General features: G+C 44.6%; 3 protein-coding genes and 1 non-coding gene across 6 annotated transcripts; 2 read left to right on the forward strand and 2 right to left on the reverse strand.

Moving 5' to 3' along the window:
• Positions 1 to 1,985: 1,985 nt before the first annotated feature.
• On the forward strand, positions 1,986 to 89,704 carry LOC144673364 (uncharacterized). Its single transcript, XM_078535249.1, is given in 10 exon segments — positions 1,986 to 2,703; positions 16,270 to 16,892; positions 29,071 to 29,649; positions 31,605 to 31,746; positions 44,894 to 45,174; positions 61,968 to 62,706; positions 73,832 to 75,291; positions 88,565 to 88,960; positions 89,045 to 89,148; positions 89,233 to 89,704. Coding segments are annotated over 10 exon segments (5,202 nt in total). The 5' UTR covers positions 1,986 to 2,013; the 3' UTR covers positions 89,421 to 89,704.
• trnav-uac (transfer RNA valine (anticodon UAC)) lies at positions 7,245 to 7,317 on the forward strand. Its single transcript has one exon. It is a non-coding gene; the product is annotated as a tRNA-Val (tRNA).
• Positions 89,705 to 93,385: 3,681 nt separating the features above from the next.
• Positions 93,386 to 98,971, reverse strand: LOC144673357 (uncharacterized). Of its 3 annotated transcripts, XR_013574293.1 has the most exons (3): positions 97,833 to 98,971; positions 93,693 to 93,833; positions 93,386 to 93,601 (listed from the first exon to the last, which is right to left on the reverse strand). XR_013574293.1 is itself a non-coding variant. In XM_078535247.1 (2 exons), the coding sequence occupies exons 1-2, from the start codon at positions 98,864 to 98,866 to the stop codon at positions 93,812 to 93,814; spliced, it is 1,056 nt and encodes a 351-aa protein (XP_078391373.1). In that variant the 5' UTR covers positions 98,867 to 98,971; the 3' UTR covers positions 93,386 to 93,811. The 3 variants fall into 3 exon arrangements, 1 of the variants encoding a protein (XP_078391373.1); XR_013574294.1 differs by having other exon boundaries at positions 93,386 to 93,833; positions 97,772 to 98,971; XM_078535247.1 differs by having other exon boundaries at positions 93,386 to 93,833.
• Positions 98,972 to 112,786: 13,815 nt separating this feature from the next.
• LOC144673365 (uncharacterized) lies at positions 112,787 to 117,092 on the reverse strand. The gene is made up of 2 exons (XM_078535250.1): positions 115,957 to 117,092; positions 112,787 to 112,841 (listed from the first exon to the last, which is right to left on the reverse strand). Exons 1-2 carry the CDS (start codon positions 116,997 to 116,999, stop codon positions 112,787 to 112,789), a joined length of 1,098 nt encoding a protein of 365 aa, XP_078391376.1. The 5' UTR covers positions 117,000 to 117,092.
• Between the last annotated feature and the right edge of the window lie 20,354 nt (positions 117,093 to 137,446).

Below are 137,446 nucleotides of genomic sequence, written 5' to 3' on the forward strand. Positions count from 1 at the left end.
CCTCGACCCATTCTGGTAAATCTTCCTCCGCACCCTCTCAAGGACCCTCACATCCTTCATAATGTGTGGTGATCACTGGTTTGCACAGACCCAGATGTTCTGTGTCCGTGTGTGTGACATCATCACACATCAACAATTACACTGTGACATCATCGCACATCGACAATTACATGGTGACATCACCCTGCTCCCCGGGTATTTCCTCAACTGGGAGATTTTTCTCTGACTCCAGTACTTCTGATATCTTTCCAGTTGCAGGATCCAGCAGGAGATTTTAAATTTAAAAACTGAAATTGTTTCAGGTTGAGTATTTTTGATTATTCATTTACAATTTAAAGCTTTTAGTTCTACGCTCTGTTATCTGGGAGAGATTTCACGACTCTGGGGCTGGTGTGATTCCTTTACAGTGGATCTGAATCCATGTCCATCTATTGCTCTGTTTCACCTCTACCCTCCCTGATCACCTCTCTGCCATTGTCTAACTTTCTCTGTCACTAATTACGAGTGTATTTTAACTATGTTTAGGATTTTAATGGTTCCTTCTGCCAACTGTGTCTAAATGAGGTTTCCACTGCTGCCCATCCCCTGACCATGTGCTGCTGGCTCACCAGCTTTATCTTCCCACAGTATCTTTCAGGAATTGTTTTTCCTGAGCTATAGTCCATTTCTGTTCCACTTTGGCACCTATATTGACCATCAGATTCTGCCCACCCTGAAATGGTAATTAATTAATTCTATTATGTAATGGAACATACCAAGGTGTTTCACAGGAAAGTTAGAAAGCAACATTTGACACCGAGCCACATGGGGAGATATCAGGGCAGATGAACAAAGGTTTACTAAACGAGGTAGGTTTTAAGAATTATCTTAAAGGAGGAAAGTGAGGTGGAGAAGTTTAGGGAGGAAATTCCAGAGCTTGTGGCCTTGGAAACTGAAGGGGAGACACCAAATGTGGAGCAGTTAAAATCAGGAATGCTGAGCAGGTCGGAATTAGAGAAGTGTAGATATCTCGGAAGGTTGTTAGGCTGGAGGAGATTACAGAGGTAGGCAGGGAGAGACCATGGAGGGATTTGAAAACAATTATGAGCAATTTAAATTTGAGGTTCTCCTTAACCCAGAGCCTTTGTATTCAGTGAGTACAGGGGTAATGGGTGAACAAGACTTGATGCGAGTAAGCAGAGTTTTGGATTACAGGGAAGCTGAATGTGAAGGTGTTAGGATAGTTAAGCCTAGAGGGAACAAAGAAATGGATGACAGGTTGAGCAATTACATAAGGATATATGTGGATAATGTGGGAAAAATACTTTGATCGCAGAGGAGGCTCGATGGGCTGTATGGCCTGTTCCTGTTCCTATGAACAGTCTGGTTCAGCCTCAGATAGTTGGTAGGGAGAGAGATAGAGCTGATGGTCAGGGAGTGGCGTTTATAGAGGAGATTAAAGACAATGACTTCAGTCTTCCCGATATTGAAATTGAGGAAATTTCTGTTCATCCAGACAAGTCAAGATGGTGTGTGACTTGGAGGGGAAATTGGAGGTGATGGTGTTCACATACACCTGCCACCCTGGTCCTTCTAGGTGGTGGAGGTTGAAGTATCTAGAGATTTTGTCAAAGTTCTTGTGTTTAGATATCCCCTCACCCCCTGCCTCTCCCACCTTTCCCTCCATCTCCACCCTTGTAGGCCAGAGATTGTGTAGGCTGAGACCAGTTGGCAGGTCCCCTTCCCTGAAGGACATAAGTGAAGCAGTTGTATTTTTATGACAATCTGGCAGCTTTTATGGTCACTTTTAGCTAGTGCCGGCCCCACAAATTCCCAGATGCATCCAGCTCAATTTCACAACCTGTCTTTGTGTTTTTGTGGGTTCTCTCTCACTCCCTTTTTTCTGTTTTAAATCAATTTCACAGGGCATTAGAAGGGGAATATTTTCATTCAGGAAACTGAAACCAAACATCACATCAGGATCTGACCGAGTCGCCTAATTTATTGTGACCTGAATATCATCGGATTTTGAACATGGAAGGAAAAAGCACCATTCACAGTGGGGAGACACGGTGGAAATGTGGAGATTGTGGGAAGGGATTCAGATACCCATCTCAGCTGGAAACTCATCAACGCAGTCACACTGGGGAGAGGCCATTCACCTGCTCTGAGTGTGGGAAGAGATTCCGTCAGTCATCCAACCTGCAGACACACCAGCGAGTCCACACTGATAAGAGACCTTTTAAATGCCCAGACTGTGGGAGGTGTTTTAAAAGTTCTGGTGAACTGATGTGCCATCAACGTGTTCACACTGATGAGAGACCGTTCAGCTGCTCTCACTGTGGGACTGGGTTCAGGTGGTCATCTCACTTCATTGAACACCAGCGGATCCACACTGGGGAGAGACCATTCACCTGCTCCAACTGTGGGAAGGGATTCACTCAGGCATCCCACCTGCTGTCACACCAGCGACTTCACACTGGTGAGAGGCCATTCACCTGTTCCAGGTGTGGGAAGGGATTCACTCAGGCATCCCACCTGCTGACACACCAGGTGGTTCACAGTGGTGAGAGGCCGTTCACCTGCTCCGAGTGTGGGAAGGGATTCACTCAGTCATCCAACCTGCTGAGACACCAGCGGGTTCACAGTGGTGAGAGGCCGTACACCTGCTCCGAGTGTGGGAAGGGATTCACTCAGTCATCCAACCTGCTGAGACACCAGCGAGTTCACAAGTAACTACAGTGATTGGATGTTGTTGTGAAATCACATCCAGGACTGAACCATGTTCATTGAGGTCTCTTTCTGCTGATGTTAATAAACTCCAGGTCAGTTATATAGGTTGATAATCTGGATAAAAGTCAAATAAATCAGCTTTGTGTTAAACTCACCATGTGTCAAGACCCTTTAATCTCTCTAATACAAGCTAGTTCCTTTTGAAGGGCTCTCCCTCTCCCTGTTTCCTCCATCATCACCTCCAACAACAAGTGTGAGGAGGTCATGGAGCTTTTTTGTCACTAAGATTGAGACAATCCGATCAGCTGCCTCTGCTGCTTCCCTCCTTTCAACTAGCCGACCGGGACAAACTGTCTCTAAGGTTCCCCCTTGTCTGAGCCCTGAACCCACATCTTTCTCCAGTTTCTCCGCAATCTCCCCTCATGCCCTCTCAGTGCTCATCTTGTCCATGAGACCCACCTCCTGCCCCCTTGACCCTATTCTCACTAAATTTCTGACCATCCAACTTCTCCATGTTAGTTGAGATGGTTAATGGTTCTCTCTCCCTTCTGGTACTGTCCCTCTCACCTTTAAATCCACCATCCTGACCCATCCTAAAAGAAAGGATCTTTCCTTGGCCCCTCCTCTTTCTCATCCTCATTCTGCCACTAGGTGACATCATCCAAATGCACCGCGTTCGTTTTCACATGTACACTGACAACACCCAGCCCTACCTCACCACCATTCCTCCCCATTCCTCCCCACTGTTGCTAAATTATCAAACTGCTTATCCCACATCCAGTACTGGATGAGCACAAATTTCCTCCCATTAAAAATTGGAGGATCAAAGCCCTTGTCTTCAGTCACCACTACAAATTCTGTTCTGTAACTACTGAGTCCATTCCTATGAGGTAACATTGGGATGTATTGTCCTATGTTTGTCAAGCCAGGAAGCTTTGTACCTAAGCGAGAGGGAGAAAGATATTCCTATAATATTCAATGCATTTCCGAAGTTTTTATGAGGTTATTAGACAGTGTTTTCTCACAGATCTCCCCACCTTGAGAAGGGAATATCCTTATTGACTTCTCACAACTGATTTCTGACTAACCTCACTATTTCTAAGCTCCGAGCTTGTTTTCCTAGTTTCTTAATGACAAACTGTTCATAACATACGAAAGCAACTAGAATGATCAGAATCAGCAACTCAAACCCTTGAGCTGCCACCTAGAGTAAATGTCAAAACTTTTCCACTAAAATATGATAACTATCATCTTAGATTCATCCTCCCCACTTGCCGATCATCTCACACAATCTATGTTATTGGCATGTTATAAATACACCTGGTTCAAACAAAATTTCATGCACGGACTTTAAAGATTCTCCAGCTCTCTGTTCACCTGCATTCTCCTTGTGGATATTTTCTAAATACAGCTTCTATTTCTCTCTTCACATTAATTTTACTCCCTCTCATAGGTACCAGTGTGTTTAATTCTGTCTAGATTGTTTGAAACTCAGTTTGAAACCAAGGTTCTGAATTGCAATAAGACAGCACAGTTTGACATTCTACGTCGTTCTGCAAGGAGCTGCGTGTTGTTTTTGTCGTCTAGTAGTTATCAAATTTGCTTTACACGCCGAAAGTTTCCTGAATCGAAACTCATTGAAGAACAGTGGAACTGGCAACATTTGTGGAAAATGTTCTTACCGCCATTGACAACCCGGATCTGAGTGACACTGAATGTTGATGGGGGAAAAATATTCACGGCTTCGCCTCTGAACCACCAAACTTTACAGTTAACTGCCGAACGCGCTGACCAATTGTTCTGCAGAGACTGATGCAACTTTCTGTGTTCTTTGTACAGGTACAGCCAAGTCTCTTTGAACATCAGCACAAGTTTCTCACCTCTTCAAACATGCTCTGCTTTGTTGTTTTTTCAAACTATTTTTACGACCAAGTGAGTAACTTCAGACTTTGCTACATTTTTCTCCGTCTGTCATCTTGTTAGCCAATCACCTCTTATATATTATAAAAACAGAAAATGCTGGCAAAACTCAGCAGGTCTGACATAATCTGTGGAGAGGGAAACCGAGTTAACGTTTCGAGTCCGTATGACTCTCCTTCAGACCTGAAAAGAAATAGAAAGTGATAGAATATATGCTATTCAAGCGGGGAGGGGAGGGGGCGGGGAGGGGGGCGGTGTGGGGCGGGTAGAGCAGGCGAGATTGGATAGAAGGTCAGTGATAGGTGGGGGTGGAGGAGAGATTGACAAATGTGTCATGGACACAAGACAAAGGGAGTGTTAATGGCAGTGGTCAGGGCTGAAGAAGGTGCGGATAGTGGCATAAAAGTAAGGAAGCAGAATGTGTGAATAGAAGAATAAGGGTCAGCACTTTGTGAAAGAGCAACATGGAACAAGGAACAGATGGCTCTATTTTGGGCTGGGGTGGGGGGAAGTGCGGTGGTTGGGGAAAAAGGATAGAAAAGGGGATAAAAGGGGGGATAAAATAATGAATAAATTAATAAAAATAAGTAAATAAAAATAAAAATATATTTTTATAGCGAGATTTTAAAAAGGGTGAAATTAGAGGAGAGAGTTCACGGTCTGAAGTTGTTCAACTCAATATTCAGTCTGGAAGGCTGTAAAGTGCCTAATCGGAAGATGTGGTGTTGTTCCTCCAGTTTGCGTTGAGCTTCACTGGAACATTGCAGCAGGCCAAGGACGGACATGTGGGCATGAGAGCAGGGTGGGGTGTTGAAATGGTAAACGACAGGAAGGTCTGGGTCATACTTGCGCACAGACCGAAGGTGTTCCACAAAGTGGTCACCCAGTCTGCATTTGGTCTCTCCAATGTAGAGGAGACCGCATTGGGAACAGCAAATGCAGTGGAGCAAATTGAAGGGGGTGCAAGTGAAGTGCTGCTTCACCTGAAAGGAGTGTTTTGGCCCTTGGAAAGTGAGGAGGGAGGCCCCTAAAGGGCCAACTGTCAGTTGTTCTTTCACAAAGTGCTGATCCTTGTTCTGCTATTCACACATTCTGCTTTCTTGCCTTTATGCCACAATCAGTATCTTTTTTCGCCCTTACCGCTGTCATTAACACTCCCTTTGTCTTGTGTCCCTGACTCCTTTGTCAACCCTTCCTGAGCCCCCACCTCTCACTGACCTTCCCACCTGCTCCACCCAACCCCTCATATAACAGTATAAACTCCATCACATTTCTGTCTCTCTTTTGCTCCGAAGAGTCACAAAGACTCGAGACATTGACTATGTTTCTCTCTCCACAGATGCTGTCAGATGGTGAGTTTTTCCCAGCATTTTCTGTTTTTAATACAGATTACCAACATCCACAATGTTTTAACTTATTAATTTGCTTCTTCTATATTGTTCTGCAGTCTCGCAGCTTTCCACATAATACCACCATCTCAGCTGAAGGTTATCCATAGGTTCCAGAAAGGATTGAACTCGCGCCCCCTGACTTACAAGACAAGTGATGTAACCACTGAGCTATGGAGCCACCTATTAACTTAAGCATACGGAAAATCGACCATATTCAGTAAAACGAGGTGGAGGCTGAAGTTCCAGCTGGATGACATTTGATAGACCTGGAAATGTCTAAGAGGAAGAACAGGGAGTTAAAAGATGCGACATGAAAGCGGCAGAATTTGATGTGTGTCAGTTACTTTCAGTGATGAATTTCTGCCGTGTGTTCCCTTGTCAGTTTCACAGGAGCCGCAGGGATGAGGTTGGCGGCACCTGGTTAAAATGAGGAATAATGAGAACTGTAGTCAGCGGGATTCAAACCTACAGGGGGAGAGACCAATGGATTTGAAATCCATCACCTTAAACATTCAGCCGCGACTAACAGCAGCTTCCAAGCTCAAATGTGTTCTTGTCAAATCAGAAATGGCTACAAAATAAGTCACTCGGCCCATCGTGTCTGTGCTGGCTCTCTGGAAGAACAACTCAACCAATTCCACACACCCGCCTTTCTCCCACAACAATTTATATTTGTATGGCCTCTCCGCATTTTTCCAAACAAAATAACATTCACAACCCGCCCTATATTAAACTAGAATCTCCTCTTGTTCTCCGAAAGGGAATTCCTAAAGTTCCCCAAAATGGGAATATGACTTAAACTGTGGCAGCGCTGGGATTCGGATCCACCCCTCGAGGGACTGGAAGGAACCCAAGTCCAAATCTTCATGTTACTGAGTCGGGGAAACTTTGTTAATTAAGGGAAACTCTGCATGGATTCTGCAGAAACTCCTTCTTCAAATTTGAATTAGACAGTTACTTGAAATAGAGAAAAATTAGACTTATGGAGAGAGAGAAATATATTGAGACGAATTGGTTCCTCTTTAAAAAAGAAGCTGGCACAGTAGAGATGATCTAATGACCATCCAACCTGCTGTACCATTTGATGATGACATTGTTGATCAGTCTGTCTCCAGCATTCTTAATGAGAACAACCGAATTCCATTTCTTCAAAACAAAGACCCAAAAATGCTGTTGCGGAACTGCATTGGAGTCAGATGGACTGGGCTCCTTCCCAATGGAGTTTCTGTAGTGTAGTGGTTATCACGTTCGCCTTACACGCGAAAGGTCCCCGGTTCAAAACCGGGCAGAAACATTACCGCAACTTACACATTTAAGTAACAGGAAAAGCTGCGTTACTCCTTCTTGTTGTTGAATGTTAGCTTAATGCAGTATCTCACAGCCGAATTGCACTTGCTCTTCCACTTATCTGTTGGAAATCGCCGGGTAACAGGAAAGTTGGCGATTTCTGTCTTTTTTTGTCGCTTAAGGACCCAATGACAACCCGGGACTGTGAGACAATGAATGCTGCTCCAGCTAACAGCAATCGCTGTTGTCATTGGCTGAAGAAGTCGGTTGTGTTCTAGAGAAACGTGTCATTTTGTCGGAGAAAAGTGTCTCTGTTGAAAGAGGTTTGAAATGAAAATAAAAGGCACAGAAAGCATGGATAAGCCGGGCTGTAAAGCTGCAAACCTGGGGGTCTAGTGGTTAAGGTTTGGCGCTTATAAATGTCATGAGAATGATTAATATAAATATGCATTACTTCTTGATTGAAAACTGAAAACGCATATCAGCTCCGCCTGAATCAGTGGAGTGAGAGCTGGAGTTTTGCATCAGAGCCGGAAATGTCACCCGTGCAACAGGCCGCGAGCAAACACAGAGGTGAAGATAGGGAATGAGAGAAGGGCATGGCAGGCTGCAAATCACTGACTATAGTGACGGTGGTTCACGGCAAAATATAGCGGTAATAGGGGAGATTTCACTGTTTACACTGACACAAACCTCTCCCAGGTCTGGTTCCGAATCTTGTGCTAAATGACAAAAAAATTCTCACTGAATTTACTCAGTTCCATGACGTCAGAAGAGCTGAACACAAGGGAAGAAGGTGGATTTTGCTGGAATGGGTTGAAGATGATAGAATGACTGTGAAGGCAGCAGCAGTGGGGATGGAAATGAAACAATTATAGAAAGTTACTTTGAAAGGGTAGTTGTGATTGGTTGATCAAGAGTGATATCTTTGCCAGTTTGAACAGCAGGAAGATAAATCTGTCCCATTCCCACCCACATTTTGCACCATCATCCCTTTCGTCAGTTTCTGTCTCATGCCTTGTAACCTATCACAGTCCTTCCGTTTTGTCCTTTCACTCCCCTTCGCATCTGTGACTTTTCCAACTCTGATGAAAGATCATCCAGCTGGAAGATTAACTCTCTTTCTCACTCCACAGACGCTGCCAAACCTGGTTTCATTTAATCAGGAATTTCTGTTCATTGTGACAGTTCACACAGTGGTAAGGAAAAGGTTTTCCTTGACCGGGAATTGCCAGTGAAAGCACCATATCCTCAGCACTGAACAGTCACAACTTCCAGTGAATTAGAGGGCAATTTTAACGCAGAAACAACCAAATCGATTTTTCACAAAGTTGGAAGGAGAAGGACTCAGTTTGAGCGGTGATACTGCTGGAGAAATGGAGAGCTGGGGATCACCCATGGAAGCTGCAAAGTTTTCAGGAATAATGGCGCCTAGCGTGGGGCTCAAATAGATGGCCCCGGAGTTTAGAGTTGCATGCTCTATCGATTGAGCTAACCGGACCAGCATTTAAAGCCGTTCATATTCCAAAATACATCATTAGAAATCCTGATTTCCAGTTGGTGTCTCAGCTTGTTCTGAGTTTAACTCATGTGAATAAAGCTTGTGATGATAAAAATGTGTTCATCCCCTTGGGGAACTGAAGCACATTGACACAAACAGAGGATCACAGATAGACATTTACACCGAGAGTGACAGAGGCCGAAGGAGAGGCAAACACCAAGAAAGCAAGGGCGACACCAACTTGGTCAATTATTGTTCCTTTCCAGACTCCAAATTGAGTGAATGTTTGCAGATGAATGGAAATGAAGAAGCGCAAAAGGGAAGCAGGTAAAGCACACGGGAGTGTTTGGAAGGTTTTTATTCAATTTAACGAATAACTAACCCTGGAGGCATCTAAAGGAAGATGTGCAGTCAGCCAGACTCAAACCTGCTTCGGGAGACCCCAATGGATTTCAAGCCCATCACTTTAAACACTTGGCCCCGACTACAGGCCTTATGGTGATTTTAATGTTGTTCATATAACATCCCCGAACGGTTCTAGCAGCGATAGAGAGCATTCGGCTCCACATCTTCCCGGTCACCCTGCAATTTACACTGACTCTCCTTGTTCTTCCCACCAAAATGAAGATCTTAAAAGGACACCGACTTCGAGCCGATTCTGAGATGATGTGACTGAAAGGGCAACACACACAGGAGACTGGAGTCTAAACCCAACGCCCTGAGACCGCTCGGCCATGCTATCTCCACTCAATGCACACTAACCATTGCCTTGAGTGGTGTTTGCACTGAATTACAACATAACCAACATAACCAAGATAGTCCATTTTACCTCCCGAGCCCCTCATAGTATCATAGTATCAGGTCAAAAGTTACCCCACAGATAGAGGCCATTCAGCCCGTGTCATAGCAACATAGGGCTCAGGAACAGGAGCAGGAATAGGCCATTCAGCCCTTTGAGTCGGTTCTGCTGTTCAATAAGGTCATGACTGATCTGGTTGTGGGTTCAACTCCAATTTCCTGTCAGCCCACCATAACCCTTGACACCCTTGTCTATCAAAAATCTGTCTAAGTCTGCCTTGAATAAATTCAATGACTCAGCCTCCACTGCTTTCTGGGAAAAATAATTCCACAGACTAACAGCCCCCCGAGAGAGAAAAAAAACTTCTTATCTCCGTCTGAAAAGGGAGACCTCTTACTCTTCTGGAAACTAACTCGCCTGCTCCCACTTCCTTGCCTTTTCCCCGGAGACCTGGATGTTCTGTCCAATCCTCTTTTGAAATCCACGATTGAACCTGCCTCCCCCACACTCTCAGGTAGTGCATTCCAGATCCTAACCACTCGCTGTGTAACAGAGAAACCCCTGTAGAATTATTGGCTTCGGGACAATCAGAATATTTGGTAACAGACAAAACGCTGAAAGTTTCAAAGGGAGACGGCAACAGTTGTAGGAGAGCTGGTTCCCGGTGAGATGGATGTGTCTGCAGTGGGTGGGATCAGGCAGTTTCCATGTATCCACGATGAATGTCCCAAATTTAATTTTTGGAGAATGAAACTGATAGAGAACAATTGTCATTCTGGTAGCAGCAATCTGAAGCTTTAACTCACTGACCCCCTGCTTTAGGGTATCTCGAAGAGTCAACTTTCATCAGTCTCTGTTGCACAATTGATCAGTGCATTCAGCTGAGAACTGAAAAAAAATCGGTGGTTTGAGGCCACCCAGGGGTGAATCCGTCGTCGTTTTCTCCCCATCAACATTCATTACCACACATTTCTGGCTGGCTCTGTGGCTCTGAAACCACAGGAAAATATCGCCCAACATTGCAAGCTCGACTTTTACCCTCTGAGTTCCCACAACAATCTTCATTTCTGAACTTTCATTTCAAAGAATATTCTGAATATTCATTTTAAAGAAAATAAACGATCATGTACCTCCAGCTAGCCCAATAGAAATCTATGAAGTTATTGGATCAAACGAACGCATCAGTTTTTCTCACTTCCTCAGCTCCACAGTGAGTGAGACAGGGAAATGCAGCAATTATCCAGCCCAACACTCTCCAATCAGCCGTTGCCAGAAGAAACATTTTTTTAAGAACTGTTATTATTTTGCTGAATTTAATTTTGATAAATAGTGAAGACTCAGGGAGGTGGTGGCTTAGTGGTATTGTCGTTGGGCTAGTAATCCAGAGACACAGGGTAATTCTTTGGGGGTCAGGGTTGGAATCCCACCTGGAATTGAAAATCTAATGGTGACCATTGAACGATTGTCATAAGAACCCATCTGGTTCACTAATGTCCTTCAGGGAAGCAAGAATGACACCAGCCTGGTTCTGTTTTTGTTCTATTTCCAAGTGCAAGTTTCATGACTGTTTTCATGAATGAACGGAAATATGAAAACTCTCGAATGTTTGGTTGGATTAGATTCAATTTAACTGATAATTAACTCTGTAGACAGAGAGTTAAAACCAGGGAAAATGGGAAGTGGAAAACCCCAATGGATTTGGACTCCAACGCCTTAACCACTCGGCCACGACAACTGGTCCTCTGCAAAGTTTAATGTCGTTGGGATAAAATCATAAATGCCCACAGCAGAAAAGGAGTAAATTCGGCCCATCGTATCCGTGTCGGCTCTCTGGAAGAGCAATTTAACTAATTTCATAATCCCACCTTTTTCCCACAGCAATTTATATCGATCCTGTCCCTCCTCCTCCTCCCTGTTAAAATGAAACACCGCATACATACCCCTAAATAAAATTTGAGCTGGCACGTGTTCGACCTGCTGTTCAAACTGCTCATGTACAACTTTCAATTTCCAAAATCCACCAACACTGCGGCTCCTGTGAAACTGACAACGGAACACACGGCTGACATTCATCACTGAAAGTAACTGACACACGTCAAATTCTAAACGCTTCCATACTGCAGCTGTTTCTGCTTCTGTCCCTGCCTCGCCTCCAGCTCCCTCTGCCGTCAAGCTCCCAGGTCAATTAGCTGCTTGATGCAGGCAAAGTCAGTTCACGAACCCAATTTTTCCCTGGAAAGCAGGGACAGGGAATGTAAGACACGAGGCTTTGAGTCGGGATGGGTTGACAGGAGCTCATTTTCCTGATTGTCCGAGATACTGATTACAGGAATGTGCACAGTGTCAATTATCCATAGCCAGACTCTCCTTCCAATCTTGTGCACCTTGTTAAGCTTTGAAACTGTTAATATTTTCACACTGGATTTCAATGTGAAGAAAGCGGAGCTGGGATGAGTTTATGTTGTTCAGTCGATGTATTGCAAGAAGGTACACAACAGGCTCATGATAAAAGTGCCTATTTTGAAAGGGATGCTCCATCTCCATATCATTATGTTTATCCAGAAGCCCTGTAAAAGGTGCAAGAAAGATTTACTGGAGTGATGCCAGAACTGAAAAGTTATAACATTCAAGAACGATTGAACAGGTTAAACAGGTTTTCTCTGGAAAGCAGGGTGAGTGATGACTTGATCGAAGCTGTTAATATTCGAAAAGTGTTTGGAAGATGTTTCCGCTTGCGGATAGACAAGAATCAATATAACTTAGACACCAATAAATCCAACGTCCATTTCAGAAGCAAAGTCTTTGACCAGAGATAAAGGCTGAAAATGATAGAAATACTCGGAATATCTGGGAATTTCTGTGGATTGAGAGTCAGAGTTATGTTTTCAGGTATGTGCACTGACTCAGTACAACCCTGCTGAAAAGTCACACACCTGAGAGGAAAAATATGTCTCTCTCCACTGTCGTTACCACTCCTGTTTCGAATTCCAAAATGTCCCTTTTTTATTTCAGATTGACAGCATCGCTTTTCTCTTTTCCTTGGATGAGAATGTAGAACACATTTCCAGAAGGATTTGAGATCCAAGTCTGAGCTGCACACTCCTGGGTAAAGTCAAACGTTGAAAACATGATTCACCAGCTGAATGTGGAAATGATTCACTTAATCATCTGATGAGTTGACACAGCAGCAGTCACATCTGATGGAGAAAATTCTGGTAGTTCATGTGTGCAAAGTTTGGTCACCAGTCACCAGAGGCTTTAAAAGTTCAAAAGATTGAAGCCGCAATAGGCACATTCTTACTGGCAAGAAGGAGTTTAAATGTTCAGTATGTGGAAAGAAAAATAACTTCTTCACCTCACCTGCTAAGAATCCAGTGAATTGACATCTAGCTGTAAGGGTTTGTTCTGTTGTTAATTACACCCAGGACAGAAGCGTGGTAGAGGCATGTGCACTTTGTTACCTCAATTGATATAATAATTTTATATTTTGACCCTAAATCTCCAGTCATCATCGGATCATGAAAAATAATTTTACATGCAACAGCATCGGCTTCTAATGGCGGACATGTCACCCAGCATTCACAGCGGGAAAGAATATGCCTGATAGAGAGTTCGGCGTTCGGCGCATGCGCATTCTGGAGTGTGTTTGTCACATGCGCATTGCTGTCTCCTACCTGCGCATGCGTGATTCTGTCTTTTGACCAGAGCAGCAGAGAGCGGGTAAGTAAATGGCGACGGCAGCAGAGCAACAGAGTTAGTGGGTGGACGGGAGGAATGGAGCCAGCAGAGTGGGCAGGGAGGTTTCATAAACACTTGGTGCAGGCCGCAGAGCCTTAATCAGAAACTACCGGCCCCATGTTTGCAGTGAACAGACCGGAAATGGCTGGGTCTCTCCCTCTGCTCGGCCCGGGGGAGCGGCTGTGCAGCAGGGCGCATGCGCGGTCATCCTGGTCTACGTAGCAGGAGGAGCTAATGTTGTGAATTTCTATCCTGAACACTCAGGGATGGATTTTGGAAACTCCTTTTACAGGGGGTTAGAAGGGGAGAATTTACACACAGCAAACTCAAACCAAGAGGAATTTTTGTCTCTTGCAATTTCTATCCTGCACTGACAGCGATGGATTTTTTTTATAATCTCCTTTTTACAGGATGTAAAATGGGAAGGATTTACAGATCGCAAACTCAAACCAAACATCACATCAAGATCTAACAGTCACTCCATTCATCAGGATCTGAATATTATCGGCCTCTGACTGTGAGCATTGAGTTCCAGCTCACTCAATCACTCACTGTGTAAATTTTTTTTCCTCACACCCCCCACCTGCAGATCTTGCCTCAAATCTTAAATCTGTGTCTGTAATCCTTTTATGATCAACTAATGTGAACATCATTATCTACCTTATCTCAACCTATCATAAACTTATACACCTCCATAAAATCTCCCCTCAACCTACTTTGCACCAAGGAGAACAACACCAGTTTCTCCAAACTAACCTTACAACTAAAATCCCTCATCCCTCGACCCATTCTGGTAAATCTCCTCTGCCCCCTCTCAAGGACCCTCACATCCTTCATAAAGTGAGGTGATCAATGGTTTGCACAGACCCAGATGTTCTGTGCCCGTGTGTGTGACACCATCACACATCAACAATTACACTGTGACATCATCACACATTGACAATTACACGGCGACATCATCACACATTGACAATTACACTGTGACATCACCCCGCTCCCTGGGTATTTCCTCAGCTGGAAGATTTTTCTCTGATTCCAGTGCTTCTGATATCTTTCCAGCTGCAGGATCCAGCAGGAAATTTTAAATTTAAAAACTGTATTGTTTCAGAGTTGAGTATTTTTGACTATTCATCTGCAGTTGAGAGCTTTTAGTGCTGTGCTCTGTTATCTGTTTCATGGCTTCATGGCTCTGGGGCTGGTGTGGTTCCTTTACTGTGGATCTGAATCCATGTCCATCTATTGCTTTTTTTCATCCTCTGCCCTCCCTGATCACCTCTCTGCCATTTTCTAACTTTCTCTGTCACTAATTACGAGTGTACATTAACTATGTTTAGGATTTTACTGTTCCTTCTGCCAACTGTGTCTAAATGAGGTTTCCACTGCTGCGTGCCCTGACCAGGTGCTGCTGGCTTACCAGCTTTATCTTCCCACAGTATCTTTCAGGAATTGTTTTTCCTGCGCTACAGTCCATTTCACTTCCACTTTAGCGCCTGTGTTGACCATCAGATTCTGCCCGCCCTGAACTGGTAAATCATTAATTCTATTGTGTAATGGAACGTACCAAGGTGTTTCACAGGAGTGTTAGAAAGCAACATTTGACACTGAGCCACATGAAGAGATATCAGGGCAGATGGATAAAAGTTTACTGAAAGAGGAAGGTTTTATGGATTATCTTAAAGGAGGAAAGTGAGGTGGAGAGGTTTAGGGAGGAAGTCCCAGAGGTTGTGGCCTTGGCAGCTGTTGGGAGAGACACGAAAAGTGGAGCAGTTAAAATCAGGAATGCTGAGCAGGTCGGAATTAGAAAATTGTAGATATCTCGGAGGGTTGTGAGGCTGGAGGAGATTACAGAGATAGGGAGGGAGAGACCATGGAGGGATTTGAAAACGAGGATGAGAAATTTAAAATTGAGGTTCTCCTTAACCCAGAGGCTTTGTAAGTTGGTGGATACAGGGGTGATGGGTGATCAAGACTTGGTGCGAGTAAGCAGAGTTTTGTATTACAGGGAGGTTGAATGTGGGAGGCCGGCCAGGAGTCTCTTAGGATAGTTATGTCTAGAGGGAACAAAGGAATGGATGACAGATTGAGCAATTACATACAGGGCTATGCGGATAGTGTGGGAAAAAGACTTTGATTGGATTGAATGGCAGAGCAGGCTCAACGGGCTGAAGGGCCTACTCCTGCTCCTATGTCCCTATTAATGTCTGGTTCAGCCTCACACAGTTGTCAGGGAGAGGGATGGAGCCGGTGGTCAGGGAGTGGAGTTTGTAGCGGGGACTGAAGACAATGGCTTCAGTCTTCCCAATATTGAAATGGAGGAAATTTCTGTTGATCCAGACAAGTCAGGATGATGTGTGACTAGGAGGGGATCTTGGAGATGATGGTGTTCACATACACCTGCGACCCTGTTCCTTTAGGTGGTGGAGGTTGAGGTTTCTGGAGACTTTGTCAAAGTTCTTGTTGTGTTGTAGGTATCCTTTGACACCCTGCCTCTCCCACTTCTGTCTCCCTCTCCTCCCTTGCAGGCCAGAGTCTTGTGTAGGCCCAGACTGGGTGGCAGGTTCCCTTCCCTGAAGGACATTAGTGAACCAGTTGAGTTTTTATGACAATCCAGCAGTTTTCAAGGGCACTTTTTCCTCGTGCCGGCCCCACAAATTCCCAGATTCATTCAGCTCAATTTCACAACCTGCCTTTGTGTTTTTGTGGGTTCTCTCTCACTCCCTTTTTTCTGTTTTAAATCAATTTCACAGGGTATTAGAAGGGGAGGATTTGCAGTCAGGAAACTGAAACCAAACATCACATCAGGATCTATCAAAACCTAAATATCATCGGATTTTGAACATGGAAGGAAAAGGCACCACTCAGATGGGGAGAACCCGTGGACATGTGGGGATTGTGGGAAGGGATTCAGATACCCGTCTAAGCTGGAAACTGATCGCCGCACTCACACTGGGGAGAGGCCATTCATCTGCTCCCAGTGTGGGAAGGGATTCAGTCAGTCATCCAGCCTTAAGACCCACCAGTGAGTTTACACTGATAAGAGGCCTTTTAAATGTTCAGACTGTGGGAAGTGCTGGAAAGGGTCTGAGGAACTGATGCGTCATCAGCGTGTTCACACTGACGAGAGCCTGTTCAGGTGCTCTCACTGTGGGACTGGATTCAGATGTTCATCTCATCTCACAGGACACCAGCGAACTCACTCAGGGGAGAGGCCGTTCACCTGCTCTGAGTGTGGGAAGGGATTCACTCAGTCATCCTACCTGCTGACACACCAGCGGGTTCACACTGGGGAGAGGCTGTTCATCTGCTCCGAGTGTGGGAAGGGATTCACTAAGTCATCCAGCCTGCTGACACGCCAGCGGGTTCACACTGGGGAGAGGCCGTTCATCTGCTCCAAGTGTGGGAAGGGATTCACTAAGTCATCCAGCCTGCTGACACACCAGCGAGTTCACACTGGGGAGAGGCCGTTCAACTGTTCCGGGTGTGGGAAGGGATTCACTTGCTTATCCCATCTGCTGAGACACCAGCGAGTTCACACTGGGGAGAGGCCATTCACCTGTTCCGGGTGTTGGAAGGGATTCACTCGCTTATACCGTTTACAGAGATACCAGCGAGTTCACAAGTAACTACACTGATCAGATGTAGTTGTGAAATCACATCCAGGACTGAACCATGTTCATTGGGGTCTCTTTCTGCTGATGTTAATAAACTCCAGGTTAGTTATAGGGATTAATATCCTGGATAAAAGTCAAATAAATCAGCTTTGTGTTAAACTCACCGTGTGTCAAGTGTTTTTAATCTCTCAGACACAAGTTAGTTCCTTTTGAAGGGCTCTTCCTCACCCCCGTCTCCTCCATCCTCACCTCCAACAACAAGTGTGAGGAGCTCATGGGGCAGAAAATTATGCTCGGTGGGCGAACGTTCCGACGTCATCACGCAGTCCCGCAATATTTCACCAACAAGTAAGAAGCCTGTAAGGCCACGAAGAAGTTAATTAAATTCAAATTTACACTGCCCATCGAACCTAATGGTTGGCGGGCGGGCGAAAAGGCCAAGCAGCCTTTAACTTTATCAGGAAACCTCATCCACGGGCGGGACGAGGTCACCTGAAGCAAATCAAATTTTACACTTGAGTTAAAAGCATGAAACAAAAACAGAAAATGCTGGAAAAACTTAGCAGGTCTGACAGCGTCTCTGGAGAGACAAACAGAGTTTTGCTTCTTTGCAAAAGTATTTTGCAGTATTTTGCTTTTATCGCATTTAATTCACTGCCACTTCTCTTCCAGGAATGCCGACCTTGAAGAAGTACGGCCCTGCAGTATTTTGCTTTTACCTTATTAATTAACAACTTGTCCCTGCTCATGTGACAGAGTGACATGAGGGGACATGTTTCATAACATGTATAAAATCTTTAATATATATTTTTTCAAATCATTCCATCTCCCTGAGACAGCTCTCTGCCTCAGGGAGATTATGTAGCTCGCTCTCGCGTGCATGTACAAAGGTCACACTCGCCCACCTTGCACTCCTCCCCCCGCCCGCACAGGCAGCGCTGAGCACTGCTGCTCACGTTTCACGCAGCGCAGGCCTTAATTGGCCCCCAGCATGAAATTGCCTTCCGGGCCTGATTGCAGGCAGCGGTCAGCTTCCCGACTGCCCCACTCGCCCCCACCAAGCCTGCACGCCAAGGGCAAAATTCTGCCCATGGAGCTTCTTTGTCACTAAGATTGAGAAAATCCAATCAGCTGCCTCTGATGCTTCCCTCCCTTCCACTAGCCCACCGGGACAAACTGTCTGAACCCTGAACCCACATTTTCTCCAGTTTCTCTCCCATCTCCCCTCATGCCCTCTCAGTGCTCATCTTGTCCACGAGACTCACTTTCTGCTGTACTGACCCCACTCTCACTGATCTACTGATCACCCAACTTCTCCATGTTAGCTGATATTATTCACAGTTTTCTCTCTCTCTTCTGGTACTGTCCCTCTCACCTTTTAATCCACCGTCCTGACCCATCCTCAAAACAGGATCTATCTTTGCCCCCTCCTATTTCTCATCTCCATGCTACCACTAGGTGACGTCATCCAAAAGCACCGTGTTACTTTATACATGTACACTGACAACGCCCAGCTCTGCCTCACCACCATCCCTCTCCATTCCTCCACTGTCCCTCAATGATCAAACTGCTTATCCCACATCCAGTACTGGATGAGCAGAAATTTCCTCCAATTAAACATTGAAGACAAAAGCCATTGTCTTCAATCACTACTACAAATTCCATCCCATAACTACTGCGACCATCCTGATGAGTTATCATAAGGGTACGTTGTCCTATGTTTATCAACCCAGGAATCTTTCTTCCTATACAAGGAAGAGAGAGAGAGAGAGAGAACTATTTCTGTAATGTTCATTAAATTTCTGAAGATTTTATAAGGTTAATTAGACAGTTATTTCTCACAGATCCCCCCACCTTGAGAAGGGAATATCCTTTCTGACTTCTCACAACTGATTTCTGACTAACCTCACTATTTCTAAGCTACTAGCTTGTTTTCCTAATTTCTTGATGACAAACTGTAGATAACATACTAAAGCTACTAGAATGATCAGAATCAGCAACACAAACACTTGAGCTGCCACCAAGAATAAATGTCAAATCTTTTCCACTAAAATGTGATAACTATCGACTTAGATTCATCCTCCCCATCTGCTGATCATCCCACACAATTCTAAATTATTGACATGTTGTAATTACATCTGGTTCAAACAAAAGTTTATGCACAGACTTTAAAGATTCTTCAGCTCTCTGTTAACCTACATCCTCTTCGTGGATATTTTCTAAATCCAGATTCTATTTCCTTCTTCAAATTAATTTGACTCACTTTGATATGTTCAAGGTGTTTAATTCTTTCCTGAATGTTTGAGAGACAATTTTTATCTGGAATAGGTCTTACTGTATTGATCATTTAAAACATTGTTTCATTCTACTGGCCACAATAATCACTCATGCCCTGTTTTTTCTTCATTCATGGGATATGGGCTTTGCTGGCTGGGCCAGCATTTATTGCCCACCGCTAGTTCCGCTTGAGAAGGTGGTGATGAGCTGCCTTCTTGAACCACTGCAGTCCATGTGGTGTAGCTACACCCACAATGCTGTTAGGAAGGGACTTCTAGGATTTTGAACCAACGACAGTGAAGGAATGGCAATATATTTCCATTTCAGGATGATGAGTGACTTGGAGGGGAATTTCCAGGTGGTTGTGTTCCCATCTATCTGCTGCCCTTATCCTTCTATATGGTAGTGGTCATGGGTTTGGATGGTGCTGTTGAAGGAGCCTTGGTGAATTCCTGCAGTGGTCATCATCAAAGCCCATCTACTCTCATCCATTTTCCACCACTTGGCCCGTATTCCTGTAAGCTGTGGTGTTTCAAGTGTTCATCTAAATACTTCTTAACTGTTGTGAGGGTTCCTGCCTCTACCACTCCCTCAGGCACTGAGTCCCACATTTCACCTGGGCCTGGGGATTTATCCACTTTTAAGGCCGCCATTAGAGACTGAGTCTCAGTTAATCATTGTCTGAATCTGGGGATGGGAGGGGCAGATTCTGTTAGCAAATGGATTGAAAAATAAAAAAGACCAAGTTCCAGCTCGTACCATTCACACCTTATGATAACATAGTTATGGGTAATCTTGAGGATGGATAGAGTTGTATTAGAAGCATTTCAGGGAAGGTTCACTCAGTTGATTTCTGGGATGAAAGCGTTGTCTTTCTTTTAAAATTCATTCATGGGATGTAGGCTTCACCGGCAGGTTCCAGGTAGACCCCACCCTCTGGGTGAAAAGAAAATCCTCAAATCCCCTCTAAACCTTCTGCCCCTTAACTTAAATCTATGCCCCCCTGAGTGTTGACCCCTCCACTAAAGAGAAAAATGTCTTCCTATCCGCCCTATCTATGCCCCTCATAATTTTGTAGACCTCTATCAGGTCCCCCCTCAGCCTTCTCTGCTCCAAGGAAAACAACCCCAGCCTATCTAGTCTCTCTTCATAGCTGAAACTCTCCAGCCCAGGCAACATCCTGAGTGAATCTCCTCTGCACCCTCTCCATTGCAATCACATCCTTCCTATAGTGCGGCAAACAGAACTGCACAGAGTACATCAAATGTGGCCTAACTAATGCTTTATACTGCTCCATCATAACCTCCCTGCTCTTGCATTCAATGCCTCGACTAATATGTCGACAATGTTTGACACAAAGCTGATTGATTTAACCTTTATCCAGGATATTAAACTCCAGCCCAGTGACAGGGATTATTAACATCAGCAGAAACAAACCCCAACTGTCGGAAAGGGCATGGTTCAGTCCTGAATGTGATTAACAGCAGCAATAACAACAGAATCCAACCCCGGGAGTCACTTGTGAATACACTGGTGTGTCTGCAGGGTGGATAAATGACTGAATCCCTTCCCACACACGGACCAGGTCAATGGCCTTTCTCCAGTGTGAACTCGCTGGTGTGTCAGCCGGAGAGATGGATGAATGAATCCCTTCCCACACATGGAGCAAGTGAAAGGCCTCTCTCCAGTGTGAACCCGCTGGTGTGTCAGCAGACCCATTTTGCTTTTATAGCTTTTCACACTGTCGGCACATTTAAAAGGTCTCTTTTCAGAGTGAACACGTTGATGTGAAGTGAGCTGGGTTAGTTGAGTGAACCTCTTCCCACACTTGGAGCAGTTGAATGGTTTCTGCCCAGTGTGAACTTGCTGGTGTGTCAGCAGAATCCTTCTGCTTTTAAAGCACTTTTCACAGTCAGAACATTTAAAAGGTTTCTTGTCAGAGTGAACAAGTTGATGTGAAGTGAGGGTACTTATCTGAGTGAATCCCTTCCCACAGTCAGTGCAGGTGAATGGCCTCTCCCCAGTGTGAACTCGCTGGTGTATCAGCAGATTCCTTTTGCTTTTAAAGCTCTTCTCATAGACGCAACATTTAAAAGGTCTCATGTCTGAGCGAAAAGGTTGAGGTGAAGTGAGGTGGTTTACGGGATTGAATCCCTTCCCACACTCGGAGCAGATGAAAGGCCTCTCCCCAGTGTGAGTGCGCTGATGAGTTTCCAGCTCAGATGGGGATCTGAATCCCTTCCCAAAGTCTCCACATTTCCACGGTTTCTCCATGGTGTCAGTGTCCCCATGTCTCTCCATGTTGGATGATCAGTTGAATCCTTGTCCACACACAGAACACTTGCACAGTTTCTCCCCGCTGTGAATGGTGAGATGTTTTTTTCAGATAGTGTAACAGATTAAAGCTCTTTCCACAGTCAGTTCACTGGAGCACTCTCAGTCGGGCGTGTCTGTGTCTCGGTGCTTTCCCAGTCACACTGATGTTTGAAATCTTTTCCCACAGACAGAAGAGACAAATATTTCTCCTTCATAGTCAAAGATCAATGATATTCAGGTCCAACGACGGGAATTATAGAGCAGTCAGCCTGACGTCAGTTGTGCGGAAAATTCTAGAGTCCATTATAAAAGATTTAATAGCTGAGCACTTGGAAAAATAAAGTGGCAGAATTGGACAGAGTCAGCATGGATTTATGAAAGGGAAATCATGCTTGACAAATCTACTGGAATTTTTCGAGGATGTAACGAGTAGAGTTGATGAGGGGGAGCCAGTGGATGTGGTTTATTTGGACTTTCAGAAGGCTTTCAACAAAGTCCCACATAACAGATTAGCGTGTAAAATTAGAGCACATAGGATTGGAGGTAGTGTATTTAAAGGTATAGAAAACTGGTTGGCAGAGAGGAAACAAAGAATAGGAATAACTGGGTCTTTTTCCAAATGGCGGGCAGGCAGTGACTAGTGGGGTAGCGCAGGGATAGTTACTGGGACCCCAGTTATTCGCCATATATATCAATGATTTAGATGAGGGAATTAAATGTAATATCTCCAGATTTGCAGATGACACAAAGCTGGGTGGGAGCATAAGCTGTGAGGAGGATGCAGAGATGCTTCAGTGTGATTTGGACAAGCTGAGTGAGTAGGTAAATGCATGGCAGATGCAGTATAATGTGGATAAATGTGAGTTATCCACTTTGGTAGCAAAAACAGGAAGGAATATTATTATCTGAATGGCTATAAATTGAGAGAGGGAAATGTGCAACGAGACCTGGGTGTCCTCGTACACCAGTTGCTGAAGGTAAGCATGCAGGTGCAGCAGGTGGTAAAGAAGGCAAATGGTATGTTGGCCTTCATAGCGAAAGCATTCAAGCACAGGAGCAGGGATGTCTTGCTGCAATTATACGGGGTCTTGGTGAGACCACACTTGCAATATTGTGTGCAGTTTTAGTCTCCTTATCTGAGGTAGGATGTTCTTGCTATAGAGAGAGTGCAGCGAAGGTTTACCAGACTGATTTCTGGGCTGGCAGGACTGACACATGAGGAGAGTTGGAGTTGGTTAGGATTATATTCACTGGAGTTCAGAAGAATAAGGTGGGATCTCATAGAAACCTATATACAGAAGGATGTTCCCGATGGTGGGGGATTCCAGAACCAGGGGGCACAGTCTGAGGATATGGGGTAGACCATTTAGGACTGAGATGAGAAGTTTCTTCACCCAGAGAGTGATGAGCCTGTGGAATTCGCTACCACAGAAAATAGTTGAGGCCAAAACCTTGAATGTTTTCAAGAAGGAGTTACAAATAGCTCTTGGAGCGAAAAGAATCAAAGGATATGGGGAGAAGGCGGGAGCAGGCTATTGAGTTGGTTGATCCGTCATGATCATAATGAATGGTGGAGCAGGCTCGAAGGGCCGAATGGCCTGCTCCTGCTCCTATTTTCTATGTTTCCTGCTGAATCGAGTGACACTGTCAGATCTTGATGTGATATTTGGTTTGAGTTTCCTATCTGCAAATCATCTCTCTCTTGTACCCTGTAAAGGAGTTTACAAAAATCTTCATCGTAAATACAGGATAGAAATTCAAAACAGAAATTTCGAGTTTCTTTGGTACATTCTTCACCCAAACATGTGGACCAATCAAACTGAAAGAAGTTCAAATCAGCAACAAAGTCCCAACAAAAGCAAAGGGAACCTTCCTAAGTAAGCCAGAATGTTGTTTCCAATGTCTATGAGACACTCTGTACCCTGAGGTGCCCACCGGTTGTGGGAGGTATCAAGCGTACCAGTGGATACCGCATGTTCCCTCTCCAGGGACACCCGGACACGGACAAGACCACGGAAGAGAGGTCGGCAGCAAGTGTGACCAGACCCATCCTGGATCTAGAAATCCCTGTGTTAAACAGGCCCATGAACAGTTACAGGAGAAGATTCTCTGATTTATCCACAGCCGCGCCCCCCCCCCGCACCCCCCCCAATCCCCCCTCCCACCCCACTTTACACTGGGCAGCCAGAGATTAGGATTGTGAGGTTGAAGTATCGCCAGAGGTTGAGGATCAGCACCTCTCACCCTGAATATGTAAATGGCCCATGGACTCACTCACTGTTACATCCACAAGAAGGCCGCACTTGAAACTGTCTGAAACGCAGAATAGAAACCACATGGAACAAAATACTGACAAATACTAAACTGTTGGCTACAAATAAATAAAAATATATATTGGGGGAGACAGTGCCACAGTGGGAATGTTACTGGACTAATAATCCAGAAAACCAGCTTGATGCTCTGGGGACAGGGGTTCAAGTCCCACCACAGCAGCTGGTGGAATTTAAAATCAATTATTAAATCTGGAATTGAAAGCGAGTCTCAAGAAGGGCGACAATTCAGCCATTGTCGATTGTCATAAAAACCCACCAGGTTCACTAATGCCCTTTTGGGAAGGAAATCTGCCGTCCTTACCTGGTCTTACATGTGACTCCAGATCCACACTGAAATGTGGTTACTCTTAATAACCCTCTGAAATGGTGTGGCAAGCACTTGCTTCAAGGGCAACAAATGCTGTCCCTGCCCACATTCCATGAAAGAAAGTTTTTAACATCACCGCCACTGAATGGCTACAATTTCGGAAGGAAGTGAAGACAGAGGGTCCAGAAAAGATGCAAGAAAACTGTTCCCCTTCCAAGGGTAACAAACCAACTTCACCTCGCCTAATTGAAGTTCCGATCTCTCGTGAATCTTTCCTCCAAACTCTCACATTCTTCCTAAAGCTCAGAATTGGACACAATACTACTTGGGTCCAAAGCAGTGTTTTTTATTCAGGTTTATTCTAACATGGTTGATTTTGTACTTTATTCCCGTATTCTTAAAGCCCAGGATTCCACTTGCTTTATTCACTGCTTTCTCAGCCTGCCCCTCCATCTTCAATGATTTGTGCACATAAAGCCCCAGATTAAACTGCTGCACCTTTTTACAGTTGTATCCTTTATCTTATATTGCCTTTCCTTCCTACCGAAATGAATCACTTCACACCTCTCTGAATGAAATTTTATCTGCCACCTGTCTGCCCATTCCACCATCGTGTCTATGTCCTCTTGAGGTTAATCACCATCCTCCCCACTGCAAACACAACTTGAAAATTTGGTGTTGTTTGCAAATTTTGAAATGCAGCCCGGCACACACAAGTCTAAATCAATAATATATATCAAGAAATCAGTGTTCTGACCACCGACCCCTTGTGATCCCACTGTATACTTTTCCTCAATTTCAAAAAGCAACCGTTCACCATGCATGTTGTTGCCTGTCACACAGCCAATGCTGCCTCTGCCCGATGGATTTTAACTCGGCTGACATGCCTGTTACTTGGCACTGTATCAAATGCCGTTTAGCAGTTCATGTGCACATCAACCGTGTTACCCTCATCAACATTCTCTGTTGCCTTATCAAAAACTCAAGAAATTTAGTTCAATATGATTGTCCTGAACAAATTGTACAAGTGACCTAATTTTGACCTGAATTGCCGCTTCTAAATGCTTTCCCACACAAGAGGTTAAACTGACTGGTCTGTCAATGCTGGGCTGACCCTTCCATTTAAGATTACTAAGGATTTAATATTAGTGCCAGAAAGTGTGGGGAAATCGTGAGAAGTTGTGAAATTGTAACATTTAAAGACACTAATAACTGATAAATAGCTCAAGAAATAATCAGTTTTCAAGACATAAAGTACAGATAAATTAATTTATGAATAACTGAATTGAATTATTAATAATGTCGGGTAGAGCGCTTGGAATGGAGAGACGAAAATTACTGCAATGCTTAAAATACGAAATGAAAAGATTAAAAACTGGAAACACTCAGCAGGTCTGGAAGAATCTGTAGAGAGAGAAACACGATTAACGTTTCAGGTCTGTGAGCCATTGAAAGGTGGAAGAGGAACAGAAGGGAAGGTCTATGAAAGGCTGCAGGGCGAGAGAGATTAACTGACAAAAGGCTTCATAATGCAAGGTCAAAGGGAGTGGTAATGGGACAATTAAAAACACAAAAGCTGTTTCTAGATTAGGTGTGAATGGCACGATAACAACAGTCTGAATGTACCTGAAGCAAATGGGAGAAATAAGAAAGGAAAACTAGGACTCAAAGAAATAAGGAACAAATGAGGGCAGAGATAATTACTTGGTTAAACAGGGATCCAGGGACAAAAGCAGAAGGTGGGAATCACTTTGAGTGGAGCAGCGGGATGGAGACAAGTCAGAGAATCATAGAATGGTTGCAGCAAAAGGAGGCCATTCGGCCAGTCGTGTCTGTATTAGGCCTCTGAAGGGACAATTTACCCAATGCCACGTCCCTGCCTTTGCCCCATAGCCCTGAACAAGTCTCAAACAAAACTTGTATGAAACAAGATGTTTACGTGAAGGGGCAGCAGAAAAAAAGAAAAACAACTTGTTTACAGAGTGTATCGGGGGTGGGGAGCAGCATAATGTACCTGTGCAGGCCAGTGAGGATCCCCAAGGTCCATCAGCCGTCTGCATTCAGTGTTTAGTGGGCCCTGGGGGAGGGGGTGATGGAACCATTTGGGACACAGCACAGTGCTGGAGCTCACCCCTCCCCCACTGTCCTGATAACACAAATGACTCACCTTGGACTGTCCCACACCTGGGCCGGGCGGGGTCAAGGAGGCTGCAAGCTGGTAGGTTGAGCTGTGAACTGGGCGGAGTTGGGGGTTTGAGTGACAGGTCTGGTGCTATATCAGAGCAGGCACAGTCACTGCTCCCCCTCTCCTCGTGGAAGTTTGACTGGAATCGTGTTGGTGAGTGTTTCTAAACTCTGTCTCACTATCCCGGGATTGGAGGTGGATTGGAGGTTGTTGTGAGTGTTGGATTATATTGTTTTTCCTCATTCTTCCCGCTTCTCCCACTCCCAGTTCCAGGCTGCAGGTCCCGGTGATTCTGGATGCGGGACAGTTGTTAGTCCCGGCCCTGGTGTGGGTGCGCAAGCGCAGATGCGCGGCTTCTTGTTCTGTAATAATGGCGACTGATTGTCCTCCTGTATTTTGCTGCAGTTCTTCACCTCCTTGACTCTCCCGGCGCCATAGTTGCTACCTGCCGATTGCGGTAATCGACCTTCGATCAGGAAATTAACAACTTTTAGTTAGAGCGGTTTCTGGGGCGCTTAGCATTGTGGGAACATTGCCCGCCATTAGTCGGCGGCCGTCGCCGAGAGTTATCGTGCAGTCTGAAGGGAGGTCAGGGACCTGAGCCCCAATTTATGTTTCTTTATCTGTTCATACTGTCTGATCTGCTGGATATTTAAAATATTTTATCTCTTAATTTCCGATCCAGCCTTGCAGAGCTTTGCTTTCATGTATTGTTTTTTAGAACCGAGTCTCGAAACACAGACAGGCCAATTAGGAGCCGGTTTGAATTAGGGTGGGTGTTGGATGGGGGACTTTTTTTGTTACATCAGTTTTGTGATGGAGGAGAAACTGCTGGGTTTAACCCCGAGGAGTTTGCAACCCAGTTGGACCCAGCAATTTCCGGTGTGAGACTGTCAAGGGAGGTAGATCCTGGGGGAGATCAGATTGACAAACACACTGTCCATTCAATTTAAGAGTTTTGTTTTAGTAACAAGTATTTCTACGGTCCCCTTTTATCCGAGATTTTTTTGTTAACTCCATTCTTGGTATTTGGGTGTCACTAACAAGAGCAGCAGATATTGTCAATCCCCAGTTGTCTGTTGGTCAGGTGTTGGTGGGCCTTCTTCCTGAATCGCTGCAGTCACTGTGGTGAAGGTGCTCCCACAATGCTGATTGGTAAGGAGTTACAGGATTTTCACTGAGCGATGATAAATGTCCAAATCAACAACAACAAGCTGCATTTATGTAGCACACTGATTGGAATAAAATGTTCCAAAGTATATCGCTGGAATATTATACTGGAATATTTAACACTGAAGCACATGATGAGATATCAGGGCAAATGATCAATAGCCTGATCAAAGAGGTAGGATTTTAAGAGAGTCTGAAAGGATAAGAGAGAGAGGCAGAGATGTCTAAGTAGGGAATTACAGAGCTTATGGCCCGGGCAGCTGAAGGCTCAGTCACCAATAGTGAGTCAATTAAAATCAGGAATGCTCAACAGGCCTGAATTAGATGAGCCCAGATATATGGGAGGGATGGAGATTGGAGGATATGATAGAGATAGTGAGGGACAAGGTCACTGAAGGATTTGAAAACAAGGATGAGAATTTGAACATTGAGGTGCTGCTTAAAGAAGAGCCTCTGTAGCACAATGAGCACAGAGGTGTTGGATGATCGAGACTTACTGCGAGTAAAGACATGGGAAGCAGAATTTTAAATGACCCCCGTCGTTTATGTGGCTGGCTCAGAATGGTCCAGTTTGGTGGTAACAAAGGAATTGATGACTTTCAGCAGCAGATGGGCTGAGGAAGGAGTGAAGTTACAGAGGTGGAAAGAGATGGTCTTTGTGATACGAAGTCAGAAGCTCAGCTTGGGGTGAAAATATGACACCAAGATTGTGAACAGTCTGGTTCAGCCTCGTAAGTTGCAAGAGAGATGGATGGTATTGATGGTTAGGGAGTGGAGTTTGTAGCGGAGACTGAAGACAATGACTTCAGTCTTCCCAACATTTAAATGGAGGAAAGTCCTGTTCATCCAGCACTGGATGTCGGGCAAGTCAGGGCAGTCTGTGACTTGGAGGTGATTTACCTGCTACCCTGGTCCTTCTAGGGGGTGGAGGATGAGGGATTGGGAGATTCTGCCAAAGTTCTGGTAGAGTTGAGTGGGCCCAGACTGGGTGGAAGGTTCCCTTCCTAGAAGGACATTGGTGAACCAGTTGAGTTTTTATGACAATGCAGCAGCTATCGTGGTCACTTTTCCCTTGTGCCGGCCCCACACATACAGCTCAATTTCACACCCTGCCTTTGTGTTTTTGTGGGTTCTCTCTCACTCCCTTTTGCCTGTTTTGAACTATTTTCACAGGGTTAGCAGTCCGTAATTTCAAACCCAACATAACATCAGGATCTGATGGTGTCACCCAATTTATCGTAACCCACAAATCATCGAATTTTAAATATGGAAGTTAAGAGCCCTGTTCACAGTGGGGAGAAACCATACACATGCTCTGTGTGTGAACGAGGCTTCAGCCAATCATCTGCCCTGTCGAGCCACAGCCGCAGTCACACTGGAGAGAATCCATGGAAATGTGGGGACTGTGGGAAGGGATTCAATTACCCATCCCAGCTGGAAATTCATCAGCTCACTCACGCTGGAGAGAGGCCACTCACATGTTCTGATTCATCCAACCACCAGCGAGTTCACAATGGGGAGAGGCCATTCACCTGCTCCGAGTGTGGGAAGGGATTCACTCAGTCATCCAGCCTGCTGAGACACCAGCAAGTTCACACTGGGGAGAGACCATTTACCTGCTCTGTGTGCAAAAAGAGATTTACTTATTCATTCTCCCTACTGAAGCATCAGCGAGTTCACACTGGGGAAAGACCGTTTACCTGCACTGTGTGTAAACAGGGATTTTCTGATTCATCCAACCGACTGAGACACCAGCGAGTTCACACTGGAGAGAGACCATTTACCTGTTCTGATTGTGGGAAGGGATTCACTCAGTCATTCCATCTACTTAGACACCAGCAAGGTCATACTGGGGAGAGACCATTTACCTGTTCCGATTGTGGGAAGGGATTCAATGATTCATCCAACCTGCTGAGACACCAGCGGGTTCATACTGGGGAGAGACCACTTACCTGCTCCGAGTGTGGGAAGGGATTCACTCAGTCATTCCAACTTTTATCACACCAGCGAGTTCACACCGGGGAGAGACCATTCACCTGCTTCGAGTGTGGGAAGGGATTCGTACGCTTATCAAGTCTACTGACACACCAGCGAGTTCACAAGTAACTGCTCTAGTTGGATTTAGTTGCCAATGATATTCTTGTCTGAAGCATATTCATTGAAGTGTGTTTCTGCTGATGTTAATAAACTCCAGCCTATTTACAGATTCTGTATATAATTCAAATAAATCAGTTTTGCGTTAAACACAGTGTGTTGAGTCGTTTTGATATCTCTAACACATTCAATTCAATTTTTATTTTAACTGAATATTATCAATTTTTACCAGATCACTGATTTGGTTTGGTGCTGAAGGAGGCTATTTGGACCATCATGTCTGCACTGGCTCTCCAAATGAGCAACTCACCCAGTTCTATTCTCCCATCTTTTCCCCGTAACCCTGAACATTATTCCTTTTCAGATAACAGCCTAATTCCCTCCTGAATGCTTCAATTGGACCTGCCTCCACCACACTCCCACAAAAAGCACACCAGACCCTGCATGAAAAGCTTTTCCTCATATCATTGTTGATTCTTTTACTGATCACTTTAAAACTGTTCTCAGTCCTTTGATCGGTGGAAACAGTTTCTCCTTATCTGCTCTGTCCAGCCCCAACTTGAAAACATCTATAAAATCTCCTCTAAACTTTATTTTCTCTAACGAAAACAGTCCTGATTTCTCCAATTCACTTTCCTAAGCGCTGTTCTTCCTCCCAGGAGCCAGTCTTGCGAATCTTTACAGTGCCCTCTCCAATGCATTCACATCCTTCCTGAAGTGTGGTGCCCAGAAAGGGATGCGATAAACCACCTGAGGCCAAACTAGTGACTTATAAAAATTCAACATAACCTCCTTGCTCTTGTACTCTATGCCCCTATGAATAAAACCCAGGATAGTGTATATTTTAATAAACACACTCTCAATGACTCTCCTGCCACTTTCAATGACTTAAGGGCATATACACCCAGGTTCCTTTCACCTTCAACTCGTTTAGAGTTGTGCCCCTTAATTTATATTGCCCTTCATGTTCTTTCTACCAAGATGTATCACCTCACATTTCTCTGCATTGAACTTCATCTTCCACACGATTGCCCTATTCCACCAACTTGTCTATTTCTTTTTGAAGTTCTACACTGTCCTCATCACTGTTCTCAATGCTTCCACGTTTTGCATCTTCTGCGAACTTTGAAATGTTTCCCTTTACATCAAGATTTAGGTCATTAATATATATCAGCAAAAGCCCGAGTCCCATCACTGACCCCTGGCGAACACCATTACAAACCTTCCACGAGCATGAAAAACATCCATTAACTGCGACTTTCTGTTTCCTTCCACTGAGCCAATTCCGTATCCATGTGGCTACTGTCCCATTTATTCCATGAGCTATAACTTTGCTTATAAGTCTGTTGTGCAGCCCTGTACCAAATGCCTTTTGAAAGTCCATGTACACCACATCAACAGCATTGCCCTCATCAACCCTCTCTGTTACCTCTTCAAAAAACTCCAGGAAGTTAGTAAAACATTCTTCCCCCTTAAGAAGTCCATGGTGTCTTCCCTTAATTAATCTGCATTTGTCCATGTGAGTGTTAACGTCGTCCATATTATAATTTCTAGACGTTTCCCACCACTGAAGTTAAACTAACTGGCCTGCAGTTTCTGCGCTTATCCTTACACCTATTTTTGAACAAGGGTGGAACATTTGCAATTTTCCAGTCCTTCAGCACCTGAGTCTAAGGCACAGTGAAATATTATGGCCAGTGCCTCTGTAACTTCCACTCTTATTTTTCCCAGTACCCTTGGGTGCATCTTATTTGGCTCAGGTGACTTCACAACTTTAAAGTAAAAGCAAAATACTGCAGATGCTGGAAGCCTGAAACAGAAACAGAAAATGCTGGAAAAACTCAGCAAGCCTAACAATAGATGTGGAGAGAGAAAAAATCTGTTAACGTTTCGAGTCCGTAACATTAATTGTTTTTTACTTCTTTCCACAGATGCGAACAGAATCTTCCTCTTGCTTTCCCAGATTCAGACAAAGATTAACTGAGATGCGGCTTCTAATGGCGGCCGGATTACCCACAATCCTATGCGCCTCAGAAACTGCTCTATCTGCCGCGGATTGTCCGGGTGGATGGCGCATGCTCGGAGTCTCTTGCTCTCCTTATGAGGTTGGTGCCGGATAGAAGCCGGAAGCGGCGGATTGTGAGAGTGGAGAATGATCATTGGTTCAGAATCGGCTCTGGGGCCGCACTCGGGATTTGTAAACCCCGCCCCCCGACGTTGACCTCACACCTGGCAACTCACAATGCCCGGTTGATTGACGGCGGCTACGGACCAATAGGAGAAGAGGGTGGGGCTGGATGAACGAAAGCGGACAGCTGCTCCTCCAGCCAATCAGAGTGAATGATGGGCGGGGCTGAGCCCGGATCTCCCTCATTGGCTGAAACTCTGCATCATTCTGAAAGCTGATTGTCTCAAACTCCAGGAGAAAACTGGACCTTTTTGTTAGTGACTTTAAACAGATGAAACCCCGTGGGTGTGGAGCATACATTTCAGCATTTGTTACTGAAACGTGGGAATATGATAAAACAATGTACAAACAATTCAAGGGCTCACTTCAAGGAATGACTAGCCAGGCAAGGAAAGTCACCATTAGAACAAGTGGAATCCCTGGTTTCAATAAATGAACGGGCAGAAGGGTTAGGACAGGTTAGGGAGAAGGTTAATACTGTCATCATTCAGAACAGCACATGGAAGCCAAGGCCTGGGAGAGGGGGATCCACCTCAGACATAGCAACAGGGGAACGAAAACAAAAAATGCTGAAAAAACTCAGCAGGTCTGACAGCATCTGTGGAGAGATAGACAGAGATAACGTCTCGAGACCGTATGACTCTTCTTCAGATCTAAAGAGAGGTAAAGATGTGGTGAAATATGTACTGATGAAGGGGGGTGGAACCAGTGAAGCTGGATAGAAGGCCAACGATAGGTGGAGGCAAAGGAGAGATGGTGAAAGATGTCATAAACAAAAGGTCAAAGAATAGTTAATGGTGGTGGTACTGGCTAAATGAGGTGCAAATGGTGACATTAAGGAAGTAAAATGTGATAATGGCAGGACCAGGGTAAGCACTCTGGAAAGTGGCAGATGGCCCAAGCGGGGGTGGGGTGGGGGGAGGGGACGGTGGTGGGAAGAAAGATCGGAAATAGGCTAAAAGCTGGGCATAAACAATGAATAGGAACAAAGGGAGGTCATTCAGCCCGTCCAGCCTGCTCTGCCATTCAATACGATCATGGCTGATCAAACACTTCAATACTGTTTACCCACACTATCCCCATAACCCTTTACATTATTGTTAATCAGAAATCTCCCACTCTATACATTAAACATACTCAATGACTGAGCTTCCACTGCCCTCTAGGGTAGAGAGTTCCACAGTTTCATAACTCTCTGAGTAAAGAAATTTCTCGGTCCGAAGTGGCTTCCCCCTTATTTTGAAATTGTGTCCCCTGGATCTAGACTCCCCAGCCAGTGGAAGAATCTTACCTACATCAACCCTGTCTACTTTTATAAATATTTTGTAGATTTCAATGAGATCACCTCTCATTCTTCGAAACTCTAGAGAATACAGGCCCAGTTTGTCCAATCTCTCTTCATCAGACAGTCCCACCATTCCCGGGACAAGCCTGTGAACTTTCACTGCACTCTCTCTATGGCAATAATATCCTTCTGAGGCAAGGTGACCAAAACTGCACACACTACTCCGGGTGCAGTCTAAACAAGATTCTAAACAATTAAAGCAAGACTTCACCACTCCTGTACTCAAATCCTTTTGTGGCAAAAGCTAACATTCCACGAGCCTTCCGAATAGCTTGCTGCATCTGCAGGTTAGCCTTCAGTGACTTATGGACAAGGACACCCAGGTCCCTTTGTACAACTACACTTTCTCATCTCTTTTCATTTAGGAAGTACTCTGAACATCAGTTCCTTCTACCAAAGTGGATAACCTCGCATTTTTCCACAATATATTCCATCTGCCATGGTCTTGCCCACTCACTAAGTCTGTCCAAATCCTCGCATATCTGCTTTACATCTACCTCACAACCTAGCTTTGTATCATCTGCGAACTTGGAAGGATTACATTTGGTCCCCACATCCAAATCGTTAATATATATTGTGATCAACTGGGACCCAAGTACTGATCCTTGCGGTACCCCACTAATCACATCTTACCAACACGAGAATTACCCATTTATTCCTACTCTCTGTTTTCTGCCTGTTTGCCAATCCGTAATCCATGTCAGTGTATTGCCTCCTATCCCATGTGGGTTTATTTTGCTAATTAATATGTCAGGTCCCAGTGACTTATCAACTTTCAATCCCATTCTTACTGATATTAATTTCCTTCAACTCCTTATTCTCCCTACTCCCTTGGATCTCTAAACCTGGGAGATTTCTTGTATCTTCCCCGGTGAAGGCAGACTCAGAATTATCATTTAGCTTCTCTGCCATTTCTCTATTCCCCGACTCTGCATGCAATGGACCCACATTTGCCTAAAGCAGCTCTTAGAGTCTGTTTTTATCTTTTCTCTAGATTGCATTCATATGCTATTCTCCCTTTATTTACCAGTTTCCTGGTCTTCCGTTGCTGTATTCTAAAAGCTTCCCAATCCTCAGGTTTACTACCACTTCTGGCAAATTCATAAGCTTATCTTTAAATCTTATACCATCCTTAACTTCCTTTGTCAGCCAAGGTTGACTGACTTTTTGGAGGTTTTGCACCTTGAAGGAAGATTATGTGCTGTAAGCCATGTAATAATTCTTTGAAGACTATCCATTGCCTCTGTACATTTTAATGTATTTTCCCGTTCTATCTCAGCCAATTTGTCCCTCATACCTTCATAATTTCCTTTATTCAACTTTAACACCCTTGCTTCAGAGTGAACTACCTAATTTTCAAACATAATGTAAAATACTATAATATTGTGTTCACTCGGCCCTAAAGGTTCTTTTACAACAAGATTATTAATTAGTCCTTTTACATTACATAATGCTAGATCTAAAATAGCCTGTCCTCGAGTCGGCTCCTCAACATACTGCTCTAGAAAACCATCCCCAACATACTCCAGAAATTCATCTTCCACAGCATCAGTGCTCAATTGGTTTACCCAGTGTACATGTAGATTGAAGTCATCCATGATCAATGTATAGCCTATGCTAAATGCTTCTATCATCTCCTGATTAATAAATTACTATTACCATTACTATTTGGTCGGCAATGAACAACTCCAACCAATGTCTGCTGCCTTTTGCTAATTCTTAGCTCCACCAAAACAGATTCCACACATTGTTCTTCCAAACTGACATCCCCTTTACTAATGCACTGATCTCATCCCTTATTTTCAGCACAACTCCACCTCCTTGTCTGTCTTTACTAAACTTTGAGTATACATGAATATTCAGTTCCCAGTTTTTGTCACCATGCAGCCATGTTTCCATAATGGCAATAATATCTTACCCCGATAATATCTTACTATTTGTGTCTTTTGATCATCAATTGCGAATGCTGTGCGCATTCAGGTAGAGCACCTTTAATTTTGTCTTTTTAACATAATTCTGCATTCGAAGCATACTCAATGCTATGCTTTGTTTCTCCTGCCTTGTAGCCTCACTACTACTTCCTGTTACCCATTTTACTTCCTTCTCATTTTACACTTAAAGGAGGATGAGTAGAATAAATTAACAATAACTTCACTTTGCTACACTTCTCCTAAGTTTACCTTACTTTGGTTTACTTTATGACTATATTTCACTTTGAATTGATTTAACGTTACTTCCCTATTGTTGGTGTTCCTTACTGAAATCCAGGCAGCTACCTCTTTATAAATGTTATCCTTTTTTTTTCTAGTTTTAAGCTATTTAAACACACTCCCTAACAGCAACTTCTCACCAACCAAGTTTTCCTGCGATATCGCCCTTGAGTTTATTTTCAAACTTAGCCCACTGCCCGATCGGAGGTGTTCCTCACAGGTCTGGCTGTCTCCTCTCCAAGAAGGTGAGACACGTCGGGAAGGACCAGAAGAGAAAGTTTACCTGTGTCGCAACCACATAGGATCTCACTTGTGGCTTTGATAAGAACTGTTTTCGAACTGAGGCAGGGCAGAAACCTGATTGGAGGGATTCAAAGGATTTTTGAAAGGAAAGAGAGGCTGGAGATGGGGCAGCAGCATGCAAAGATGGAAGAGTGAAGGGTTTGTTTTTATTTAAGCATATATAATGATGGAAGGTTTAAAGGAGAGCGGAACAGTATCTGAAAAGAGAGAACCATTGACAATGACGGTAAACATGGGGAAGTTGGATGGTCAGTAGTTTAGTGGGAATAGGGTCGATGGAGCAGGTGGTGCACACAGAGGGCATGAGAGGAGATGGGAGAGAAACTGGAAAAAGATGTGATCACGGCTCAGACAGTGGGGGAAACTTAGAGACAGTGTGTCCCGGTGGGCTAGTGGAAGGGAGGGAAGCAGCAGAGGCAGCTGATCGGATTGTCTCAATCTTAGTGACAAAGAAGCTCCATGAGCTCCTCATAATTGTCGTTGGGGCTGAGGATGGAGGAGACAGGGCAGAGGGAGAACCTTTCAAAAGGAACTAACTTGTGCTAGAGATATCAAAACGACTCAACACACTGTTTATCGCAAAGCTGATTTATTCCAATTTTATACAGAATCTGTAACTGGGCTGGAGTTTATTAACCTCAGCAGAAACACACTCTTATGAATATGCTTCAGACAAGAATATCATTGGGAACTAAATCCAACCACAGCAGTTACTTGTGAACCCGCTGGTGTCTCAGCATATTGGATAACTGTATGAATACCTTCCCACACTCTGAGCAGGTAAATGGCCTCTCCCCAGTGTGAACTCTCTGGTGTCTCAGTAGATGGAATGACCGAGTGAATCCCTTCCCACACTTGGAGCAGGTGAATGGTCTTTCCCCAGTGTGAACTCGCTGGTGTTCCAGGAGGTTGGATGGATCAGCAAATCCCTTTCCACATGTGGAGCAGGTAAATGGTCTCTCTCCAGTGTGAACTCTCTGGTGTCTCAGCAGGCTGGATGAATCAGTGAATCCCTTCCCACAATCAGAACAGGTAAATGGTCTTTCCCCAGTGTGAACTCGCTGGTGTCTCAACAGGGTGCATGAATCAGTGAATCCCTTCCCACAATCAGAACAGGTAAATGGTCTCTCCCCAGTGTGAACTCGCTGGTGTTTCAGTCGGTTGGATGAATCAGCAAATCCCTTTTTACACACAGTGCAGGTAAACAGTCTTTCCCCAGTGTGAACTCGCTTATGTTTCATTAGGGAGGATGAGTCAGCAAATCCCTTCTTACACACAGAACAGGTAAACAGTCTCTCCCTAGTGTGAACTTGCTGGTGTCTCAGCAGGTGGAATGACTGAGTGAATCCCTTCCCACACTCGGAGCAGGTGAATGGCCTCTCCCTAGCGTGAACTCGCTGGTGTTTCAGTCGGTTGGATGAATCAGAAAATACCTTTCCACACACTGAACATATGAATGGCTTCTCTCCAGTGCTTGTACACTGATGGATTTCCAGCTGGGATGGGTCATTGAATCCCTTCCCACAGTCCCAACATTTCCATGGATTCTCTCCATTGTGACTGTGTTTCAACAGGTCAGATGATCGGCTGAAGCCTCGCCCACGCACAGAACATGTGTGCGGTTTCTCCCCACTGTGAACAGGGCTCTTAATCACCATATTCAAAATCCGATGGTATTTGGGTTACGATCAATTGGACAACACTGTCAGATCCTGATGTGATGTCGGGTTTGTGATTCTGGACTGCAAACCCTGTGAAAATAGGACAAAACAAACAAAGGTGAGTGAGAGAGAACTCACAAAAACACAAAGGCTGGGTGTGAAATTGAGCTCAACGTGTAGGACTGGCATTAGGAAAAAGTGACCATGAAATTTGCTGGATTATCATAAAAACCCAACTGGTTCGCTAATGTCCTTCAGGGAAGGGAACCTGCCTGCCAGTCTGGGCCTACACAACTCTACCAGAACTTTGACAGCATTGCCCAATCCCTTATCCTCCAACCTCCATCAGGACCAGGGTAGCAGGTGAATGTGAACACCATCACCTCCAAGTCACACTCCGCCCTGATTTGTCTGACATCCATTACTGGATGGACAGAAACTTCCTCCATTTAAATTTTGGGAAGACTGAAGCCATTGTTTTCATTCCTCGCTACAAACTCCACTCCCCAACCTTCAATGCCTTTCTGACAACTCTGAGGCCGAACCAGACTGTTCACAATCTTGGTGTCATATTTCACCCCAAACTGAGCTTCTGACTACATACCACTAAGGCCGTCCATTTCCACATCAGTCATTTTGCCGGATTTCATTCCTGCCTCAGCTCAGCTGCTGCTGAAACACATCCATTACTTTGCTACCTCTAAACTGGAATCTTCCTAGCCTGCCACAGAAACAATGGAGTCATTTAAAACTCCACTTCCCATGTCTTTACTCGCACTTTGTCTCGTTCATCCAACGCCCCTGTTCTCATTGAGCTACATAGGCTCCTCGTTAAGCAGCACCTCAATGTTCAAATTCTCATCCTTGTTTTGAAATCCCTCAGTGACTACGCTCCTCACTATCTCTATCATATCCTCCAATCTACATCCCTCCCAGATATCTGGACTCATTTCATTCAGGCCGATTGAGCATCCCTGATTTTAATTGACTCACCATTGGTGACCGTGTCTTCAGCTGCTCAGGCTATAAGCTCTAGAATTCCCTATTTAGGCCTCCCTTTCTCATCCTTTAAGACTCTCCTTAAAACTTGCCTCTTTGACCAAGCTGTTGATCATGTGCCTCAATACCTCCTCATGTGCTTCAGTGTTAAATATTCCGGTATAATATTCCTGTGAAATACTTTGGAACATTCTATTCTAATCAGTGTGCTACATAAATGCAACTTGTTGTTGTTGATTTGGACATTTATCATCGCTTAGTGAAAATCCTGTAACTCCTTACCAAACAGCATTGTTGGAACACCTTCACCACAGTGACTGCAGCGGTTCAGGAAGAAGGCCCACCAACACCTGACCAACAGACAACTGGGGATTGACAATATCTGCTGCTCTTGTTAGTGACACCAAATACCAAGAATGGAGTTAACAAAAAGTCTCAGAAAAAAAGGCACTTTAGAAATACTTGTTACTAAAGCAACACTCTTAAATTGAATGGACGTTTGTCACTCTGTTCTCCCCCAGGATCTACCTCCTTTAATAGCCTCACACTGGAAATTGCTGGGCCCGACTGGGTTGCAAAGTCCTCGGGGTTAACCCCAGCAACTTCTCCTCCAATTCACTCCAGCTCAAAACTGATCCAACAAAAAAGACCCCCATTCAACACCCACCCTAATTCAAACCGGCTCCTAATTGGTCTGTCTGTGTTTCCAGACTCGGCTACATGAAACAATAAAATGAAAGCAAATCTCTGCAAGACTGGAACTGAAGTTAAGACATAAAATATTTTAAATATCCAGCAGGTCAGTCAGCATGAACAGATTAAGAAACAGAAGTAGGGGCTCAGGTCGCTGACCTGCCTTCAGGCTGTACGATAACTCTCGGCGACGGCCAACGAGTAATGGCGGGCAATGTTCCCACAATGCTAAGCGCCCCAGAAACTGCTCTATCTAAAAGTTGTTAATTTCCTGTTGGAAGGTCGGTTGCCGCAATCGGCAGGTGGAAACTATGGCGCCGGGAGAGTCAAGGAGGTGAAGAACTGCAGCAAAATACAGGAGGACGATCACCCGCCATTATTACAGAACAATAAGCCGCGCATCTGCGCTTGCGCACCCACACCAGGGCCGGGACTAACAACTGTCCCGCATCCAGAATCACCGGGACCTGCAGCCTGGAACTGGGAGTGGGAGAAGCGGGAAGAACAATATAATCCAACACTCACAACAACCTCCAATCCACCTCCATTCCCGGGATAGTGAGACAGAGTTTAGAAACACTCACCAACACGATTCCAGTCAAACTTCCACGAGGAAAGGGGGAGCAGTGGCTGTGCCTGTTCGGATATAGCCCCAGACCTGTCACTCAAACCACCCCAACTCCGCCCAGTTCACAGCTCAACCTACCAGCTTGCAGCTTCCTGCACCTTGACCCCGCCCGGCCCAGGTATGGGACAGTCCAAGGTGAGTCATTTGTGTAACCGGGACAGTAGGGGAGGGGAGACCTCCCGCCCTGTGCTGTGTCCCAAATGGTTCCATCCCCACTCCCCCAAGGCCCACTAAACACTGCATGCAGACGGCTGATGGACCTTGGGGATCCTCACTGACCTGCACAGGTACATTCTGCTGCTCCCCACCCCCGATACACAGTTAATCTCTCCAGCCCTGCAGCCTTTCATAGACCTTTCCTTCTGTTCCTCTTCCACCTCCCCACTTTCAATGGCTCACAGACCTGAAACGTTAATTCTGTTTCTCTCTCTACAGATTTTTTCAGACCTGCTGAGTGTTTCCAGTTTTTAATCTTTTCATTTCATATTTTAAGCATTGCAGTAATTTTCGTTTCTCCATTCCAAGCACTCTACCTGACATTATTAATAATTCAATTCAGTTATTCATAAATTAATTTATCTGTACTTTATGTCTTGAATCTGATTATTTATTGAGCTATTTATCAGTTATCAGTGTTTTTAAATGTTACAATTTCACAACTCCTCACGTTTTCCCCACACTTCCTGGCACTAATATTAAATCCTTAGTAATCTTAAATGGAAGGGTCAGCCCAGCATTGACAGACCAGTCAGTTTAACCTCTTGTGTGGGAAAGCATTTAAAAGCGGCAATTCAGGTCGAAATTAGGTCACTTGTACAATTTGTTCAGGACAATCGTGTTGAACTAAATTTCTTGAGTTTTTGATAAGGCAACAGAGAATGTTGATGAGGGTAACACGGTTGATGTGCACATGAACTGCTAAACGGTATTTGATACAGTGCCAAGTAACAGGCTTGTCAGCAGAGTTAAAATCCATGGGGCAGAGGCAGCATTGGCTTTGTGACTGGCAACAACATGCATGGTGAACGGTTGCTTTTTAAAATTGAGGAAAAGTATACAGTGGGATCACAAGGGGTCGGTAGTCTGACCACTGATTTCTTGATATATATTAATGATCTAGACTTGTGTGTGCAGGGCTGCATTTCAAGATTTGCAAACGACACCAAATTTTCAAGCTGTGTTTACAGTGGGGAGGATGGTGATAACCCTCAAGAGGACACAGACAAGATGGTGGAATGGGCAGACAGGTGGCAGATAAAATTTCATTCAGAGAGGTGTGAAGTGATTCATTTCGGTAGGAAGAACAAGGAGAGGCAATATAAAATAAAGGATACAATTGTAAAAGGAGCAGCGTAATCTGGGGCTATATGTGCACAAATCATTGAAGATGGCGGGGCAGGCTGAGAAATTAGTGAATAAAGCATGTGGAATCCTGGGCTTTATGAATACGGGAATAAAGTACAAAATCAACCAATTTAGAATAAACCTGAATAAAACACTGCTTTGGACCCAACTGCAGTATTGTGTCCAATTCTGAGCATTAGGAAGAATGTGAGAGTGTGGAGGAAAGATTCACGAGAGATCGGAACTTCAATTAGGCGAGGTGAAGTTGGTTTGTTATCCTTTGAAGGAGAACCGTTTTCTTGCATCTTTTCTGGACCCTCTGTCTTCACTTCCTTCCGAAATTGTAACCATTCAGCGGCGGTGATGTTAAAAACTTTCTTTCATGGAATGTGGGCAGGGACAGCATTTGTTGCCCTTGAAGCAAGTGATTGCCACACCATTTCAGAGCGTTATAAAGAGTGGCCACATTTCAGTGTGGATCTGGAGTCACATGTAAGACTAGGTAAGGACGGCAGATTTCGTTCCCCAAAGGACATTAGTGAACCAGGTGGGTTTTTATGACAATCGACAATGGCTGAATTGTCGCCCTTATTGAGACTCACTTTCAATTCCAGATTTAATAATTGATTTTAAATCCCGCCAGCTGCTGTGGTGGGATTTGAACCCCTGTCCCCAGAGCATCAAGCTGGTTTTCTGGATTATTAGTCCAGTAACATTCCCACCGTGGCACCGTCTCCCCCAATATATATTTTTATTTATATTTAGCCGACAGTTGAGTATTTGTCAGTATTTTGTTCCATGTGGTTTCTATTCTGAGTTTCAGACAGTTTCTGTGCCAAGTGGACGAGATGTTTAAAGTTCATTCATTTGCCCCTTTTCCATCTCCAGGTCCGGGAAAGACACAGAGAATAATGTCCCCTCATTAAGTATCTATTGACGATACTGAGATGGACAATTCCCGTTCCCCATCTTTCCAGTGGATAATGGATGTTCTGTTACATTCAGGTTTCTCTATAATTTGATCGCTAATTTTATTGAGTTTTGATATATTTTTTTTCCCCGAGACCCAGACCCAGGGTAACGGCCGCCATCCTGTTTCAGCAGGGAGCAGGGCGCATGCGTGGCCTTCTTGTGGCTGTAACAGTGAGTGAGTCCATGGGACATTTACATATTCAGGGTGAGAGTTGCTGATCCTGAACCTCTGGCGATACTTCAGCCCCACAATCCTAATCTCTGGCTGCCCAGTGTAAAGGTGGGTGGTGGGGGGGTTAATGCTGGATAAATCAGAGAATCTTTTCCTGTAACTGTTCATGGGCCTGTTTAACACAGGGATTTCTAGATCCAGGATGGGTGACACACATGGGGGTGGTCACACTGGCTGCCGACCTCTCTTCCGTTGTCATGTCCATGCCTGTGTGTCCCTGGTGAGGGAACATGCGGTATCTGCCGGTACGCTTGATACCTCCCACATCCAGTGGGCACCTCAGGGTACAGAGTGTCTCATAGACATTGGAAACAACATCCTGGTTTATTTAGGAAAGTTCCCTTTGCTTTTGTTGGGACTTTGTTGCTGATTTGAATTTATTTCAGTTTTATTGGACCACATGTTTGGGTGAATAATGTACCAAAGAAACTCGAATTTTCTGCTTTGAATTTCTATCCTGTACTTACAGTGAATATTTTTGTAAACTCCTTTTACAGGGTACAAGAGGGAGATGATTTGCAGATAGGATACTCAAACCAAACATCACATCAATATCTGACAGTGTCACTCGATTCAGCAGGAAACATAGAAAATAGGAGTAGGAGCAGGCCATTCGGCCCTTCGAGCCTGCTCCACCACTCATTATGATCATGGCTGATCATCCAACTCAATAACCTGCTCCCGCTTTCTCCCCATATCCTTTGATCCCTTTCGCTCCAAGAGCTATTTGTAACTCCTTCTTGAAAACATTCAAGGTTTTGGCCTCAACTACTTCCTGTGGTAGCGAATTTCACAGGCTCACCACTCTCTGGGTGAAGAAACTTCTCCTCATCTCAGTCCTAAATGGTCTACCCCATATCCTCAGACTGTGCCCCCTGGTTCTGGACTCCCCCACCATCGGGAACATCCTTCCTGCGTCTCCCCTGCCTGGTCTTGTGAGAATTTTTTAGATTTCTATGAGATCCCGCCTCATTCTCTTGCACTCCAGCGAATTTAATCCTAACTCCATCTCTCCTCTTATGTCAGTCCTGCCATCCCAGGAATCAGTCTGGTAAACCTTCGCTGCACTCTCTCCATAGCAAGAACATCCTACCTCAGATAAGGAGACTAAAACTGCACACAATATTCCAGGTATGGTCTCACCAAGGCCCCGTATAATTGCAGCAAGACATCCCTGCTCCTGTGCTTGAATGCTTTCGCTATGAAGACCAACATACCATTTGCCTTCTTTACCACCTGCTGCACCTGTATGCTTACCTTCAGCAACTGGTGTACGAGGACACCCAGGTCTCGTTGCACATTTCCCTCTCTCAATTTATAGCCATTCAGATAATAATATTCCTTCCTGTTTTTGCTACCAAAGTGGATAACCTCATATTTATCCAAATTATACTGCATCTGCCATGCATTTGCCTACTCACTCAGTTTGTCTAAATCACACTGAAGCATCTCTGCTCCCTCCTCACCGCTCACCTTCCCACCTATCTTTGTGTCATCTGCAAATTTGGAGATATTACATTTAATTCCCTCATCTAAATCATTGATATATATTGTGAAAAACTGGGGTCCCTGTACCTATCCCTGCGCTACCCCTCTAGTCACTGCCTGCCTGCCATTTGGAAAAAGACCCATTTATTCCTACTCTTTGTTTCCTGTCTGCCAACCAGTTTTCTATACCTCTCAATACACTACCTCCAATCCTATGTGCTCTAATTTTACATGCTGATCTCTTATGTGGGACTTTGTCGAAAGCCTTCTGAAAGTCCAAATAAACCAGATCCACTGGCTCCCCCTCATCAACTCTACTAGTTTCATCCTCGAAACATTCCAGTAGATTTGTCAAGCATGATTTCCCTTTCATAAATCCACGCTGACTCTGTCCCATTCTGCCACTTTATTTTTCCAAGTACTCAGCTATTAAATCTTTTATAATGGACTCTAGAATTTTCCGCATGACTGATGTCAAGCTGACTGGTCTACACCCCCGACGTTGGACCTGAATATCATTGAGCTTTGACTGTGGAAGGAGAAATATTTGTCTTTTCTGTCTGTGGGAAAAGATTTCAAACGTCAGTGTGACTGGGAAAGCACCGAGACACAGACACGCCCGAGTGAGAGTGCTCCAGTGAACTGACTGTGGAAAGAGCTTTAACCTGTTACACTATCTGAAAAAAAACATTTCACCATTCACAGCGGGGAGAAACTGTGCAAGTGTTCTGTGTGTGGACAAGGATTCAACTGATCGTCCAACATGGAGAGACACGGGGACACTGACACCATGGAGAAACCGTGGAAATGTGGGGACTTTGGGAAGGGATTCAGATCCCCATCTGTGCTGGAAACTCATCAGCACTCTCACACTGGGGAGAAGCCTTTCATCTGCTCCGAGTGAGGGAAGGGATTCACTCTACTAACCCACCTCACTTCACATCAACTTGTTTGCTCAGACATGAGACCTTTTGAATGTTGCGACTATGAGAAGAGCTTTAAAAGCAAAAGGAATCTGCTGATACACCAGCGAGTTCACACTGGGAAGAGGCCATTAACCTGCACTGACTGTGGGAAGGGTTTCACTCAGATCAGTACCCTCACTTCACATCAACTTGTTCAATCTGACAAGAGACCTTTTAAATGTTCTGACTGTGAAAAATGCTTCAAAAGCAGAAAGATTCTGCTGACACACCAGCAAGTTCACACTGGGCAGAAACCATTCAACTGCTCCAAGTGTGGGAAGAAATTCACTCAACTAACCCAGTTCACTTCACATCAACGTGTTCACTCTGAAAAGAAACCTTTTAAACATGCCGACTGTGTGAAAAGTTATAAAAGCAAAATGGGTTTGCTGACACACCAGCGGGTTCACACTGGAGAGAGGCCTTTCACTTGCTCTGTGTGTGGGAAGGGATTCATTCACCCATCCCTCTGGCTGACACACCAGCGAGTTCACACTGGAGAAAGGCCATTGACCTGGTCCGTGTGTGGGAAGGGATTCAGTCATTAATCCACCCTACAGAAACACCAATGTATTCACAAGTGACTCCCGGGGTTGGATTCTGCTGTTATTGTAGCTGCAAATCACATCCAGGACTGAACCATGCTCTTTCCAACAGTTGGGGTTTGTTTCTGCTGATTTTAATAATCCCTGTAACTGGGCTGGAGTTTAATATCCTGGATAAAGGTTAAATCAATCAGCTTTGTGTCAAACATTATCGACATATTAGTCGAGGCATTGAATGCAAGAGCAGGGACGTTATTATGGAGCAGTATAAAGCATTAGTTAGGCCACATTTGATGTACTCTGGGCAGTGCTGTTTGCCACACTATAGGAAGGATGTGATTGCAATGGAGAGGGTGCAGAGGAGATTCACTCAGGATGTTGCCTGGGCTGGAGAGTTTCAGCTATGAAGAGAGACTAGATAGGCTGGGGTTGTTTTCCTTGGAGCAGAGAAGGCTGAGGGATTAACTGATAGAGGTGTACAAAATTATGAGGGGCATAGATAGGGCGGATAGGAAGACATTTTTCTCTTTAGTGGAGTGGTCAATACTCAGGGGGGCATAGATTTAAGTTAAGAGGCAGAAGGTTTAGAGGGGATTTGAGGATTTTCTTTTCACCCAGAGGGTGGGGTCTATCTGGAACCTGCCGGTGAAGCCTACATCCCATGAATGAATTTTAAAAGAAAGACAACGCTTTCATCCCAGAAATCAACTGAGTGAACCTTCCCTGAAATGCTTCTAATACAACTCTATCCATCCTCAAGATTACCCATAACTATGTTATCATAAGGTGCAAATGGTATGAGCTGGAACTTGGTATTTTTTATTTTTCAATCCATTTGCTAACAGAATCTGCCCCTCCCATCCCCAGATTCAGACAATGATTAACTGAGACTCAGTCTCTAATGGCGGCCTTAAAAGTGGAAAATCCCCAGGTCCAGGTGAAATGTGGGACTCAGTGCCTGAGGGAGTGGTAGAGGCAGGAACCCTCACAACACTTAAGAAGTATTTAGATGAACACTTGAAACACCACAGCTTACATGACTACGGGCCAAGTGGTGGAAAATGGATGAGAGTAGATGGGCTTTGATGATGACCACTGCAGGAATTCACCAAGGCTCCTTCAACAGCACCATCCAAACCCATGATCACTACCATATAGAAGGATAAGGGCAACAGATAGATGGGAACACAACCACCTGGAAATTCCCCTCCAAGTCACTCATCATCCTGAAAGGGAAATATACTGCCATTCCTTCACTGTCGTTGGTTCAAAATCCTACAAGTCCCTTCCTAACAGCATTGTGGGTGTAGCTACACCACATGGACTGCAGTGGTTCAAGAAGGCAGTTCATCACCACCTTCTCAAGCGGAACTAGCGGTGGGCAATAAATGCTGGCCCAGCCAGCAAAGCCCATATCCCATGAATGAAGAAGAAAAAACAGTGCATGAGAGATTATTGTGGCCAGTAGAATGAAACAACGTTTTAAATTATCAATACAGTAAGACCTATTCCAGGTAAAAATTATCTCTCAAACATTCAGGAAAGAATTAAACACCTTGAACATTTCAAAGTGAGTCAAATTAATTTGAAGAAGGAAATAGAATCTGGATTTAGAAAATATCCACGAAGAGGATGTAGGTTAACAGAGAGCTGAAGAATCTTTAAAGTCCGTGCATGAACTTCTGTTTGAACCAGATGTAATTACAACATGTCAATAATTTAGAATTGTGTGGGATGATCAGCAGATGGGGAGGATGAATCTAAGTCGACAGTTATCACATTTTAGTGGAAAAGTTTTGACATTTATTCTTGGTGGCAGCTCAAGTGTTTGTGTTGCTGATTCTGATCATTCTAGTAGCTTTATTATGTTATCTACAGTTTGTCATCAAGAAATTAGGAAAACAAGCTAGTAGCTTAGAAATAGTGAGGTTAGTCAGAAATCAGTTGTGAGAAGTCAGAAAGGATATTCCCTTCTCAAGGTGGAGAGATCTGTGATAAATAATTGTCTAATTAACTTTATAAAATCTTCAGAAATTTAATGAACATTACAGAAATAGTTCTCTCTCTCTCTTCCTTATATAGGAAGAAAGATTCCTGGGTTGATAAACAAAGGACAGCGTACCCTTATGATAACTCATCGGGATGGTCTCAGTAGTTATGGGATGGAATTTGTAGTGGTGATTGAAGACAACGGCTTTTGTCTTCAATTTTTAATTGGAGGAAATTTCAGCTCATCCAGTACTGGATGTGGGATAAGCAGTTTGATAATTTAGTAACAGTGGAGGAATGGAGAGGGATGGTGGTGAGGTAGAGCTGGGGGTTGTCAGTGTACATGTGTAAAGTAACACGGTGCTTTTGGATGACGTCACCTAGTCGTAGCATGGAGATGGGAAATAGGAGGGGGCAAAGAGACATCCTGTTTTTAGGATGGGTCAGGATGGTGGATTAAAAGGTGAGAGGGACAGTACCGGAAGAGAGTGAGACAAATCTGTGAATAATATCAGCTAACATGGAGAAGTTGGGTGATCAGTAGATCAGTGAGAGTGGGGTCAGTACAGCAGAAAGTGAGTCTCATGGACAAGATGAGCACTGAGAGGGCATGAGGGGAGATGGGAGAGAAACTGGAGAAAATGTGGGTTCAGGGTTCAGACAGTTTGTCCCGGTGGGCTAGTGGAAGGGAGGGAAGCATCAGAGGCAGCTGATTGGATTTTCTCAATCTTAGTGACAAAGAAGCTCCATGGGCAGAATTTTTCCCTTGGCGTGCGGGCTTGGCGGGGGCGAGTGGGGCAGTCGGGAAGCTGACCGCTGCCTGCAATCAGGCCCGGAAGGCAAGTTCATACTGGGGGCCAATTAAGGCCTGCGCTGCGTGAAACGTGAACAGCAGTGCTCAGCGCTGCCTGTGTGGGCGGGGGGAGGAGTGCGAGCTGGGCGAGTGTGACCTTTGTGCATGCACGTGAGAGCGAGCTACATAATCTCCCTGAGGCAGAGAGCTGTCTCAGGGAGATGGATTGACTTGAAAAAATATAGACATAAATATTTTTTACAGGTTATGAAACATGTCCCCTCACTGTCACATGAGCAGGAAGACGTTCTTAATTAATAAGATAAAAGCAAAATACTGCAGAGCAGTACTTCTTCAAGGTAGGCATTCCTGGAAGAGAGTGGCAGTGAATTAAATAAGATAAAAGCAAAATACTTTTGCAAAAAAGCAAAACTCTGTTTGTCTCTCCAGAGATGCTGTCAGACCTGCTAAGTTTTTCCAGCATTTTCCGTTTTTGTTTCATGCTTTTAATTCAAGTGTAAAATTTGATTTGCTTCAGGTGACCTCGTCCCGCCCATGGATGAGGTTTCCTGAAAAAGGTAAAGGCCGCTTGGCCTTTTCGCCCGCCCGCCAACCATTAGGTTCGATGGGCAGCGTAAATTTGAATTTAATTAACTTCTTAGTGGCCTTACAGGTTTCTTAATTGTTCGTGAAATATTGCGGGACTGCGCGATGACGTCGGGACTCTCGCCCACCGTGCGTAATTTTCTGCCCCATGAGCTCCTCACACTTGTTGTTGGAAGTGAGGATGGAGGAGACGGGGGTGAGGAAGACCCCTTCAAAGGGAGCTAACTTGTGTCTGAGAGATTAAAAACACTTGACACATGGTGAGTTTAACACAAAGATGATTTATTTGACTTTTATCCAGGATATTACTCCCTATAACTGACCTGGAGTTTATTAACATCAGCAGAAAGAGACCCCCATGAACATGGTTCTGTCCTGGATGTGATTTCACAACAACATCCAATCACTGTAGTTACTTGTGAACTTGCTGGTGTCTCTGTAAATGATATAAGCGAGTGAATCCCTTCCCACACCCGGAACATGTGAATGGCCTCTTCCCAGTGTAAACTCACTGGTGTCTCAGCAGGTAGGATGACTGAGTGAATCCCTTCCCACACTCAGAGCAGGTGAACGGTCTCTCGTCAGTGTGAACACGTTGATGGGACATCAGTTCCCCGGAACTTTTATAGCATTTCCCGCAGTCTGGGCATTTAAAGAGTCGCTTGTCAGTGTGAACTCGCTGGTGTGTCAGCAGGTTGAATGAGGTGGTGAATCCCTTCCCACACTCAGAGCAGATGAACGGTCTCTCCCCAGTGTGAATTCGCTGGTGTTCAGTGAGTTGAGATGCTCGCCTGAACCCAGCCCCACAGTGAGAGCACCTGAACGGTCTCTCGTCAGTGTGAACATGTTGATGGAACATCAGTTCCCCGGAACTTTTATAGCATTTTCCACACTCTGGACATTGAAAAGGCCTCTCCCCAGTGTGAACTCGCTGGTGTATCAGTAGATTGGATGAGGTAATGAAGCCCTTCCCACACTGGGAGCAGGTGAATGGCCTCTCCCCAGTGTGAATTCGCTGGTGTACAGTGAGATGAGATGAACGTCTGAACCCAGTCCCACAGTGAGAGCACCTGAACGGTCTCTCATAAGTGTGAACACGTTGATGGCACGTTAGTTCCTCAGAACTTTTACAGCACTTCCCACAGTCTGAGCATTTAAAAGACCTGTTATCAGTGTGAACTCGCTGGTGCGTCTTCAGGCTGGATGACTGACTGAATCCTTTCCCACACTCGGAGCAGGTGAATGGCCTCTCCCCAGTGTGACTGCGGCGATGAGTTTCCAGCTCAGACGGGAATCTGAATCCCATCCCACAATCCCCACATTTCCACAGTTTCTCCCCACTCTGAGCGGTGCCTTTTCCTTCCATGTTCAAAATCCGATGATATTCATGTTACGGTAAATTGGGCGACACCGTCAAATGCTGATGTGATGTTAAGTTTCAGTTTCCCGACTGCAAATCCTCCTCTTCCAAAAACCTGTGAAACTGATTTAAAACAGAAAAAAGGGAGTGAGAGAGAACCCACAAAAACACAAAGGCAGGTTGTGAAATTGAGCTGAATGAGTCTGGGAATTTGTGGGGCCGGCACTAGGAAAAAATGACCATGAAAACTGCTGGATTGTCATAAAAACCCAACTGGTTCACTAATGTCCTTCAGGGAAGGGAACCTGCCACCCAGTCTGGGCCTACACAAGACTCTGGCCCACAAGGGAGGAGAGGGAGAGAGAGGTGGGAGAGGCAGCGGGTGAAGGAATACCTACAACACAACAAGAACTTTGACAAAGTCTCCAGAAACCTCAACCTCCACCACCGAAAGGACCAGGGTAGCAGGTGTTTGCGAACACCATCACCTCCAAGACCCCCTCCAAGTCACACACTGTCCTGACTTGTCTGGATGAACAGAAATTTCCTCCATTTCAATATTGGGAAGACTGAAGCCATTGTCTTCAGTCCCCACTACAAACTCCACTCCCTGACCACTGGCTCCATCCCTCTACCTGACAATTGTCTGAGGCTGAATCAGATATTCATAGGGACATAGGAGCAGGAATAGGCCATTCAGACCGTTGAGTCTGCTCCAACATTCAATCTGATCAAAGTCCTTTCCCACACTCTCCATATATCCCTGTATGTAATTGCTCAACCTGTCATCCATTCCTTTGTTCCGTCTAGACTTAACTATCCGAACACACTTCCGGCCGGCCTCCCACATTCAGCCTCCCTGTAATCCAAAACTCTGCTTACTCACACCAAGCCTTGTTCACCCATCACCCCTGTATTAACCGACTTACAAAGCCTCTGGGTTAAGGAGCACCTCAATTTTAAATTTCACATCCTAGTTTTCAAATCCCTCCATGGTCTCTCCCTCCCTACCTCTGTAATATCCTCCAGCCTCACAGCCCTCCGAGATAACTGCACTTCTCTAATTCCGACCTGCTCAGAGTTCCTGATTTTAACTGCTCCACCCTTTTTGTCTCCCCCAGCAGCTGCCAAGGCCACAAGCTCTGGAATTTCCCCCCTAAACCTCTCTACCTCACTTTCCTCCTTTAAGATAATCCATAAAACCTACCTCTTTCAGTGAATTTTTGTGCATCTGCCCTGATATCTCTTCAGGTGGCTCAGTGTCAAATGTTGCTTTCTAACACTCCTGTGAAACACCTTGGTACGTTCCATTACACAACAGAATTAATTCATTACCATTTTAGGGTGGGCAGAATCTGATGGTCAACTTAGGCACTAAAGTGGAAGAGAGATGGACTATAGCGCAGGATAAACAACTCCTGAAAGATACTGTGGGAAGATAGAGCTGGGGAGCCAGCAGCACATGGTCAGGGGATGGGCAGCAGTGGAAACCTCATTTAGACACATTTGGCAGAAGGAACATTAAAATCCTAAACATAGTTAAAATACATCCATTATTAGGGACAGAGAAAGTTAGACAATGGCAGAGAGGTGATCACGGAGGGCAGAGGATGAAACAGAGCAATAGATGGACATGGATTCAGATCCACAGTAAAGGAGTCACACCAGCCCCAGACCATGAAATCTCTCATAGATAACAGAGAACAGCACTAAAAGCCCTAAACTGTTGATGAATAGTCAAAAATACTCAACTCTGAAATAATTACAGTTTTTAAATTTAAAATCTCCTGCTGGATCCTGCAGCTGGAAAGATATCAGAAGCACTGGAGTCAGAGAAAAATCTCCCAGTTGAGGAAATACCCGGGGAGTGGGATGATGTCACAGTGTAATTGTCGGTGTGTGATGATGTCACAGTGAAATTGTCGATGTGTGATGATGTCATAGACACGAACACAGAACATCCGGGTCTGTGCAAACCAGTGATCACCACACATTGTGAAAGACGTGAGGGTCCTTGAGAAAGTGCAGAGGAGATTTACCAGGGTCAGGGATGAGGGATTTTAGTTGTAAGGTTAGTTTGGAGAAACTGGTGTTGTTCTCCTTGGAGTAAAGTGGATTGAGGGGAGATTTGATGGAGATGTATAAGTTTATGATAGGTTGAGATAAGAAACATGAAGATGTTCACATTAGTTGATCATAAAAGGTTTACGGACACAGACTTAAGATTTGAGGCAAGATCTATAGGGGGGATGTCAGGAAAAAACTTTACACAGTGAGTGATTGAATGATCCGAAAATCAGTGCTTACACTCAGAGGCCGATAATATTCAGGTCCTGATGAATCAAGTGACTCTGTCAGCTCTTGATGTGATGTTTGGTTTGAGTTTCCCGTCTACAAATCCTTCCCATTCAACATCCTGTAAAAAGATTATAAAAAAACTCTGTCACTGTCAGTCTAGGATAGAAATTGCGAAGAGATAAATATTTCTCTTTGTTTGCGTTTGCTGTGTGTAAATCCTCCCCTTCTAACTGTAACAGGAGTTTCCAAAATCCATCCCTGTCAGTCCAGGATTCACAATATTCTCTCCTCCTGCTATTTGGACCAGGATGACCGCGCATGCGCCCTGCTGCACAGCCGCTGCCCCCGGGCCGAGCAGAGGGAGAGACCCAGCCATTTCCGGTCTGTTCACCGCAAACGCGGGACCGGTAGTTTTATATTAAGGCTCTGCGGCCTGCACCAAGTGTTTATGAAACCTCCCTGCCCACTCCGCTGGCTCCATTCCTCCCGCAACACCTACTAACTCTGTTATTCTGCTGCACTCGCCATTTTCCCACCAGGTCGCCGGCTCCGGTCACGGGACAGCACTGCGCATGCTCAGATAGGAGACTGCAATGCGCGGGTGCCAATTACTCTTCGCTGTGCGCATGCGCAAGGCCTTGGCGTTCTGGGTAGAACACCATCTGTCCCGCTCTGAATGCTGAGTGATAGGTCCGCCATTGGAGACCGATATTCTTGCATGTAAAATTATGTTTCATGTTCCGATGATGATCGGACGCTTGGAGAGAAAATTTAAAATTATTAATTCGATTAATTGAACAGTCAAAGTACACGGGCCATAGTACAAAGTACCATAGTTCTGTCCTGGGTGTAATTAACAATGGAACAAACCCCAACAGTTAGAGGTGAATTCACTGGATTCTCAGCAGTCCGGGTGAAGAAGTGATTTTTCCTTCCATACGCCGAGCATTTAAACTCTGCTTTGTCATTCAGAACGTGACTGTTGCGAATTAAATCCTTGGAACTTTTAAAGCTGGATTGTTAACAGGTGGCCAAACTGAGAAAATCCCTTCGCAGAGTTTTCTTCATCAGATGTGACTGCTGCTGTGTCAACTATTAAAGTGACACCTCAGTTAAACCTTATTTATTACAATAATGCTACTGCGCAAAGCTAATGGAGTTTCCCCAGACAAGCGGTGGTCTAGCAAACGCAAACTGTTCACAAAAACAGAATTACCTGGAAAAACTCAGCAGGTCTGACAGCATTGGCGGAGAAGAAATCAGTTAGCGTTTCGAGCCTTCATGGCCCTTCGCCAGAACTGAAGCATAGTTAGAAGAAGGGAGAAATATAAATTGGTTTAAGGTGGGTGTGGGGGTGGTGGTGGTGGGGGGAGAGAGAGACATTGAGGGTGTGGTGATTGTGGAGATGAGCAGATAATCAAAAGATGTCACAGACAAAAGGGTCAAAGAGGTGTTTTGTCTGAGAAAAGTGCTAATTAAGAATGGAGGACAGGATATTCAAAGTACAGCTCTAGTGCGGGTGGGGTGGAAAGGCTAACAAGGTTTTAGTTTTAGATTTAAAAATAATGGAAATAGGTGGGGAAAGAAGAATCTATATAAATTATTGAAAAAAAGTGGGGGGGTGGGGAGGGAAAGAAACGGGGTGGGGATGGGGGGAGGGGGAGTTTAAGATCTAAAGTTGTTGAATTCAATATTCAGCCCGGAAGGCTGTAAAGTGCCTAGTCGGAAGATGAGGTGCTGTTCCTCCAGTTTGCGTTGGGCTTCACTGGAACAATGCAGCAAGCCAAGGACAGACATGTGGGCAAGAGAACAGGGTGGAGTGTTAAAATGGCAAGCGACAGGGAGGTTTGGGTCTTTCTTGCGGACAGACCGCAGGTGTTCCGCAAAACGGTCGCCCAGTTTGCGTTTGGTCTCTCCAATGTAGAGGAGACCGCATTGGGAGCAACGAATGCAGTAGACTAAGTTAGGGGAAATGCAAGTGAAATGCTGCTTCACTTGAAAGGAGTGTTTGGGCCCTTGGACGGTGAGGAGAGAGGAAGTGAAGGGGCAGGTGTTGCATCTTCTGCGTGGGCATGGGGAGGTGCCATAAGTGGGGGTTGAGGAGTAGGGGGTGATGGAGGAGTGGACCAGGGTGTCCCGGAGGGAATGATCCCTAAGGAATGCCATCAGGGGGGGTGAAGGGAAGATGTGTTTGGTGGTGGCATCATGCTGGAGTTGGCGGAAATGGCGGAGGATGATCCTTTGATCCAACTCCAGCATGATGCCACCACCAAACACATCTTCCCTTCACCCCCCCTGACGGCATTCCGTAGGGATCGTTCCCTCCGCGACACCCTGGTCCACTCCTCCATCACCCCCTACTCCTCAACCCCCACTTATGGCACCTCCCCATGCCCACGCAGAAGATGCAACACCTGCCCCTTCACTTCCTCTCTCCTCACCGTCCAAGGGCCCAAACACTCCTTTCAAGTGAAGAAGCATTTCACTTGCATTTCCCCTAACTTAGTCTACTGCATTCGTTGCTCCCAATGCGGTCTCCCCTACATTGGAGAGACCAAACGCAAACTGGGCGACCGTTTTGCGGAACACCTGCGGTCTTTCCGCAAGAAAGACCCAAACCTCCCTGTCGCTTGCCATTTTAACACTCCACCCTGTTCTCTTGCCCACATGTCTGTCCTTGGCTTGCTGCATTGTTCCAGTGAAGCCCAATGCAAACTGGAGGAACAGCACCTCATCTTCCGACTAGGCACTTTACAGCCTTCCGGGCTGAATATTGAATTCAACAACTTTAGATCTTAAACTCCCCCTCCCCCCATCCCCACCCCGTTTCTTTCCCTCCCCACCCCCCCGCTTTTTTTTCAATAATTTATATAGATTCTTCTTTCCCCACCTATTTCCATTATTTTTAAATCTAAAACTAAAACCTTGTTAGCCTTTCCACCCCACCCCCACTAGAGCTGTACTTTGAATATCCTGTCCTCCATTCTTAATTAGCACTTTTCTCAGACAAAACACCTCTTTGACCCTTTTGTCTGTGACATCTTTTGATTATCTGCTCATCTCCACAATCACCACACCCTCAATGTCTCTCTCTCTCCCCACCCCCACCTTAAACCAATTTATATTTCTCCCTTCTTCTAACTATGCTTCAGTTCTGGCGAAGGGCCATGAAGGCTCGAAACGTTAACTGATTTCTTCTCTGCCGATGCTGTCAGACCTGCTGAGTTTTTCCAGGTAATTCTGTTTTTGTTTTGGATTTCCAGCATCCGCAGTAGCTTTTAGCTTTTTGTTTTTAGCAAACTGTTCACACTTGTGGTGAGCAAAATGAATTGATTTCAGCGCATTGCACACTCTCGTCTGGGATTGAGTTTAACAGTTATAGCTTATTTTCTACAATTATATTAGCAGATTGAAATATTATTTATCTGCTGGAATGTTGAAATGAGAAGGAAAGGCTGATGGGATGGGAGAATGCTAATCCTCCCTCTGATACCTTGTGAAGTGAAATGATGCCCTGTCTGCAGGGAGCACGTGTCCAAGCTTCCCAGAGGGTAGTTTAAACGGTTGTGTTAACCCACTCCAACATAACTAATAGTAACACTACTTTGAACGTTATTTATAAATAATAATTTTAGAAAGCTCTGGACACAGTAATGGCTCCTTGTGCATTGTACCCAGTTCAGACTCAGTGAGGGGGAGTGGGAGCAGAGAGAACAGTTTCCTGCTTCATGTTGACACATTATACCCAGTTCAGACTCAGTGCGGGGCAGTGGGAGCAGGGAGGAGAGAGTTTTCTGCTTCATGTTGATACATTGTACCCAGTTCAGGCTCAGTGCGGGGCAGTGGGAGCAGAGAGAAGAGAGTTTCCTGCTTCATGTTAACACATTGTCCCCAGTTCAGACTCAGTGAGGAGGAGTGGGAGCAGGAAGGAGAGAGTTTCCTGCTTCATGTTGATACATTGTTCGGAACTCGACAGAGCAGTTCTGATGAATCATGCAGCCTCAGCTGCTGATGCTGCTGAGTGCTTCCAGCTTTGTTTTTTTACTTTTAAATTTCAAGATTCATCTTCTGCAATTATTATTTTTACAGATCTGTATTTCAATTGATCCTAGGCTTGTTTTCAATTTGTGATTAGCAGTTTTTCAGTTTTGTGTATCCATGCACAGAATGTGAGACAGCATTTATTGCCAATCCCTACTTGCCCTTGAGAAGGTCGTAGTGAGCTGCCTTCTTGAACGGCTGCAGTCCTTGTGGTGTAGGAACACCCGCAATGCTGTTAGAGAGGACTTAATTATGATACAATCTTTCAGAGCCAATAATTAAACTTGGCTCAAATATATTAAGTGGAGAAATGAAAGCAAAATGTTCACTTAAAAGATACTGAAACACGATATTTATTCATGTGCTGATATAATACGCATCTATTTAATTGATTTATTAACCTGCTATGTGCTGCTCCACCTGTGTTTTCCAACCCATCTTTTGAAGACTCCAGCCGAGCAAAGAAAGCAATTAAATTATTTCAGCAACCTCGAACTTTATATTCACCCCCTTTCAGCATTAGGTGATTTTTTGTGCTAAGCAGACTTCATACAATCCAAAGGAAGACATTTTATTAAATGGAAGTGACTTCCATCCCATCTTAACTGGATATTCTTAATTATTGAGCACGTGTCCTCTGAAGGCTGCGGCACATTTGTAACATTTAACTGTTAAACTCTGAGTTTAGATCACTGCTCTAAATAGAGAAATCCAACTAAGATGATAGTTGTAACTGTTTGTAAATATCAGGTCAGTAGCTGGAATTGGTTTTTTTTAAAGATTTTGTATGAGTAACACATTGTGACATTTTTTGTGTGATGTTTGACGTGTAACTTATGGACTCTGGCTCCATTACTTTATACATATTTGTAAAGTTAAATGCTGGTCTGTTTTATAATGATTGGTGCAATAACCACCTAGTGTTCGTTTTCTTATTTTGAATGCAAAGTTGGGGCTGTTTTCAGGATAAGCTGTCTTTCTAAAGCCGGGACATCTGTATGAGTAATCCAGAGGGTGGCTCATGCTCTGAGGACACAGGTTCAAATCCCACCACGGCAGCTGGTGGAATTTAAATTCAATTAATAAATCTGCAATCACAAGCAATGAGACCACCATCAGTTTTCGTAAAAACACATCTTATTACCCATGTCTTTAGGGAAGGAAATTTGCCATCCTCATCTGGTCTGGCCTACATATGATTGATAAATAACAATAAATAAGATAAGTAAAATATTTTTTTTTTAAATGCGCTATGTAACTGATTTCCTGGTGGTAATTTAACCTGGAATCGCCATAGGTGATATTAATAATTAACACATTCCCATGACATCTCAGTTTACCAAAGTCTGTCCCAATCCATGTGAATGATAAATAGGTTCTCACAATAGTGGGAGGCCAATTTATTAGTGAAGCTTCATCGACTGTACCCAATATTTCATGCTGCCATTTATCCATTGATGCGTTTTTGACATCCAAAAGTTTCAGAAATATTACCAAACAGAAACAGACTGTCACCTCCAACAAGTCTATGTTGAGAATCCACAAAAGAATTAGTTCTAATCTCACAGACCCGCTAATCCGCTAAAAGCTATGTTTTTCTCTCGAGAGGCACGACCAGACCTGCAGAGAATTCCAGCATTTTCTGCTTTTTTTTTATTTCAGTAAGCCAGCATCTGCAGCATTTTGATTTTCTTTAACTAATTAGTGCTAAGAATGTGGAAGCCATAAGGTTTGAGATCCATTTTTCAGCTAAAAATGTCTAAGTAAGATCACGTGCACAAGCTGAAAATGCAAATGGTTCACACCATTGACCCAATTACTGACACAGGAACACAGTCACATCCAGAGACCATCCAGATATTTCACATGTGCGAAGGGATTTATTCAGTTTGCAAAGCAGTAAACACACCAACTTTAAAATTCAAAGGATTTAATCCACCGTCAGAGCATTCCTGTTGGCAGGGTTAAAATGAACCATGTATAGTGAAAAATAATCCATATGCTGAGACTCCATCGAGTTCGGATCTAACTGCAGGGTATTTGTTCTGCTCTTCATAACATCTAGGAGGGAATTAGGGTACAGCCCAGAGCATTTTAGTTGCTGTATCAATTGATTCGAAGACTTTATACCTTGTCCCGATGGCACCCATTGTATTCTGATTACTGGACTGCAGTTTCATTCTACAACGTGACCCTTCAATGGCGGAGTAGTCACCCAGCATTCACTGCGGTGCAGAATGTGCCCTATTCTCATTACAGCAGCTCCCCGCACATGCGCAGGACGGTGTGTGCTTGGAGCATGCACATGGCGGTATTTTTCACGAGCATGCGCAGTGCTGGTCTGGCACTGAAACTGCTCAGAGCGGGTGAGGGAATGTCGAGTGGAGCAAACTAACAGAGTTAGTGGGTGTGTGAGGAGGAATGGAGTCGGTGGAGTGGGCAGGGAGGCTTCATAAAGACACAGTGCAGGCCGCAGACCCCAAATAACAAGGTACCGGTCTTGTGTTTACAGAGAACGGGCCGAGAAATTCTGGATTTCTCCCTTCGCCAGGCCCGGGGTAACGGCCGCCATCTTTATAGGGGCAATGTGCAGCAGGGCGCATGCGCGGTCATCCTGGTCCAGGTGGCAGGAGGAGAGAATGTTGAGAGTTTCCAGAACAAAAACAAAAATACCTGGAAAAACTCAGCAGGTCCGACAGCAGCTGCGGAGAGGAATACAGCTAACGTTTCGAGTTCGAATGACTCTTCATCAGAACTAAGGAAAAATAGAAAATATAAGCTGGTTTAAGGGGTGGTGTGACAGGTAGAGCTGGATAGAGGGCCAGTGATAGGTGGAGATAGTCAAAAGATGTCATAGACAAAAGTGACGATGGTGATATTAGCTGATAAATGTGATAATGGGGACATTAAGGGTAGAAAGCAGGACGAGCTAAGTACAGATAGCCCTTGTGGGAGTGGGGTGCAGGGGGGGGATCGAAATAGGCTAAAAGGTAGAGATAAAACAAGACCTGCCCCTTTAATTCCCCTCTGCTCACCGTCCAAGGGCCCAAATAATCCTTTCAAGTGAAGCAGTGCTTCAATTGGACTTACCTCAATTTAGTCTACTGCATTCGTTGCTCCCAATGCTGTTTCCTCTACATTGGAGAGACCAAATGCACACTGGGTGACCGCTTTGCGAAACACCTTAGGTCTGTCTGCAAGCAATACCCAGACCTCCCTGTTGCTTGCCTTTTCAACACTCCACCCTGCTTTCATGCCCACATGTCTGTCCTTGGCTTGCTGCATTGTTCCAGTGAAGCTCAACGCAAACTGGAGGAACAGCACCTCATCTTCCGACTAGGCACTTTACAGCCTTCCGGACTGAATATTGAGTTCAACAATTTTAGATCATGAACTCTCTCCTCCATCCCCACCCCCTTTCCGATCCCCCCTTTTCCCAATAATTTATATAAATTTTTATTTTCCCACCTGTTTCCATTATTTTTAAATGTATTTCCATCTATTGTTTTATTTCTACCTTTTAGCCTATTTCGATCCCTTCACCCCACCCCACCCCCACAGATAACCCTATCTGTACCTTGCTCATCCTGCTTTCTACCCTTAATGTCACCTATTATCACATTCCTTAGCTAATATCACCACCGTCAACACCTCTTTGTCTATGACATATTTTGGTTATCTCCACCTATCACTGGCCCTCTATCCAGCTCTACCTGTCTCCACCCCTCCCCACCCCCCCCACCTTAAACCAGCTTATATTTTACCTCTTTTCCGAAGCGGAGGCAGCGTTACCGACAGTGGGTGGGCGGGAAGGCTTCAGAAACCCCCGGTGTAGGCCACAAGCCGCGAACAAGAAACTCCCGAACCGTTTCTGTCCGGTGCTGCGAATCTCCGGAGCCGCTGTTTCCCCGGGACCGGTTTAATGGCCACCATCTTGTTTCAGCGGGGAGGAGGGCGCATGTGCGGCCATATTGGTGACGTCATGGAGTGGGCGGGGCTTGGGCCGGATGACGAAGGCGGAAGAGAATGAGAGCGGGGAGCCAGGGCTGAGCACGTGACTGGGGAATGCCTGACTCCCCGAGGACAATGTGCATTGAGAAGGTGAGGCTGAGCTGCCAGTGGTTCAAGAAGGCAGCTCAACACCACCTTCTCAGGGGAAAATAGAGATGGGTAATAAATGCTGACCAAGCCATATACCACCATATACCATCAAATAATTAGAAAAAAAAATTCTGTACCAGGCTTGACTCTTGAATAAGAACATAAGAACTAGGAGCAGAAGTAGGCAATTCAGCCCCTCGGGCCTGCCCCGCCATTCATTACGATCATGGCTGATATCATTTCGGTCTCAACTCCAATTTCCCAACATCTCCCCATAACCTTTCAAACCGTTACGAATTAAAAATCTATCTATCTCCTCCTTAAGTTTATCCACTGCACTCTGAGGTAGTGAATTCCACAGATTTTGAGAAAAGCAATTCCTCCTCATCTCTGATTTAAATCTACCACCCCATAGCCTAAAACTATGGCCTCTCATTCTAGAATACCCCACAAGGGGAAACATCCGCTCCACGTCTACTTTGTCTGTCTCCTTTAGCACCTTATATACCTCAATTAGATCTCCTCTCATACTTCTAAACTTTAGCGAGTATGGGCATAAACTGCTGAATCTCTCCTCATTAAACAAGCCCCACATCTCTGGAATCAATCTAGTGAACCTCCTCTGAGCCTCCTCCAATGCAACTACATCCTTCCTCAAGTAAGGGAACCAAAACTGTGCACAGTACTCCAGGTGTGTTCTCACCAATGCCTTGTACCGTTGCAGCAACTTCCCTATTTTCATACTTTATTCCTTTAGCAATAAGTTACAAAATTCCAATTGCCTTCCTTATTGCCTGCAGTACCTGCATACTAGCTTTCAGCGATTCATGCACGAGGACACCCAGATCCCTCTGCACTGATGCATTCTGAAGTTTCTCTCCATTTAAATAATGTTGCCTTTTCATTCTTCCGACCAGAATGGATAAGCTCACACTTATGCAGTGAGATGTAGCTCTATTAAGTCCGTCTTCTTTATCCCCGCTTCTACTACCCCCTTCTCTTCTTTTCTTTCTCTCTCAGACAGTGGAGTTGAAGCCCGTGATCAGCCATGCTCATTTCGAATGGTGGAGCAGCTCAATGAACCGTATGGTTTATTCCGGTTCCTATCTGTTATCTTAAGGAGACCAGAGTCTTGTGTAGGCCCAGACCGAGTGGCAGGTTCCCTTCCCTGAAGGACATTAGTAAACCAGTTGGGTTTTTATGACAATCCAGCAGTTTTCATGGTCACTTTTTCCTCGTGCCGGCCCCACAAATTCCCAGATTCATTCAGCTCAATTTCACAACCTGCCTTTGTGTTTTTGTGGGTTCTCTCTCACTCCCTTTTTTCTGTTTTAAATCAATTTCACAGGGTATTAGAAGGGGAGGATTTTCAGTCGGGAAACTGAAACCAAACATCACATCTGGATCTGAAGGAGTCGCTCAATTTATCGTGAACTGATTTTGAACATGAAGGGAAAAAGCACTGTTCACAGTGGGGAGAAACCATGGAAATGTGGAGGCTGTGAAGAGGGATTCAGATGCCCATCTGAGCTGGAAACTCATTGGCGCTCTCACACTGGGGAGAGACCGTTCACCTGCTCCGAATGTGGGAAGGGATTCATTCGATCGTCCAACCTGCTGAGACACCAGCGAATTCACACTGGGGAGAGACCATTCACCTGCTCCGAATGTGGGAAGGGATTCATTCACTCATCCGACCTGTTGCAACACCAACGAGTTCACACGACGGAGAGACTGTTCACCTGCTCTGAGTGTGGGAAGGGATTCACTCAGTCATCCAACCTGCTGCAACACCAGCAAGTTCATACTGGGAAGAGGCCGTTCACATTTTCCGTGTGTGGGAAGAGATTCACTCGATCAACAGGGCTGCAACAACACCAGCGAGTTCACAAGGGGGAGAGGCCGTTCACCTGCTCTGAATGTGGAAAAGGATTCACTCAGTCATCCAACCTGCTGAAACTCCAGCGAGTTCACACTGACGAGAGACCTTATAAATGCTCAGACTGTGGGACGTGCTTTAAAAGTTCTGGGGAACTCGTGTCCCATCAACATGTTCACACTGACGAGAGACCGTTCAGGTGCTCTCACTGTGGAACTGGGTTCAGGCGAGCATCTCAACTCACTGTACACCAGCGAACTCACACTGGGGAGAGGCCATTCACCTGCTCCCAGTGTGGGAAGGGATTCACTCAGTTATCACACCTGTTGACACACCAGCGAGTTCACACTGGGGAGAGACCATTCACCTGCTCCCAGTGTGGGAAGGGATTCACTCATTCATTTAACCTGCTGATACACCAGCGAGTTCACGCATAAAGACAGTGATTGGATTTTACTGTTAATTATATTCAGGAGTGAACGATGTTTATTAGGGTCTGTTTCTCTGATGTTAAGTTCTAGGCATTAATGTTCTGGACAAAAGTCAAATAAATCAGCTTTGTATTACACACACAATATTGAGTCTTTTTAAATACAATGATGGGATTTTCCTGTTAACACCACCCGGGACTGAACGATTTTCACTGGGGAGTATTTCTGCGGATGCTAATAAATTCCAGCCCAGTTATAGGTGTTAATATTCTGGATAAAAGTCAAATAAATCAGCTTTGTGTAAAACACACTGTCTGGTGAATCTTGTTAATATCTCAAACACAAATTAGTTCCTTCTGAAGGACTCTCCCTCTCTCCTGTCTCCTCCATCCTCACCTCCAACAACAAGTGTGAGGAGCTCATAGAGCTTCTTTGTCACTGAGATTGAGACAATCCGATCAGCTGCCTCTGCTGCTTCCCTCCCTTCCACTAGCCCACCGGGACAAACTGTCTCTAAAGTCCCCTTGTCCGAGCCCTGAACCCACATCTTTCTCCAGTTTCTCTCCCATCTCCCCTCATGCCCTCTCAGTGCTCATCTTGTCCATGAGACCCACCTCTGTTCCCATAACCCTATTCACATTAAACTGTTGACCATCCAACTTCTCCATCTCAACAATATCAGCTAATGGTTCTGTCTCTCTCCTGGTACTGTTCCCCTCACCTTTAAATCCACCATCATCACCCATCCTAAAAAAAAACTTTTTCCACAATTGTCGTTGTAAACTACCACCCCATTTCCAACCTCCCTTTCCTCTCCAAAGTCCTTGTACTTGGTGTCCTCCAAGGATCTATCCTTGGCCACTCCTATTTCTCATCTACAGGCTGCCACTAGGTGACATCATCCAACTGTTACTAAATTATCAAACTGCTTATCTCACATCCAGTACTGGATGAGCAGAAATTTCCTCAATTAAAAATCAGGAAGACCAAAGCCATTGTCTTCGGTCACCACTACAAATTCCGTTCCATAACTACCGAGTCCATCCCTCTCCCTGGGAACTGTCTGAGGCTGAACGACACTGTTCACATTCTTGGTGTCATATTTGACTCCAAGATGAGTTTCTGACCACATATCCACACCATCACTAATACCAGATATTTCAATCTCCATAACGTCGCCTGTCTCCACCCCACCCCCAGCTCATCTGCTGCTCAAACCCTCATCCATGTTACCTTTAGACGTGATAGTTCCAGTACATTCCGGGCCAGCCTCTCACATTCACCCCATCCCCACACGGAAACATGAGATCATCCAAACTCTGCTGACCTTGAGCTTTCTCACATCAAGTTCCATTCACTCATCACCCCTGTGCTCATTGACCGACATTGGCTCCTGGTCAATTTTGCCTCAATTTTAAAACTTGTATCCTCAGTTTCAAATCCCTCCATGACCTCATCACTCCCTATCTCTGTAATCTCCAGTCACATGACCCTCTGCGCTCCTCTCATTCTGCCCTCTCGAACACCCAAGATTATAATTACTCCATCATTGGCGGCCCTGCCTTGATGTGAAGCTTTTAAGTTCCCTCCCTAAATGTGATGTGAGGGAACATTTTTTCACCCACAAGGTGGTTGGAGTCTCGAACTAACTTCCTGAAAGGGCAGTAGAGGCAGGTTCGATTGAGGGATTCAGAAGGGAGCTGGATTGCTACCTGAAAAGAGAGAATGTCCAAGGTTACGGGATAAGGCAGGGGAGTGGGACTAGGTGGAATGCTCTTTCAGGGAGCCAGTGCAGACTCAATGGGCCGAATTGCCTACTGCACTGTAAAGATTCTGTGATTATCCCTATTCTGATTGGGGAACATACTCCATCTGTATGATTGCAGTGCTGTTAATAAAGTCAGTGTGAGATAATCTGTTGTCAGCTTGATTACCTGGTGTCTCTAACCACACAATTCAATATTTAGAGTCAACAAGATGAACAAGGAAACACCTCATGGCCCAAAACCCCAGCTCGATATTCCCAGGAGAAAGTCTGTTATCTAACACCTCGAGTGGACAGAACAGAGGAAGATCCCAACTGTAAGGAACCCTCGAAAATTTGTAAATATCTTTCAAATGCTGACAGGTTCCAGCTGTGAGTTTCCATCACATTGAAGTTAAAGAAGGTGAGAGAACGGTTATTCTAGAAATATAAAAAACACTAGTTAGAGCACAGTCCAGTTCTGGTCAGCACTTTACAGGAAGGATGTGATCACACTGGAGAGGGCACAGAAAAGACTTATCTGGATGATGCCATGACTGGTGAATTTTAACCCTGAGGAGGATTTGGAGAGGCGGGTGTTGTTTTCTTTGGAATAGAGGATGCTGAGGGGAGATTTAATTGACGTGTATAAAATGATGAGGGTCCCAGATAGATTGGGTAGGAAGGACCTATTTCATTAACAGAGAGGCCAGTAACCAGGGGGCTGAGGTTTAAAGTAATTGGTGGGAGGATTAGAGGGGAGTTGAGTAATGTTTTCACTTAGAGGGTGCTGGGGAATTTTAAGTCACTATCTGAAAGGGTGGTAGAGGCAGAAATACTCACATTTAAAAAGTACTGGGTTATGCACCAGTCGTGCTGTAACCTACAGGACTACAGACCAAGAGCTGGAAAGTGGGATTGGACTGGACAGCTCATTTTCAGCCAGTGCAGACATGATGGGCTGAATGGCCTCCTCTGTGCTATAATTTCTCTGATTCTGTGCTGACAAGAGGTCCTCATGTTTTTATCCGAGACAGACCTCAGCCCAGTCATTTGCTCCAAGTATTGATGTGATGGTTCAAGTGAAGAGGTGCCAGGTATCAGGAGCAGCAGGAGCAGTGAATAAAATCGAGATGTCAGTGAATACTAATAAAGTTTATCAGTATCTTGTTTCATTTTAATAACTTCTGCTGAATGTGGCCCTCACCCAGTGCCAGGATATTGGCAGAGCCACCATGGAAAAGGAGTTTGACACCTCTGAGATAGACAATGTCAAACGGATCCTCAGTATCTCTGTAACCTCCTCCAGCCCCACAACCCTCTGTGTAAATACAAGATGCTGGTGTTGGATTACACCCTGAGATAGACAATGTCAACCTGATTCCCCTCATCCACCAGCACAGCAACTTCTTCACAAAACACAAACAGGTTTCTAAGGCATGACATTCTTTCCCGGAATCCATGTTGAGGATCTCGAATGGATTCTTCTCTCCCCCAGTGATCAGAAACAGAATCAGAAACCTTCAAGCATCTTCCCTGTGATCGTGGCCACACTGATGGGCCTGTCATTCCCTGGCTCTGATTTTTCCCTGATTTGGAAAGTGGGAACACCATGAGCTACTTTCCGATCTCAGAGAACAATCGCTGACTCTATTGAGCTGTTGAAGATACGGAAAAGAGGCTCACAGGGCACCCATTCCATCTCTTTAAACCCCCTTGGGTGGACATCATCTGGACCTGTAGCACCATCTAGTTTGATATTCCCTACTTTCTCCAGGGTGACAATCCCTTTCTATTTTAATATTGATGATGTTATTGACGACAGCACATCCCACAGCTGGAATTTGAGCATCATCCACAGGAATGCAGACTGATGTGAAACAGTCATTTAACAGTTCTGTCATAGCCTGGCAATCTGATTCAATCTGTCCTCAACTGTCTTTCAGTGTTTCAAAATTACGTTTAACCATCTTCCCACTCCTGATGGAGCTGGGAAAGCTTTGCTGTTATTTCCACAATTGTTCACCATCTTCTTTCCCAAAGATCTCTTCTCTAATGGCTGCTTTTCTCTCCCTCAATTGTGGGTGATATTTGTCCCAGTTCTCCTGGACACTGAATTCATCTTGTTCCAAACTGGGTTCAGTGTCAGACAGTTCAGGGAGTCAGGAATCATTCACCCCTAGACCTACACTGAGAGGTAAAGCCCCAGACAGTTCCTCAGTAAGGATTCCTCTGGTTCCTCACCGTATATTAGTCAGGATACTGAAACACTGCTTTCTCCCAATCCACTCCTGGAGGGCCCACTCCCCGAGCCTCCAACCTGCAGCAGGATCAGTGCTGGAGCTACACAGCGGGAGTGATTCCAGAGTAACTTTGAGGGTCGCAACCACATGGATGTTCAGGGTTGAGTATTTTTAGTTATCCTGGTGTCTAACACACATCAATAAAACAGGGAACTCCAGGAAATGTGCTCCAGGTCTTTCTTTATCTGTTGTATAATTCTCCCAGCAGTTAACAGGTACCTCTGAAATCATCTACCTGCTAATTTAATACAGAATTTTGCAAACTTATTTCAAATGTGTTTAATTCTGCCTTAAAGTAATCGATTTTGGTCTGTCACAAACACAGTAAATCTTCATAGAATAATTAGCACAGTAATTTTCAGACTGGAAATTTAAACCTGATTTTCCCTTTCAGTCAGAAACAGATCACAGTTTTACACCAACCTCTGATTTGACAGCACGTTTCCAGCATTCACCATTGTTCCTCCTGACTCTAAACACAGTTGTAAAGGAGCCTCCTGTTCTGGGTCCAGGAGCTCTGAACTATGGGGAAGAGAGCAGCTGGGACACATTTCTTACACACCTCAGGATTAACCCACACGGGGGCTTTGCTGTAAGTGAAGAGAGAGGAGAAAGAGCAAAGTACTGTTTGTCCCTCTCAGTGTGACCCTGAGGGACTGTGTCCAGGCTGAAGTTCTGTTCCTGCTGTATGATCCACGACCCAGATTGTCCTTTCTAAGCTCCAGCCAGGTGATGTTAAACACCCAGGTGGGAAAGGCAAAAAATCCACAACGTGTTTAAAATAAACCTGATTTATTTCACATTTATCCAGAATATTAAACTTCAGTCCAGTTACAGGGTTTATGAACATCATCAGAAACAAACTCCAACTGTCAGAATGGTTGAGTCCTGGATGTGGTTAACAGCAGCAATAACAGCAGAATCCAATTCCTGCAGCCGCTTGTGAACTCGCTGGGGTGTTAATAGGTGAGATGACTGAGTGAATCTCCTCCCACACACATAGCAGGTGAACAGCCTCTCCCCAGTGTGAATGTGTTTGTGTCTCAGCACCCATTTTGCTTTTAAATCTTGGCTCATGGTCAGACCTTTGAAAAGCTTTCTGACCCATGTAAACAAGTCGATGTGTATAGATGAAAGCAAAATACTGCACATGTTGGAAATCTAAAATTAGAAACAGAAAATGCTGGAAAAGCTCAGCAGGTCTGGCAGCATCTGTGGAGAGAGAAACAGAGTTAACGTTTCAAGTCGGTATGACTCCTCTTCAGAACTAATGTGTATGGAGGTGGGATGACGGAGTGAATCTCTCCCACACAGAACAAATGAATGGTCTCCTCCCCAGTGTGAGTGCGCTGGTGAACACTGAGTTCACATGATCACTTGAACCCAGTCCCACAGTGAGAGCACTTGAACAGGCTCTGGTCAGTGTGAACACGTTGATGGAACATCAGCTCCACAGAACTTTTATAACTCTTTCCACAATCTACACATTTAAAAGATCTTCCATCAGTCTGAATCCCTCCCCACACATGGAGCCAGTGAATGACCTCTCCCCAGTGTGAACTCACTGGTGTTGCAGCAGGATGGACAATCACCTGAACCTCTTCCTGCAGTGAGAGCAGATGAATGGAGTGGAACTGGAGTGAATGCACTGGTGAACCATCAATGAATGTGGGTTTTTAAAGCTCTTGTCACAGCCTAAACAGGTGTTTCGGCAGGGTGGAAGAACTAGCGAATCGACTTCCACACTTGGAGCAGGTGAATGGCCTCTCCCCAGTGTGAATTCGCTGGTGCACAGTGAGATTAAGTGATTGCCTGAACCCAGTCCAACAGAGAGAGCATCTAAATGGTCTGTTGTCACTATGAACACATACTGATATAGCCCCAGACCTGTCACTCAAACCCCTCAACTCCACCCAGTTCACAGCTCAATCTACCAGCTTGCAGCTTCCTGCACCTTGACCCCGCCCGGCCCAGGTGTGGGACAGTCCAAGGTGAGTCATTTGTGTAACCAGGGGAGTGGAGGAGGGGTGACATCCCGCCTTGTGCGGTGTCCCAAATGGTTCCATTCCCCCCTCCCCCAGGGCCTTCTATATACAGCATACAGACGGCTGATGGGCTTTGGGGATCCTCAGTGACCTGCACAGTTACATTATCCTGCACCCCGTCCCCGATTCACTGTGTGAAAAGGTTGTTATTCTTTATTGCTTCTACCCCATCGCCTAAACACTTTGTTTCACACAAGTCTTGCTTAAGACTTGTTTAATCCCAGGGCTACGGGGCAAAGGGAGGGAGGTCATAGAATCAGAGTTGTACAACACAGAAACAGGCCCTTCATCCCATCGTGTCCGTGCCGGCCATCAACACCTATCTATTACAATCCCACTTTCCAGCACTTGGCCCATAGCCCTGAGGTGGCACTAGGAAAATGGTTCCTTCAGTGAACAACACAGACAGGACGGGCCGAACGGCCTCCATCTGTGCTGTAACCATTCAATAATTGTCTGAGGTGTCTTTATCCCGCTGCTCCATTCCCAGTGATTCCCGCCTTCCGCTATTGTCCCTGGCTCCCTGTTTAATCAAGTAATTCCTCCCTTTCCTCTACTCACCCTGTGCAGTGCGTGTGTCAGGCTTCCTCTGGACACCTCCCCGCAACACCATCCCGGCCCCTTTAACCATCAGCAGCTTCCTGTTTGTCTGGTCTTAGTTTAAATTTACAGAATTGAAGGATTTAGATTCAAGCTCGCCTAAACTGACTGCTCTAAATCGGAAAATGTTTGTCCCTCACACCTGGATAGTTCATTTTGTTTAAAGTCATACCAAAAATGCAGTTACTGTCCTCAATTGAAGAGGCTCCTCATTTTAATCCGCACCAGACCCGAATATAAAAGAACGAACATTGTCCCCCAGACCCGAATGTGAAACAGTGAACATTATCCCCAGATCTGAATATAAAACAGTGAACATTATCCCCCAGACCCGAATATAAAACAGTAAACATTATCCCCCCAGACCCGAATATAAAACAGTGAACATTATCCCCCAGACCCGAATATAAAACAGTGAACATTATCCCCCAGACCCGAATATAAAACAGTGAACATTATCCCCCAGACCCGAATATAAAACAGTGAACATTATCCCCCAGACCCGAATATAAATCAGTGAACATTATCCCCCAGACCCGAATATAAAACAGTGAACATTATCCCCTAGACCCGAATATAAAACAGTGAACGTTATCCCCCAGACCCGAATATAAAACAGTGAACATTATCACCCGGACCCGAATATAAAACAGTGAATATTATCCCCCAGACCCAAATATAAAACAGTGAACATTATCCCCAGACCCGAATATAAAATAGTGAACATTATTCCCCAGACCCAAATATAAAACAGTGAACAATATCCCCCAGACCCGAATATAAAACAGTGAACATTATCCCCCAGACCCGAATATAAAACAGTGAACATTATCCCCAGACTCGAATATAAAACAATGAACATTATCGCCCAGACCCGAATATAAAACAGTGAACATTATCCCCCAGACCCGAATATAAAACAGTGAACATTATCCCACAGACCCGAATATAAAACAGTGAACATTATCCCTCAGACCCGAATATAAAACAGTGAACATTATCCCCCAGACCCGAATATAAAACAGTGAACATTATCCCCCCAGACCCGAATATAAAACAGTGAACATTATCCCCCAGACCCGAATATAAAACAGTGAACATTATCCCCAGCCCCGAATATAAAACAGTGAACATTATCCCCCAGACCCGAATATAAAACAATGAACGTTATCCCTAGACCCGAATATAAAACAATGAGACTGGAGTTTCATGAGGCCGAGACTTCTGTTGTCGATGTGGTAAATTAATTTGGGACAATACCTTTAAAAATTCTGAGTCTACAATCCTGACATGAATCTGAAAGTGCTGGAATTCCTCAGCAGGTCAGGCCTTCATCTGTGGAGAGAGAAACAGAGTTAACATGACAGCTTTGTGACCTTTTATCTGACCTGAGAATATATAGAAATGTAACAGTTCATTACCAGGTCAAAAGAAGACACTTCACAGACTTCTGGAATCAAATTGACTTCAACAATTTTCTATCATAATCTCTGCCTCCATTTGTTTCTTGTTTCTTTAAGTATTTGTTTTCCTTTCTCATTTCTCTATCATTTTCTCCACATTGTTTTCAGACTGCTGTTATCGTGTCATTCGCATCTCATCTAGACACGTCTTTTGTTTTTTTAATGGGGCCATTACCACTTCTTTTGACCTTACATCATGAAATCTTTTGTCAGTTAATCTGTCCCACCCTGCAGCCTTTCAGAGACCTTTCCTTCTGTTCCTCTTCCCACCTCCCCCATTTCACTGGCTCACGGACCTGAAATGTCAATTCTGTTTCTCTCTCCATAGGTTCTTCCAGACCTGCTGGAGTGTTTCCAGTTTTTACTGCTTAGTTCATATTTGAAGCATCGCAGTATTGTTCGTTTTTCCATTCCAAGCACTCTACCTGATTAGTTTAACCTCTGTGTGGGAAAGCATTTAGAAGCTGGAATCTAGGTCAAAATAAAGTCATTTGTACAATTGTGGTTTCATTAAAGCCTGTTCAGGCCAAATCGTGTTGAACTAAATTTCTTGAGTTATTTGTTAAGGCAACAGAGAATGTTGATGAGATTAAAACGGTTGATGTGAACATGAATTGCTAAACAGCATTTGATACAGCGCCAAGTAACAGGCTTGTCAGCAAAGTTAAAGCCCATGGGGCAGAGGCAGCATTGGATGCGTGACAGGAAACAGCACGCATGGTAAACGGTTGTTTTTTCAGATTGAAGAAAAATATAGAGTGGGATCAAAAGGAGTCGGTGTTAAGACCACTGTATTCTTGATATATATTAAAGACCTAGTCTTGTGTGTGCAGGGCAAAATTTGCAAACGAAGCCAAATTTTCAAGTTGCGTTTACAGTGAGGAGCATAGTGATAAACCTCAAGAAGACATAGACAGGATGAAGGATTGGGTAGACATGTAAACAGGTAGAATATAATTCAGAGAGGTGTGAAGTGATTTATTTTGGTAGGGAGGACGAGGAGAGACAAAATAAAATAAAGGGTACAATTGTAAAAGGGTGCTAGAGCAGCGTAATCTGGGGCTATATGTACACAAATCATTGAAGATGGCAGGGCAGACTAAGAAAGCAGTGAATAAAGCATGTGGAATCGGGAATAAAGTAGAAAATCAACAAGTTAGAATAAACCTGAATAAAACACTGGCTTAGCCCCAACTGCAGTATTGTGTCCAATTCTGAGCCCCTCACTTCAGGATGAATGTGAGGCATTCGAGAGTGTGCAAAAAAGATTCACGAGAGATGATGAACTTCAGTTAGGTGAAGTTGGGTTTGTTTTCCTTGGAAGGGGAACCGTTCTCTTGCATCTTTCCTGGGCCCTCTGACTTCAATTCCTTCTGAAATTGCAGCCATTTCTTGTTATTGATGTGGGTCATTAAGAAACAATGGACTCTTATGATGTCATCCAGTCCCAGTGCGATGATGTCATCCAGTCCCAGTGCGATGATGTCATGAAGACTATTAAATACCAGCGGAGCCTTAGTGGTGAAAATAGTTTTGTTCGAGATGGCAGCAAGTCCATTACTGATAGATCAGCAAATGGAATTAATGGGAAAGAAAGTGAGGCAGCTCATGAACACCAGGAATATTGTTGTGAATTATGAAGGTGAACAACGTGTACAGTATACATGCCCCGTTTCCCGACACGCGGCCCCCGTCTCCCGAGACGGTGTCCCCTATCTTTAAGTCCTTCCAGTTTGGATAAAAGGTCTCAGACCTGAAACATGCACTCGGCTTCCCTCTCCACAGAAGCTGTTTGACCTGCTGAGAGTTTCCAACATTTTCTGTTTTGAGGTCGGATTTCCAGCATCTGCAGTATCTTGTTTCAGGGTCACAGTGGATCAGTTTTCTCTGACTTATCGTTCCCTGTTTAAAGGTGAAGAAGGAGCTTTAAATAATGAGACAATAACTGTCCCCCTGTTCGATATGAAACTAAACTCACTGTTAATTCCTCCTCAGTAACAATTGTAAACACAAATCTTCTAGCCGGGATTGAACCGGGGACTTTCTCATGTAAAGTAAAGGTGATAATCAGTGCACTAGGGAAATGAGTGTGAATCCCCCCCGGTCAGAGGGGAACTGACCATCCATCTCTAGCTCTAATTCCCAAACAGAAAATGCTGCCAAGAATCAGCAAGTCAGGCTGAGTCTGTGGCCGCCCTGACCATCTGACACCGTCACAATGCCCGGCTGATTGACGGCAGGTCCGGACCAATAGGAAGAGGGGGCGGAACGGAGGACCGAGCGGGAGCGGCTGGTCCTCCAACCAATCGGAGTGAATGAGGGGCGGGACCGGGCTGGGAGTGAAGCATGCGCAGTGTGAGTAATGGCGATGGAGAGACGCTTCTCGGACCCGTAATCGGTAAGGAAGAGAATAGTTGGGCGGAGGGAGCGGTCGATTGGGCGGGTGGGTGGAGCGGATTGAGAAACTTGTTGTGCAATCAGGAAACCCCAAAATTGAACTTTGCGGTCGCCCGCTTGCACGGAGCGGGGGCCGCAACCCCCATAAATCGGGCCCAGTTATCGGCCGCCATCTTTATTGGGGTCAATGTGCAGCAGGGCGCATGCGGGGCCGCCATCTTTGTAGGGGGCAAGGTTTTGAATGACTGGGAGGAGCTTGTTTCCCATTGTTCAGAATGGAGACAATTTGTCCATCAAGTTGCAATACCCTTTGAGTCCCAATGTCTTATTGCTGAGGCAGAGCGGCGACAGGGAAAGAAGGAAAAGGAAGCAAATTCTGCTTCCCGAATTCTGCTACCTCGTGCCACGTCCTGCCCACTATGTCCAAAGATCTGTGGGTCTTTTCAGTCCTATGAAGACCCAGGGCAGAAACCTGCGTCCCTGAGGAGACGTCATCCTGCCTTTGTGTTTCTGTGGGTTCTCTCTAACTCCCTTTTTCTTGTTTTAAATCAATTTCACAGGGGATTAGAAGGGGAAGATTTGCAGTCGGAAAACTCAAACCAAACATCACAACAGGATCTGATAGAATCGCCCAATTTATCGAGATCTGAATATCATCGGTTTATGGACATGGAAGGAAAAAGCACCGTTCACAGTGGGGAGAAACCGTACACATGTTCTGTGTGTGGACGAGGCTTCAGCCGATCATCAGACCCATCAAAACATAAATGCAGTCAAAATGGGGAGAAGCCATGGAAATGTGCAGATTGTAGGAAGGGATTCACTGATACAGTTCAGCTGGAAACTCAGCGGGACAGTCACACCAGGAAGAGGCTGTTCACCTGCTCAGATTGTGGGAAGAAATTTGTTAATTCATCCAACCTGCTTACACACCAACGAGTTCACATTGGGGAGAGACCGTTCACCTGCCCTGAGTGTGGGAAGGGATTCATTAATTCATCCAATCTGCTGAGGCACCAGAGAGTTCACACGAGTGAGAGACCGTTCACTTGCTCCAAGTGTGGGAAAGGATTCACTCAGTCATCCAGCTTGGTGATGCACCAACGGGTTCACACTGGGGAAAAGCCGTTCACATGCTCCGAGTGTGGGAGGGGATTCACTGACTCATCCAACCTGCTGGCACACCAGCGTGTTCACACTGACGAGAGACCGTTCAGGTGCTCTCACTGTGGGACTGGGTTCAGGCGAGCATCTGAACTCACCATACACCAGCACACTCACACTGGGGAGAGGCCATTCACCTGTACGGAGTGTGGGAAGGGATTCACTGATTCATCCACCCTGCTGAGGCACCAGCGAATTCACACTGGGGAGAGACCGTTCACCTGTACACAGTGTGGGAAGGGATTCACTCAGTTATCCAGCCTGCTGAGACATGAACAAACTCACACTGAGGGGAGGCCATTCAGCTGCTCCGAGTGTGGGAAAGGATTCGCCCATTCAAACAACCTGGTGAGACACCAGCAGGTTCACACTGGGGAGAAGTTGTTCACCTGCTCTGAGTGTGGGAAGAGATTTGCTCAGTCATCCCACCTACAGACACATCAACGAATTCACACTGATGAGAGACCGTTTAAATGCCCAGACTGTGGGAAGTGCTTTAAAAGTTCCGGGGAACTGATGTCCCATCAACTTGTTCATACTGATGAGAGACCGTTCAGGTGCTCTCACTGCGGGACTGGGTTCAGGCGATCATCTCAACTCATTTTACATCAGCGAACTCACACTGGGGAGAGGCCGTTCACCTGCTCCGAGTGTGGGAAGGGATTCACTCAGTCATCCCACCTGCAGACACACAAGCGCACTCACACAGGGGAGAGGCACTTCACCTGCACCACGTGTGGGAAGGGATTCACTCAGTCATCCCACCTGCTGACACACCAGCGAGTTCACACTGGGGAGAGGCCATTCACCTGCTGCAAGTGTGGGAAGGGATTCACTCAGTCTGCTAACCTGCTGAAACACCAGCGAGTTCACAAATAACTGCAGTGATTGGATTTTGCTGTTAATCACAACCAGACTGAGCCATGTTCATTCGGGCCTGTTTCTGCTGATGTTAATAAACACCAGCCCTGTCATCGTGGTTCTCACTCTGAATAAAAATTAAATTAATCAGTTTTGTGTTAAACACACTGTTTTGAGTCTCTTTAATATCTCAAACACACGTTAATTCCTTTGAAGGGCTCTCCCTCTCCTTCAAATCTGCCATCATCGCTCTCTCCTCAATAAAACCAACCCTTGACCCCAATGTCCTTGTAAACTACCTCTCCATTTCTTTCCACCCTTCCCTCTACCAAACCCTTGTCACCATCCAAATCCATGCCCATCAGACTTGGAACTCTATGTTTCAATCCGTGCAATAAGATTCCTGCCCCTGTCACAGTATCGAAACAGCTCTTCTCAAAGTCACATATTACATCTGATGTGAATGTGACAAAGGTAAACTCTCCCTCACAGTCCTTCTCGGCCTGTCCGCAGTCTTTGACACCATTGACCAAACCATCCTCCTCCAATGCCTCTCCACTGGTGCCCTGCTGGGTGGGACTGCAAGCTCCTGATTCCTTTCTTATCGATCTCATTGTAACCAGAGAATCACCTACAGGAGCTGTGATTACCTGAGTTACATTTTCACAGACTGACTCACCCGGTAAGTGATCAGATGTCACTGAACTTTGATATAAAAATGTTCCATTTTCACTCTCAGAGTGACCGTATCTTACAGACCAAGCCCTTCTTTCCAGATTAGCCCTTCTGGATAAGATCAACAGAGAAGCGTGAAGACGTTCCAGTTCACAACCCAAACTCATAGAGGTAAAAAATGTTTGCTAATTCATGTTAAAAAATAGAGCATAGCAGAACAATTTTGTGTTAATGTATGACAGACTTTACTGAAAAAGATTAATTACTGAACATTGGCCAACAGCTCCATTCTTGCAGGATGGAGATGGTAGGAGTTGGATATTAATCATTCTTATTTTGCAATCCCTATGTTAGCAGAAAATCACTAATTTATACAGACTCGCTCACACAGTCAGTGATCAGAACTCACTGGACTGTGACAAGCTGTGTTTACCTGAGTTATATTTATACAGGCTCACTCACTCAGTAAGCGATCAGGTCTCACTGAACTATGACACAATCATATTCTAATCACTCTCACACAGACTGTATCTTGCAGGCCAAGTTATTCTACCCTCATCAGCCCTTCTGCACAAGATTGACACACAACAAGATCACAGTGCTACAAACATTTGGAACTTCTTGTTAGAATGTAAATTGGGAGAACAATGGTCTATTGGTCTCTTACAGACATAGAGATAGAGATTGACAGTCAGGATTAACCAACAATTTTTACCACATCACACAATTGGTATGACGCAGAAGGAGGCCATTTGGTCCATCGTGTTTGCACTGGCTCTCCCAAAGAGCAACTCACCTAGTCCCATTCTCCCACCTTACCCTTTACGTCCTCCCGTTTCTGATAACAGTCTAATTCCTTCCTGAAAGCTTCAGTTGAACCTGCCTCCGCCACACTCTCAACCTGTGCATTCCAAAATTTAATTGCAATGCTGCATAAGAAGTTTCTCCACATATCGCTTTTGCTTCTTTGAATAACTTCTTTAAATCTGTGCCCTCTCGTTCTTGATCCTTTCACGAGTCAGAACAGTTTCTTCCTATAGACTCTGTCCAGACGCCTCATGATTCTGAATGCCTCCATCAAATCTCCTCTGAGCATCTTTTCTCTCATGCCACCATGCTAACCTTTCCAATCTATCTTCATAACTCAAGTTTCTCAACTCTGGAACCATTCACGTAAATCTCTTCTATACTCTCTCCAATGCCTTCACATCCTTCCTAAAATTCAGTGTCGAGAACTGTAAGCAATAATCCAGCTGAGGTCTAACTAGTGTCTTATACAAGCTCAGCATAACCTCCTTGCTCTTGTACTCTGTGCCCCTATTCAAAAAATCCAGGAAACTGTATCACTTATTAACCATTCTCTCAACCTGCCCTGCCACAATGACTTAGGTACATATACACACAGGTCCCTCAGCTCCTGCACCCCCCTTTAGAGTTGTACCCCCTAATTTATACTGTCTTCCTGCCAAAACTTATCGTCTCACATTTCTCTGGATTGAACTTCAGCTGCCACCTCTCCACCCATTCCACCAGCTTGTCTATGAACTTTTGAAGTTCTACAATATCCTCCTCACAGTTTGTGATTTTTCTGAGTTTTGTATTATCCACAGATTTTGAAATGTTGCCTTTGCCCCAAGATCTAGGTCATTAATGTATGGCAGGAAAAGCAATGGTCCCATAACCATACCGCTGCGGAACTCCATTACAAACCTTCCTCCAGTGCAAAAAATATCCACTAACTGCTACTCTCTGTTTCCTGTTATGCAGCCAATTCCGTATCCATGTTTCTACTGTCCCTTTTGTAACCTGAGCTTTAACTTTTCTCACAAATCTTTTGTGCAGTACTTAAACAAACGCCTTTTGGAAGTCCATGTACACCATAGTGACAGCATTGCCCTCATGAACCTTCTCTGTTACCTCTTCAAGAAACTCCATCAAATTAGTTAAACATGATTTTCCTTTAAGAAATCCATGCTGGCTTTCCATAATCAACCTGCATTTGTCAATGTGATGATTAACTTTGTCCAGAATTATTGTTTCTAGGAGTTAACCTAATTGGTCTGTAGTCGCTGGGCATATCTTTACGCCCTTTTTTGATCAAGAGTGTAAAGTTTGCAATCTTTAGTCCTTGGGGTCTACCCTTGAGTCTACAGAAGACTGAAAAATTATGTCCAGTTCCTCCGCAATTTCAACTCACATCTTGCAGTATCCATGGATGCATCACATCTGGTCCTGGCGACTTAACAACTTTAAGTACAGATAGGATATTCAATACTTCTTCTTTCCCGCTTTTAAACCCATCTAGTGTCCGAATTACTTCACATTTTTACCATGGTCTGGGTAGCATCTTCCTCCTTGCTAAAGACAGGTGCAAAGTATTCATTTAATACCTCAGCTATATGTCTGCCCCCTTGTGTAAATTCCCTTTTTGCCCCATATCAACCCTGGTCTGAAGGTTTGGAGCTCGAACATGGTATTTATTATTCTTCAGCCCCTATGCTAACAGAAACCCTACCCTCAATTCCCCGGGTTCAGACAAAGATTAACTGAGACACTGTTTCTAATGGCGGCCGAAATTACCCACAATCCGGTGCGCCTCAGAAACCGCTCTATCTGGTGCGGGTTGTCCGGGTGAACGGCGCATGCTCGGAGTCTCCCGCTCTCTGCTTGAGGTTGGTGCCGGAGAGAAGCCGGAAGAAAGTGGAGAATGTTCATTGGTTCAGATTCGGCTCTGGCGCCGCCCTCGGGATTTGTAAACCCCGCCCCCCGACACTGACCTCTCACCTGACAGCTCCCAATGCCCGGCTGATTGATGGCAGCTGCGGGCCAATAGGAAGAGGGGTTGGGGCAGGATAGTCGAGTAGGAGAGGCTGGTCCTCCAACCAATCGGAGTGAATGAGGGGCGGTGCTGAGCCCGGCTCTCCCTCATTGGCTGAAACTCTGCCTCATTCTGAAAGCTAATTTCTCTCAAACTCTAGAAGAAAGCTGGACCTTTCTTTTTGTGACTTTAAACAGATGAAACCCTGTGGATGTGGAGTAGACATTTCAACATTTGTTACTGAAATGTGCGGACATGATGAAACAGTACACACACAATTCAAGGGCTGACTTCAGGGCATGAATGCAGACATGGAATGACACCATTAGAACAAGAAGGTTCCCTAGTTTCAATAAATGGTTTGGACAGTTTAGGGAGAAGGTTAATGCTGTTAATCATTCAGAACAATAGACGGAAATCAAGGCCTGTGAGAGAGGGGCCCACCGCAGACAGGTCGAGAAAGACCAGAATGGAAAGTTTACCTTTGTCACAGTCATATAGCTTTCAAAATAACTGTTCTGGAATTGTGCCGGGGCAGAAACCTGATTGGAGAGATTCAGACCTGGAGTTCAGAGAAAGATGGACATGGATTTGGGAGATTACAAAATGTTTAAGTATTTTTCAAAGGAAATTGAGGCAGGGAATGAGGCGGCAGCATGCAAAGATGCAGAAGTGAAGAGTTTGTTATTTTAACGACAGTGGTAATGATGGAAGATTTAAAGGAGAGCGGGACAGTACTTGAAAAGAGAGAACTGTTGTGAATGTCAGTAGGCATGGGGAGGTTGTTTGGTCAATAGTTTAGTGGAAATAGGGTCGATGGAGCAGGTTGTGCACAGAGAGAGCACTGAGAGGGCATAAGGGGAGACAGGAGAGAAACTCGTGAAAAATGTGTGTTCAGGGCTTGGGCAAGTGGGATCTTCAGACACAGTTTGTCCCGTTGGGCCAGTGGAAGGGAGGGAAGCAGCAGAGGCAGCTGATCGGATTGTCTCAATCTTAGAAACAAAGAAGCTCCATGAGATCCTCACATTGTTGCTGGAGGTGAGGATGGAGGAGACAAGCGAGATGGAGAGCCCTTCAAAAGGAACAAACTTGTGTTAAAGATATTAAAAAGACTCAACACACTGTGTTTAACGCAAAGCTGATTTATTTGAATTTTATCCAGAATCTGTAACTGGGCTGGAGTTTATTAACATCAGCAGAAACACACTCCAATGAATATGCTTCAGACAACAATATCATTAGGAACTAAATCCAACCCAAGCAGTTACTTGTGAACTCGCTGGTGTCTCAGCAGGTGGGATGACCGAATGAATCCCTTCCCATACTCAAAACAGGTGAACGGCCACCCCTGACTTTGAACTCACTGGTGTTTCAGTAGGTTGGATGAATCAGCAAACCCCTTTTTACACATAGTGCTGGTAAACGGCCTCTCCCCAGTGTGAACTCACTGGTGTGTCTGCAGATGGGATGACTGAGTGAATCCCTTCCCACACTCAGAGCAGGTGAACAGCCTCTCTCCAATGTGAGTGCTTCAATGAATTTCCAGCTGGGATGTGTAACTGAATCCCTTCGCACAGTTCCCACATTTCCATGGATTCTCTCCAGTGTGATTGTGGCTGAGGTTCGACAGGTCATTTGTTCGGCTGCAGCCTCGTCCACACACAGAGCATGTATACGGTTTCTCCCCACTGTGAACAAGGCTTTTAACTTCCATGTTCAAAATTCGATGATATGTGGGTTACGATAAATTGGGCGACACCATCAGATCCTGTTGTGATGTTAGGTTTGAGATTCCGGACTGCAAGCCCTGTGAAAGTAGTTTAAAACAGGCCAAAGGGAGTGAGAGAGAATCCATAAAAACACAAAGGCAGGTTACGAAATTGAGCTGAATGAATCTGGTCATTTTTGGGACTGGCACGAGGAAAAAGTGACAATGAAAGCTTTCAGACACAATGGATTCATCAATGCCTATTAGGAAAGGGAACCCAACGACTGGACAGGGCCTATACAAAACTCCAAAATCTAGGGGAGGAAAGAGAGGGAGATGGGAGAGCCAGGGCGTGAAGGAGAGGGATGTTACACATCTGCAACTCTACCAGAGCTTTGGCAGAATCTCCCAAACCCGCAACCTCTACCAGCTAGAAGGACCAGAGTAGCAGGTGTCTGTGAACATAATCACCTCCAAGTCACACACGGTCCTGACTTGACTGACATTTAGTACTGGATGAACAGAAATTTCCTCCATTTAAATATTGGGAAGACTGAAGCCATTGTCTTCAGTCCCAGCTACAATCTCCACTCACTAACCATCAATGCCATCCATCTCTCTGACAAATTTGAGACTGAACCAGACTATTCAACAATCAATTTTGGATCGTGAACTCACTCCTCCATCCCCACCCCCTTTCCGATCCCTCTTATATTTTCCAATAATGTATATAGATTTTTCCTTTCCCACCTATTTCCATTATTTTGAAATGTATTTCCATCCATTGTTTTATCTCTACCTTTTAGACTATTTCGATCCCTTCCTTTCACCCCACCCCACCCCCCCGAGGGCATATCTGTACCTTGCTTGTCCTGTTTTCTACCGTTAATTAGCACATTCCTTAGATAATATCGCCACCTTCAACATCTCTTTGTCCTTTTGTCTATGACATCTTTTGGAAATCTTCATCTATCACTGGCCCTCTATCCAGCTCTACCTGTCCCACTCCACCCCCCACCCTCCGCCCCATTAAACCAGCTTATATTTCACCTCTTTTCTATTTTTACTTAGTTCTTTTGAAGAGTCATACAGACTCAAAACGTTAACTGTGTTCCTCTCCGCAGATGCTGCCAGACCTGCTGAGTTTTTCCAGGTATTTTTATTTTTGTTTCAGACTATTCACTATCTTGGTGTCATATTTCGCCCCAAGCTGAGCCTCTATTTGCACCTCAGTAACTTTGCCAAACTTCACAACTGCCTCAGCTCATCTGCTGCTAAAACTCATCCTTTTCCTTGTTTCCGCTAAACTGGACTATTACTAGCTACCCACATAAAGATGGGGTCATTTAAAACTCCGCTTCCCTTATCCTTACTCGCACTAAGACTCGTTCATCCAACACCCCTGTGTTCACTAAGCTACATCGGCTTCTCGTTAGGCAGCTCCACAATGTTCAAATTCTCATCCTTGTTCTAAAATCCTTCCGTGGCCTCACCCTCACTATCTCTATAATATCCTCCAATCTACATCCCGCCAAAAAAACTGGAGTCATTTAATTCAGGCCTTCTGAGGATCCCTGATTTCAATTGATCCACCATTGGTGACCGAGCCTTCAGCTGCCCAGGCCAAAAACTCTGAAATATTCTCCTTAGACCTCTCTGCCTCCCTCTCATCCTTTAAGACACTCCTTATAACCTACTTCTTTGACCAAGCCTCTGATCATCTGCCCTTATGCCTGCTTATGTGACTTAGTGTTAAATATTGCAACATAATATTCCTGTGAAACACATTGGAAGGTTTTATTCTATCCAGGGTGCTACATAAATACAACTTGTCCTTGATGATTTGGATATATATCATCGCTGAGTGGAAACCCTGTAACTCCTTACCAAACAGCATTGTGGGAGAACCTTCACCACAGTGACTGCAGCGGTTCAGGAAGAAGGCCCACCAACACCTGACCAACAAACAACTGGGGATTGACAATATCTGCTGGTCTTGTTAGTGACGCCCAAATACCAAGAATGGAGTTAACAAAAAACCTCGGTTGTTTCTCTCTCCACAGTTGCTGTCAGACCAGGTGAGTTTTTTTTCCAGCATTTTCTGTTTTGATTTCAGACTTCCAGCATCCCCAATATTTTGCTTTTATCCGAATTGGTCTGCCTGTGTTTCTAAACTCAATCCTGTAAAACAATGAAACAAAAGCAAAACTCTACAATGTTGGATCTGAAATGAAAATATAAAAGACTTCAAATATCCAGCTTGTCAGGCAGCATAAGCCGATTAAGAAACAGAGTTAGGGTCTCAGGTCACTGACTTGCCTTCAGACTGCACGAAAACGCTCAGCGGCAGCCGATAAGTAATGGCGGCCAAGGTTCCCACAATTCTATGGGCCCAGAAACCGCTCTATCTAAAAGCTGTTTATTTTCTTATCTAAGGTCGGTTGACGCAATCTGCGGGTGGTAACAATGGCGCATTGAGAGGTAAGGAGGTGAAGAACTGCAGCAAATTACAGGAATACTTAAACGGACTTGCAGACTACACGAAGAAATGGAAAATTAAATGCAAAATAGTGAAATGAAGGAGGGTTGGGTTCCTGCAGATGGAGATAGACCGTATTCGATCCCGAGGTGCATTCAGGGTAGGATGACCCGCCATTATTATAGAAGAATTATGCCGCGTTTCTGCGCTTGCGCACCCACAACAATGCCGAAACTAACAAAATAAAGCCCAGCTCTGAAGAAGAGTCATACGGACACGAAACGTTAACTCTGCCTTTCTCTCCACAGATGCTGCTAGATTTGCTGAGTTTTTCCAGCATTTTCTGCTTTTGTTGCCGAGACTAACAACCTCCCCGCATCCAAAATCACTGGAACCTGCAGCCTGGAACTGGGAGTTGGAGAAGCGGGAAGAATGAGGAGAAACAATATAATCTGACACTCACAACAACCTCCAATCCACCTCCATTCCCGGGATAGTGAGACAGAGTTTAGAAACACTCACCAACACGACTCCAGTGAAACATCCACGAGGAAAGGGGGAGCAGTGACTGTGCCTGCTCTGATATAGCCCCAGACCTGTCACTCAAACCCCCAACTCCGCCCAGTTCACAGCACAACCTATCAGCTTGCAGCTTCCTGCACTTTGACCCCGCCCGGCTCAGGTGTGGGACAGTCCAAGGTGATTCGTTTGTGTCACCAGGAGAGTGGGGGAGGGGTGACCTCCCGCCCTGTGCTTTCTCCAAAATGAATTCTTCCTCCTCTCCCCCAGGTCCCTCTAAACACTGCATGCAGGTGGCTGATGGACTTTAGGGGTCCTCACTGACCTGCACAGATACATTATCCTGCACCTCCCACCACCCCCATTCACCATATGAACAAGTTGCTTTTCTTTCTTCTGCTCCCCCTTTGCGAAAACATCTTGATTCAAACAAGTTTTGTTTAAGACTTGTTTAATCTTGTTTAATTGCAGGGCTATGGGGCAAAGGCAGGGACGTGGCATTAGGTAAATTGTTCCTTCAGGGGGCTAACGCAGACCAACTGAGCGACCCCCCTTTTGAGCTACAACCATTCTATGGTTCTCTGATGTGTCTATTCCGTTGCTCCATTCCCAGTGATTCCCACCTTTTGCTATTGTCCCTGGCGCCCTGTTTAACCAAGTAATTCCTCCCCTTTCCCCTGCTCACCCTGTGCAGTGTGTGTCAGACTTCCTCTGGACACCTCCCCCCACCACCATCCCGGCCCCTTTAACCATCAGTAGCTTTCTGCTTTTAGTTTAAATTTACAGTATTGCAGGATTTAGCTTCAAACTCGCCTTCGCTGACTGCAGCTAATCTGATAATGTTTGCCCCTCACACCAGGGTAGTTTATTTTGTATAAAGTCAGACCAAAAATTCAGTGACTGTCCTCAAGCTTCTTCTTTTGATGCTCACAGGACCCAAATATAAAACAGCGAACGTTCTCCCCCTAGACTGAATATAAAAGAGTGAACATTCTCCCCACAGACCCAAATATAAAGTAAAGTAGTGAGACTGGAGTGTCATGAGGCAGAGGCATTTGTTGTCGATGTGACAAATTAATTTGGGACAATCTCTGCCTTTACAAACTCTCACAGTCTACAATCCCGTCATGCTGGAAATCCTCAGCAGATTTGCATCTGTGGAGAGAGAAACAGAGTTACCGTGACAACTCTGTGACCTTTCATCTGAACTGCAAATGGATAGAAATGTAACAGTTCATTACCAAGTCAAAAAGAGACACTTTACAGACTTGGAGAATCAAAATTGTGTTCAACAATTTTCTATCATATTCTCTGCCCCCATTTTGTTTTTTGTTTCTTTGCGTCCTTGTTTTCCTTTCTCATTTCTCTTATTTTCTTTACTTTGCTATCAGACGGTTGTGATGGTGCAATTCGCGCCTCATATCGACACATCTTTTGTGTTTTCACTTGTCCCATTACCACTCCCTTTGACCTTGCTTCATGAAACCAAATCTCTCTCGCCCTGCAGCCTTTCAGAGACCGTTCCTTCTGTCCTCCCCACCTCCCCACCTCCCCGCTTTCACTGGCTCACAGACCTGAAACGTCAATTCTGTTTCTCTCTCCAGAGGTTCTTCCAGACATGCTGAGTGTTTCCAGTTTTAACTGTTTTCATTTCATATTTGAAGCATTCAGTATTGTTCATTTCTCCATTCCAAGCACTCTGGCTGAGATTTATTAATAATTAAATTCATTTATTCATACTTTAGTGTTATATGTCTTGAAATCTGATTAATTATTGAGCTATTTATCAGTGTCTTCAAATGTAGTTACAATTTCATCACTTCTCTCTTTTTCCTCACACTTCCTCTCACTAATATTAAATCCATACTAATCTTAAATGGAAGGATCACCCCAGCACCGACAGACCAGTCAGTTTAACCTCGACATGGGAAAGCATTTAGAAGCGGCAATTCAGGCCAAAATTAAGTCATTTGTGCAATTGTGGGTTAATTAAAGTGAGCACGGATTTGTTCAGGACAAATCGTGTTGAACGATATTGCTTGAGTTTTATTGATGAGACAACAGAGAATGTGATTGAGGATAACACAATTGAGGTGCACATGAACTTCTAAAAGGCATTTGAGACAGTACCAAGTAACAGGCTTGTCAATAAAGTTAAAGACCATGGGGCAGAGGCAGCATTGGCTGTGTGACAGGAAACAACATGCATGGAGAATGATTGTTTTTTCAGATTGAGGAAAAATAGACACTGGGATCACAATGAGTCAGTGTTAAGACCACTGATTTCTTGATATATGTTAATGACCTAGACTTGTGTGTTCAGGGCAAAATTTCAAAATTTGAAAACGGAACCAAATTTTCAAGTTGTGTTTACAGTAGGGAGGATAATGAGAAACTTCAAGAGGACATAGAGAAGATGGTGGAATAGGCAGACAGGTGCCAATAAAATTTAATTCAGAGAGGTGTGACGTGATTCATTTTGGGAGGAAGAACGAGGAGAGACAATAGAAAATAAAGGATACAAGTGTAAAATGGTGCAGGAGCAGTTCAACCTGGGGCTTTATGTGCACAAATCATTGATGGTAACAGGGCAGGCTGAGAAAGCAGTGAATAAAGCACGTGGAATCCTGGGCTTCATGAATAGAGGAATTAAGTACAAAAACAACCAAGTTAGAAGAAACTTGAATAAAACACTGGCTTGGCCCCAGGTATAGTATTGTGTCCAATTCTGAGCACCTCACCACAGGAAGAATGTGAGGCATTAGAGAGTGTGCAGAAAATATTCACGAGAGATGAGGAACTTCAGTTAGGTTAGGTGAAGTTGGGTTTGTTTTCCTTGGAAGGGGAACCGTTCTCTTGCATATTTTCTGGACCTTCTGTCTTCACTTCCTTCTGAAATTGTAGCCATTCAGTGGCGGGGGTGTTAAAAACTTTCTTTCATGGCATTTGGGCAAGGCCAGCATTTGTTGCCCATCCCCAACTGCCCTTGAAGCAAGTGGCTTGGCACACCATTCAGAGGGCCATTCAGAGTCAAACACATTTCGGTGGATTTGGAGTCACATGTAGGCCAGACCATGTAAGGATGGCAGATTTCATTCCCTAAAAGGCATTAGTGAACCAGATGGGTTTTTTAAAATGATAATCGACCATGGTTTCATTGTCACCGTTACTGAGCCGAGCTTTCAATTCCAGATTTTTTAATTGAATTTAACTTGAACCAGCTGCAGTGGCGGGACTTGAACCCAAGTCCCTCGAGTTTTAGCTGGCCTTCCAGAATACTGGTTTAGTGAAATCGATGCCACCGTCTCCCCCAATACATATATTTTTTTAATTATTTTGTAAATAGTTTAATATTTGTCAGTATTTTGTTTCATGTGGCTTCTAATATGAGTTTCAGACAGTTCTGTGCCAAGTGGACGAGGTGTTTAAAGGTCATTAATTTCCCTCTTTGCATGTTAATGTTCATTAAAGACACAGAGAATAATGTCCTCCTCATTCAGTATTAATGACACTTAAATCTTTTGGGTGAACAGGTGGTCTATACATTCAGGTTATTGTATAATTTGATTGCTAATTTTATTGAGTGCCCAAAATTTTAATTTGCTGACCCAATCTCCACATTGTTGCATAAAATGACTATTTCTCATTGGGCAGGCAATGGCGATGCGTTTTCCCAGCATAACCCGCGGTGGTGAATGTCCCCTATCCACACCACAAGCGAGCGGTGCGCAGGCTCAGTGCCGGACAGTGTTTGGAGCGCGCGCATTGTCAGTGACGGCGATGGGGCGAGAAGCGCCTCAGTCTCTTCTGCAGCCGGTGAGGATTTGGATATGCGACGGGAGCAATAGAGCCGGCGGCTGGTTGGGGAAGGTTTCTAAACACCCGGTGAAGGCCTCAAACTCCGAACAGAGACCTGCAGGTCCTGAGCTTGCAGCTCCAGGGCTTTTAACCGAGACGAGACCCAGATTAACGGCCGCCATCTTGTTTCGGCGGGCATTAGAGCGCATGCGCATATTTCGTGATGACGCCACAGTGGGCGGGGCTTCGGCGTGCCTGTTCCCAACCGGGTCCAAGTGCCCGGAAAATACACTACCTGGGCAACAGGTTTTTCAACAGCTTTACCCACTTTCAGGCTGCAGGTGATGTTTGAAGCGTAGAGGAGTCCACGGGCCTTGTTTCTATTCGGGCGGAGAGGTTGCAGCCCCTGTATAGTTACCTGAAGGGGATGATCCTCAACCTTTGGTGTCACTGCTGTCCCATTCTCTGAATCTTTGTCTGACCAGTGTGGAGGGGGAGTGGGTAAGTCAGAGAATCTTCTCCTGACACTGTTCATGGGCCCGGTTAAAACAGAAATTTGCAGATCCAGGATGGGTGACACACCTGGGGGTGGTCACACTGGCTGCCAACCTCTCTTCCATGGTCTTGTCCGTGCCCGGGTGTCCCTGGAAAGGGAACACGCGGTGTCCACTGGTACACTTGATACCTCCCACATCCAGTAGGCACCTCAGGGTACAGAGTGTCTCATAGACACTTGAAACAACATTCTGGTTTAGTTAGGGAGGTTCCCTTTGCTTTTGTTGGGACTTTGTTGCTGATTTGAGCTTCTTTTAGTTTGATTGGACCACATGTTTGGGGAAAGAATGTCCCAAAGAAACTTGAATTGTCTGTTTTGAATTTCTATCCTGTACTTACAGTGATGGTTTTTGTAAACTCCTTTTACAGGGGAGAAGAGGGAGATGATTTGCATCCAAACCAAACGAAACATCACATCAAGATCTGACCGCGTCACTCGATTCATCAAGACCTGAATATCATCAGACATTGACTGTGAAAGTAGATATATTTGTCTGTTCTGTCTGTGGGTAAAGTTTTGAAACATCAGTGTGACTGGAAAAACACTGAGACACACACACACACACCGGAGTGAGAGTGTTCCAGTGAACTGAATGTAGAACGTGTTTTAACCTGTTACACCACCTGAAACAAAGATTTCACCATGCACAGCAGGAAGAAACTGTGCAAGTGTACTGTGTGTGGACAAGAACTCAACTGATTATCCAACCTGGAGAGGCACAGGAACATCGACACCATGGAGAAACCGTGGAACTGTGGGGACTGTGGGAAGGAATTCAGATCCCCTTCTGAGCTGGAAACTCATCGACGCATTCACACTGGGGAGAGACCGTTTATCTGTTCTGAGTGTGGGAAGGGATTCACTCGACTAACTAACCTCACTTCACACCAACTTGTTCACTCAGACATGAGACCTTTTGAATGTAGCGACTGTGAGAAGAGCTTTAAAAGCAAAAAGAATCTGCTAATACACCAGCGAGTTCACACTGGGGAGAGGCCGTTCACCTGCTTTGACTGCGGGAAGGGATTCGCTCAGTTATCCAACCTGCTGCGACACCAGAGAGTTCACACTGGAGAGAGGCCGTTCACCTGCTCCAAGTGTGGGAAGGGATTCACTCAGTTAAGTACCCTCACTTCACATCAACTTGTTCACTCTGGCATGAGACCTTTTAAATGTTCTGACTGTGAAAATTGCTTTAAAAGCAGAAAGATTCTGTTGACACATCAGAGAATTCACACTGGGGAGAAACCATTCACCTGCTCCAAGTGTGGGAAGGGATTCACTCAACTAACCCAGCTCACTTCACATCAGCGTGTTCACTCTGAAAAGAGACCTTTTAGATGTTCTGACTGTGTGAAAAGCTATAAAAGCAAAGTGGATCTGCTGACACACCAGCGAGTTCACACTGGAGAAAGGCCATTCACGTGTTCCATGTGTGGGAAGGGATTCATTCACCCATCCCTCCGGCTGAAACACCAGCGAGTTCACACTGGAGAGAGGCCGTTCACCTGCTCCGTGTGTGGGAAGGGATTCAGTCATTCATCCACCCTGCAGACACACCAGTGTATTCACAAGTGACTGCAGGGGTTGGATTCTGCTGTTAATCACATCCAGGACTGAACCATGTTCATTCTGACAGTTGGGGTTTGTTTTTGCTGATGTTAATAATCCCGGTAACTGGGCTGGAGTTTAATATTCTGGATAAAGGTTAAATAAATCAGCTTAGTGTCAAATACACAGTGCTCGAGTCCATGATTTCTCTAAGAAAAGAGGAGACTGATTGATGTTCTGTTAATGACTTTTCTGGCTTTGGTCCTTCTCTCCTTTGTGAATGGAAGATGTACATTTATATCGCACCTTTCACAGCTTCAGGATGTTCCAAAGTGCTTTACAGGCAGTGAAGTCTTTTTGAAGTGTAGTCCCTGTGTAATGTGGGAAATGCATGTCGGACCAGCCGTGAGCTTGGTCCAAACCACGGAGTCCCTCATCTTTCAGGAAATCCACCCCAGCCACAAGGACGAGGTTTTGATGGCACCGCCCTGGGTGTCTCAATGGGATCCACGAGGTCGCTGGACATAACACGTCACCCAACAGTGATTAATCCCAAACAGCAGACCCCCAACAAGGGACTGGTGAGGAGTTTACCCTCTCACAGACCACAATGGGACTGGCGAAGAGTTCGTGTCTCATGGTTTTGATCCCTGGAAAAGCAAAAATGAGCCGTGCGAGGCCATGAAGACCCCGACACCAACAACGAATTGGTCGTGTGTGGGTCAAGACTCCAGATACAGGGTGACAGAGAAACACAAACAAACTGGTCGTGTGTGGGTCAAGACTCCAGATACAGGGTGACAGAGAAACACAAACAACAAACTGGGCCTGTGTGGGTCAAGACTCCGGGTTCAGGGTGACAGAGAAACACAAATAACAAACTGGTCCTGTGTGGGTCAAGACTCCGGGTTCTGGGTGACAGAGAAATGCAAATGCCAATACGGATCATCCAGCTCACCAACCACAACACCCGGGTGGAGACCTACCCAACAAATCACACAAGATGACTTTTCTGATTACTCAATTTCAGATAGGCCAAGTTCACTGCACAGATCAGATTGGATTCCTCCAGAGAATGAAATGAACACTGAAATATCTAACTTCATCAAAGCAACTCAGGAATCGAGAGAATCCCTGATGTAAAGGATAAACAAAACCTCATTGAGGAGAGAAAGACAAGCGATCAAAGAATTAAAAGTTAATACAGATACTGCCATAAAACCAGCAAAGGCAGTAACATAGATATGGACAGACAACAAAACCTTACTGAAGCAAACAGACAACTCAACAAGACAGATTACTGCACCAAGTGAACTAAGTTCATGTATCAATAGAGACAAAAAGAAGTTAAGAACAGACTAACAGAACTTAAAGATTCCAACTACATGAATCGAAAACAGATGGAATACCTAAAGAGACAGCAGCCGCAACCAAGGACATTTTATAAAATACATAAATACCTGGACACCTGACGGTATCATGAGAAATCCTCCAAATTTCAATCATTACAGGCTGTGGCAGTGAATCATACAGAATGGCAGAACACACTGATTCATTTTTGAACCCCACCCCCCAGCTCAATATTAGCCCAATTACATTAAGGATACTTACCGCTCAGAAAAATCCCTCACCGCACCCTTCCGACAGCACACTCTTCACAATGGAAATTGAGAGTTTGGAAAGCAACATAGAAACAGAGGGATTCCAGTCATCCAAAACATCTTGAATAAATTCCACAATCTCATGGACCAGGCAAAGCCATAATCTGATTATTATATCTGGGACTAACAAAAAACAACTTTGAATTCAGATGGAGAATACAATCTTCAAATTAAAGATATAGCCACTCGCAAAAAATTTGCACACCCCTGCCCCTCCCCCCATGTTAATATATAAATGTGTGGGGGAATGGGAAGAGAGTGTTTTCAAAAAATGTTCCAAGCTACCATTATGTTATTACAGATTTCTAGATGATACATGAGGAGTTTGGTCCCACACGGAGACAGAACTGGAGGAATCTGTACAAACAATCACTATCTATCAAAATCAAAGTCACAACAATGTTAAGAAACATGAACTTACCTGTCTCTCTGTGATGTTTTCTGGCTGGAGACTGAGGACTAGGCGTCCCAGCATTCCCTGGGAGTTCCAGCACATGTCCAGAGTGGGACAGGCAGCGCAGGCTCAGGAGAAGAGATTGAACCATTGGGAGGTGTGCAGTTGTTGAGGCAATCTGAGTCAGAGCAGATTTGAGGGATGTGAGAGGCTAGATTCTTGAAAGTGGAGACCCTTGTGAGGGAGATGGAGTTTTCACGAGATTGTGTGACTCCCAGTGAACACTGACATCTGGGTGGGTTGCTGAGAAATCTGTGGGAACTGTCTTGGTTGTCTGCTATTTAGTGTGCAGTGCACTATGTTTGACCACAGTTGCCTGTTACTTCATATTTTTCTCATGTTAATTCTGAATGTTAGAGTATAAGATAGATATTGCCAATTGTTTTACTTTTCTGACTTTGTATAATAAAGTTTAACTTGTTTGTTTAAAACTGTGGAAGTCTGTAATTTTATTCTCTTAGTACTTGAGATTTCAAATATTGTCTCCTTTAAACAAAAAGTTACTGGTCCCTAACCAGATTGAAACAATAAATACAGAAATAAAATGAATTTCTTAGACACCACAGAGTTCAAACTAACACAAGAAGATAACACAAAACACATTAGCAACTAAGGTTTTCTTCAAATCAACAGACACGCGCACCCTATTACATACCAAAAGACGCCATGCTAAACACACTTTCCATGGATTAGTGAATTCACAACTGCTGCGATTCCATGGCATTTGTACAGAACAGGTAGATTTAACAGTGTAGTCAATACCTTATTCACTGCGTTGTGGCAGAGGGCATACACAAAAAGGTTCCTTAAACATATCAAATCCAATTTTTGGAAAGAATTAGACAACCTTCCAAGATTAAATAGATTAGGCCCCAAAAATACCACTTATTATGGGATATTGCAATAAGATCCTACATATAAAGAAAGTAATTAAAACTAATTTTGAAAACTTAAATGAAGGAATCGACTCACTAAACCAAAAAATAACAGCCTTTAGAAGGAATAAAAACCGAAAGGATCTTTTTGTTAGCAGCAAGGTGAGCACACAAACCACACCAAATTGTGGGAATAGTAACTGTATAACATTCAAGCACTTCAAAGTCCTGAAAACAAGACAAAAATTCAACACAGGGAAAACATCCCTTTAAACCACAGAATCAAAAATGTGAACAACAATGTTGTTTATGTAATCCAATGTAAACATTGCAAAATCTGATACATGGGAGAGACAAGGAACAGATTAAGAACTAGACTCACAGAACACCCTCGTGACATTAGAAGGAAGAAAGAACAGGAAGCCATCAACAAACATTTTATTGAATATGGACCAGACCCTTTGGAAATGACAAGACTGGAAACAACTCTAAATTGGTTTACATTGCAAAGGAAGAGTAAAGAGGGACAGAGTAACAATGTCACCAAAAGGCTTAAAGAAAAAAAAGTGTTAATACAAGAAAACTGTTAATATTTTCATTAACTTGAATGATTCCCATTCTGGGAGGTTTGGTGAGATGGGAAAGAGCTATTCACACCTCCAGGGAAACCACTGTCAATGAGTTTACCCTTGTGGAAATGCGCGTTGGATTTCAAATGTTGTCACATGTCTGGGTAGGTCCTTTTCCAATTTACTTGAAGCCTCCTAGAAGCTTGGCAAATATTGCAGTTGTAAAAGGTCAGGTGACCTTTAGCAGCTATTTTTAAGGTTCCTTGCGCCCATTTAAAAGAAATGTTAGTTTCTTTTACAAAATCTACCACATCACAACACTACATTCGTGACAAGATTCCCCCTCTTCCATTCCTTTAAGTGGGTGACTTAGGCTCTGGCTCAATCCCGCACTTCGCTCTAATTCTACCAAATAACACAGCTCACAACAAAACATCTTTCATGATTTTATTAGTCATTTTGAATGTTCCAGATGTGAACGTGGTCATGTGGCCGAGCAGTGTATGGTACTGGAGTTAGGATCTTGTCTCTTTGGAGGTGTGGGTTTGAATCCCACCACTGCTAAAGTTTTGGGTGGTTTGCTTTGCTAGGTTGTTCCAGAAAGTTCTTCATGTGGGCAAGGGGCAGCTGAGCTGTGCAGTGTTTCATTCTGGTTGGGAGAATGAGGAGAGACAGAGACAGTAAATTACAGGTGACCAGGAAAGGGTGGGGGAAGGGCACAGACTGGATTGACCGAATACCGTTTTTCTCTGTAACACTCCGTATCCATTCTATCATCCTTCCCAAATAGTTGTGGTCGAGTGGTTAAGGCGATGGGTTTGAAATCCAGTGGGTTCTCCTCACGCAGGTTGGAAACCTGTCAACTCCTCTTCTCATCATTCCTGATTATAACCAATCGCAGAATTAATTATCAGTTAAACGGAATAAAAACCATCCAAATTCCCAGTGTTTCTTATTTCCAGTCATCCCAAACGTTCATTAAATTTGCAGTCTGAAATGGAACAATAATTGGCCAGGTTGGTGACATCCTTGTTTTCTGGCTGTTTGTCTCTCCTTAGGACTCTGTCACTGTATATGTCTGTTGTGTGTTCCTCTGTGTGGGTCAACGCAGTTCAGTTCCCTGACGGGGTGAATATATTTTTACCATCACAAATTTAATTCACATCAGTTGTGTAGCTTCATAATAAAATGTTCCAGAGAAAAAAATATCAGGGTGAAATATACAAGAGGAGTTTGTCTCTTTCTATGTATGGACTACTACAACAACAACTTATATTTATATAGCAGTTCAACATAAACATCGCACAGGAGAATTATGTAACAAAATATGACACTGACCCACATAAGGAGAGATTAGGTCAGATGACCAAAAACTTGGTCAAAGAGGTAGGTTTTAAGAAGGGTCTTGAAGGAGGAAAGTGAGATCGAGGCGGAGAGGTTTAGGGAGGGAATTCGAGAGCTTGGGACCTTTGTAACTGAAACCACGGTCACCAATGGTGGAGCCATTCTGATTGGGAATGTACAAGGGGCCAGAATTAGAGGAGCAGAGATATCATGGGGTTTGAGAAGGTCACAGAGATAGGGAGGGTGAGGGCATGTAGGGATTTGAACACAAGGATGAGAATTTTAAAATAAAGACATTTCTTGACTCGGAGCCAAAATGGGTCAGCAAGTACGTGGGAGATAGAGGATTGGTACTTGCCATGAGTTAAGACACGGGCAGCAGTTTTGGATGAACTCAGTTTATGGAGGGTAGAAAATTAGGTCAAAAACTAACAAGCAGGACTTCAAATGTAGTCATCTCTGGATTATTCCCAGTGCCACGTGCAAGTAAGTACAGAAATAGGAGGATAAGACAGATGAATGTGTGGCTGGAAAGATGATGCAGGAGGGAGGGCTTTAGATTCCTGGGACACTGGGACTGGCTCTGGTGAAAATGGCACTTGTACAAGCCAGACGGGTTGCACGTGGACAGAGCCGGGACTGAGTTTGTTGCAGGGTGTTTTGCTAGTGCCATTGGGGCGGGGGCTTTAAACTAACTAGGCAGGGGTGTGGGAACCAGGAGAGAGCATTAGAGAGGAATACCAGGGTGCACAAAATACGGGGAGAGACCGATAGCACGAGAAAATAGAATCAACAGTTAATAGTTGGAGTCGGACTGAGGGAGAAAGTCATAATGACTAAATCAGGGTTAGTGTGCATGTATGTGAATGCATGGAATATAGTAAATAAGATTGGGGAGTTACAAGCGCAGATTGCCATGTGGAAATATGATGTTGTGGCGATAACAGAAACCTGCCTCAAGGAAGGGCAGGACAGGGTGTTAAATATTCCCGGGTAAAAGATGTTCAGAAAAGATAGAAAAGGAAGAAAAGGTGGAAGGCTGGCAGTATTGGTTAAGGAGAGCGTTGCAATGCTGGAGAAAGAGGATGTCCCAGAGGGTTCAAGGGCAGAATCAATTTGGCTAGAGCTAAGGAACAAATAAGGTGCAATTACACTCTTTGGTGTCGATAGACCACTGGGAAGCATGCAGAGGAACAAATCATCAGGGAAATTAGAGATGCAGACATCACAGAGCAATTATAATGGGGGACTTTAATTACCTGAATGTAGACTGGGACAATGGTCGTGTCAAGGGTGGAGAGGACCAAGATTTCCTAGAGTGTGTTCAGGAGAATTTTCTACAGCAGTGTGTGTCCAGTGCAACAAGAAAGGATGCACTGTTGGGCCTGATTCTTGGAAATGAGGTGGGCCTGATTCTTGGAAATGAGGTGGGCCAAGTGGATCAAGTGTCATTGGGGGAACATTTAGGAGACAGTGATCATTGTATAGTAAGATTTAGGATGATGTTAGAAAAGGACAATGTGCAATTCAGAGTAGGAATTATTAACTGGGGGAGAGCAGACTTCAATGGGGCAAGAACGGTGCTGGGTTGGATAGACTAGAACCAAAGGTTGGTGGGAAAAACTGCAGCTGAACAATGGGCTACCTTCAAAGAAGAAATGGTTCATGCACAGTCAAGGTATAATTCCTCCAAAGGGAAAGGTAGGGAAAACAAATCTAGAGCTGACTGGATGAAAAAGGAGATAGAAATCAAGATTAAGTAGAAAAAGTGTGCTTATGACAGGTGTCATGTAAAAAATACAAAAGAGAACAAAGCTGAATACAGAAGGTTCAGAGGGGAGCTGAGAAAGCAAATAAGAGAAACAAAGAGGGATTATGAGAGAAGACTGGTAGCCAAGAGAAAGAGGAATCCCAAAGTCTCCTACTGAGACAAAAATAGTAAGAGGATGGTCAAAATAGGACTGATCAGGGACTAAAAAGGGGATTTGCACAGGGAGGCAATAGGCATGGCTGAGGAGTTAAATGAATACTTTGCATCTGGAGGATGCAAAGGAAGCAGATGCTACCAAGGCCACGGTGATAGAGGAGGAAACTTTGTCACTAAAATGATTCAAAATTGATAAGGAGGAAGTGTTGGATAAACTGTCAGTACTTAAGGTTGTCAAGGCACTGGGACCGGATGAGATGCAACCAAAGATATTGAAGGAAGTAAGAGTGGAAATTACAAGGGTATTGGTCATAATCTTTCAGTCTTCCCTAGGCTCAGAGGAGGTTCCAGCGGACTGGAGAATAGCAAACATTATGCATTTATTCAAAAAAGGTTGTAAGGATAAGCCCAGCAATTACAGACCAATCAGTTTAACTTCAGTGGTTGGGAAGCTTCTAGAGATAATTATATGGGATAGAATTAGCAGTCACATAGAAAAATGTGGGTTGATGAGGCAGAGCCAGCATGGATTTCAAAAGGGGAAATCATGTTTAACTAACTTGCTGGAGTTTTTTGAAGAGGTAACAGAGAGGGCTGATGAGGTTAATGCTGTTGATGTGGTGCGTATGGACTGTCAAAAGGCATTTGATACAGTGCCACACAACAGACTTGTAAGAAAACTAATTGCTCATGGAATAAAAGGGACAGTGGCAACGTGGATACAAAATTGGATGAGTAATAGGAAACAGAGGGTAATGGCCAATGGATATTTTTAGGGCTTGAGGAAGGTTTGTAGCATCTGTGGCTTCTGTGCCGTAATAATTCTGTGATTCTGTGATTGACACATCACCTGTCCTGCCATCCTTAATGTGTTTTAAATAATTACTCAATTATATTAATCACCTATTTATAATGCTTTCTAATATATTTATTAACTTTACCTCCAATTTGAATACTATTTTAAACCTTAAGAATAGAATAGGCCTTAACCACACACCAGTTACTCACCAAACTTTCCCTGTGGTAGAGCAAGAACCAATTCCAACAGTGTGAGAAACATAAAAAAAGGAAATGAACATCTCCTCCCTTCACTTCACCAAACTCCCTCTCTCACCAAACTCCAAGTATGCATTCGTTTGCCTTAGCTGCTCTGAAGAGGCCTGTATTTATAGCCAACTAAACAGGGGCTAGAATAACCAGATTCAACCAATTAGCGAATTAACTACTCAGCTCTCACAACAGAGAGTGAATTTACCCTGTCTAAACTGCAAGAAAACAAGAACTTAGCCTGCTTACACAGCACTTTCCTGTTACTGCTAAGGGAGTAAAGGTTATCGGGGATCGGCTCCTTGTGGAGTTGAAGCCACAATCAGATCAGCCATGATCTTATTGACTGGCTTAGCAGGCTCAAGGGGTCGAATGGCCTACTCCTGCTCTTAATTAATATGTTTAATACAGTACGTTTGATACAGAGCTGAGTTATTTGACTTATAATCACAATATGAACCCCGATAACTGGGCTTGAGTTTATTATCTGCAGAAACAGACCCCAGTGAACATGATTCAGTCCTGGATGTGATTGACAGTAAAATCCAATCACTGTAGTTACTTGTGAACTCGCTGGTGTGTCAGCAGGTGGGATGACTGAGTGAATCTCTTCCCACATTTGGAGCAGGTGAACGGTCTCTCTCCAGTGTGAATTCGCTGGTGCCTCAGCAGGGTGGATGAGATAGCGAATCCCTTCCCACACTTGGAGCAGGTGAACGGCCTCTCCCCAGTGTGAACTCGCTGATGTGTCAGCAGGTAGGATGACTGAGTGAATCCCTTCCCACACTCGGAGCAGGTGAACGGTTTCTCCCCCGTGTGAACGCGCTGGTGTGTCAGCAGATGGAATGACTGAGTGAATCTCTTCCCACACTCAGAACAGGTGAACGGCCTCTCCCCAGTGTGAACTCGCTGGTGTACAGTGAGGTTAGATGATCGCCTGAACCCAACCCCACAGTGAGAACACCTGAATGGTCTCTCATCAGTGTGAACACGTTGGTGGAACATCACTTCCCCAGAACTTTTAAAACACTTCCCACAGTCTGAGCATTTAAAAGGTCTCTCGTCAGTGTGAACTCGCTGATGGGACATCAGGTCTCTGGAGCTTTTACAGCACTTCCCGCAGTCTGGACATTTAAAAGGACTCTCCCCACTGTGAGTTCGCTGATGTTTCAGCAAGTGGGATGACTGAATGAATCTCTTTCCACAATCGGAGCAGGTGAACAGCCCCTGGCTAGTGTGAATTTCCAGGTGATTCCGCAGGTTGGATGAATCAATGAATCCCTTCACACACTCAGGGCAGGTGAACGGTCTCTCCCCAGTGTGAACTCGCTGGTGTGTCAGCAGGTGGGAGGAGGTAGTGAATCCCTTCCCACACTCAGGGCAGGTGAACGGTCTCTCCCCAGTGTGACTGCGCCGATGTCTCTCCAGGTCAGATGGGTAATTGAACCCTTTTCCACAGTCTCCACATTTCCATGGTTTCTCCCCATTGTAACTGCATTTATGTTCTGACAGGCCAGATGATTGGCTGAAGCCTCGTCCACACACAGAACACGTGTACGGTTTCTCCCCACTGTGAATGGTGCTTTTTCCTTCCATGTTCAAAATCCAACGACATTCAGGTTACGATAAATTGGGCGACTGCATCAGATCCTGATGTGATGTTTGGATTGAGTTTCCCGACTGCAAATCCTCGCCTTCTAACACCCTGTGGAATTGATTTAAAACAGAAAAAAGGGAGTGAGAGAGAACCCACAAAAACACAAAGGCAGGTTGTGAAATTGAGCTGAATGAATCAGGTAATTTGTGGGGCCGGCACACGGAAAATGGACTGTTAAAGCTGATGGATTGTCATAAAAACCCAACTTGTTCACTAATGTCCTTCAGGGAAGGGAACCTGCCACCCAGTCTGGGTATAAGCAAAACCCTGGCTTCTATGGGAAGAGAGAAGGAGAGAGATAGAGATGGGAGAGGTACCAGGTAAAGCAGAGGGATTTTATATATCTGGAACTCGACCAGAACTTTGACAGAATTTCCCAAACCCTCAACCTCCTCCACCTAGAAGGACCAGGGTTGCAGGTGTATGTGAACATCATCACCTCCAATTTCCCCTCCAAGTCACACACCATCCTGACTTGTCTGACATCCAGTACTAAATGAGCAGAAATTTCCTGCATTTAAATATTGGGCAGATTGAAGCCATTGTCCTCAGTCCCCGCTACAAACTCCACTCCCTAGGCACCAGCTCCATCCCGCTCCCTGACAACTGTCTGAGACTGAACCAGACTGTTCACAAACATGGTGAAATATTTCACCCCAAGATGAGCTTCCAACCACATATCCACATCATCACCAAGACCACCTATTTCCACCTCAGTAACATCGCCCGACTCCAGCCCAGTCTCAGCTCATCTGCTGCTGAAACTCTCATCCATTCCTTTGTTACCTCGAGACTTAACTATCCTAACGCACTCCCGGCTGGTCTCCCACATTCAACCTCCCTGTAATCTTGAGGTCATCCAAAACTGTGCTGCCCGTGCGCTTACTCGCACCAAGTCTTGTTCACCCATCACCCCTGTGCTCACTGACCTACAAAGGGTTGGGGCTAAGGAGAACCTAAATTATAAACTTCTGATCCTTTCAAATCCCTCCATGGTCTCACCCCTCCCTATCTCTGTAATCTGCTCCAGCCTCACAACCCTCTGAGATATCTTCACTTCCTCAAATTCCATAATCCTGACTTGAAATTTTAATTGCTCCAGATTTGATCACAACTGCTGCACATTTCCCCTAAAAGGATGGCAGACACACGTGCACACTGCTGCACATCACCCCCAGCAGGGAGGAGGTGATGGATTAATGGCATTGTCACTACACGAGTAATCCAGAGGCCCAGGTTCGAATCCCACAGCAGATGTTGGAATTTGAATTTAATAAAAACCTAATTCAAAGTCTAATGATGACCATGAAACTATTGTTGTAAAAACCCATCTGGTTCGCTAATGCCCTTTAGGGAAGGAAATCTGTTGTCCTTACCTGGTCTGGCCTAGATGTGACTCCAGAGCCACAGCAATGTGGTTGACTCTGAAATGGCCAAGTGAGACACTCAATTGTATCAAACCACCACTGAGTCACAAAAAAGGAATGAAACTGGACAGACCAGCCAGCATCGACAACGGCAAATCTCAGCCCCTGTCGACCCTGCAAAGTCCTCCTTACTAACATCTGGGGGTGAGTGCCGAAAGAGCTGTCTCACAGAAAAGTCATAAAACAGCCCAACGTAGTCATCCTCACGGAATCATATCTTACAGATAATGTCCCAGACTCCACCATCACCATCCCTGGTATGTCCTGTCCCACCGGCAGGTCAGATCCAGCAGAGTTGGCAGCACTGTGGTATACAGTCGGGAGGGAGTTGCCCTGGAGGTCCTCAGCATCGACTCCGGACCTGATGAAGTCTCACGGCATCAGGTCAAACACGGGCAAGGAAACCTCCCCTCGATTGCCACATACTGCCCTCCCTCAGCTGATGAATCAGTGCTCCTCCATGTTGAACACAACTTGGAGGAAGCACTGAATGTGGAAAGGACACAGAAAGTACTCTGGGTGAGGGACATCAATGTTCATCACCAAGAGTGGCTCGGTAGCACCACTACTGACCGAGCTGGCTGAGTCCTAAATAACATAGGCGGTGAGGGAACCAACAAGAGGGAAAAACATACTTGACCTCATCCTCCCCAACCTGCCTGTCACAGATACATCTGTCCATGACAGCATCAGTAGGAGTGACCAAGGCACAGTAGTTGTGGGGATGAAGTCCCTCCTTCACATTGAGGATACCCTCCATTGTGCTGTGTGGCACAACCACTGTGCAAAATGAGATAGGTTTCGAACAGATCTAGCAACTTAAAACTGGGCATCCAATAGGTGCTGTGGGCCATCAGTAGCAGCAGAATTGTACTCGAACATAATCTGTGACCACATGGCCCGGCATATCCCCCACTCGACCATTATCATCAAGCCAGTGGGTCAACCCTGGTTCAATGAAGAGTGCAGGAGGGCATGCCAGGAGCAGCACCAGGCACACCTAAAACTGAGGTGTCAACCTGGTGAAGCTACAACACAGGACGACTCACAAGCCAAACAGCATAAGCAGCAAGTGATAGGCAGAGCTAAGTGATCCCACACCAACGGATCGGATCCAGTCGTGAATGGTGGTGGATAATTAAACAACTCACTCGAGGAGCAGGCTCCACAAATATACCTATCCTCAATGATGGAGGAGCTCAGCACATCAGTGCAAAAGGTAAGACTGAAGCATTTGCTACAATCTTCAGCCAGAAGTGTCGAGTGAATGATCGATTCACAAATGCCAGTCTTCAGCCAATTCGATTCACTCCACGTGATATCAAGAAATGGCTTGAAGGCACTGGGTACTGCAAAGGTTATGGGCCCTGACAATATTCCGGCAATAGTACTGAAGACTTGTGCACTGGAACCTTCCGCACACCGAGCCAAGCTGTTCCAGCACAGCTACAACGTTGGCATCTACCCTACCTGGCTATGTGAAAAATTGCCCAGGGATGAGGAGAAACTTCTTTAGCCAGAGAGTGGTGAATCTATGGAATTCATTGCCACAGAAGGCTGTGGAGGCCAGGTCATTGAGTGTATTTAAGACGGAGATAGATAGGTTCTTGATTGGTAAGGGCATAAAAGGTTTCGGGGAGAAGGCGGGAGAATGGGGTTGAGAAACTTATCAACCATGATTGAATGGTGGAGCAGACTCGATGGGCCAAATGGCCTAATTTCTGCTCCTATGTCTTATGGTCTTCTAATTCTCTGTAAAAGGAGTTACAAAAGCCATCACTCTCAGGACAGGATAGAAACTCAGAATAAACAATTCTAGATACTATGGAACATTTTTCCTCTCTTGTTCCCCCAAAGCCTCTAATCCATGTCCCACACACTCTCCCTCCTCCCTGTGCTGAAATCTAGTGAGAGTTTTGGACAACTCTTTCAGTATCTTTTTAACAAATTAGTACAACTGGAGATAACAATATTTCTGCTCATTCACTTCAGTCATTACTCGTGACAAGTCATTTATCTGAAACCCCCTGACTGACCATACAGAATAGCAGACGTTAACCTTGTGTTCAAAACTCACAGTGTGGAGATTTAATGAGTGATCGTGAAGATGGTTTCTCCAAACCTCCCAGGGTTTCCTTCCTTCCTTCTCTCCCTCTCCAAACCTCCCAGGGTTTCCTTCCTTCCTTCTCTCCCTCTCTAACTAAGTTAAACCTGGGATCAGTCTCACGGCCCATTCTGGTTCCTGCTTCTCTTCCTGATGACTAATTAACTCCAATTAAACACTGAGAAGGCTGAAGGCACTGTTTTCGGTCCCTGCTCCAATCTCCATTTCCCAGATACCAACTCCATCCCTCGCCCTGGGAACAGTCTGAGATTCAACCTGTCTGTCCACAACCACATTGTTACATTTGATCTCGAGATGAGTTTCTGACCTCATAACTGTGCGATCATCGTCTGTTTCCACCTCCGTAACATCACACGACCTCACCCTGTCTCCGTGCGTTTGCTGCTGAAACCCTCATCACTGCTGTTGTTACCTCCAAACTTTATTATTCCAACACACTCCTGGCTGTTCTCCCACATTCAATGCTCCGTAAACTTGGCACCATTGCTGTCGGTGTCTTCACTGGCAGCGAGGCCCATTTCCCTAACACCCTCTGCTTCCTGACCTGCCTTGGCTCCCAGTGAAGCAACAACTTGATTTTAAAATTCTCATCCTTGTTTTCAAATCCCTCCATGGCCATGCCCCTCCCTATCTCTGTAATCTCCTCCAGCCCCACAACCCTCTGAGATATCTGCACTGCTCTAACTCTGGTCTTGTACATTCCCTATTTTAAATGTTCCACCATTAGTGTCCATGCCTTCAGTTCCCTCGACCGCAAGCTCTGAAAATCTCTTCCTCCATCTCTCCATCTGTCTACCACACTTTCCTCCTTTAAGACACTTGAGTATTGATTAAAAAATAGACATTCTGTCAAAACTTTTTAATCTTGTACACAACAGGAAATCAAGAATACCAAATTTCAGTCAGTCAGCCTCGTAATGCGTCTCACTTCCCCTTGCTGGAAGCTACATATATTCATACACGAGGACCTGTCCTCTGCAGACAGAAGGAACATGTCCAGGCTTGGGGCCTTGGGTTGAATTAAACAAAAGCACGGTGGGGGGGGGGGGGGGGGGGGTGATCGCTCCCTGGTGTATTCTCCATGGCAACGCCTTAACCAATCAGAGCTGACTGGCCAAACCAATCATCACCCTTTCCTCGTGCAGCATAAATTGTCGTTCACTTTGAAATTTGGTTTTCTTGCATCTGTCCGGATGAGTGCAATGTATAAACCTTCAACAGCATGTCTCTTTTTTAAGCAATGCTTAAATTCTGTACGAATGAGTGACTATGGGTTTACAATTCTATTGTTGCTGATCTACAGGTCCCGGTGACCGCACATTTGATGAATGTCTCCCTCAGGCCGTGTTGTCACCTTATACAAAATACGCATGCGCCCTGTAGTACATTACACGCCCCTCCTTGGAATGGTGCGCGCATACGCATTGCTGCACTTGCCGCTAGAAAGATGGCGGTCGCGCATGCGCCCATCACTAAATTGACCCGATAAAGATGGCGGCCATTAATTCAGGCCTTTCCCCCGCAGCTCCAAGCAAACGCGAGACCGAAGGTTCCTTATTGAGAGTTTGGGGCCGACACCGTGAGTTTATGAAGCTTCCCAACTCACCCGCCAGCCCTCTCTATGTTCACAGGTTGGTTTTCGGCACTGAGTCCGCATTTGGTCTTTCTAAAATCTGCATTTTAAATCCGCTCGCTCGAGCTGTCTTCCCGTCTGGCTCCACCGGCTGCGCATGCTCCAACTCAGTGATTGACAGCTTCATCGGACCAATAGGAAGAGCGGCTGACTGGCGGTGAATGAGGGGGCGGAGCGGAGTGTGAAGCATGCGCAGTGTGAGTGTAGGAGCCGGGATGAAGGATTGAAAATGCAGCCGGTGAGAAACTGGCGAGTGCAGGAGAGGAATGGATCCGGAGGGTGGACTAGGAGGGTTTACAAACACCCGGTGTAGGACTCCAAACCCGGATTAGAAACTCTGTCTTTCTTTCCACAGATGCTGTCAGACCTGCTGAGTTTCTCCAGCATTTTTGTTTTTGTTGCAGATTTCCAGCATCTGCAGTATTTTGCCTTTATCTTAAAAACTCCCAGAGCCGAATTTACACCGGGTGTTTGGAAACTCCTTTTAAGAAAGGGAGGATTTACACACAGCAAACTCAAACCAAGAGATATGTCTGTCTCTTAATTTCTATCCTGGACTAACCTGCTGAAACAGTGAATTCACACTGGGGAGAGGCTGTTCATCTGCTCACACTGTGGTAAGATGTTCAGGACATCATTCCACTTGCTGAGATACCAGCGCATTCACACTGATGAGAGACTTTTTTAATGCCCAGAGTGTGATAAGTGCTTTAAAAGGTGTGGGAAACTGATACCCCATCAACGTGCCCACACTGACCAGAGATTATTCAGATGTTCTTACTGTGGGACTGGGTTCAGGCAGTCAAGGGACCTTATTCGACAGGTGCAGTCACACTAGGAAGAAACCATTCACCTGCCCAAAGTGTGGAAAGAGATTCACTCAGTTGCCCCATCTGCAGACACCAGTGAGTTCACACTGATGAGGCCTTTTAAAGTCACATGGACTCAAAACATTAACTCAAGTTGACAAGTAACTACAGTGATTGGATTTAGCTGTTAATCACATTTGGGACTGAACCATGTTCAATAGCCTGTTTCTGCTGATAATAAACTCCATCCCAGTTATGGGGTTAAAATTCTGGATAAAAGTCAAACAAATCAACTTTGTGTAAAACGCACTTGTGTGTCAAGTCTTTTTCATATCTCTACAGAAGTCATTTCCTTTTGAAATGCTCTCCCTCTCCACTGTCTGTTCCATTCTCACCTCCAACAGCAAGTGTGAGGAGCTCATGGAGCTTCTTTGTCACTAAGATTGAGTCAATCCGATCAGCTGCTTCCCTCCCTTCCCCTAGTCCACCGGGTCAACTGTCTCGAAAGCTCCCCCCATGTCTGAGCTCTGAACTCAGATCTTTCTCCAGTTTCCTATTTCCCTTCATAGCCCCTCAGTGCTCATCTTGCCCATGAGACTCGCCTTCTGCTCCAGTGATCCTATTTACACTGAATTGCTGACCATTCAACTTCTCCATGTTGGCTGATATTATTCATGTTTTTTTCTCTCTCTTCTGGTACTGTTCCTCACACCTTTAAATCCACTGTCATCATCCATCCTAAAAAAAGGATCTATCCTTGATCCCTCCTATTTCTCATCTACATGCTACCACGAGGTGACATCATCCAAAAGCACCATGTTAGTTTTCACATGGACACTGACAATGCCCAGCTCTACCTCACCACCATCCCTCTCCATTCCTCCACTGTTACTAAATTATCAAACTGCTTATCCTGCATCTAGTACTGGATGAGCAGAAATTTCCTCCTTTTAAGAATTGAGAAAATCAAAACCATTGTCTTCACTCACCAGTGCAAATTCCGTTCCCTAACTCCAGAGCCCATCCCTGAGGTAACATTGGGATGTGTTGTCCTATGTTTGTCAAGCCAGTAATCTTTGTTCCTGAGAGAGAGAGAGGAGAGGGGGGAGGGGGAGGAGAGCCATTCCTATAAAATTCAACACATTTCTGAAGATTTTATAAGGTGACAGTGATTTCTTACAGATCTCCCAACCTTGAGAAGGGAATATTCTTATTGACTTCTCGCAACTGATTTTTGGCTAACCTCACTGTTTCTAAGCTGTGAGCTTGTTTTCCTAATTTTTTGATGGCAAACCGTGGGTAACATACTAAAGCTACTAGAATGATCAGAATCAGCAACACAATTCCTTGAGCTGCCATCAAGAATAAATGCGATAACTATCGACTGAGATTCATCCTCCCCAACTGCTGATCATTTCTCACAATCTAAATTATTGACATGTCGTAAACACACCTGGTTCAAACAAAAGTTCATGCACGAACTTTAAAGATTCTCCAGCTCTCTGTTCACCTGCATCCACCTTGTGGATATTTTCTAAATTCAGATTCTATTGCCCCCTTCACTTTAATTTTACTCCTTCTGATCGGTACCAGTGTGTTTAATTCTATCCTGATAGTTCGAAAGTCAATTCCTCTATGGAGTGTGTGTCAATGTCTTGATTTAAAATGTCTCATTCAATTTTCCACAATAATCACTTCATGTTGTTCTGTTGTTAAGTAGCTGAGTATGCCTGGGACCTGTTCTTCAGTGCAGGGTCACCATGCATTTCCACATGGCGATCTGGGAGGGATGGATCCGACGGCTGGGTTAGATAGAGAGTGTGGGGATGGCAGATTCAATAGTGGAATTCAAAGGGGAATTAGACCAAAAGCTGCAGCATGTCCAGGGAAAAGGTGGGGGAGTGGGACCAGGTGAGTTATTTCCAGGAGAGTAAGAGGTCTCCCTTTTCAGACGGAGATGAGGAGATTTTTGTTTTGTTTTTTCAGAGGGTCGTTAGCCTGAGGAATTTTCCCCAGAAACAAGAGGAGGCTGGGTCATTGAATTTATTCAAGGCTGATTTGGACAGATTTTTGATAGACAAGGGATTCAAGGGTTATGGGGGTGGGGGGGCTAAGAGAGCATTGGGGGGACAGACAGACAGACAGGAAAGTGGAGCTGAGACCACAACTAGATCAGCCTTGATCTGATTGAATGGTGGAGCAGGGTCAAAGGGCTGAATGGCCTAAGTTCCTCTGACCCGGCTGAATGGTCTCTATATGTTGTTTTTGGCTCTGATTTTATGGTACTGTATATATACCCACATTTTGCACCATCATCCCTTTAGTCAGTTTCTTTCTCATGCCTTGTAACCTATCACAGTCCTTCCCTTTTGTCCTTTCACTCCCCTCCCTCCGCCTCTGGACTTGTTTTCCACCTGTTACATCTCTGACTTTTCCAGCTCTGATGAAAGATCATCCAGCTGGAAGATTAACTCTGTTTCTCACTCCACAGACGCTGCCAGACCTGGTTTCATTGAATAAGGAATTCCTGTTCATTGTGTCAGTTCACATAGCGGGAAGGGAAACGTTTCCCCTGTACGGGAATTAAACCTAGGCTGCAGTGGTGAAAGCACCAAATGCTCAGAATTAAATACTCTGACTTCCAGTGAAGCAGAGAGCAGTTTTCACTCAGAAACCAGTGGCTGTGATATTAGCAAAGCGGGGTGGAGAAATAATCAGTTTGAGTGGTGTTACTGCTGGAGGAATGGAGAGCTGGGGTTCACCCTTGAAAGTAGTTAAGTTTAAAAAGGGAATTTCACCGAGCATAGGTCGCGAACCCAACAGACCTGGACATGAAGAGCCTCAGACGCCGTCGACTGAACTAGCCAGGCATGTAAGAAGAGTGAAGTATTCCACACCCCAACATCCATGGAGATCATTGTTGTTTTCGACCTCAAGCCTCAGCTTGTTCTGAATTTCAAAGTGTGGAAGGTAATCGACCTCCAAAAGCCCCAAGATTGCAATGCATTCCTCTCAATCATCAATAACATCATTCACATCTTCACTTCTTAGCTGCACCTCCTTCCAAACATTGCAAACTCCTCTTGCATCTTTTATCTTGATATTTTTCTCGGTCGCATTTTAATATGAAACTGCACAACTAATGTGAATAAAGTTTGTGAAGGTGAAAATGTGTTCAGCCTCTCGGGGAACTGAAGCACATTGACACATGCACAGATATACACCGAGAGTGACAGAGGCCAAAGGAGAGACAAACACACAGGAAACAAGGATATCACCAACTTGACCAATTATTGTTCCATTTCAGACTCCAAATTTAGTGAATGTTTGCAGATGAACGGAAATAAGAAACACGGAAATGGTTGGATGGTTTTTATTTAATTTAACAGATAATTAATTCCGAAGGCAGTTTGCTGAAGTCAGGAGTTGATTCGGGCTGTGTCACAGGAAGAGAGGAATGACGATCAGGAGGAGGCCATTCAGCCCTTTGAACCTGTTCCGCCATTCAGTAAGATCATGACTGATCTGATTGTGGCCGCGAGGCCACTTTGCTGTCTTCTCCTCAATATTTGGAAAATATTGTCAGTTGGCAGGTGGAGAAGGAACCAAAACAGAAAACCCAGTCTCCAGCTTTGTGAGTCTTCAGAAACTCTTTGGGAACCGGAATCAGGGGAGAATGAAGGGTGAACTGTCCGAGTGACCAGAGACAGTCAAGGCACCTTTCCCTTCTTTAAGACGCTGGAACATTGACTCTGATGTTATCAGTGAAATTAACTGATCTGAAGCATTGAAAGGATTCTCGTTACTGCACATCAGGAATTCAAACTAATATCGGCTTCAGGACAATCAGAATACTTGGTAACAGACAAAACAGCGAAAGGCTCGAAGGGAGACGGCTCCGGTTGCAGGAGAGCTGGTTCCTGGTGACACGGATGTGTCTGCAGTGGGTGGGGTCAGACTGATTCCATGTATCCGGAATGAATGTCCTACACTTTACTTTGGAAGAGTAAAACTGAAAGAGACCAATGGCCATTCCGGCAGCAGCAATCTGAAGCTTTAACTCACTGATACCCTGGTTTAGGATACCTTTCAGGTGAAGCTTGTGTGGGTCTCTGTGGCGCAATTGGTCAGCGTGTTTGGCTGTTAATCGAAAGGTTGGTGGTTCGAGACCATCCAGGGGCGAACCTTTCACTGTTTTCTCCCCATCTGCCATCATTGTTACTCAGTTCTGGGCTGTCGTTGAGCTGCAAAAAAAATCCCACAAACGTTGCAAACTTTACCCTTACCCAGTGAGTTCCCACAGCAATGCTTTTGTTATGAATGTTCATTTCAAACACAATAAAAGACAATGAACGACTATGTAATTACATCTAACTCATTAGAAACCTGTGAAGTTATTGGATTCAAACAAACCCATCAATTATTCTCTCTTCCTCGGCTCCACAGTGAGTGAGACAGGGAAAAGCAGAAAAGCAGCAATATTCCGGCCCCGCACTCTCCAATCACCCGCTGCCAGCAGAAAGATTTTCTCACTTTGCTGAGTGTTTATTTTGTGAAATGGTGAAGAGGAAATGTAATATGACTGTGAGATATTACATTCATTGAACATACAACTACAAACGCGAATGATGCAAAAAGTGCCAGCTCACTGTCAAAAAAGATGCCTGCCATGCTTAATTTTAACAGGAAGAACGAGGAGAGACAATAGAAATATAAATTGCAGTGGAGAAAATGCGGGGTTATCAAATTAGCTGAATTCCTTTGCCATTAGCCGGCAGGGACACAAATCATCCTCCTCTGCTGCAGACATTTATGATTTTTTTACCATCAACATTAACCTATGGACAGGACCAGTTGCCGTGGCCAATTGGCTTAGATGATGGAGCCCAAATCCATTGGGGCTTCCCGCTTCTCATTATTCCTGGTTTTAACTCTGTGTCTACAGCGTTAAATATTGGTTAAATTGAATAAAACCCATCTAAACACTCGGGAGTTTTCCTATTTCTGTTCATTTCCAAAAATATTCACGAAACCTGCGGTTGGAACTGGAATAAAACTTAGTGTTCTGTTTGCTTTCTGGGTGTTTGTCTCTCGTTAAAGACAAGCCCGTGCCCTCTGTCACTCTCGGTGTATATGTCTGTGTGTGTTCCTCTGTGTGTGTAAATGTGGTTCAGTTCCCCGAGGAATCAACACATTTTTACCATCACAAACTTTATTCACATTAATTGTGCAGCTTCACATTAAAATGTTGCAGAGAAAAAATATCAGGATGAACGATGCAGGAGAGAGTTTGAAATGTTTGGAAGGAGGTGCAGCTAAGAAGTGGAAGATGTGAATGATTTTATTGATGATTGAGAGAAATGCTTTGCAACCTTGGGGCTTTTGTAGGTCAATTATCTTCCACACTTTGAAATTCAGAACAAGCTGAGGCTCCAGGTGGAAAACAATGTTTGTCTCCATATGTGTTGGGATATGGGAGTTTTGTTCTCGCATTCCCGGTTAGCTCAGTTGATAGACCATGAAATGCTGAATTTCAGGGTCGTGGATTCGCGCCCCATGCTCAGTGCTGTAGTCATTTAAAATCTTGCTGCTTTCAAACAAAAAACCCTCATTCCATGGAACTTACAAGGCAGACATTCACCACTGACACACATCAAATTGAAAGCACTTTCATGTCGCATCTCTTTCTGCTTCTGTCCCCGCCTCGCCTCCAGCTCTCAGGTCAATTGGCTGCTTGATGCAGACACTGTCAGTTTGTGGGAATGTAAGAAACAAGGCGATGGGTTTGCAGGCAACAGGGTAAAGAGACACCAGGATCTCATCTTCCTGATTCTCCCAGATACTGATTACAGGAATGTGCACAGTGCCGATTATCCACACTCACACTCTCCTTCCAGTCTTGTATACATTGTCCAGCTTTGAAATTGTTCATATTTTCACAATGTGAAGAAAGCAGAGCTGTCATAAGCTTATATTGTTCAGCAGGTGCACTGCAAGAAGGTAGATAAAAGGCCCCACAAGCCTCCTCCGTCACTTAGTAAGATCATGGTGGATCTCCAGCCTCAACACCAATTTCCCACCCGATCCCAAGGCCCTTCATTCCCTGAGAGTCCAAAAATCAGGAGAATTTTTGGATAAAAGCTAAATACTGCGAATTCTGGAAATATGAAACCGAAACAGAAAATGCTGGAAACACTCAACAAGTCTTGTAGCACCTGTGGATAACGAAAGGGAGCTAACATCTCGAGTGCAGATGACTTTTCTTCAGAGCAAATAAGGATTTTTGTTTGTCTTTTCTTCCATTGACCCAACAGTTAGTTCTGCGGACACATGGTTGAAATCAGCAATAATGTAAATCACAGAACTTACCTGATGAAACCCCAATGAATTTCAAAACCATCTACTTAACCACACGGCCACGATGTTAAAGAAGTACCCAATGCTGTCCATTCAATCATCAATAACTTCATTCACAGCTTCCGCTTCTCAGCTCCACATCCTTCCAAACAGTATGATCCATTTTCCTCAGGATTAATTCCTGGATTTAATGTCCTCATTTTGAAATCAGATTCGCTTCAATATCCAACACAAACTGAATTGCAAACCTGACGGACAAACAATGGAAAACAAGTCACTCAGTAACACAAATCCCATGGTGCTCATTTTCAGATTCACAACAGTCAGCTTTTCAATAAAATGAAGGAATTTTACAGTGAAAATATTGAGAAAGTTAGTGTGACTTATATTTGTGACTCACTCACTCGGGTATTCTGTAAATGCTGCTCGGAGGCTTGGTGACCGGGATATAATCTACCTGTGTTTTCCTGAGCCTGTGCTCGGTGTATAGGGAGGTTTGGTCCGGGTTGGAGTACCTTGCATCCCAGGGATGGACAGTAACCCGCTGATTGAAGCTGCAATCGCTGCTTTCTGCTGGCAGCGGGTGATTGGAGAGTGCGGGGCCGGAATATTGCTGCTTTTCCCTGTCTCACTCACTGTGAAGCTGAGGAAGGGAGAATAATTTATGTGTTTGTTTGGATCTAATAATTTCATAGATTTCCAATGGGTTAGATATCAGTACATAGTAGGACCAAATCGTTTCTTATTATATTTGAAAGAAGAAAATAATTTCAAAAAACTGTTTGTGTGGGAAGTCACAGGGTAACAGTAGATCTGGCACCGTTTTGGGGACACTATCTTGCAGCTCAAGTCCCCAATGACAGCCCAGAACTGTGTGACAATGAATGCTGATGGTGAGGATACAGTAAACACTTCACTCCAAGATGGTCACGAACCACCAACCATTCAATGAACAAGCAAACACACCAACCAATTGCCTACAGAGAGTGATACGGACTTAATTTACAAGGTATCCTTGCTAGCATGTCAGTGAATCGAATCTTCAGATGTCAATCATTCTCTATCAGTTTTATTCTTCCAAAATAAAGGGTTGCATTACATCTGCTGAAGAATATAAGCTTATGACAGCTCTGCTTTCTTCAAATTGAAATCCAATGTGAAAATATGAACAATTTCAAGGCTGAACAATGGACACAAGACTGGAAGGAGAGTGTGACTGGATAATTGACACAGTTGTCATAAAACTATTAATGTCTATAATATTGTTGGAAAAAAAGATACCAGGAGGTGAGGAAGGACTTATCTCCAGAGTAGAACCCAATGGGGACATGTTTATAATTGTACAAGCTCTCCCAAAGTTTGAGGAAAAAGATAATGAAGCATTCCTTATTTCATTTGAGAAGATAGCTAGACAAATGAAATGGCCACAGGAGTACTGGACATTATCGCTACAGCCTAAGTTGGTGGGTAGAGTGCATGAGGTATATGCTTTGGTGTCTGAAGGAGTATCAGTGAATTATGATATGGTCAAAAAGGCTATTTTGAGTGCATTTGAGTTGGTTCCTGAAGCATATAGGCAGAAATTTAGTAATATGAGAAAATAGCCTAGGCAAACTGATATTGAGTTTGAGAGAGTAAAACAAAGTAATTTTGACCAGTGGATACAGGCATTAAAAATAGAGACAACATATGCAGCTCTTTGAGATGTGATTCTTTTGGAAGAATTTAATGATTCAATTCCTTTGGTAGCGGGAACCCATGTGGAGGAACAAAGGGTTCAAACTGTAAGGCAAGCAGCTGAGATAGCTGATGATTATGAGTTAGTGCATAGAGCCAAACCTTTTTTTCTGAACCAGCTTCTACAGCCCTCTGTGGTAAAGAATTCCACAGATTAAACATTTCCCATTGCTCTGGATTACCACTAATCTTTGCCACATTGTAACTTGTTTTCAGTTTGGTACTACCCTTAACTTCCTTGGTTAACCACGGTTGGTTTAGCCCCTTCCTACAATCCTTCTTTCTCGCTGGGATATATCTTAGCTGAGAGTCATGAACTATTTTCTTAAACGCCTGCCATTGTTCATGAACCATCTTTTCTGCTAAGCTCCTTTCCTAGTCCACTCCAGCCAACTCTGCCCTCATTCCTTTGTAACTACCCTTATTTAAATTTAGCATAGTTGTTTCCAACTCAAGTTTCTCACTCTCAAACTGAATGCCAAATTCTACCATGTTATGGTCACTGTTTCCTAGGGGATCTTTTACTCTGAGATCATTTATTAAGCCTGTCTCATTACACATTACCAGATCCAAAATAGCCAGACTGCTGGTTGGATCCAACGTATCATTCTAGAAAACTGCCCTGATTTCATACTATAAATTCTTGCTCGTAGTTACCTCCGCTAATTTGATTGTCCCAATCTACATGAAGATTGAAGTCAACCATGATTAATATACTGCCTTTTTTTCATGCCCTCATTATCTCCTGATTTATTCTCTGTCCTACAGTGTAGCTACTGTTAGGGGGCTTATAAACTACTCCCACCAGTGTCTTCTTCCCCTTGCTATTTATCACCTCCACCCGTATGGATTCTGCATCTTCCAATCCAAGATCATTCCTTGCTATTGTACTTATTCCACCTCATACTGACAAAGCTAACACACCACCCTTTCCTTCTTGCCTGTCCTTTCGAAAAGTCACATACCCATGAATATTTAGTTCCCAGCTTTTATCTCTTTGTAACCACATCTCCATAATGGTTATAAGATCATACCCATTAACCTCTATTTGTGCCGTTAATTCATTTATTTTGTTCTGAATACTTTGTGCATTTAAGAGCCATTAATTTTGCATTTTTACCATTTTTCCCCCATGACTGTACTTGCTGCTGTTTTTTTCTGTTTTTACACTCTGTCCCTTCCTGTCAGACTCTGGTATCAATACCTAAAAAGCTGCCCTGCAATGCTACTATATCCTTTTGCTTTGTTAGCCTATGTATGCCCTCTCCAGAACCCTCCACACTACCCCACCCCCACCATCTAATTTAAAGCCCTCTCTACAGCCCTAGTTATTCAATTCACCAGGACACTGGTCCCAGCATGGTTCAAGTGAGCCTGCCCCACCGGAAGAGCTCCCTTCTACCCCAGTTCTGGTGCCAGTGCCCCATGAACAGAAACCCATTCCTCCCACACCAATCTTTGAGCCATGCATTTAACCCCTTGCCTTTATTTACCCTATGCCAGTTTGCCTGTGGCTCAGGTAGTGTTACCAAAATTATTACCTTGGAGGTTCTGCTTTTTAATTTAGCTCCTAACTGTTCAAATTCTTTCAGCAGAACCTCCTTTCTAGTCCTATCAATGTCATTGGTATCAACGTGGATTGCAACAACTGGATCCCTCCCCTCCTACTCCAAGTTCCTCTCCAACCCTGTGGAGATGTCCTTAACCCTGGCACCCTTCGGCACTCCTGCTCACGGCTGCAGTGAACAGGATCTACCCCCCTAATTATACTGTCCCCTACCACTACTAACTTCCTATTTCACATTCCCCAATTGAATGGCTCCCTGTATAATGGTGCCATGGTCAGTTCGCTTATCCTCCCTGCTCTTGTGCACACAGTTTGCAAGAAACTAGTAACTTGTTTGAAACTTGCAGGGACCGTAATCGTGTGTTGCAGTTTCACCAGGTTGACACATCATTTTTAGACATGTCTGGTGCTGCTCCTGCCATGCCCTCCTGCACTCTTCGTTGAACCAGGGTTGATCCCCAGGCTCGGTGGCAATGGCAGAGTGGAGGATATGCCGAGTGATGAGGTTACAGATCGCGGATGGGTACAATTCTGCTGCAGCTGATGGCCCACAGCACCTCATCATTGCCCAGTCTTGAGTTGCTACATCTGTTGGAAATCTATCCCATTTAGCACGGTGGTAATGCCACACAACATGATGGAGGGTGTCCTCAATGTGAAGAGGGACAGTATCGGAACAGAGAGAGAACCGTTAACAATATTGGCTGACATGGCGAAGTTGAGCGATCAGTATTTTTTTTTTCTTTGGACAAGCTGAGCACTGAGAGGATGTGAGGGAAAATGGGAGAGAAACTAGAGAAAAATGTGAGTTCAGGGCTCAGACAGGAGGCAACTATAGGGACAGATTGTCCAGGTGGGCTCGTGGAAGGGAGGGAAGCAGCTGATCAAATTGTCTCAATCTTAGTGATAAAGAGGCTCCATGAGCTCCTCACACTTGTTGTTGGAGGTGAGGATGGAAGAGACAGGGGAGAGGGGGAGTCCTTCAAAAGGAACTAACTTGTATTAGAGATATGAAAAAGACTTGACACACAGTCTTTCACACAAAGCTGATTTATTTGACTTTTATCCAGAAAATAAACCCCTGTAACTGACCTGGAGTTTATTGACATCAGCAGAAAGAGGCCTCAATGAACGTGATTAACAGCAAAACCCAATCACTGTAGTTACTCGTGAACTCGCTGATGTCTCAGCAGGTGGGATGACCGAGTGAATCCCTTCCCACATTCGGAGCAGGCGAACGGTCTCTCCCCAGTGTGAACTCGCTGGTGTCTCATCAGGGTGGATGACTGAATGAATCGCTTCCCACACTCAGAGCAGGTGAACGGCCTCTCCCCAGAGTGAATTCGCTGGTGGTCAGTGAGGTGAGATGACCACCTGAACCCGGTCCCACAGTGAGAGCACCTGAACGGTCTCTCGTCAGTGTGAACACGTTGATGGAGCATCAGATTCCCCGAACTTATATAGCACTTCCCACAGTCTGGACATTTAAAAGGTCTCTTGTCTGTGTGAACTCGCTGGTGTACCAGCAGGGTGGATGAGGTAGTGAAGCCCTTCCCACACTCAGAACAGATGAATGGTCTCTCCTCAGTGTGAATTCGCCGGTGTCCAGTGAGATGAGATGATTGCCTGAACCCAGTCCCACAGTGAGAGCATCTGAACGGTCTCTCGTCAGTGTGAACACGTTGATGGTACATCAGGTTCCTGGAACTTTTAAAACACTTCCCGCAGTCTGGGCATTTGAAAGGCCTCTCGTCAGTGTGAACTTGCAGGTGTCTCAGGAGGCTGGATGAATCAGTGAATCCCTTCCCACACTCAGAGCAGGTGAACGGTCTCTCCCCAGTGTGAACATGCTGGTGTCTCAGCAGGTGGGATGACTGAGTGAATCCCTTCCCACACTCAGAGCAGGTGAACGGCCTCTCCCCACTGTGAACTCGTTGGTGGTCAGTGAGGTGAGATAACCACCTGAACCCAGTCCCGCACTGAGAGCACCTGAATGGTCTCTCGTCACTGTGAACACGTTGATGGGACATCAGGTTCCCCGAACATTTATAACACTTCCCACAGTCTGGACATTTAAAAGGTCTCTCCCCAGTGTGAACCCGCTGGTGTTTCAGCAGATGGGATGAGGTAGTGAATCCCTTCCCACATTCGGAGCAGGTTAATGGCCTCTCCCCAGTGTGAACTCGCTGGTGTGTCAGCAGGGTGGTTGAATCAGTGAATCCCTTCCCACACTCGAAGCAGGTGAATGGTCTCTCCCCAGTGTGGCTGCTTCGATGAGTTTCCAGCGCAGACAGGTAATTGAATCCTTTCCCACAATCCCCACATTTCCATGGTTTCTCCACAGTGTGAACGTTGCTTTGTCCTTCCATGTTGAAAATCCAATGATATTCAGGATACTTTAAGCTGGGTGACTCCATCAGATTCTGATGTGATGTTTGGTCTGAGATTCCCGACTGTAAATCCTCCCCTTCTTATCTCCTGCGAAATTGATTTAAAACAGAAAAAAGGGAGTGAGAAAGAACCCACAAAAACATAAAGGCAGGTTGTGAAATTGAGCTGAATGAATCTGGTAATTTATGGGACCAGCATGAGGAAAAAGTGACCATGAAACCTGTTGGATTGTCATAAAGAATCAACTGGTTCACTACTGTCCATCAAGGAAGGCATGTGGGCCCAGACAAGACTCTGGCATCTACTGGATGAGAGAGGGAGAGAGAGAAAGATAGTGAGGTGTGAGTGGTAAGAAGTGGAGAGATATTTCATATTTTAACAACTCAACTAGAAATTTGGCAGAGCCACAAAAATTACAAACGTCCACCCTCTAGAAGGACCGGGGTAGCAGGTATCTGTGAACACCATCACCTCCAAGTTCACCTCCAAGTCACAAACCATCCTGACTTGTCTGACATCCAGTTCTGATGTACAGAAATTTCCTTCATTTAAATATTGGGAAGATTGAAGCCATTGCCTTCAGTCCCTGCTACAAACTCCACTCCCTATCCACTGACTCCATTCCTCTCCCTGGCAACTCTCTGAGACTGAACTAAACTGTTCACAACCATGGTGAAATATTTCACCCCAAGATGAGCTTTCAACCACATATCCACATCATCACCAAGACCGCCTATTTCCACCTCAGTAACATCGCCCAACTCCAGCCCAGTCTCAGCTCATCTGCTGCTGAAACTCTGATCTATTCCTTTGTTATCTCTAGATTTAACTATCCTAACACACTCCTGGCCGACCTCCCACTTTCCATCTTCCTGTAATCTTGAAGTCATCCAATTCTCTGCTGCCCGTGTGCTTATTCGCACCAAGTCTTGTTCACCCATTACCCTTGTGCTCAGTGACCTACAAAGGCTTCGGATAAAGACGGAACTAAATTTCAAATTTCTCATCCTTTTAAATTACTCCATGGTCTTGCTCCTCCCTATCTCTGCAATCTCCTCCAGTCTCACAATCCTCGAAGATATCTTCACTTCCTCTAATTCCGTTTTCCTCACAATTCCCAATTTTCATTGCTCCACCTTTGGTCACAACCACTGCCCATTGCCCCCTATAAAAATGGCGGTCGCACATGCACACTGCAGCACATTGCCCCTATAAAGATGGAAGCTGCACATGCGCACTACGGAACATTGCCCCTATAATGATGGCGGCCGCACATGCGCACTACAGCACATTGTACACGCACAAGATGGTGGCCGTGAATCAGGTTCTGCTGTCGGGATTAACGCCGCGGTCGCCAATTCGGTCCAAACGCGGGATCGGAAACTTAATTTTCGCAGTTTGAGGCCTGCAGTAGATTGTTATGAAGCCTCCCCGTCCACTTGTCAGTTCCCATTCGCCCTCACCCAGCCGCAGGCCCGACTTCTTCTGCTCTCCGGGCTGATGCAACACATCAGCGACTCTCCTCCCAGCACCGCTATTGCGCATGCTCCAGTCAGGGAACGCAGTGCGCATGCTCCGTTCACAGCTTTGTGCTGCGCCTGCGCGGTGATCTACCTCAGCGAGGATGGAGCATATTCTGCCCCTCGGTGAATGCTGGGTAACCGAAGCGCCATTGTAGCTTTTATATTCACCCATGGGATGTGGGATTCGCTGGCTGGCCCATCCCTAGTTGCCCTTAACAATTGGTGGTGAGCTGCTTTCTTGAACCGCTGCATTCCACTGTGATGTTGTTGAATACAAAATCATTTTCTGTGCTGTTCGGACATGATTAGAGCCTAAAATATGATTTTAATGTCAATTGACGCAGCCAGCAAGTGCACGGGAGGGGAACCTGCCACCTGGTCTGTGTGCCCACGTGAGGGAGATGCGACAGGGTGAAGACGAAGGATTTTATATATTAGCAACATAACCGGAACTTTGACAGAACCTCCCAAACCAAAGGTTTACACCACATAGAAGAGAGGCGGCAGAGGAACACCCTCATCCCCAAGTTTCCATCTCAATCACACACCATCCTGCCTTGGGTATATTCTCACTGCTTCTTCATTGCTGAGTGAAAATGGTGGAACTCAGAAATTTACCTCATGGCCTTGTGGGAGCACCTTCACTAGACAGTGGGTTGAGAAGAAGGTGGTCCACCATTACCTTCTCAAAGGATAACTGGGGATAGGCAATACACTTGCTACCAACACCCACACGCCAAGAGTGAAAAGCCTCTTGAAAAATATTTGTTTCTAAAACAATACTCTTTTTATACTGGATTTGGGGGCGGGGGAGTGAGGCTGTTTATTTAGCAAACCATTTTCCCAGGGATCAAACAGGAAATGTTGGAAACTCTCAGCTGGTCAGGGAGCATTTCTGGAGAGAGAAAGTTAACATTTCAATCATTAGGCTTTGTCAGAGTTAACAACTGCCTTAAAATGAAAGACAGAGGACTGTCACACACACACACACACATTAAATCATTCTTTCATTCAGAAATATTAATTCATAGAATACTTAATACAGTTATTTTCAGACTGGAAACTTAAACCTGTCGTTTCACCTTCAGTCAGGAACAGATCACAGTTTTACACCGATGTCTGATTTGACAAAAGCAAAAAAACTGCGGATGCTGGAAATCCAAAACAAAAATACCTGGAAAAACTCAGCAGGTCTGACAGCATCTGCGGAGAGGAATACAGTTAACGTTTTGAGTCCGAATGACTCTTCATCAGAACTAAGAAAAGATAGAAAAGAGGTGAAATATAAGCTGGTTTAAGGATTGGGGTGGGGGGTGGGGGGGTACAGGTGGGACTCCGTTCTCTCAGGTCCAACACTGACATTGTCACCAAACCTGCTGACAAGGGTGGTGCTGTTGTTGTCTGGCGCACTGACCTCCACCTCGCAGAGGCTGAGCGTCAACTCGCAGACACTTCCTCTTACCTGCCCCTGGACCATGACCCCACCACTGAACATCAAGCCATTGTTTCTAGGACTGTCACTGACCTCATCACCTCTGGAGATCTTCCTTCCACAGCTTCCAACCTCATAGTCTCCCAACCTTGGACAGCCCACTTCTACATCCTACCCAAAATCCACAAACAGGACTGTCCTGGCAGAGCGATCATGTCAGCCTGTTCCTTTTTGCTATCTTGACTCCATTCTCTCTCCCCTTGTCCAGACTCTTCCCACCTATATCCGTGATCCCGCTGACACCCTACATCATATCAACAATTTCCAGTTCCCTGGCCCCAACCGCCTCCTCTTCATCATGGGCGTCCAACCCCTCTACACCTCCATCCCCCACCAGGATGGTCTGAGGGCTCTCCGCTTCTTTCTCGAACAGAGGCCTGAAAAATCCCCATCCATCACTACTCTCCTCCGTCTGGCTGAACTTGTTCTCTCACTGAACAATTTCTCCTTAAACTCCTCTCGCTTCCTCCAAATAAAGGGTGTGGCTATGGGTACAAGCATGGGCCCCAGTTATGCTTGTATCTTTATGGGGTATGTGGAGCATTCCTTGTTCCAGTCCTACTCAGGCCCCCTCCCACAACTCTTTCTCCAGTTCATCGATGACTGCTTCAGTGCTGCTTCATGCTCTTGTCTGGACCTGGAAAAATTTATTAATTTTGCTGCCAATTTCCACCCCTCCATAATTTTCACATGGTTCACTTCTGACACTTCCCTTCCCTTCCTTGACCCCTCTCTCTCAATTTCTGATGATAGACTGTCCACCAATATCCATTACAAGCCTACCGACTCCCACAGCTACCTCGACTACAGCTCCTCACACCCTGCTTCCTGTAAGGACTCCATCCCATTCTCTCAGTTCCTTCACCTCCGTCGCATCTGTTATATGATGCCACTTTCACAAACAGTTCCTCTGACATTTCTTCCTTCTTCCTTAACTGAGGTTTTCAACCAACGGTGGTTGACAGGGCGCTCAACCGTGTCCGGCCCATCTCCCACGCATCTGCCCTCACACCTTCCTCTCCCTCCCAGAACCATGATGGTGTTCCCCTTGTCCTCACTTATCACCCCACCAGCCTCTGCATTCAAAGGATCATCCTCCACCATTTCTGCCAACTCCAGCAAGATGCCACCACCAAACACAACTTCCCTTCACCCCCAGGGCGGCATTCCGCAGGGATTGTTCCCTTATGGACACCCTGGTTCACTCCTCCATCACCCCCTACAACTCAACCCCCTCACACAGCACCTTCCCACGCAACTGCAAAAGGTGCAACACCTGCCCCTTTACTTCCCCCCTCCTCCCCGTCAAAGGGCCTCAACATTCCTTTCAAATGAAGCAGCATTTCACTTGCACTTCCCTCAATTTAGTTTACTGCATTTGCTGCTCCCAATGCGGTTTCCTATACACTGGAGAGACCAAACGCAGACTGAGTGTCCGCTTTGTGGAACACCTACTGTCTGTCCGCAAGCATGACCCAGACCTCCCTGTCGCTTGCCATTTCAACACACCACCCTGCTCTCATGCCCACATGTCCGTCCTTGGCCTGCTGCAATGTTCCAGTGAAGCTCAATGCAAATTGGAGGAACAGCACCTCATCTTCCGACTAGGCACTGTACAGCCTTCCGGACTGAATATTGAGTTCAACAACTTTAGATCATGAACTCTATCCTCCATCCCCACCCCCTTTCCGATACCCGCTTTTCCAATAATTTATATAGGTTTTTCTTTTCCCACCTATTTTCATTATTTTTAAATATATTTCTACCCATTGTTTTATCTCTACCTTTTAGCCTATTTCGATCCCTTCCTCCCACCCCACCCCCACTAGGGCTATCTGTACCTTGCTCGTCCTGATTTCTACCCTTAATGTCACCATTAGCACATTTCTTAGCTAATATCACCATCGTCAACACCTTTTTGTCCTTTTGTCTATGACATCTTTTGGTTATCTCCACCTATCACTGGCCCTCTATCCAGCCGTACCTGTCCACCCCCCCGCCCCCCCCCCCCCCCCCCCCCACCCCCGCCTTAAACCAGATTATATTTCACCTCTTTTCTATTTTTCCTTAGTTCTGATGAAGAGTCATTCGGACTCGAAACGTTATCTGTAATCCTCTCCGCAGATGCTGTCAGACCTGCTGAGCTTTTCCGGGTATTTTTGTTTCTGATTTGACAACACTTTTCCAGCATTCACTGTTGTTCTTCCTGACTCAAAACACAGCTGTAAAGGAATCTTCTGTATCATGTCTAGGAGATCTGAACCCTGGAACAGAGCGGCCAGGACAGATTTTATACACATCTCAGGGATTAACCCACACAGAGGTTTTCCTGCCAGTGAAGAGAGACAAGAATGACCAAAGTGTTGTTTGTCCCTCTCAATGTGACCCTGATCCAAACAGGTGAAGGTAGGCAAGTGTATAGATGGAATGTGAAATGGGCCGTTCCAACTAACCAAGGGACACTGATTTGTGTTCCAAATCTCATTTGTTTTTTAATAAGCTTCTGATAAAATGCTAGGGAATGGAGTCTCAGTACTTGTTAAATAACCTGATGGAGTTTTTTGACAAGTTTAGTTTGCAGTTTGTGCTGTGTTTGCAGACATTGGATCAAGTACCATTTATTAAGTCTGTTAGTAAACTTGACGCCCGTCTGATCAATACATCAGCAGTAGCATGGATACAAAGATATGTAAGTGATAGCAATTAGAGAGCGAGGGTGAATGGCATTTCCTTTGGAATGAAGTGAGATTTACAGTGCAGTTCCCAGGGTTCAGCACCAGGATCTCTGCTGTTTTTTGATAAAAATGACTGACTTAGGTTACAAATGTGCATAAGCTTATTTTTGGTTTGGAAATTGTAATTTTTAAATGTAGGATAAATGAAAGAGCACCTGGCCTGAAGGGAAGGTAGACAGGTCTGGGGTAATTTCAGATCAAAGTGAGGTCCCATGTTATGTCCGTGAAGCCATAATAGGAGGTGTTAAAAGTTAAACAATGGAGGTCTCGGTAACTGTCTCTTGAGACGGACTGTCTGTGAGGATTTATATTATTAATAATTTCCCCCAGATCAGAGAAAGTTGAAGGCCACTGGTAACCAAGAGATGGTTTCAAAGTATCCATATACTTTTCAGATCAAAGAAGTGGTTTAAAGTTAAAGATAAATAATTTCCATTTATTTCTAAAGACAGGCCATGTGTATCATGTGATAATGGAAATGGGTTGAGAGGGGAAAGTTCACCATATTTCTGCAGTAAATGTCATTCTGGGGGTCAGTCTGTGTCCTCAGCAGCTTGTAGAAGCAGAGAGAGATTCTGACAGCAGCCTGAATAAGGAGCAGAGCACCATCAGGAACCAGGGGTGTTCCTGATTTGAAGACAATATACAAGGATGTGAGTGAGGCCCATGCTCAGGCTGGACAAATCCAAATTCAGTTCTATGATGACAGGATTCTCCTCCAGAAGGAATGAGGTCAGTTACGGTCTGAGAATTGAGTGACGTGTTCAGTGCTGGGGTCATAATCCGGAGATACAGAGAGGGTTAGTGTAGTTTTTTTTTTATTCCTTTAAGAAAAGGGTTAATCATATCATCAACAGAGTTTTAAAATTCAGTTGAAATGACCTGATGGTGTTGATCTAATAACACTGATGATTCGACTTTAAATTATCATTTGTTTAACTTTTAACCTTTGTTAAAGAGGGAAGCATGACTCTAAAACTTTAATGTTGTAATATCTTCAAGTAATTCTCATTATAGACCTCCACAGTCACAATAAGATGGTGACCCTGAAGATTTAAACTTAGATTGACTCTCACAGCACCAGCAGCTTCGAGCAGGACATCACCATTTGAAATTGAAACTTTTCAGTGAGAGAGTTTGAGAGCTTGTGAAATAATGATAAGGAAAGGATAACTTTGAGAAACAATATCTTTCTCATTAGAGTTTACAACAAGGGTAGTGGGGCCTGAATGTCTTTGATTCTGTAACAGACTCAGAATTAAATGTTTCACTTATAGAACAATGATTAAATGACAAGAGAGGAATGTTCAATAAGATAATGAAATAGGAAGTTCCATTGAATCCATTAGCCCAAAGATAAAACATTGCATTTGTGAAGAATTCAGTTTAATTCATTGAGTTATTCTAAAGTTAGAGAGTCTCTGCAGTTTCGCTTATTTGGATTAGTTGTTAACTTTTGGATCACGATGTAGTGTGAGAACAAGTTGAAGATCACATTAGTTGATGATCATATATTGAGGCAAGAGGGAGGTACATGAACTGTGCTGAGAGTTTGGATTTGAAGGGTCTTATCGATCTGAACACTGAGCTGGGGACTAGATCCTATTAGAGTCCACAGTCACCATCACCCAGTGCGCTGTTTTACTAATATATACACTGAATAAACCTGTGAAGCCCTGACATTAATAATTCAAGAACCTTCCTTAATGAGGAGTCGATGGAACGTCAAACGCAAGTGCAGAAGAAATATGGGCAGGAGTAGGCCATTCAGCCCCTCGAGCCGGCTTCCTTTTTGTCTGTAAATTCATTCTCTCTCTCTCTCCCTTGGTACAGTAACAGTTTAAAGGAGTAGACGATCAGAACAGTAAAAAGGTGGAAAATTCCAGCTTAAACGTTCTCTTCATGATCAGTGTGTTTGAGAGTCCAGTGTCAGCAAATTTAATACTTTATTTAGAAATATAAGCTGAGCAGATTGTCTGTCCTCTACCGTATCTTATATTGATCCATAAATCAGAGTAAACATGCAAGTCCCGTGTGTCCACAGTCACTTACATGAGGTCAGCCCACTGGATGGAACCTCGGGCACCCTGAGCTTGATCTCCTGTGTCTCCAGTCTCGACTGCCCCCTTACATCAGTATCCCCTCACATTTATACCCTGTAGTGATCCAGCTCTGGCCCCTGACTCTTCTTTGTCTTCTCTGCTGGGTTTTGATAGGAAGTGAGGAAAAGACAACTGGAATTTCTCTAATCTGTGATTTACAAGGACACATTCCCTGGTTCCCAGCAGTTACTTTTCTTCAGGAATTTTCTCATTCTCCATAAACTCCCCTGCCCACTGTTAATACTGTTATTTCTGATAGTTTCATAATTATAGGTATAAACATCACACATTATAATCTGATCTATTCCATTCTTCGCTTTGGTTTCAGGTTATATTGTTGTAAATAACAGACAAACTCTGTCCTTTTCCCTGATCTGATTCGAGTTTCCAATGAGCTGATTCTGCGCAGTGAATGTCTTATCAGTGTTGCCATGGTGACCTGTCTGGAGTGAAGAGCCTGTTTGAGTTTCTAACTAAGACTAAACTTCTCTATCCCATAATACACATTATATCAGACATTTTACCGCAATATATTTTAGCCATGTTACAAGGGGTTCAGATACACAAATCTTTAAATGTGAAGGACAAGTTTGAAATGCTGTTTGAACCTGTTACTCCACTTATCTTTATAAAATTAATTTCTAAATCATTGGTTAGGCTGTATTTAGAATATTGAGTCAAATTCTGGGCATCTTAAAACAGGAATGATGTCAGGGCCATGGAGAGGGTGCAGATGAGATTCACAGAGATGATACCATGGATGAGAGGCTGCAGAACAAAAGGAGGCCATTTGGCCCATCGTGACTTTGTCAGCTCTTTTGAAGAGTTATCTGAATAGTCCACTCCCCTGCTGTTTCTCCATGGCCCTGTCTATGTTTACCTTCAAGCATTTCTCCAATTCCCTTTTAAAAGTTACCGTTGAACCTGCTCCCAACAAACTTTCAGACAGAAACAAAATTGCTGGAAAAACTCAGCAGGTCTGACAGCATCTGTGGAGAGAAAGACAGAATTAACGTTTCGAGTCCAGATGACTCTTTTCCTTCTTTTGACTCTGAAGAGTCATACAGACTCGAAACATTATGTCTTTCTCTCCACTGATGCTGTCAGACATGCTGAACTTTTCTGGCAATTTTTGTTTTTGTTTCAGATTTCCAGCCATCGTATCCCCTATTGAAGTTTTCACATCATCTTATTAAGCAGCTGAGAATGCTTGAGGGGCCGAGTGGCCTATTCCTGACCATATGCTGTTACTTCTAATTCAGTGCCAATAGCAGCCAGGAAAATGGTTGTTTCTGCCTTGATTGTGGTTGTGCGGCTCAGCCGCTGGTTCAGCTTCTGGCCTCCATGATGCTGTTGTATTGACCCCCACCACTGCCAAACTTTCGGGTGTTTTCTTTTCGTTTGAGGTGCTTCCAAAAAGAATTCTATTTCGTCAAGGGGCAGCTGAGCTATGCAATGTTGCATTCTTACTGGAAGAATGAGGAGAGGCCGTGTAAACTACAGGGTGATTGGGAAAGGATGGGACAATGGCCCAGACTGAAAGACCATTTTTATCTCAAAATCCCTGTATCTATTCTATTATTTTCTACAAACAACATGAAGCCCTTACTAAGTAGTCGTGGCCGAGTGGTAAATGTGACGGATGCGTAATCCAACGAGGGTTCCTACACTGGCTCTAACCTGCTTTTCATCATTTTTGACTTTAACAAACAGTATGCAGAGTTAATTATCGGCTAAATAAAATTTAAAAAAACATCCAAACACCCCTGTATTTCTGTTAATTTCCATTTAAGATCATAATTCTTCTTCTCATTGGTGTTAATAGAAGTTATTTCAGTTACAAACATTCACTAAATTTGCAGTCTGAAATGGAACAATAATTGGAAAAGTTGGTGACATCCTTGTTTTCTGGGTGTTTGTCTCTCCTTAGGCCTCTGTAACTCTCAGTGTATATGTCTGTGTGTGTTCCTCTGTGTGTGTCAATGTGGTTCAGTTCCCCGAGGGGCTGAACACATTTTTACCATCGCAAACTTTATTCACATTAATTGTGTAGCTTCATATTAAAATATCACAGAGACAAATATCAGAATGAAAGATGCAAGAGGGGTTTGCAATTTTTGAAATGAGGTGCAGCTAAGAAGTGGAAGATTCAGCGAGAAGTTTTAGTCTCATTTAACATGACATTTGGAACCAGATCTGGGAGATATTTGTGTCGGTGTAAACAGTAAAATCTTCTCTATTACCGCTATATTTTGCCTTGCACCAGCATCTCTTTCGTCAATGCTTTGCAACCTATCACATCCCTTCTCTCATTCCCAATCTTAACTTTCGTATTTGCTCTCGCACGGGTGACGTTTCCAGCTCTAATCAAAACTCCAGCTCTCACTCTGATTCTGGCAGAGTCGAAATGCGTTTTCTGTTTTTAATCAGAAAATAATTTAGGCTCATTTTAGCCATTCACAGGAGATCAACAAACCATCATTTCTTGATCAGGAATCGAATTCAGGCTGTAGTGATAAAAGCAACAATCCTAACCACTAGACCACCAGGGAAACTGGCTTATCCATGCAACCGTGTCTTATATTTTGTTTTCCGATCTCTTTCACCAAAGACACGTTTCTCCCACAAAATGACACGTTTATATAAAACACAAATAACATTCATTGTCACACAGTTCTGGGTTGTCGTTGGTCATTAAGCGACAAAGAAAAGAAAAAGTGCCAACTCTCCTGTTGCCCAGCGAATTCCAACAACAATTATGTTTTTCTGAATATTCATTTCAAATACAATTTAACAACTGACCAAGAATGTATCTGCATGTTACACATACGAGATCTATGAAGTTATTGGATTGAAATAAATCCTTCAATTATTTTCCCCTCCTCAGCTCCACAGTGAGTAAAACAGGGAAAAGCAGAAAAGCAGCAATAATCCGGCCCCACTGCCAGTTGAAAGATGCGCTCACTTTGCTGAGTGTTTATTCTGTGAAATGGCGAGGAGCGAATATAAGACACTTGTAAGATACTGCGTTCAGTTAATATTCAACAACAAACAAGAACAATACAACCTTCCTCTCACTTAAATGAACACGTTTTGATAATGTTTCTTCCCTGTTTCGGCAGTTCCACCAGAATCAGTGGAGTGAGAGTTGAAGTTTTGCCTCAGAGATGCAAACCTCACACTTGAGAACAAACATAAAGGCGGAATGAGTGACTGAAAGAAGGAGAAGAGAAGGGCTTGTTGCAAAGCACTGACCACAGAGTTGGTGGTCTGAGGCGAAATATAGATTGGAGAAGGGCAAATTTTGCTGCCTGCTGTTTACACTGGAGCAAGTTTCACTCCTGATCGAACAATCAATCAGAACTGCTCTTTGAAAGCAGCACACAGGGCCGAATGGCCTCTTTCTGTGCTGTAACTTTCTATAATTTTATGTTTCCCAACAGCACGGGTCATTCTGCCATTTTATAACCCACTCGAGCGAGATGGACTTTCTTACCTTGTATTCGGCTCGTTTGAAAGCAAAACACGGAGCAAATTCAGTGAGTTTTCTTGTCATTTCCAGCACGAGATTTGTCACGGGACTAATTGAGCGACACATTAATGGTGCCAATCCTTCACTGGAGCTCACCGCGTCCAAAGAGCACTGTTATCATCAGCCTGTTATGTACCTTCTTGCAGTACATCTGCTGAACAATATTAGCTTATCACAGCTCTGCTTTCTCCACATTGAAATACAGTGTGAAAATATGAACAATTTCAAAGCTGGGAGGAGAGTGTGACCGTGGATAATCGGCACTGTGCACATTCCTGTAATCAGTAACTGGGAGAATCAGGAAGATGAGATACTGGTGTCTCTTTACCCTGTTGTCTGCAAATCTATCTCCTTGTGTCTTACATTCCCATGAACTTACTGTGTCCGTATCAAGCGGTTAATTGACGTGGGAGCTGGACGGGCAGAGGGAGCTGGAGGCATGACAGAGACAGAAAGAGTTGCGAGATGTATGTGCTTTCAATTTGATGTCTGTCAGTTGTTTTCATTGGTCAATGTCTGTCTTGTAAATTTCACAGGAGCCGCAGTCATTAGGTTGTTTTTTTTAAGCATTAAGGTTTTTAGATTTAACGTATTCAGATTTTAAAAGTATTACAGTGCCCTGTGTGGGGGTCAAGCTCATGACTCTGAAATTAAGAGTCTCATGCTCTGCCGACTGAGCTAGCCGGGCACGTGAGAAAATATAGCTCCATATCCCAACATTCATGGAGACAACTGTTGCTTTCCGTCTGCTACCTCAGCTTGTTCTGAATTTCAAAGTGTGGAAGGCAATCGGACTCCAAAAGCCCCAAGGCTGCAATGCATTACGCTCAATCACCAATAACATCATTCACAACTTCCACTTCTTAGCTGCACCTCCTTCCAAACATTGCAAACTCCACTTGCTTCTTTCATTCTGATATTTTGCTCTGTAACACTTTAATGTGAAGGTGCACAACTAATTTGAATAAAGTTTGTGATGGTGAAAGTGTGTTCACCCCCTCGGGAACTGAAGCACATTGACACACAAAGAGAATGACAGAGAATAAGGGGTTAGCCTCTAAGGAGAGCCAAGCACCCAGAAAGCCAGCATGTCACAAGTTTTGTTCCAGTTCCAGCTGCAAGTTTCGTGAATGATCAGAAATAAGAAAACACCCATTTGGATGGGTTTTATTCAACTTAACCGATAATTAAAACCAGGAATAATGAGAAGTAGGAAACCCCAATAGATTTAGACTCCATCACCTTAAGCACTCATCCACGGCGACTGGACCTATAGACAGTTAATGTTATTGGTATAAAATCATGGATGGCTACAGCAGAAGAGGAAGACATTCGGCCCATCGTGTCCTTTCAGCCTCTCTGGAAGAACAATTCATCTAAGTCGATAAACCCACCTTTTCTCCACAGCAATTTATATCTATATAAGCTGCGGAGTTCGAAAACTAGACCCAGAATCCAGCACTTAAACCACTCGGCCACGCTACCAAGCTCAGCTACTGCTTCCCATCGCCTTGGCTGGTGTTGCTACTGAAATAGAACAGAAACAACGCAGCAGCAAAACGTCATAAGACCCCACAAGCCTCCCCCATCACTTAATAAGTTCAGAGCGGTTCCCCAGCCTCAACACCAATTTCCCACCCGATCCCGGTAGCCCTTCATTCTATTCGAGTCCAAAAGTCACGAGAATATTTTGGATGAAAGCAACATGCTGTGGATGGTGGAAATATGAAATGAAAACAAAAATTGCTTGAAAAACTCAACAGGTCTGACAGCATCTGTGGAGAGAGAAACGAAGTTAATGTTTCGAGTCCATATTACTCTTCTTCAGAGCTAAAGATGATTTTCGGATTTTTTTCTTCCACTGATCCAATAGTTAGTTCTCTGGACACCAGGTTGAGATGAACAATAATTACAATCAAAGTTGGTAAGAATTGAATCTCCCTGGGGAAATCCAAATGGATTTTGGGACCATCCGTTTAACAACTCGGTCCATGATCATTGTCTCAGGCCCAATGCTTTCTACTCAATCATCAATAACATAATTCACAGCTTCCACTCCTGAGCTGCACCTCCTTCCAAACATTGTGGTCCATTTTCCTCAGGATTTGTTCCTGGATTTAATATTTACCTCCTTTGTGCCCTCATTTTGAAATGGGGTTCGCTTCAATATCCAACACAAATTGAATTGCAAACCTGACGGACAACAATGGAAAACAAGTCACTCGGTAACACAAATCCCATGGTGCTCATTTTCAGATACACAACAGTCAGCTTTTCAATAAAATGAAGGGATTTCGCAGTGAAAAGATTTAGAAAGTTGGTGCGACTTTTAGTTGTGACTCACTCACTCGGGTATTCTGTAAATGCTGCTCAGGGGTTTACTGACCCGGATATAATCTACCTGCGTTTTCCTGAGCCTGTGCTCGGTGTATTGGGAGGTTTTGCCTGGGTTGGAGTATCTTGCGTCCCAGGGATGGGCAGTAACCCGCTGATTGAAGCTGCAGTCGCCGCTTTCTGCTGGCAGCAGGTGATTGGAGACTGCGGGGCCAGAATATTACTGCTTTTCTGCTTTTCCCTGTCTCACTCACTGTGGAGCTGAGGAAGAGATAATAATTGATGGGTCTGTTTGAATCCAATAATTTCATACATTTCTAATACGTTCTAATAGATGAAGGTATTTCGTTGGTCCAAATCTTTTCTCATTATATTTGACAGAAAAGTTGATTATTAAAAAACTGTTCACATGGGAACTCACTGGAAAGCAGTAGAGCTGGCAACGTTTTGGTGATATTATCTTGCAGTTCAAGTACCCATTGACAATCCAGGACTGTGTGACAATGAATACTGATGGGGAGAAAACGGTAAAAGCTTCAGCTCAGGATGCTCTCGAACCACCATACATTCAGTTAACAATCAAACACAATAAACAACCGTGTCACAGAGACTAATACAAACTCAGCCTGCAAGGTATCTCAACCAGGGTGTCATTGAGTCAAATCTTGAAATTGCCAATACCCAAATGACGATTGTTCTCAATCAGTTTTACTCTTCCAAAATAATATTTGGGGCATTCATTGTGGATACATGGAAACAGTTTGATCCCACCCACTGCAGACACATCCATGTCACCGGGAACCAGCTCTCCTACAACCGGTGCCATCTCCCTTCGAGCCTCTCTGTGTTTTGTCTGTTACCAAGTATTCTGATTGTCCCAAAGCCGATATTAGGTTTTGAATTCCTGATGTGCAGTAACGGGAACCCTTTCAATGTCTCGGATCAGTTAATTTCACTGATAACATCAGAGTCAATGTTCCAGTGTCTTAAAGAAGGAAAAGGTGCCTTGACTGTCTCTGGTCAGTCAGACAGTTCACCCTTCATTCTCCTCGGATTCCATTCCTCAAATTTTCTTCTTGAGTTCCCTGACCACATCTGGCAGCATCTTTGTATTGAGAGGCATAATTAACAGTTCAGATGCAGTGCAGTTCTGATGAAAGTTTACAGTCCTGAAATGAAAACTATGTTTCTGTCCCCACAGATGCCACCAGATCTGCTGATAATTCCAGCATTTTCTATTTTTATTTCAAATATCCAGCATCTGCAGAATTTTGCTTTTCTTTAACTGATTAGTGCTAAGAATGTGAAACCCATTACTAGAAGGGTTTGAGATCCATGTCTGAGCTGAAAACGTATAGGTAAATTCACACTGTAAACAGCTGGAAATGGAAAGGGATACACTCGATCATCCCATTTGCACACACAGCAACACAGTCTCACTGCTGGGAGCCCATTCAGATACATCACGGGTGTGAAGAGGTTTAATCAGTTTGCCCACCTGTTAACACTTCAACTTTAAAAGTTCAAACGATTTGATCCACAGTCAGAGCATTGTTACTGGCAATACATGGTTTAAAAGTACCATGTCTGGGGAAAAAAGAATCACTGGCTCACCCCATCTGCTGAGACTCCACTGAGATCAGATCTGACTGCAGGGGTTTGTTCTGCTGTTCATTACATTCACGAGACAATTGTGGTGGATGCCAGAGCAACTTCGTCGCTGCATCAATTGTTTCAACAATTTTATATCCTGGCCCAATGGCACCCATGGTTTTCTGATTGCGGGGCAGAGGCTTCTATTCTACCTTTCAATGGTGGAGCGGTCACCCAGCATTCTTTGCAAGGCAGAATGTGCACCATCCCCATGCACATTGCGGTCCTTTCCATGAGCATGCGCAGTGCTGGTCTGTGACTGAAGCTGCTCAGAGCTGTTGAGAGAATGTCGAGTGGAGCAAACTAACAGAGTTAGTGGGTGTGTGAGGAGGAATGGAGCCAGCGGAGTGAGCAGGGAGGCTTCATAAAGACACAGTGCAGACCGCAGACCCCAAATAACAAGGTACCGGTCTTGTATTTGCAGAGAACGGGCCGAAAAAGTCTGGATTTCTCCCTTCGCCAGGCCCGGGGTAACGGCCGTCATCTTTATAGGGGGCAATGTGCAGCAGGGCGCATGCGCGGTCATCCTGGTCCAGGTAGCAGTCGGACAGAATGTTGTGAATTTCTACCCTGGACTGACAGGGATGGATTTTGGAAACTCCTTTTACAGGGGGTTAGAAGGGGAGGATTTACACACAGCAAACTCAAACCAGGAGAAATGTTTGTCCCCTCTGAATTTCTGTCCTGAACTGACAATGACGGATTTTCTGAACTCTATTTACAGGATGTTAGAAGAGGAGGGGAAACACGAGGGAGACGAGAAACTAAAACCAAACATCACACCAAAATCGGAAAGTCACTTGTTTCACCAGGACCTGAATATCACCAGCCTTCGAATGTAAGCATTGAGTTCCAGGTTATTACCAGCCACTGGGTAAAAATTCTCCTTCTCACATCCCCTTTGTGGATCTTGCCTAAAACCTTAAATCTCTGTTCCTTAGTCCTTACATAATCAGCTGATGGGAACAACTTTTATTTAACTACCTTTCATAATCCTGTACACCTCTATCAAATCTTCCCTCAAGCTCCTTTACTCCAAGGAGAACAACCCCAGTTACTCGAACCTAATCTTACAATTAAAATCCCTCATCCCTTGAACCGTTCTGGTCAATCTCCTCGAGACCCTCTCAAGGACCCTCACATCCTTCATAATGTGTGGTGATCACTGGTTTGCACAGACCAGATGTTCTGTGTTCGTGTCTGTGACATCATCACACATCGACAGTTACACGGTGACATCACCCTGCTCCCTGGGTATTTCCTCAACTGGGAGATTTTTCTCTGACTCCAGGTGCTCCTGATATCTTTTCAGCTGCAGGATCCAGCAGGAGAGTTTAACATTGAAAACTGAGTTGAGTGCTATTCACAATCCACCTATAATTTAGAGCTATTAGTGTTGTGCTTTGTTATCTGTGAGAGGTTTCATGGCTCTGGGGCAAGTGTGACTCCTTTACTGTGGATCTGAATCCATGTCCATCTATTGCTCTGTTTCACCTCTGCCTTCCCTGATCACCTCTCTGCCATTATCTAATTTCCCCTATCACTTCTAATGGATGTATTTTAGTTATATTTAGTATTTTATTGTTACTTTTGCTGACTGTGTCTAAATGAGGTTTCCACGGGGGTCCATCCCCTGACCATGTGCTGCTGTCTTACCAGCTTTATCTTCCCACAGTATCTTTCATAGTCAGGAATTGTTTTTCCTGCACTACAGTCAATTTCTCTTCCGCTTCTGAGCCTATATTGACCATCAAATTCTGCTGCATTTTTACTCCCTGTAATTCATTCTGCAAACCCTGAAATATTAACTCTGTTTCCCTCTCCACAGATACCAGCGCCTATTGTGACCTCCAGTTGCCTGTGGAGATGATGTTTGACCTTCTTGAGCTGCTGCAGTTTCTGTGGTGAAGGTGCTTCCACAATGCTGTTAGGTAAGGAGTAACAGATTATTCACCCAGCGGTGATAAAGGAACAGTGATATATTTCCAACTCAATAACAACAATTTGTATTTATCTTCGAATTTTAATGTAAGACAATATTCTAAGGCATTTCACAGAAATGTTGCAAAGCAAGGTTTGACACTGAGCCACATAAGGAGATATTAAGGCAGGTGACCAAAAGCTTGGTCAAAGAGGTAGGTTTTACGGAGTATCTTAAAGGAGGAAAGCGAGGTGGAGAAGTTTAAGGAAGAAATTCTAGAGCTTGGGGCCTTGGAAACTGACAGAATGGGCATGAATGTGGAACACTGAAAATCAAGAATGCTCAGGAGGCCAAATTAGAGGAGCACAGATATCTCGGAGGGTTGTGACGCTGGAGGAGGTTCCAGCAACAGGGAGCAGCCATACAGGAATTGGAAAATAGGGATGGGAATTTTAAAATTTTGGTGCTTCTGAACCAGTAGTAAGGTCAGTGAACACAGGGGTGATGGGTGAACAAGACTTGGTGCGAGTAAGCACATGGGCAGCAGAGCTTTGGATGACCTCAGGACTACAGGGAGGCTGAATGTGGGAGGCCTGCTGGGAGTGCGTTAGGATAGTTAGGTCTAGAGGTAACAAAGGAATGGATGAAAGTTTCAGCAGCAGATGAGCTGAGACTGGGCTGGAGTCGGGTGATGTTCCTGAGGCAGAAATAGGCCGTCTTGGTGATGATGTGGATATGTGGTTGGAAGCTCATCTTGGGGTGAAATATTTCACCATGGTTGTGAACAGTCTGGTTCAGTCTCAGACAGTTATCAGGGAGTGAGATGGAGTCGGTGTCTAGGGAGTGGAGTTTGTAGTGACAATAGCTTCAATCTTCCCAATGTTTAAATGGAGGAAATTTCTGCTCATTTAGTACTGGATGTCAGACAAGTCAGGACGGTGTTTGACTTGGAGGGGAACTTGGAGGTGATGGTGTTCACATACACCTGCAACCCTGGTCCTTCCAGGGGGTGAAGGTTAGTGGTTCAGGAGATTCTGTCCAAGTTCTGGTTTAGTTGTAGGTTTATAAAATCCCGCCCCTCCCCCCCCCACGTCTCTCCCACTTCCCATCTCTCTCTGTCTCTCCCACTGCCCTTCTCTCTTCTCTCTCTGTCACATAGAATTCTCCAGCCCAGCGAGTTGTGGATGCTCCATCATTGAATATATTTCAGGCTGAGATGGGGAGATTTTTGGTCTCTCAGGGAGTCGAGGGATATGGGGAGTGGGTGGGAAAGTGGAGTTGAAGCCCAAGATCAGCCACGATCGTATTGAATGGTGGAGCAGGCTCGACAAGGTGTTAGGCCTTCTCTTGTTCCTATTTCTTCAGTTCTTATGGAGGCCAGAGTCTTGTGTAGGCCCAGACCGGGTGACAGGTTCCCTTCCCTGATGGACATTAGTGAACCAGTTGGGTTTTTATGACAATCCAGCAGTTTTCATGGTCACTTTTTCCTAGTGCCGGCCCCACAAATTCCCAGATTCATTCAGCTCAATTTCACAACCTGCCTTTGTGTTTTTGTGGGTTCTCTCTCACTCCCCTTTTTCTGTTTTAAATCAATTTCACAGGGTGTTAGAAGGAGAGGATTTGCAGTCGGGAAACTCAAACCAAACATCACATCAGGATCCGAGGGAGTCGCCCAATTTATCATAACCTGAATATCGTTAGATTTTGAACATGGAAGGAAAAAGCACCGTTCACAGTGGGGAGAAACCGTACACGGGTTCTGTGTGTGGACGAGGCTTCAGCCAATCATCTGGACTTTCAAGACACAAGCACAGTCACACTGGGGAAAAACCCTGTAAATGTGGGGATTGTGCGAAGGGATTCAAATATCCATTTGAACTGGAAACTCACCGACACTGTTCACACTGGGGAGAAGCCGTTCAGCTGCTCCGAGTGTGGGAAGGGATTCACTCAGTTGTCTGAGCTGCTGTCACATCAGCGAGTTCACACTGGGGAGAGACCTTTTAAATGTCAAGACTGTGGGAAGTGCTATAAAAGTACTGGAGAGCTTTTGTCCCATCAACGTGTTCACACTGACGAGAGACCGGTCAGGTGCTCTCACTGCGGGACTGGGTTCAGGCGATCATCTCAACTCATTCTACACCAGCGAATTCACACTGGGGAGAGGCCGTTCACCTGCTCCATGTGTGGAAAGGGATTCACTACCTCATCCCACCTGCAGAGACACCAGCAAGTTCACAATGACAAGAGACCTTTTAAATGCTCAAACTGTGGGAAATGCTTTAAAAGTTCCTGGGAACTGTTGTCCCATCAACGTGTTCACACTGACAAGAGACCCTTTAAATGCCCAGACTGTGGGAAATGCTATAAAAGTTTTGGAGAAGTTAAGTGCCATCAACGTGTTCACACTGACGAGAGACCGTTCAGCTGCTCTCAGTGTGGGACTGGGTACAAGCGATCTGCTGACCTCATTAAACACCAGCGCACTCACAATGGGGGGGAAACCATTCACCTGCTCCGAGTGTGAAAAGGGATTCACTCAGTTATCGCACCTGTTGACACACCAGCGAGTTCACACTGGGGTGAGACAGTTCATCTGCTCTGAGTGTGAAAAGGGATTCAATGATTCACCCAGCCTGCTGAAACACCAGCGAGTTCATTCCGTGGAAAGGCTGTTCACCTGTTCTGAGTGTGGGAAGAGATTCACTGGTTCAACCAGCCTTCTCAAACACCAGCGAGTTCACACCGACAAGAGACCTTTTAAATGCCCAGCCTGTGGGAAGTGCTTTAAAAGTTCCGGGAATCTGATTCGCCATCAACGTGTTCACACTGACAAGAGACCGTTCAGGTGCTCTCACTGTGGGACCGGGTTCAAGGCATTGTCTGATCTCGCTGTACACCAGCGAATTCACACTGGGGAGAGGCCGTTCTCCTGCTCCCAGTGTGGGAAGGGATTCATTGACTCATCTAACCTGCTGAGACACCAGCGAGTTCACAAGTAACTACAGTGATTGGGCTTTGCTGTTAATCACATCCAGGACTTAATCATGATCATTGGGGTCTGTTTCTGCTGATGTTAATAAACTCCAGCCCGGTTATAGATGTTAACATTCTGGATAAAGTCAAATAAATCAGCCTCCTGTTAAACACACACTGTGTTGAGTCTTTTTATTAGCTCTAA

Source organism: Cetorhinus maximus, unplaced genomic scaffold (assembly GCF_964194155.1).
Source record: "Cetorhinus maximus unplaced genomic scaffold, sCetMax3.hap1.1 HAP1_SCAFFOLD_353, whole genome shotgun sequence".
Classification (NCBI taxonomy): domain Eukaryota; kingdom Metazoa; phylum Chordata; class Chondrichthyes; order Lamniformes; family Cetorhinidae; genus Cetorhinus; species Cetorhinus maximus.

Bases quoted from the DNA above. Each gene is read 5' to 3' on its own strand.
- LOC144673357 (XM_078535247.1), bottom strand. From the start codon at position 98,866: ATGGAAGGAAAAAGCACCATTCACAGTGGGGAGAAACCGTACACGTGT. The intron at 93,834-97,832 runs GTAACTACAGTG...GGTTATAATCAG, and splicing joins ACACACCAGCGAGTTCACAA to GAATGATGAGAAGAGGAGTT.
- LOC144673365 (XM_078535250.1), bottom strand. From the start codon at position 116,999: ATGGAGTCACCCAGCTTAAAGTATCCTGAATATCATTGGATTTTCAAC. The intron at 112,842-115,956 runs GTGGTCATCTCA...TATATGCTTCAG, and splicing joins CACTGTGGGACCGGGTTCAG to GAACCAACTCAAATGCACTC.